At 43.6% G+C, this 144,179-nt stretch overlaps 1 protein-coding gene and 3 long non-coding RNA genes across 6 annotated transcripts in view; 1 reads left to right on the top strand and 3 right to left on the bottom strand.

Moving 5' to 3' along the window:
* LOC120407738 overlaps positions 1–54,386 on the bottom strand; it is a 68,110-nt gene extending 13,724 nt beyond the window's left edge. Inside the window, exons 1-2 of one of the 2 annotated variants that reach the window (XR_005600220.1) lie at positions 28,012–28,106; positions 27,268–27,374 (exon numbers count right to left, since the gene is read on the bottom strand). This is a non-coding gene — a long non-coding RNA (uncharacterized LOC120407738). Of the gene's footprint in view, positions 1–27,267; positions 27,375–28,011; positions 28,107–54,313 lie in introns of those variants that run through there. The other variant, XR_005600219.1, reaches the window with a different exon arrangement.
* Positions 54,387–66,988: 12,602 nt separating this feature from the next.
* Positions 66,989–91,877, bottom strand: LOC120407737. Of its 2 annotated transcripts, XR_005600218.1 has the most exons (4): positions 91,776–91,873; positions 91,587–91,653; positions 74,225–74,443; positions 66,989–67,423 (listed from the first exon to the last, which is right to left on the bottom strand). It is a non-coding gene; the product is annotated as an uncharacterized LOC120407737 (long non-coding RNA). The 2 variants fall into 2 exon arrangements; XR_005600217.1 differs by lacking the exon at positions 91,587–91,653 and having other exon boundaries at positions 91,776–91,877.
* A 1,428-nt stretch (positions 91,878–93,305) lies between these two features.
* ACTBL2 (actin beta like 2) lies at positions 93,306–95,326 on the top strand. The gene has a single exon (XM_039543708.1). The coding sequence runs from the start codon at positions 93,388–93,390 to the stop codon at positions 94,513–94,515; it is 1,128 nt and encodes a 375-aa protein (XP_039399642.1). The 5' UTR covers positions 93,306–93,387; the 3' UTR covers positions 94,516–95,326.
* A 9,460-nt stretch (positions 95,327–104,786) lies between these two features.
* LOC120407740 lies at positions 104,787–124,445 on the bottom strand. Its single transcript, XR_005600222.1, has 3 exons — positions 124,374–124,445; positions 123,564–123,612; positions 104,787–104,940 (listed from the first exon to the last, which is right to left on the bottom strand). It is a non-coding gene; the product is annotated as an uncharacterized LOC120407740 (long non-coding RNA).
* Between the last annotated feature and the right edge of the window lie 19,734 nt (positions 124,446–144,179).

The raw sequence follows: 144,179 nt of genomic DNA, 5'->3' as shown, positions 1-144,179 counted from the left end.
TGGGAGTGATGAATTATGGGCAGCTATCCCAGCATTCAAGTGGCAGCAACGTGCTTTTCAATGTGGGGCAGTGTGACAGGGATGGTGGGGAGAGAGAGAGAGTGGATTTTACACTGGGCAAAATCAGAAAATTTTCCCACCCCTTACTGTTAACTGCAAACAACCTGCATCCAACATACTCTCGCAAACACTCAACCCCTGCAGGGGTTATCTCATTTCATTGTTGACAGTAGTTACAGATTAATGACAGCAAACAGGAGCTATGTTTGAAATTGACAACAAAACAAAGAGAGGCTGCATGACAAAACAAAGGGAATAATTTAGTTAAAAGCATTCTGGGATACTCCTTATACCCTGGAGGCCAATAACAGCGCTGGTGAGTGTCCACACTTGATGACCAGCGCCAGCGCTGCAGCCAGGGAGTTGCAGCGCTGGTTGTACCCTGCAAGTGTGGACAGGGTGTAACTGCAGCGCTGGAAAGCCTCTACCAGCGCTGCAACTTGCAAGTGTAGCCAAGCCCTAAGTGTTATCTAGACCATCCCTGACAGGTGTTTGTCTAACCTGCTCTTAAAAATCCCCGATGATGGAGATTCCACAACCTCCCTAGGCAATTTATTCCAGTGCTTAACCATCCCGACAGTTAAGAATTTTTTCTTAATGTCCAGTCTAAACCTCCCTTGCTTCAATTTAAGACCATTGCTCCTTGTCCTGTCCTCAGAGGTTAAGAAGAACAATTCTTCTCCCTCCTCCTTGTAATGACTTTTTATGTACTTGAAAACTGTTATGTCCCCACTCAGTCTTTTCTTTTCCAGACTAGAGATACCCCAATTTTCCCTCAGAGATCATGTTTTCTAGACCTTTAATAATTTTTGTTGCTCTTCTCTAGACTTTATCTAGTTTGTCCACATCTTTCCTGAAACGTGGAGCTCAGAACTGGGCACAATACACCAGTTGAGGCCTAATCAGTGGAAAAGAGCTAAGTGGGATTTTAAAAAGGAGTTATTTAGGCGAAGAGCAATACAATTTGCAGATACAATAGCTAAAAGAAACATTTATAAGGGATATCAATCCATGTTCTTCAGAACACAAGCTGACACTAACTGTGTAGGGCTGGGAAGAAACTTAGCCCATTCATTTGTTATTATACAGCAAGTTGTAAGGATGCCAGACCACCGCATCCCCAAACAGCTCTTCTATGGTGAGCTGTCTCAAGGAAAGCGATCACATGGGGAACAAAAGAAGCGATACAAAGACACGCTGAAAGCCTCTCTCAAGTCCCTGCATATCGACATCACCTCCTGGGAAACCCTGGCACAAGACCGATCGACCTGGCGTACACTGATCCACCAAGGCTGCCAGACATCTGAAGCCAGAAGGATAACCATAGCACAAGAGAAGTGTGCACTCCATAAAGCCAGAGCTGCAAATGCTGTAACAGTGGTGCCCACACATGTCTGCACGACATGTGGCAGAACATTCCGTGCCCGTATTGGCCTTACCAGCCATTTGCGGACGCACCGTGGACAGCTCACAACCTGTTAGATGTCAAGGTCTTCTTCAAACACGATGGACGAACATCATCATCATACAGCAAGTATGGGCTTTTAAGACTGCATCTGAAAAATCCAGTCCTGGCCACCGTTGGAGGCAGACTAACTAGATTGGCCATTGGTTTGATCTTGTATGGCAATTCCTATGCTCCTCATTCTCGTTTTTTCCTTGGATAAGATATTAAGAAGGTCCTTTTTTCCCCTTTTTGTAGCCATACACAATTAGCCATGTACGCTCTTCCTGAAGGGTATATTAAAGAGCAACTATCTGAACAGAGCCAGAGAGTAATTTTAGCGTGCCAGAAAATCATCCCTTTCTTCTACTGGAGTGTGGGGGGACGATTACAAGGAGACTGAGGTAGGAAGCAAGAGTTCATTTAAAGGCAGATGCATCAGTTAGTCAGTAGCCTCAGGATTTTTAAGAGCTGGTCAGCAAGGCAGCAAGCAATTAAGTTTCATTTGTCCAGGCCAATATTTTGCAGTCCTGAGCTGCCTGACATAAAATTTTGCCTCAGTTGGCAAGAAAATTTATTCTTGCACACATAATGGAAGTGCTCACCTAAATGAAAGGACACAACAGGTGGGTAGCCAGTTTACCAGCAGCCAGCTGTCATTAGTGCTTTATTTTGAAGCTAGCTACATATCACCCCACAAACCGCCAATAGGAAAAATCTGCCCAGGAAAAGAGTAATAGCAATTGTGTAAGAAGGCATGAATTAGGCCACTATAAAGAGAACAGTAACTTTCCCGAACATTGCAGAAAAGGAAAAAAGGCAGCAAGGAAAACTAGCTTCCTTTGCAGTTTTCAATCATATGTAAGATGGATTTACAGTTGGATATTTGTTCTAGTCTGGAACAATAATTTCTACAGTAATACTTAATGTGAGCTACTGGTTTGTCTTCCGTGACAAAAAGGTGGATTTTTTACAGTGAGATAATTAATGGGTGATAGTTACTCCTGTAAAATCTTAAATGGAGACAAGGCACCCGTCATTGTTACCATGAGGTTACTTAGGGCTGGTCCACACTAAGAAGCGGGGTCGAACTAGGGTACGCAAATTCAGCTACGTGAATAGCGTAGCTGAATTCGAAGTACCCTAGTTCGAACTACTCACCCGTCCAGACGCCGCGGAATCGAAGTCCGCGGCTCCAAGGTCGACTCTGCCACCGCCGTTTGCAGTGGTGGAGTACCAGAGTCGACCGCGGCGCTTCTGGAGTTCGCGTCCAGATTAGACGCGATAGTTCGAACTCCGAGAAGTCGAACTCACCGCGTCGACCCGGCTGGTAAGTGTAGACTAGCCCTTAGTGGCCTCAGCAGCGCTAATCCTCCTGCCTGTGGTTGGCCTTTTCTTAGTTAATCTCATGGTAAAACTACAGTGCCTTGTCTCCACTACATGTTCAGAGTGAGATAGCTAACGTGCACTATTATCTCCTGCAGTTAAAAAAAAACCCACCTTTAATTGGTGAAGACAAAAGGTACGTCTACACTACAGCCACAGCTACTCCACTGTAGCACCATGGCATAGATGTTCCCTACATCCATGGAAGGATTTTTTTTCAGTTGATGTCGTTAACCCACCTCTCCAAGAAGTCAATGGAAAACTCCTTTATCAACTTAGCCACATCTCCACTGGGGGTTAGGTCAACCTAACTACAGTGCTCAGGGCATAGAACTTTTCACAAGCTTCAATGATGCAGCTAGGTCAACCTCAGTTTTAGGTGTAGAACATGCCAAAGTCTTAGGGTGAGATGGGGTGGGAAAGACAGGTCTAAGAAACTGAGAAACCAGATAAACAACATAGGTCCACATCAAAAGATGAATCTGCCATTTGTTCATTATGTAAATGATACTGTCTGAAATAGAAAACATGTCAAGATCAAAGCAAAATATGACCTGAAGGGAAAACGATGCTTGCTCTGTACATGATTAATTATAAATCCTCTTGAAGTCTGGTGATGTGACCCATGTGCTGACCCAAGTGATTAAATCAAGTTTTTCCTGACTAGAAGGGAAACTGAGAATAAAACTTACTGTTTCAACCACAAAAATATGTTGCCAAATCAAAGGGAGAGCTGGATTAAAACCTTGAGCTTCTCCCTTCAACTAGGATGAAATTCACCAGAGTGCAAAGGGTTTCTCCACCAGTAAGATGCCACTCAAGGCTAATCTTAAGGACATGTGTGGGGCTGATGGCTTAGCATAGGCCTGCAAAAGTAGGATGAATTTCAGCCTCACAGTGAGACATCAAGGAGTGACAAAAGGAGGTTGTATTTTTCACTCCTTTCCCACCCAGCTTGAATGAAGAGACACCTTCCTGAGAGAAGGAGCGTGCTGATGACAGGGTGTACTTGACTAACTTTATCATTCAGATTTTGGTTTCTCAACTATCTAACAACAGTTATTCTTTAAAGAGGAGGGAAACACACACAAGTATGCAATCAAACCCATTTGTTTTCACTGGTTTTCAGGTGTATGGGATTTAGAATATACACAATGAGAAAAAGCAGGGCACACATCTGACTGAGCCATCACAAGACAAATCAGCGCATTTTCTTCTCAGAAGTCAATACCTAGGCGCATAGCAACATTAACAAATCAGAGTGTGTGTGCAACAAACTTCAGCTGAGTGCAAGATCCTTACTGTTCGGGGAGATTTTGGCAAACCAGTAAAGTGCTTAAGCCACTATTGTGTGTTGCTAACAGTAGTCAAGTTAGCAAGCCATACTGAACCATTCTTGCTTACTGCTAAAAGTAGCTAAGTCAGCAGGTCGTAAATTGGTCATGCAGCGGCCTCAGTGTAACCAGACAGGAGGGGAGGGGGTTTCAGGTGCCACAGACAGGGCAGCTTGACCCCGCGCCCTTCCTGCTAAGAGTGTTAAAATTGCTGATACATATATTTAAAAAAAACAAGAAGTCTGTTTATATGTGGCCCCTGGAAATGTTTGTCAGGGCCCAAAGGCATGAACACTTTAAAAAAAAAATCTCTGATTAATTGGCAATCATAAGGTGTCTAACCTTTTAACCCTGCTTGCTTAGCAAGTTTTCTTTAAGGAATATGTCATTGTATTACTAATGTATAAATAAGGGGGGAAGTTTGAAGTAATTGGACTTCTCAGGAGGGGCTTTTCAGGGACACTCCCTCTGGCATCTTCGGGTCCCCACCGGCAGACGGAAGCTTGGCCAGCTGAAGCCTGTCATGGTGCCACTCGAAAGCCACGCTCAGCTTCGGTAATTATTGAGGTTTGGGGGTGTTTCACTAACCTGTTACGAACGTGTGTAAGTGCTTGAGACTAAGTAAAGTTTAGCTTTAAGTAAAAGCACTCTTGTGTTGTCCTGTTTGTGCCAGCCATCTATCAGTCAGATGGCCGTGTCTCCCTTGATTTATTTCCTGATACCACCTCGCACAGAGTAAAAGTTACTGAGAGCTTTTGGTTAAAGGAACCCCAGATAACATCACCCTTCCAGCTCTGCACAGCATTCATTGTCCCAACCTGCACTGCTGTTCATTTCCTCATGCCTGATGCTCTATTTAGTCATAAATTCCACTTTTGTATCTGTCACTCACTCTCAAGTGAATTCATCACTCTCCTCACGTGAACCTTCTCAAGACCCCCATGTTTGGGGCATGTTCCCTATTCCAGGAGCCAAGTGACCACTCTTCTCTCTTTCTCCAGCTGCCACCAAGCCCTCCACCTCTATTACAACTGTTATCCTCAATCCACCTCTATGTCAGGGAATATACAAAATTTAAAAACAATCAAATACCGTAAATTGGCTAAATAGTCTAACCAATAAACAGGATGACTTCCTCCATCACCTACCACTGAGTAACCTCGACTGTTACTAAAATGCCAGGCTGAACAGCTGCATTTTGCATCATGTACTAAAGGTCATCAAAGTCCAGCTGTGGTGAATCATCAGAGGGAATGAATTCCAAAGCCTAAGGCTTTCTTCTGAGGATAATGACAGAACACCCCCAGGAACTCATCTCTGGGGACAGTCTGCACCAGCTTTCCAGTGGGCTACAACTGATGCAGTCACAGAGCTGGACTCTCCATTGCCCTGCACCTTGTGTAGTCTGCACAGCAAGCATCTACAAAATGCTACCACTCCAGTATAGTAGCATTTTACATTCACTTTGCAACAGTGTAAGTGACCATACAGAGTGCAGGGCAGTTGAGAGTCAGGCCCACTGTCTGCCTCTCTGTTTTTTTCCACATGGAGGGCTCCAATATAGTAAAAAGAAACCACTTTCTGACATTATACGCATACACATGCTTCTTTACTCATAGACCAATCAATGCAGAGTACTGTCCTTTAGATTAATTTCTGCCTGATCTAGAGAGACTTACAACGATAACAGCATTTAATATCATGCTAATAGCCAATTAAACTTAAACGTAGTTATGACTTGGCTGTGCCTTTCAGTTGTAAATTCCAAAAGGCATCTCCTGCCAAAGCTGGTCATACTATATGTTGAGGTAGAGTGGTTAAAAAGAGATTTTTTTTTCTGTGGTCAAAATTTTCCATGAAAAATTGTGACTGTTGGAAAGAAATAAAGAAGTCTTTTGTCTCAGACAATTTTTTCATTTTTCTTTTTTTGTTTGGTTTTTCATTCAACTAAAAGTCTTTCCTTTTCCAAAGAAAACTTAATTTTCCATGGAAATCAGACATTTTTCATGAAAATTTTTGCTTCATCTAAAACCCAGTTTTCTGTTGAAAACTCATTTGATGGAATTTTCAATCAGCTCTAATACTGGGGAGCTGGCATAACAATGTTTTGCTCCCACTACAAAAAAAAAGTTACTCCTGCTCACTAAAAATCACACCGCCCTGCACAGTGGCAGGCCAGTGAATTTCAGCAAGCCAGCAAGATGATTCCTAACGCACTCCAACATTAAACTGACTATGAAAAATAGATGGTGAGGGATCTTCATATTATGCCCAGGTGTCTGCTGCTGCTGCGGAGCCCAGCTGTTAGTGCTGGACACCATGCATACTCACCAATATTTAGAAAACTTTGACAAGACGTCCCCAACTAAACTGGAATCTGGGGAACCACCAGAAAACTCTAGGTGCATGCTGCTGAATGTTAAAACTCCTGTTCTATAGTAGAATTTATAAGCATTAAGTGAGTCTCACAAGCCCTGTTGTGAGGTCAGTATTATTTCCACATTGGACAGATATGGAGCCTGAGATTCAGAGGTTAAAGAGCTTGACTAAAGACACAGATAGTCAGTGTCAGAGGTGGGATCAGAACAAGTCCCATGAGTTCACTCTTGTATTCAGCCCACCAGACGAGGCTGCCACAGGGGTGAAGGAATGCCTATGCACACTTTGTACAGTATTTGGTGGTAATTTATAGTTGGAGCAGTGCAAAGTTAGAGAAAAGGCACCAGCTGGATAGAGACAGAAACAGAGAAACGAGGGGAAAGTAAACATGGCTGAGCAAAAGTAAATATCAGTGAGAAAGCTTTACATTGTAATGACTCCAGAACAAAGACCCTTTGCCCCAAAACCTATGCTAATGGCTATGAATTTCAATGCACAGAAAGAATCAAAGCTGTGGCTCCCTGAGCAAATGAAGGATGTGAAGTCCCCTTGTGTTATTGTACATGTGATGTTATATTTCACACAGTTTCCACACATCTTGCCTTAAATGTGCAATCTGGCTGAGTTACAATTGCTACAAATTCTCTTCCATCACATTGCTTTTGTGCCATTCCCCCTCCCCACCAATGTTCTCAGTTAAACCAGAAAATCAAGCTATCAGGTCAAACCATCAGTAAATGTTCATACATTAAAAAACTATACGGAGGCAAATGTCTCAGTAGTGAAATCAATAGAGTAACACCAGGGATATAATGTGGCCCGTTTTGTGCATTTATAGTCCAATCCATGTTCTCCTGAAACATTTGCCCTATAAAAGTTAAGGCACTCAAACAGGACCGGTGCAACCACTTACGCAAACTAGGCGGCTGCCTAGGACGCCTAGTGGTTGGGGGCACCTAAAAGCCCACTCAGGTGAGGAGGTGGAGTGGAGGTGAGCTGGGGCGGGGGGGGGGCGCGGGGAGGGCCACCCGCAGTAACGGGGGGAGGGGCGCACAGGGAAACCACTCCCTGCCCCAGATCACCTCCACTCTGCCTCCTCCGCTGAGCACAGAGCCCCGCTCTAAGTCTCCTCCAATCGGCGCCACAAGTCAGGGAGGGGAGGAGAATTAGAGTGACGCTGGTGTGCTCAGCAGAGGAGGCAGAGCCGAGGTGAGCTGGGGCGGGCTCCCCAGGCGGGGTTAGCTGCCGTGGGGGGGCCTCCCTGGGTGGGGGGCTGGGTTAGCTGCCACGGGGGTGGGCCCCTCTGGTGGGGTGGGGCATGGTTAGCTGCTGTGGGGGGGGCGGGGTTAGCTGGGTGGGGGGATGGCGCAAGGTGGAAGTTTCACGCTCTAGGCGAAACTTCCTTGCACCGGCCCTGCACTCAAAGGTTGGCTCAGCACTGCAGAGACATACTTGACTTAAGTCAGGAGAAGGTGGCTCCCCTCTCTGTGTCTGTCTGCCCTCCTTTTCTTCCCTTCTCCTCACCCAAAGTCCCTCCAGGTCTGTGCTCTGGATTTCTTTCCTGCATTAGCTCCTGGTCCTCATCGTGCCTTTGGAGTGTTTGATCTCTTAACCTTAACACGGCATTTAATTTCCATGGTGAAATTTAAGGAGAGCAGCAGGGGCTCTGGAGGTATTCAGCTTGTGCAGCTGGTACTCAGCATACAGACCCAGCAAGCGGAGGGTCATGGAAATTTCAAGGTGTCGGGAAACCTCTTCAATAGGACAGGATGCATTTCAGTGAAATAAGAATAAACACTTTATAACAGGGAAAGAGAGGCAGGTCCCTGGTGTTTCCCCAAAACAGTCAGAGGAGACAATTCAGGAGATGAGGGAGGTTATGGAGCAGAAGCAGAAACCGATGGTTTGCAGAGTAGCAGGAGAGTGAACTCCAGCAATGGGAGGCTGGCACTGCAGGTGTCAAAAAAAAAATAAAAAGAAAAAAAAATCAGTTCTTGCAGCCCTACATGCAATACAACTCCGTGGAAAGATAAGGTGAAACGTGAGACAGGTGTCAAAGCCTGAAGGTCACCCCTATCCTCAAACAACTCACTGCTCAAATTAGGAGCAAGTTTAAAACTACCCTTTTTTTTTTTAAATCACTCCTTGGACTTGGTTAACATAAGAACATAAGAAAGGCTGTACCGGGTCAGACCAAAGGTCCATCTAGCCCAGTATCTGTCTACCGACAGTGGCCAATGCCAGGTGCCCCTGAGGGAGTGAACCTAACAGGCAATGATCAAGTGATCTCTCTCCTGCCATCCATCTCCATCCTCTGACGAACAGAGGCTAGGGACACCATTCTTACCCATCCTGGCTAATAGCCATTTATGGACTTAGCCACCATGAATTTATCCAGTCCCCTTTTAAACATTGTTATAGTCCTAGCCTTCACAACCTCCTCAGGTAAGGAGTTCCACAAGTTGACTGTGCGCTGCGTGAAGAAGAACTTCCTTTTATTTGTTTTAAACCTGCTGCCTATTAATTTCATTTGGTGACCTCTAGTTCTTGTATTATGGGAATAAGTAAATAACTTTTCCTTATCCACTTTCTCAACATCACTCATGATTTTATATACCTCTATCATGTCCCCCCTTAGTCTCCTCTTTTCCAAACTGAAGAGTCCTAGCCTCTTTAATCTTTCCTCATATGGGACCCTCTCTAAACCCCTAATCATTTTAGTTGCTCTTTTCTGAACCTTTTCTAGTGCTAGAATATCTTTTGTGAGGTGAGGAGACCACATCTGTACACAGTATTCGAGATGTGGGCGTACCATGGATTTATATAAGGGCAATAATATATTCTCAGTCTTATTCTCTATCCCCTTTTTAATGATTCCTAACATCCTGTTTGCTTTTTGACCGCCTCTGCACACTGCGTGACATCTTCAGAGAACTATCCACGATAACTCCAAGATCTTTTCCTGACTCGTTGTAGCTAAATTAGCCCCCATCATGTTGTATGTATAGTTGGGGTTATTTTTTCCAATGTGCATTACTTTACATTTATCCACATTAAATTTCATTTGCCATTTTGTTGCCCAATCACTTAGTTTTGTGAGATCTTTTGAAGTTCTTCACAATCTGCTTTGGTCTTAACTATCTTGAGTAGTTTAGTGTCATCTGCAAACTTTGCCACCTCACTGTTTACCCCTTTCTCCAGATCATTTATGAATAAATTGAATAGGATTGGTCCTAGAACTGACCCTTGGGGAACACCACTAGTTACCCCTCTCCATTCTGAGAATTTACCATTAATTCCTACCCTTTGTTCCCTGTCCTTTAACCAGTTCTCAATCCATGAAAGGACCTTTCCTTTTATCCCATGACAGCTTAATTTACGTAAGAGCCTTTGGTGAAGGACCTTGTCAAAGGCTTTCTGGAAATCTAAGTACACTATGTCCACCGGATCCCCCTTGTCCACATGTTTGTTGACCCCTTCAAAGAACTCTAATAGATTAGTAAGACACGATTTCCCTTTACAGAAACCATGTTGACTATTGCTGAAGAGTTTATGTTTTCCTATGTGTCTGACAATTTTATTCTTTACTATTGTTTCAACTGATTTGCCCGGTACCGACGTTAGACTTACCGTAATTGCCAGGATCACCCCTAGAGCCCTTTTTAAATATTGGCGTTACATTAGCTAACTTCCAGTCATTGGGTACCGAAGCCGATTTAAAGGACAGGTTACAAACCTTGGTTAATAGTTCCGCAACTTCACATTTGAGTTCTTTCAGAACTCTTGGGTGAATGCCATCTGGTCCCGGTGACTTGTTAATGTTGAGTTTTATCAATTAATTCCAAAACCTCCTCTAGTGACACTTCAATCTGTGACAGTTCCTCAGATTTGTCACCTACAAAAGCCAGCTCAGGTTTGGGAATCTCCCTAACATCCTCAGCCGTGAAGACTGAAGCAAAGAATCCATTTAGTTTCTCCTACCTCTAGAGGTTAATCCTACCTCTACTTCCCACCCCCTGATGTTGAAATAGGCACAGCCCGATCCCTCTACACAATTCTGTCTGATGTCAGAGCCTTCTCTTCTGCATTGTCTGTGATCTTGTATCTCTCCGCATCACTGCCACTCCATTCCCTTTCACATCTCAGCTGAAAATGTACCTTTTCTCCTTCACCTACACTTCCTCATTTTCATCTCTTCTGCTAGAAGTTTAGCTGTATTATTATTGAGATACAGTTTGTATGAAGCTGCACACAAAAAAATTAAAGCTAATGTTTACAATCAAGTTTACACAAGTTAAGAAGGAAGGTACTGTACATCTGGGGTCAGACTTGAGCTATGTGAGGTCACGAGTATCGGTTGCAAGGTTCACAGGATACATACATAGTACATAACCAGCATAGACTCTAATTGGGGTGCAGGAGTTTTTAAAGCATCAGTGAATAAAGTGATCTCATGTATGCCACCCATAGAATGTATTTAGAGTCCAAGTCAGTGTTGGTGTAGCAAATAGGTACATGGGTGGGGTGCATCCCTTGGATGGTCAGGGGAGGAAGTGGGTTATTTCCCTGGTGGCCTCATTTACTCGTCTTAGTACTGATGGTGTCCCGTGATGTGTTCCGTGTAGATGTCTCTGGACCACCTAATGGTGTCAGACACCATGAGCTGTCTCATGAGCTGGGCGTAGCCATGACCGACTCCACACACTCTCAGCACTGGCTCATTGTGGGGGTCCCATGTGCCCAAGGCTCCCACAACCAGGGCGTGGATCTGGACCTCATAGCCCTGAGCTCTTAGGGTGTCGGCCTGCGGGGTGTATTTCAACACCTTCTGAGCTCAGGCCTCATGGAAGTCCGGGGACCTGTTTTCAAATGGCCCTGTGATGTCTACCATGAGGCTTTTCTTTTCCTCGTCGGTCATGACTATGTCGGGTAGCAGTTGGCTGTCCGTTCCAGGGATTGCAGAGTCAACAGTGATCTTCCCCAGGGACGGTGGGATGGCTTTCACCAGCCGGTTCTGGATGGCCTTGTCCTGGTGCTGCCAGGCTTACAACCACACAGGACATGGGGCAGGGTCTTGTTGGGATAGCCACACTTCCTGCAGCGCTTGTCCCAGTTTCCCTGGTGGACAGCTCTGTTGAGGGGAATGCAGTTGAGCTGGGCCCGGTGGATGAACTGCCAGTCGGTGAACCTAGTGAAGCTGCCCCCAGGGAGAAAGCGGTTGCTAGTGTCCCACTTGCTGGTAACCTCGAACACCTTGCCCTGGTTCAGTTTCCACTTGAGGTTCTCAGCATAGAGGCAGCAGATGGCATCTTTCAAGGTCCTTTCCAGCATCATTCTGGCAGTCGGGGTGATGATGGTGTGGTCCGAGGTCTTTATGCGTGGCACCAGTACTCCCAGCTCCCGATGCACCTTGCATCACATCCAGCAGCAGCCGATCCTCTTTCCTAGACGTCTCAAGGCGTTGCGGGCGCGGGACCAAAGAGAGGACAGGTCTCCCCCCTCTCTCCTGAATTCAGCTTCCAGGGACCCACTGAGGTAAGTGGCGACGTCCTGCTCGGAGGGGGCCCTGACAATGCATTTTCTGACCACGTGCCGTATGCATCATCCATGATGCTCCTCACTGTTGGCTCCAGGCATGTCAGGAGGCAGGAGGCAGAAGGCGTGGGTGATCCTGTAGTGTAGTTATAAATGTGCACTCACCAGAGGTGCCTTCTTCGCCTTCAGGGTCCAGGAACCCACCTTGGGAGAGTATTGGCTCCAGGGTGATGAAAAGGTCCACTTGGTGGCTTGGCTGGTGACAGAGCATCCGCTGGCTGCCAGGGAGAACGGATTCTCTGCTTCCTGCTGCACATTCTCCTCCTCCTCTTTCTCATCCACAAAAGCCCTGTTTCACGCCACACTGGATGGGGATGGTGTCCGTCTCTCCGTCTGTGGTGCGGATGGTGGTGGTGCAGTCCTTGTAGAGGTCCCAGAGAATCTGGAGGAAGGTTTCCAGCATCCCAAACTCTCCCAGGGTGGCAAAGGTGTGATGGTGGGGTATGAATTCAAAAGGCATTGGCCTGGTCGAGCCATGCTACAGACCACTGCCTCCTAGACCTCCTGGCTGCCTGGATGGCCGTCTGGAGAAGGAAGTTGTGCTCGTAACATCCCTCGCAGGATATGAAGCTCTTCTGTGCTGAGCTGACGGCGCCTCCACACACTGACCAGTCTGTGATCCTTGCCGCGAGGCAGCTGGCATACATTGTCAATATTCATAACTTCAGATACAAAAATGATACATGCATGCAAATAGGATAATTATATTCATCAAATCATAATTTTTCCAATGATACCTCACATGGCTTATCTTGCATAAAATACATTTTAAATTATGTCATAATCATATCATAATCATATCAATGTGAAGGATATGAGGTGCAGTGTCACATGTTGGTCCCAAGTAACTCCAAGGATCTTTCTAAGACAGTAGAAGTGGAAACTGGGTTATGATCTCTGCTGCTGCTAGGAGCACATAACTCAGCTTTCACAACCATAAAGGAGGGCACCAAGGCTGATAGACGGTGACCTTTGTGTTCAAGTTTAGCAACTTGTTGTTCCAAATATGTGAAGTAAATTTGTCAAATGTGACAGAAGCTTTGCCGATTCTAGCATCAAGTTCCCTAATCTAGGTTAAGTGAGCTGGTAAGAAGTGAGCCAAAATAGCAGAAGCAATCCACATTGTCCGGAGCTTCATTAGTGACATAAATTTTAGGTGGAATGTTGGCACCTTGTGACATGACAACTGTTTTCTTGATAGTGATTACCATGCCAAACTTGGTGCATGCATCAAGATAACTTGTTTATCATGACCTGCAATTCATCGGGTGAATTAGAGATGAATGCAGGGTCATCTGCAAGAAGCAGATCCTGAATAGTAAGCTGGGTGACATGCCTTCTGCTCTGGAATAGTCTGATGTTAAACAAGCATTCGTCAATCCTCGATTCAATTAGTACGCCAGACTGACCATTTCCAAAGGTGTACTTTAGAAGAATAAAGGAGAAGATGCCAAAGCTGGTGGGCACTAAGATGTAGACTTGCTTCATACCCGAATCAATACTAAACTCAGATGATGTTTCATTTTCATACTGGATGGTTGCCTTCATTCCCTCGTGGAACTCCTTGAACAGGGAGAGCACTTTTTATGGACAGCCAATTTTCAGCAGGATCTTATAGATGCCATTCCTGCTAACCATGTCGAAGGCCTTTTGTAGGTCAACGAATGCTACAGAGAGAGGTGCCTGTTGTTCACAGCTTTTTCCTTGCAACAAGCACAAGGTGAAGGACATGTCAGTCATGGAGCGTCCAGGTCTGAACCCACATTGGCTCTCAGGATAGACTCTTTTAGCAAGGACTTGGAGTCCTTTCAGCTTGCCCTTGCCACACTGAGCAAAGATATCCACCGATAGTTGTTGCAGTCTGCTCTGTCCCCTTTATTTTTATATAGAGAGTAATTTTGCATCTTTCAGATCCTTGGGTATATGGCTTTCTTCCCAACAGACACAGAGAGGTTAACACAGATGTCACTTGCAAGCTTCCTCCCCCGTGCCTTTAGGAAGGTATCTGATCATTGCCTGCTGTTTCCCAAGCGCAACCTCTTTAATAGCCTTCTCTACATCTTCAAGAGTTGGTGTTCGGTCCAGCTCCTGCATTGCTGGAAGCTGGGGAATGGCAGCTAAGGCAGTAACACAGATAATGGCATCCTTTGAGTAGAGTGCTTTGTAATGCTCAGTCCATCGGTCAAGTTGTTCTTGTCTGTCAGTCAATATGGTATCATCTTTCGCTTTCTGGTTTGTAGTCATTTTACAAGGTTGACCAAGTCCCTCTTTAATTCCATTATAGGTACCACAGAGGTTCCCTCTTTCAAAGCAGAGCTGGATCTTTTTGCACAAGTCTTGCCAATACTTCTGGGCACATTCTCTGATGACTTTCTGAACTGCAGCCTTAGCCTCTTTAAACTTGAGAGTTCTGAGCTTGCTTGGTTGTTGAAGTAGAATTAGGCAAGCTTGATTTCTCTTTTCTACGACGCATTCTGTGTCTGGCTGGTCCCTGTCCTGGGATTCACCACTGAATGTGTAGACAGCAGAGCCAGTGATGCAACAGCAGGTGACAGAGGCTGGTAAATAAACCTCTTTCCCCTTGAGAAGCTCCAATGGCTTCAGGTGGAGGAGTACCTAAGCATAGGTGCTGGAACTAGGGGTGTTGGGGGTGTGGCAGCACCCCCTGGCTTGAAGTGGTTTCCATCATATACAAGGTTTACAGTTTTGTTCAATGGCTTTCAGCACCCCCTACTATAAAAATTGTTCAAGCAACTATGCACCCAAGGGTGGGGTAGTGGAACCCCCTGGGTGAAGGAAATGTCCCCAGAAAAGTAGATGAGACAGAATTTTGTTGGCCAATGGTAGCCACACTGTTGGGCCCATCCCCATCCATAAAAGGTGCAGTTGTAGACACAATGTCCAATGTCCATTCCTAGTCACTAAGTAACTGCCCTACTTTTCAAAAGTGCTGAGCACCCAATAATTCCAATTAACTTTAAATGTGGATTTGAGAAGCCTAATTTTAGGTTGCTAATTTTGAAAACCTTGGGACATATGGTGCAAGTGAATAGCGTCTCTATTGCATAAATACAGTTTGATTTTCTGTAGACAAAAATAGGCAGATAGTTGTGTGAGCAAACAACAAACAATTACAGAGATTCCATGTGCAAATTAGATAACAGTGTGCACAAGTGACTAGCTAGAACTACGTGTATACAATCATGGTAATTATGCACCTAACATTTTCCCCATATCATATCAAGACCAAAACTGCTTTTTGAAAGACATTTAAGATTTACAAGTGTTTATTAGATATACAATAGATGGCAAATTCTGCTCTCCATTGTACTGGTTTAAGTCTGGAGTAACTCCATTGATTTCAGTGGAATTACTCCAGGCATATATGTATTTTAGAGCAGAGTTTAGCCCTATGTTTATTTTTTAAAAAAAAAACTAGTTATTTTCTGGTGGAGCACTGTATGCATCATTCCAGTGTTTAAATAAAACTGTCAAAACACATTTTTCCACATTTCCAAATATAGCACAGCACAGCAGTGTGCTTTGCCTTAAGGTTAGGTCAGTGTTTCCATTATTAAAACCAGTTTTTAATGGGGTTAGATTAGAACCTTAGCTAAAAAAAAAATGGTCTCAGATCTGAAATTTGACATAAGAAGCAATGTACTTTTAACTAAATTTGAAAATACATATACATATATATTGCTCAATTGTAAAATTACAGGAGTGCAGTGAAAAGTTGTTATTTTCACATGTGGCTTTAGTTATCAGATGGAAATTTTGCAGGATGCTAGGCTACAACATGAAGGAGACATGAGGCCTCATAAGGTCTAAGAGCAACTATAGCAAAATTCAGACTTTTTAAAAAGAGATACTAGAAAGATCAGTCGGCCCAAAGTTTGACCAACATTTTCTCTATATTCTTGCTTGTGAATTCCATGCGATTCATCAAGTATTAAATACATTCCAGCACCCCATGCACAAAGGCTAAGGCCTTGGCTACACTTGCAAGTTAGAGCACATTGAATCAGCCCCGGGTACCCTAACTCCTGAGGTGTCCACACTGGCAAGGCACTTAGAGCACCTGGACTCTGCAGCTGGAGCACCCCTCCACAAGAAGCGTAGAGCTTGCTGCTCCCTGGCTGAAATGCCGGGGTGTCAGTGTGGATGACGTGTTGAATTACTGCGCTATGATTGGCCTCTGGAAACGTCCCATAATCCCTTGAAGTCAAGTGGCCACTCTAGTCATTGTTTTAAACTCGGCTGCAGGCATTTGGATATCCCCTTTCAAAGCTCCATTTCTGACAGCCCACATGCTTATCTGCTCTGGGAAACAAAGCAAACCATTACTATGGAATGCTCCTGCTGCAGAGGCAGGCGTTTGTGTGTGAGAGAGAAAGAGGCAGGGGGTGGGGACTGATGTCAGGGTTTCCCCCTTCCCCCTGCCGCTGTCTGAACTTACAAGACATCATGCTGACACACTCTCTGCCCCCCAAAACACACGGCCTCTTCCTCCATGTACACACAACACACTTCCTGTCACATACCATTCCCCTCCCCCATTTGAAAAGCACGCTGCAGCCACTTGCACACTGGGATAGCTACCACAATGCACTACTCTCTGTGGCGTTGCAAGAGCTGCTAATGTGGCCACGTCACTGTGCTTGCAGCTGACAGTGTGAACCCATGGCAGCACTTTCCTTGCTGCTGTCTCCAAGGGCTGGTTTAACTCCTGATGCTTTACATCTGCAAGTGTAGCCAAAGCCTAAGTTCACAACCTTCATATGAGGAATTATGCCAGGGCTGATGGTGTAGAGGCATGGCAAGAGGCAGATTTATCAATCCTATACTGCTGCTAGCCCTGCCATTGTGATGGTAAAGAGACCATGAACCATGCACACGCTCCACATGAAATCCCTCTGCACATTCTCTCCAGGACTACCAATTGCCCATGCAGCAGACCAGCAGTGGGTCTGCTATACTGGGCTGTGTGCAGCCCTGTAGTCAACCTGTCCATATTAGAAATCGAACTAACGCTTCAATGCACTGCTCTATAACGAGAAAAGAAAAACCAGGGCTGTCAGGCACTCGGGTATTGAGGTGATGAGAACCATCAGTCTGGTTTAATGCTTACTGAAGTCAATGGAAAGGCTCCCATTGACTTCAAGAGACACTTGAGCAGGCCCCACACAAGCACCAAGCTATAGATAGGACAGACTGTCCCTCATAGGTAGTTCTACAACAACGGTTTATTCAGGCCATACGTGTAAAAAGGCAATGTGATACATTTCAGATTCAAAAGAGCGATGAAAATAAAAATACTTTAAATTATTATTTTTTAAAACTACCAATGTACCAGGTAAGCATCTTATTAATTTCACATAGCTTGACAGAGCTGGCTTCCCTACATGGAACTCCCCTCTTTCTAAATACAACACAAACACCAGCCTGTAGAAACATTTCAAAATCTGTCAAGTATCAGAGGGGTAGCCGTGTTAGTCTGGTTCTGTAAAAGCAGCAAAGAATCCTGTGGCACCTTCTAGACTAACAGACGTTTTGCAGCATGAGCTTTCGTGGGTGAATACCCACTTCTTCGGATGCATCCGAAGAAGTGGGTATTCACCCACGAAAGCTCATGCTGCAAAACGTCTGTTAGTCTAGAAGGTGCCACAGGATTCTTTGCTATTTCAAAATCTGCAGCTAAAGAACAACCCCTTAAAAATCTCTGCAAAGCACAAGAGTTCACGTTATCTATTGATAACTGTTTGCTTTTGAGAAAACACTCAGTATCTCAGAGGTAGTTCATGTGCCATGCAATACAGCTCAGGTTTTTATTCACTGGACAGTAAGTAGTTATGGAAGGCCTAGTTAACTACTTAGTGTAGTTTAAAGATCCCTGGCATATCTAACAGGTCTCTTCTCCTCCACCAATCAACATCTACTATTTTCCTTTGGGAATACCTTCATGCTTAGAAAAACTATTATTCAGCCATATCGAGGCCAAAATGGAGATAGTCTTTCTGAGGTGTGCCAAACCCGGAAGACCTCACATAGCAGCGGCATAGCAAAGTGACCTATTCAGGATACAAGATGTCTCACTGAGAAAGAGGAGCCTCCTCACTTCCCAGGCACTACAGACATCTCTCTTGTCAGAAAACTTCATAGTGATTTGTCTGAAGAAAAGCCAAAGCTATCGGGAAAGGGCTGTGTGTGAGGGAAATTTCTAAAAAGAGTGCTGTGCATAACAGACTGCTTATTATCTAGTCTAAAATCCTGCTCCTGTTGTGACTTTTTTTTATTTCAACATACCAAAATTAGTACATATTGAATGGAATGCTGCTGGTTAGTCACGCTTTTGATAGCCAAATAAAAAGTGTAGTAACCAATAATTATTAATAAATTGTTTCTATGGTGTCATAGGTGTCTTGATGTGTACAAGCAAGTTACTGTAAATGTGATTAATGGGAATGCCAAAATTATAATTTGAACTGTCCCTATGAAGTGACTATTAGCTATCCATGGGGGTGGGAGGGGGAGGGTAGATGATGGCCTGGCCAAGATTTCCTATGCGGTGATGAGGGGGAATTACACATTTCTGTATTATACACTCAAATCCACAGTATCAAACAGTATGGCTGAATATTTCAGTCACACTAAGTTGTAACATTGTATTCTAGTGTCACTCAAAGCACTTCACAACACTCCAGGTGGCTACAGATGTGATTCAAATTAATGCATGCCTTGATGTAACAGAGTGGATTTCAGCCCCTACATACAGCAGTGTAAGCCTAATGCAGCATTTTTCACAATACTTTACTTGAGAGCAAAATCTAACCCACAATTTCTGATTTCAAAAATCACTATGGGGCCAATTATCTCGCCCCAGAGTGGATACAAAAGGGTGGTGGGAAGGGACTCTGCAAAAGAGCCTGCTTCTCACGCTTCCCCCACAGCCACATGAAAGCCAGTAAAATGGCCAGCTATAGGTATAAAGCACAGGCCCTGCTCCTTGCTAACACACCATGGCTGCTAGTTACTTGAAAAAAGCTGTGGCTACACTACAGAGACTATACCATAGCTATGCCAACAAAGTCCTCTAGTGCAGACTCAGCCTACAGACAGGAATGTTTCCATCAGGATAGGATCGCACACACACACACACACACACACACACACACACACGAACGGTGCTAGCTAAGTCAATAGAAGTCCTCTTCCATCAACATCGCTGCTGCTACACTGGGGGTTTTGTCAGCTTAGCTATGCTGGTCGTGATGTGGTTTTTTCATACCCCTGGCCAATGTAGTTATGCTGACCTAACTTTTCTGTATAGACCAAGCCGAATAATAGGGTAGGGGTGGTTCCTGGTCCACCCCCTGCCTTAGGGGTGGTTTACACTTAAGTTTTACTGGTGTAACTATTTTGAGGATCAGAGGGGTAGCCGTGTTTGTTGCTTTTTACAGATCCAAACTATGAGTCCTGTGGCACCTTAAAGACTAACAGATGTATTGGAGCATGAGCTTTCGTGGGTGAATACCCACTTCATCAGACATGCTCCAATACATGTTAGTCTTTAAGGTGTCACAGGACTCATTGCTTATTTTGAGGATGTGATTTTTAATCAAATAGTTCTACCTGTGGAAGTTCTATATGGAAGCAGTAATACCACTAAAAAAAAGTATCTTATACCAATATAGTTAGCTCAGGTTTACACTACAAGCTTTTGCAGACATAGCTATGTTGGTCAGTGGTGTGATGAGGTGCAGTTTGTGATTGACACAGCTGTGTTGGCAGAAGCCCCTAGCATAGATGAAGTTATTCTGGCAAAATGGATTTTGCTAGTATAGCTAGCTTATTTTGCACAGAGGTTGGAGGTGAATGGAACTGGAAGAAGCCTTTTTGGCAAAAGCACATCCTGACTAGGACTGCTTTGGTGATATAGTACACTGGCATAGCTATACCAGCAAAGCCTTCCAAGAGCTAAACCGGTATAAAGCACCTATATACTGATATAAGTGCATCTATATTAGGGGAGTTGTACCACTTTTAGCAGAAGCAATACAACTTTCTAGTCCAGGCAAGGCCAGAGATGGCCAAACATGGGAGGTGGCACCTGCACACATTTTCTTTCCTGTTGTAAGCGTTTGCACAAAAGAGCATTTTTAGCACATTAATGGGTAGTTGTCAGCAAGCCAGCACAAATACCTGTGAAGTAATTAGGCACCTCCCTGAATTCCTTTCATAGCCACTACACCATTCTGGTCTAACATACAGAGTAAAAGTAAAAAGAAACTTCAAATGCAACAGGCATGGGAAAAAATGTAAAACATTTCATGGGAGCTGATGAAGCAGGACGAGAACATTTTTATCAAAGCCTGCAGATGAGATGTGTGCACGGGATATGCTACATGCCAGTCACTTTCTGAATACTGATTCTGAACTCTCGGAATGCACCCTGACTCTCACACTTTGCACAACTTATTAATGCCAGGCTGAAGAAGAACTATTAACGTTCCAGAATAGGCTCTGCAGCCAAAGCTCCACTTGGGAAATCATGCTTCACAGGTAAACTCGCTGAGCCTGCACGCTACCTTGAGTTCAGAGGAGAACATTCATGTAATTAAAAGAAAATTAGAGCAACAAGAATTGATTAAACAATTAATTATAAGTCTTCAGTTTTGCCCTGGAAAAATCAAAAGGGACTGTTACCACCTGTCACTAATGTGAGTGTATGTCTATCTGAAGGATTATCACCCAGGAGCGATAATGGGAAAAGACCACAGGCACATGATCTCCCTTGCACATTCATGGTTTATGAAAACACAGGCCGTCAACTATAAGAGCACAATTTGGAGTGACTAAAGTCAAATCAATGTAAGCAAGGAACCTAATCTTCCAAGGTACCACTTGCCCTCAACTGTTAGAAGTGTGTTTGGACAAAGGAGAGGGGCAGCCTAAAAATGGGAGCTGAGGAGAGGGATCTGGAGAAATCACTTGTCACAGAGAAACAGGAGGTGTATGGCCATGTAGAGCTGGAAAGCAGGGCAAAAAAAATCAGGTAAAAAAATCAAAAGGATTACAGCACGGCCTCTTTGGAAAGCAGCTCCAGGAGCCCACTAAGGTATCATGCTGGGATTTAGGGGTTGGCATCTCATCTAAATGACAGCCCTTCCAAGAGGACAGCATTCTACTACTGGTGCACTGCCATTTTTATATTCAGTTTGAACCCAAGTCTTGCTGTGGGATGTGACATCACGACGTCTACCTCTAAGGCAAGAGTGCTGCCAGGTGACTCATGCCTCAGTGATTAGCCTTTAGTATAAGCACTTACTATTCAGCATGTAGGGCTGCACACTGCCATTCAATTACATGACTCCATTCTAGCTCAATAAGTCAGTAAGTTTGAGATAAGTATACACTTGCCTTAAATATCTGGCATTTAAGCAAACAAACCCTGGTGATTTGTTTATTACTTGAAAAAAAACTAACTGCATTTTTAATTAGGGCACGACAAATGTTCCCACAGATTTCTGCCCTGTGGCAAAATATTTAACGAAGGGAAAAATATTTAAAATATCTTTGAGTAAAATCATAATTAGAGACTTAAAAATTCTCAAGATATTTCCTTAAGTAAAAACAAAAAAGTAGGTAGTAGCACACTAAAAAAAACAAACCTACCCCCCAAAATTCCCAAACCCCGAAATTATGTACTGCGGGCCAAGGTCAGCCTTCAGTTACACCCTCAAAAATCACTGGGTTGCAAGAGATGTAACTGAGGACAGAATCTGGCCTAGTGTTAAAATCACACATAGCTGTAACTTCTGGGGTTTTATAGGCTTATTATTTTATGATTTTCCATTGGGTAAAGTGCAAGGATCATTACTATTATTAATTATCTGTTTTACTGTAGTGCCTACAGCATTAGTCCTGGATCAGGACCACATTGTGCTAGCCGCTGTACAAATACTGAATAAAAAGAGGGTTGCTGCCCCAAAATGGTTTATAATCTAAGTATGAAACAAGAGACAACAGATAGACATCAGCAGACTGACGGGGGTGGGGAGGGGGTAGAAGAAGACAATGAGACGGCACTGGTCTGCATGATAGGCAGTGGTCTTAGCCCAATAGCTTTCAAGTTCATAGGGGAAGTAACCTCTCTGACCATGAATAGTTTTCCCCTTACATTTAGGGTACACCTACACGTAAACACTGCCAAAACGAGTGTGCAGAGTATATATACACAGGGGTGAGCTGGAGCCGGTTCGCACCAGTTCGCAGGAACCAGCTGTTAAATTTAGAAGCGGTTTTAGAACCGCTTGTTAACTGGCTTCCCTGCGAGGGAAGCTTTGATGGGCTCCGGCCAGGAAGGTGTAATCCCTCCTTTCGGCCACCAGGGGGCGCTGCGGGAGCCATGTGGGGAGCAGCTGGGACCCACACATGTGCACACCCTAGGGTGACCAGACAGCAAGTGTGAAAAACCAGGACGGGGGTGAGGGGTAACAGGAGCCTATATAAGAAAAAGACTCAAAATTTGAGACTGTCCCTCTAAAATCGGGACATCTGGTCACCCAAGCACACCCCAAGGGAGTGGCGGGAACCCACACATGTGAAACGGAGCTCATTTCTAGTTCAGGCCCATCTTTTTAAAAAGAACTTTAGGTAGGGTTAACATACATCTATATTTTCCCAGAGATGTCAGGCTTTTAGGTTCTTAAATTGCTGTCTGGGCAAAATTTTTAAAATTTAAAAATTCCTCCTGGGAAAATACTGACGTATAGTAACCCTATTGGTACAAAAAATACATACTGTGGCACATCCCTTAAATCAGAACTTTTTATAGGGAACCGGTTGTTAAGATTTTAGCAGCTCATCACTGCATATACTACACATACCCCAACCGTGGGTATAAAGAGCAGGGTAGACCCTGTGGTGAGGAAAACCTCCAGCAGGTTCCTTGCATCAGGGAAAGACTCTGGGAGCTGAGAGCTGCCAGAGCCTTTCCACACCTCAGTGAAAGACTCCAGCAATTGGGAAAGGCAGCTCTCCGCTGCTGAGCCTTTCCCTGCTGTCTCCCCCCTGCCAGAGCCTTTCACTGACACATGTAGCTACACACTGCAGTGTAGATGTAGCCTGCTTTTCACTGTGGCATGTAGCTACACGGACCCTATGTGCCACCACAAGAGGTGTGCAATGTAGATGTAACAATTGCATATTTGGGAACTCCGTGAATATGAGTAGCTTTTTGCTGAAAAGCTGTTGTATCTGTTTGCACTAGATGCCCGAGTGCCCCATGGAACAGACTAAGCCAAAGTTAGAAGCATCATGCATGCAATATGCATCCCTAATGATGATCCTCACTGCACCTTGAATAGCTGATTTATTAATGCACTGCATTAGCCATGCATGATTCTCTCACCTTTGCCAATACATCAGCACTTTTAGACAACTCATTATACATCTGATTGGATCCATAATATTCATTATGCACATTTATTCTGATCACTTGTCTGCATAGGAACAGAAGTAAAAAATACCTCTCAGAGATGGAAAATCTTTGAGAGATGCACCTCATTTAATCATCGTTACATGAAGGGACATTGTACTCCCGACTTTTTCATTGACCCACTACATGAGGCTGGGCCAGTCACTTCTCTTTGTACAGTCTTTCTGTTTTCTGTCCCATCAAGTCTGTCTTGTCTACTAAGATTGTAAGCTATGGGGGGAGGGGGCGGAGGCATGAGAACTGTCTCTCACTGTGGGTGAAATACTCGGCCCATTAGAGACAATGGACATTTTGTGGTCCCTGTCTCAGATAGGGAACTATACAAATAATAGTTTGGGTGACAGATAGCAAAAGAAAATGGTCCTCTCCCATTATGGGCCATGAGACAGGGACAAGCACAACAGTCCATAAGTTATTTTCAAAGTTCATTTGCTTTCTTCCTCCCACTCTGGCCCTGCACCCACACACACTGCCCAAGTATCGTGTATTACTTAGTCAGATGCTCTCTCATTGTTTTGTACAAAATAAACCATCCTCCCTCTGTTTAAACAAGGCAATGTGTGTGCCACAAACTCCCACTGAGAGAAAGCTGAAGATGACAGAACATGGAGACAAGGACTCAGCCCAGAGGCATGTATAATCTACACAAACAAATGAGATGACAATTTAGACAGTCACATTTCAGAAGGGCTCAGCCCCTGCCACTCAGGCCAGATTTTCAAGAGCTCAGCAGGCTGAGTGCTAATTCTTTTGAAAATATAGCCCTGAAAGCATCACACTGGGAACTGAGCACTTTTGAAAAGTCTTGCCTTTATTTAGATGCCTAAATGGGAGCTGAGCTCTTTTAAAAACCTGGCCCCAGATTGCAGTGCTGAGTGTTTTTGAACATCTTGTCCATTAAGCTGTGGGTTACTAGAAGCTGGATTCATCGCGCAGAGCTGCAGCACTTCATTGCTGGCCCATCAGAACTGGGATGTGCACACTCCCACAGTGCGTTTGGAAGAGGGATTTGGAGAGGGTGGGGGACCAGTGCTGCAGACTAATGAACTGAGCATCAGCCTTAGCTTTTCCTACCCCAGCTTCTGTAGGTTTCAGTTGGTCATATGTGTATGGATAGGGTAAGTGCTCCAGCAAGAGCTTTACTTCTGATCAGGCATTTTAGAACCCATTGAGATCTTCACCTGTCTCTACCCATCTCAGAACCATTTGATTGCCTCCTTCCCCAGCCCCCTCAACTTCTTTCTTCTTTGCCTCTCTCTGATATTTTGAAGGCGCTCGTCATGGTATTATCCGTATCCTGATTTTCCTAGTTTGAGACTTGACCCTGATCCCCTTAAGCCTTGCCACTACAATCAAGTCTCTGAGCACTGGTTCCCATTAGTAGGTGCCACCCCAGGTTTCCTTTTACTCACCTATCCCTTCCCCCCTACATTATACAGGCACCCCTCCTACTATCTCCCTCTCTAGGCATTCTTTGCTGAGATTCTCCAAGTGTGATCATCCCAGCAGGTGTGGCAACATCTGCCAGATTCAGGCTGACAACTGTTTTTAGATTCCTCCAGGTACAAATCCCCCTCTAGCCAGCCCAGCAAAATTTGCCAAGTGTGTTAGGAAACTATTCTAGAGTATTGCTGGACATCAGTGAGTGAGTTGTTTGTAGCAGACCACACTGACTCTTGGAGAAGCATTTATGTGAATTCACGGCATATGGCTGGTTTTGTTCGAAACCATTTGGCACATCCTTGCTGTAAGTGAACGAACAGGATTCTACTCCAAAAGACATCCAGTTGGCTCTAGCCTTCTGAACTTCAGAACTTAAACATTCTTAATAGACCTCTAGAATTTAGACAAAAAGCAACCCTTCCCATTCCCAGAATCATTCAAACTAAATGGAGCAAATAAGCTAAAAGACGATGGTATAAGCTCTTGATAGAAGGCACAGGAAATCCATATTGATGGATGACGGAGCAGAGCAATGTGGAACAAAATCAGAGAAGGATACGTGACCCTGATGGTGTACGATAGTGGAGTTTAAGACTGTGACCATAAAAATCAGCTCTCTGAGCCACTGTGGTTCAGACTGAATAAGTAGACGTTACCGCACTTCAGGACCAAAGTCTTGGCAAGAAAATGTTAAATTAGCTGTGATTTTGCCAAGGCTCCTTTAGGACGAACCAGTCAATAAAAAAAATTACAGTCTTCAAAATGACAAGCATACAAAAGAGAGCGCGAAACACTGTGGAATTCAGATGTGAATGTCAGGACACCAATAGCAAATGTTATATAAACTGACAAAGAAAATGCCCTGTGACTGAGCAAATAGGAGAGTTAATGTTTAGTCCTTATATCAACGGTGCCCTAAAGTTTATAACAGCTGCATTCAGCTAGTCTGACAGCACAAAAAGACAGGATTAATGTTTTACTGTCTTATGTGATGGCAAAATCTAGCCTGCTTGTAAATATTTCATTGCCAAAAAAGCAACAGCCTTAGGTTAGCAACAAGGGGCCAGCCCTGGGACCAATGATTCCACAAAAACACCTTCTATCTGCCCAGGACTCTATGTGGGGATGTGAGTGACTTTAAACAGAACCTCCAAGCACTAGTAGGATTGGAACCTAGGCTGAGTGCCAGTGCCCCAGCCTAACAACTATGAAGAGCTATGAGAAAGGCTGCCATTTGGGGGCAAGGCGGAGGGGTCATTTGGCTCTGTTCTCATAACTGATTGTTACACTGGGGTGAAGAGAAGCTGCCTTAGTTTGTTTAGTTAGGAGATTATTTTTAATTCATGGCAGAGGTGACTACAGCCAGGGATAGGAACCTTTTTAAAAGCTATAAGTGGGGGGGAGGGAAATCTAATATTCACTAAAACAGAAAAAGCCAAGCCTGTCATAGCACCAATAATATGAAGAAAAGATGCTTGTGTATTTCATATATTCAGTCCATATCAAAGTTAAATGAGGGGTGTGAATGGCATCCAAGAGCAGCTGCATTCTAGCAAGTGATCAGGATGTTCACCTGACAATGGCATCTCACTGTATTCCAATACTGGCTGTTAAGTGAAAATACAGAGCAGTTGTTGAAGGCAAGTCAGTTTTATGAGCACTAGGCAGGGAAACTCTCCTGGGTGGCACTAAGTTAAACAAAGGTTTCCATAGCCCAACTGTATTCCTTATTATATTATTCCTAATTATAGTCAGCTGCTGATGAGATTCACTAAGGCAAGTACGAAGGGAGGATGGAATCACAGCAGTGGGCAAGGTTATTGTTGATGATGCTGATTTAAAACAACGTGCTATTTCAAGCCTGACACACAGAACTTGCAAATACAAGTGAGGAGGAAAAGGGCAGCTCAAAAGCATGCAGCCCCTCAAAAGAGAAATGTCAAAATGAGTTCTGAGGAGTCAATAGCAGAAATCCTCCAGAAACAGCAAAAGGTAATGCAACCAAGAGATGTTTGATTTAGACTGAGAGCTGCACAAAGCACACAGAGAAATTTGGCTTTTCATGGTGGTTGAAAGTACAACATGTACAAGTGAACATTAGTTTGTATCAATGCTATCTTCCTTACCTGTCCTTTGCACCATTTCACATCAGCCTCTTCAAATTTTTCCACTAGCACCTTTTTCCCAGTGCAGCTAGTTCTAGATTCTTGCCTTCACTGAGCATCTTCCAGCTCTTCATAGCAGGTTGTGATGTTAGTGATAAATAGGAAGGTAACTATGAGTATAGTACTTAGACCAGCAACCAGGGCTGAAAGTGGGCTGGTACAGGCAAGAAGCCGGTACCGGCCCGTATGCAGCAACATTAAAGCACCGCCGTGGCAGTGCTTTAAGGAGGGTCCTTTGCTGTGACAGCACTTTAAGGACCCTCCTTAAAAAAACAAAAAAAACTTTGCTGCCCCTTTTGCCCCCCCATACCCTCATCAGTGGCCTTGCCGATAGGGTCCCTACAGGCAGGGCCGCTGACTCGGGGGGAGGGTCAAAAGGGGCAACGATGTTAAAGCGCTGCTGCAGCACTTTAATATTATTGCCCCCCACGAGACTGCCAAAGGGAGTCTGGTGGGGGGCAATAATATTAAAGAAGAGGCAGCTGCCCCAGGGTCGGCAATTAAAATGGGCCCAGGGCTCCAGGCCGCTGCCGCCGCAGCAGCCGGAGCCCCAGGCGGCACGAGCCAGGTAGCACGAGTGGGCTGGCTGGGGGAGGCTGACCCCCAGCCCCGCCCCTTCCGTCCAAAGCCCTGCCCTTTCCAGAGGCCCACTCCAGGCCCCCGTACCAATAAGAATTTTATATTACTTTCACCCCTGCCAACAACCTTCATTTTGACAGAACACTGTAGTACATAGCCAGGACACCCCTATGCCAAAACAATCCCCAGCTGCTATACTGATCCTCTGGGGCCAGAGGCAGCCTGCACAAGTTCATAGAATCATAGAACTTAAGATCAGAAGGGACCATTATGATCATCTAGTCTGACCTCCTGCAAGATGCAGGCCACAAAAGCTGACCCACCCACTCCTGAAATAATTCTCTCCCTTGACTCAGATGTTGAAGTCCCCAAATCCTGATTTAAAGACTTCAAGTAGCAGATAATCCTCCAGCAAGTGACCCCTGCCCCATGCTGCAGGAGGAAGGCAAAAAACCTCCAGGGCCACTGCCAATCTACCCTGGAGGAAAATTCCTTCCCGACCCCAAATATAGCGATCAGCTGAACCCCGAGCATGTGGGCAAGACTCTCGAGCCAGACACCCAGGAAAAAGACTTTCAATATCCCAACATTGACCCTCGGTACTAATTACCAGTGGTGGCACGTTATTGACCTATTGACTAAATCACGTTATCCTATCAAACCATTCCCTCCATAAACTTATCAAGCTTAATCTTAAAGCCAGAGAGGTCCTTCGCCCCCACTGTTTCCCTCAGTAGGCTGTACCAGAATTTCAATCCCCTGATAGTTAGAAACCTTCGTCTAATTTCAAGCCTAAACTTCCCAACTGCCAATTTATATCCATTTGTTCTTGTGTCCACATTAGTACTGAGCTGAAATAATTCCTCTCCCTCCCTGGTATTTATCCCTCTGATATATTTAAAGAGAGCAATCATATCTCCTCTCAACCTTCTTTTGGTTAAGGAAAACAAACCGAGCTCCTCAAGTCTCCTTTCATACGACAGGCTTTCCATTCCTTGGATCATTCTAGTGGCCCTTCTTTGTACCCGTTCCAGTCTGAATTCATCCTTCTTAAACATGGGAGACCAAAACTGCACACAGTACTCCAAATGAGGTCTCACCAATGCCTTGTATAACGGGACTAGCACCTCCTTATCTCTACTAGAAATACCTCGCCTAATGCATCCCAAGACCGCATTAGCTTTTTTAACGGCCACATCACATTGCCGACTCATTAATTAGTCACTAAGAGGAAGATATATACCCGAGTGTATATTGATTATAAAAAAAGAAAACCTTGATAAAAGATGTACAGAGATCACATTTATTGTGTATTTAGTGCATGTCTTCATGTAGTGCATTCCTATGTTACATCATGTGTGCAACACTACTGAACCACCAGAAGAACATCAGTGTATGGCAGGGATTTTTAAATGTTTTCATAGTCTACAGTCTCATGGACTGTATAGACTATGTACTCATAGAGTAACCCTCAAACTGTTCTAATTTGTGCCTGGGAACCAGCCCAAATAAAATACTTTCTATCATGAGTTTCTAAAAAACTAGGAACTAGTCTACTATATATCCCTTAGAGAATTATACCACTTGCTTTTTCAATTTTGAAAGATTTGATTATTTTAATGCTGATAAATTTCAGGGTCCTATCACATTTTGTTGATAATATATTGACTGCTTTAAAAAGTCAGCAGTAAACTAAACTATCACACACACAAAAAAAAGTCCGTAACAAAAATAACCAAGACTACAATCTCCAAAATCTTATTTTAAAGAAACATGGTTCTAATCAAGGTATGTTTTCATAGGCCCCTACTAATCCATAATGCTGACATTCCTGGAATAGAGGGAACTGATCAAAAATAAATCTTTACAAAAGTACTTATTTTGGTTTGCCTTTCCAAGGAAGCCAGTGCCAATGGGACAAGGGATATGTTATTAAACAAACTGAACTACTAAAGTGATTCCAAGTATTATTGACATTTGCTGAGCCTTGAGGGTGTGGTTTCCTTTCATGAATGTTCAAACTCTGGATTTTCTGAATGCTTTGTGGGAGGGTTTTTAAACTATACAAAGCAAGGGTGCCCTCTCATTGTCCAGTTTGCTTGGATTAGATCCAACTGAGCATCATTCATTCTCTCCAAAACACACTTCACTCTGTCTTCTCTCCTAATCCTGCTCCTCTACTTCCCTCATCTATCATCACTGACAGGTCCACCATCCTTCCCGTCATCTCCTGAGTATGCAACTTCAGTGTCATCTTTAACACTTCACTCCCCGCTACCCAGAATGCACAGGTTCACAGACTCTTGAGCTGAAGAACTATGTTGTTTATTTGCTGCTTCAGTGAGTGATCAGTCCACCGCAACAGGACACAGCAGGTTAAATGGGCTAAATGGGTTAAATGCAAATGCATACCACAGTCAGGTGCTCGCCTTAAATACCTTGTTACAAAGTTATTCATTATATATTGTATAAACACTTTTCCGCCTAACACTAAGAATAGTTTACTAACTTAATTGTTTACCTGATTGGACTACAGACCAAGCTGTTTACCTGATCAGGTTACTGACCAAGATGTTCACCTGATTGAACTGCTGACCCAGTTGTTCATATAATTCAGTGGTGCCCAACCTTATTACACAGGAGGGCCACATAAACCTAAGCACAACCTTGTGTGGGCCAAACAGATTCTACATATTTTAGTATGATTTAAAGTCACCTGTATTGGTTTATATTTTAAGTTCAGCTTGTTTCATATCTATTTAGATAGAAACAACCTATGTACAATATTATCTATTTACACACTTTTGTAAACTAAAATGATGCAAACATGACAACAAAACACAAATGAAACGGCCATTGGTGTATTGCAATGAAGCAAGTTGTTGGCCTTATGAAATGCTCTGGTGGGCTGTGTATGGCCAATAGGTTGGGCACCCCGATTGAACTGCTGACCCAGTTTATCTGATCAGGTTGGTGGCTTAGCTTTTCACCGGGCAGTTCTCCCTTCCTGACAGGCAAACAGGCATCTTTTCACATGTCCCAACACCTAAAATATACATACTACATATAACATCCTACACTCCCCTATCCTGAGTCCTTGGTCAAATTACGATACTTTTTCCTCTTTAGTGTCATTTGTAATCAGCACCTTCCATCTGTAAGCGTTCACTCATGTTCACTCCTTGGCTATTGCTTGCTTTGAACACTTTAAACCTTTTCCTCTCCATCTTCCCTGCTTTTCACCGCTCCTGCCTCTTCAGTCTACTCACTGCTTCTAAAGTCATCTTACTCCCCCTACAGCTTGGCCTTGATTGCACCTCTCTGGTGGGTTCCTGTTACTTACTGCATATTTCTTGTTATCGCTTCCAAGATGTCCTTACCTGCGTCTCTGCCTTGATTTCCTCCTACTCTGTCTTGCTGAGAGTGGGGAAGGAGGTAGAGGGACCAGGAAGAAGAGAGAAATAGGAAGAGCACAGGCAGCTTCCCCTTTCATTCATACTGCAGTCCTCCACTTGGAAGTCTCCCATTTCTCTCTCCTTCAAATCCGCCTTAAAACCTACTTCCTACTACCATAGGTGCCAACTTCATGGGTGCTCTGGGGCTGGAGCACCCACAGGGAAAAATTGGTGGGTGCTCTGCACCCACCAGCAGCCAAGCTCCCCACCCCAGCTCACCTCCGCCTCCTTCCCCAAGCACACCGTGTCCCCACTTCTCCTTCCAGCACTTGCCACCACGAAACAGCTGTTTGGCGACTTATTAAGTGGTGCAAGGGAGTGGGAAGGAGCAGGAATGCGGCACGCTCAGGGAGGAGGCAAGGAAGAGGCAGGGCTGGGGAAGGGATTTGGGGAAGGAGTCCAATAGGGACGGGGACTTTTGGGAAGGGGTTAGAATGGGGGCAGGGCGGGAGCGGCAGGGGGTCGAGCACCCACCAGCGCCTGGAGAAGTTGGCACCTATGCCCACTACCACTGCCTCCATGACCTGCTCTAGGTTTTGTCAGGTTTCTCTGCCTGGGGCCCAGTCCTGCAAGATAAAGCAGGAGTTGATGTTGTTCAGCATCTTGTAGTAACTTCAGTAAATTCTAGATATAGCTTTATTATTTTTTGAAAAGCCTTTTATTATTTATATTTTATAGTGACTAAAATGTGTGAAGTATTTCACAGAAGATATAGGAAGACATAGTCTCTGCCCTAAAGAACTTAAAGTCTAAACTTCATAGGTGGCACGATGAGTGGGGGAGTGAAGGTTACAACCTGGTCATGCAATTGTTCAGTTAAAGGTATGGTGGGTCTGGATTTTTTTGGTTAAGCATATCTAACAACGGCAGACAGACAAAGAGGTGATATTTCAGGAGGAATAAAGCCCTGATTCAGCAAGGTACTTAAAACACATGCATTCATAGTCCCATTGAAAGTAATTGAACTCTATGAGACTGCACATGCATTTAAGTACCTTGCTGAATTGGGGTGTGATGTTATGAGTGTAATATAATATCTCATTGAAAGGTGACACAGGGCCAGAAAGAGTTAATTAACTCACAGACTGACGTGATCCATGGCCGAACTTAAGACTGGTTAGGAAGATATGTAAATGAATAAAGCTTTGAAATGCAAGCCTGCATTGTTAGAGATAGAAGGGTAGCTGTTTGCTCAGGTCTTGTGATGTAAGCAAACAAGTCTTGTCTATTACTATGGCTTTGATTCAAAGATCAAAAAAGTAGTATTAATATTTAGGAAGACACTTGAGTGAAACAGTATTATTGTCTATAGGTCTCTTTGAAGGTTGTGGTAAGCTGTATCTGAACTGTTAACGGATAAAATACCCCATGCTAATTGCCATGATGTTTGGGAGAAGGAAAGTTAAACCTATTGTTTGTTCAGGCCAAAAGGCTGCTGTAAATGTATAAAAACCCTGGGACACGATCCTTCTTCATCTCAGATCTGCTTTGGGTTTCAAGAGGGGGAAATCTTAAGCCATAAGGATTGAGATCCCCAGTCACTGACTGGAGTCACCCTGAATATAGACATTGGACTATAACCGATGGACTATTTCTAAAAGGACTTTTGGCAACTACAAGCTCATCTCTCATCTGAGCCTCAAGAATTGAATTCAAGTGTGTATATATATATTGCTCTTTTAACCAACACTCTACCTCTTTTCTTTTTTAAATAAGTTTTAGTTTAGTTTACACACTTGTAACCAATTCTTTGTTTTTGGGGTAAGATCTAAGTTTTATATTGACTTGGGTGTGTGCCTGGTCCTTTGGGATCAGAAGAACCTTTTCTTTTATATGATGAAATAAGATTTTCAGTAATCATCATCATATCTAACATGTGTGTCTGGACAGAGGCCTGAGGCTGGGCATTTTAAGGAAACTGCATTGTTTGTATTTCTGAGTAACCAGTGAGGTAATACAGAAGCTGTTTTGTGCTGGCTTAGTAAATCTAAGTTTTGGAATATCCACCAGCTTTTGGGGTTTTGTCTGTCCCGTTCTGTTTGCAGTTCACCCTAATTGAGTGACCTCAGCCGACTCCCTCAGGCAGCATCGTCACATGGGGCCTAATTAAAGAGAGAGGGCACTGGTGTTACAGACAAGAGTAGAGAGGACCGTCCATGTATGGAAGTGAGAGGTGGCATGGAAAAAGGTACAGAGATGCTTGTGGAAGGAACAGACAAATGAGACATCAATGATGACATTACTGGTGAAGCTGATGGGATAAGAGTCTAGGTCAGAAAAGTCAGGAGGAACAGAGTTATGGTGCCTAAAGTGTGCATAAATCTTGGCTCTTCAGTTTTGGAAACCTCAGTTCAAACATAGGTTAGGTTAGAAATGAACACAAATGTGGTGATCTCAACATAGGCTCACATCATAAATTAAATATTTGTACAGTGCTATGATAACAAATTCCTATGTAATTATATATTAGGCTCGTAAAGACCTATACATGCATTTATCAAGATTAGTAGCATTTGCATGGAACAGCAGAGATGTTGCCACTGCTTGGCATATTGGCAGAACCTTGTAGGGAAGTCTGCACCATTCCCACTCCGCTGCAACTGAAAGATCTGCAGCGCCATACAGAGCCACTTTTGTGAGCACTAAAATTCAATGCAATAAAAGAAAAATATAAGATGTAAATAACTGAGTACACAACTTTAATTGTGTCCTACATATTCATTTGATTGAAAGTATTTAAAGAAAGTACAGCTAGAGATTTTAAGTGGTGACATTAGCTCCCTGTTGATAAGGATATCTACAGTATATGGAGCAGATGGCAAAAAAGCAACAAACAGTCTGTTTTCCCTCATGTCGCCATTAAGGTAGCTTGGAATATTGTGGCTTTGTATAGACTGAGGCTTCTACAGCTATGCGATATGGAAATCCCACCTGCTGTGTAATTAAGCCACAAAATGTTCCTTAAAATGTCTGAGCAAAGCAGCAAGCTGAAGAGAGAACATACATGAGAAGTCTTCTTCTTCTTACTGTAATATGAAAAGGACAGTACTTTCACTTCTGACAATTTTATTTTAACTTGTCTCTAGAGCTGGCGGAGGGGGAAATTATGAGCAATTTATTCTAAAGGCTCAGCCCTTTTTTGTTCACAGATTATCCACAGACTGGTGACATTTCCAGGTTTCTTTGCTGTTCACATTCATACTACAAATATTTTGTGCAAATAAACTTCAGTCTGTGGACTGTTCAAGAATTGATCACTACAACTATCCCTCTGAATATTTCATATTCATAGTTCAATATGTTAGCAAAGGTGACTGATTACCTAAGTCTCATGGTACTATTTATATTCCACGCTGGGATGGCCTAACTTATCAATAGGAGGAAGGCCTGATTCACTCACTAACACTTTGATTCTCTTGCAGGGTGATTACTGGTCCTGTAATCTAAGGATTACCAAGTCCTGCAACCCCTATCCCATAAGAAACTACTAAGGAGCATTTGAATGGATTGTAAGTATGTTTTCAAAAAATTATCCAGAGGATCATATATGTTATAACACAAATATATGGGTTCATAGCTGTGTGTGTCTAGGTCCCTTAAAAAAAGCTGTCCTATATTTTTCACAATGTTGCCGTAAGTCTCAAATTGTGTGAGCTAATTTGCAAATTCATTGGCAGACCGAAAGACACAAAGAAACAATAACTTAAGGATGTCTGTTATGAGATTAAGGCTTTTAAACAACTCCTTTCTGAAGCTGAACAGGACTTTCAGAAACTGGAATTAAGAAGCAGATCAAAATCACCCACATATTGGGATTGGGGCTGCAACCTCAACTATAGAGAGAGGCTCTCCCCTCTCCATAGTAAAACAACACAACTGTAGAACTGAAATTGGAACCTGGTCTCTGAGTTGCAAAACTACAAGTCTCTACCACTTGAGCTATGGTAAGATCTCACTAAACTATGAGCTATACAAATGCCCCTATGTTCTCACATGCCAACATTTCATATCAGGGTGTTTTGTTTTTTTGTTAAAAAAATCTGCGTCTCAAGAGCTTGGATATATTTTGCCTTCACAATGTGGCAATGTTCGTGCAAACCATTGCTATAAAGGGAGTAAGCCAAAACACAAGCATGTGCCAAAGTCTCCTTTCAGTGGGACTTAACCGTGTGCTTTGCTGAATAGAGATGGGATTAAACATGTGTTTAAGGTGCTTGAGCACTTTGCTGAATCAGGGCCTAAAAAGAACGTTTACAATGGAAGTTGATGCATCCTTAGCTATGGAACGATATATAGCCTCTCTATAATACACATACACTGTGTACATGGAATATAGTGAACATATGGGACTCTCATTTACCCATGTATTTTGTAAATTAGTCCAACACCATATCATATTTTTAACTATTATACACTGGTACATGGGAAGGTGGTGGTTTCCAGAGCCATTTCCCCATCTAACACATAGAGGCAGGAGGCATAATTTAGCTCTAAACATTCCTTTCAATATTTGTTTTTATTCCATTAGTCCATAGACTGTATACATCAAAGCTAACACAGAGTAGGTCTCTTCATGCAGTACACTCAGGACACAAAGAATATACTTCTCTCTGATGTGGAAAATTCTGCGCCATACACTCGGTTTATAAATGGGAAAATAACATTCCATAATTCATCCTGTTTGGTAGCAAAGCAATACATGCACTAGTAGAGTGACACTTGTTTTATTCTTAATTAGAGAATCTCAAATCATTTTTTTTTAAAAGAGAAAACAACCTTAAATTCATGCTTTATATCCTGTATCTTCATTGCACGCATTAGGGATAATTAAATTGATCTTCAGTATGATAATTACAGCTACTCAGATTTTACTTTAACTTAACAAAATAACGTATTTAAAAATAAGTTATGTTGCTTTTATTCAAACAAAACATGAATTCAAGTAGCATAAGTGATTTTATATTATGCAAATTATTTATCTAAATATACAGGATGAAATCCCAGGAAAATTCCCACAGACTTTCTATAAGTGAAATCTTGTCCTCAGTGACTCAACATTTTCAAAAGTGACTTGTGATTTTGGGTGCTGCTCAGTTCCATACACCTTAAAGGGGCCTGATTTTCAGAGGTGGATGTTTGGCACTTTTTAAAACTGGCCCCTGTAGTAAGGTGTTTCAAATTGGGCACTCAAAAAATGAAGGCATCCAAAATCACTATTGAAAATTTAGGCAATAGGGCCAGCAATAATCTGCAATTTTAAAATGCCACCCACCACATCACAACAGGTTGGGGAACTTGATGGGGCCAGTCCCAGTATCAAGGGAGGGAGACACTCACCAAGGGACAACAGGTAGCTTCTCTCCCAGAGAGTCTCTGGAACTCATTGGCTGGCTAGAGGTGAGGGGTGCTGATTGGCGAACATTCTCCAGCTCCCAGGATTTAGCCCAGTGCAGGAGCCATGTGGAGCCTCTTTCGGCTCCATTCCAGCAGCCAGGGCCAGCTTTATTAACTGCGGGGCCCGATTCAAATACCCAGCGGCAGTCCGGGGCTTCGACAGCACTTCGGTGGCAGCGGGTCCACTCCGGGTCTTCCGCAGCACCAAAGGACCCCTCACCGCCAAAATGCCGCTGAAGACCCCCAGAGTGGACCCATCACCACTGAAATGCTGCCAAAAACCCCCGGAGCAGACTGTCACTGGGTGAGTAAAAAAATAATAATAATAATAATAAATTTAAAAGGCGCCTAACGCGCAGGGCCCTCTTAGGCGCAGGGCCTGATTCCAGGGAATCGGGCCAATCGGCCTAAAGCCGGCCCTGCCAGCAGCCCACCCTAGCCACCCACATTAGGAATGGGAACCCAACCTGATAGATGCTATGAGTCTAGCCAGTCACCTGTTTAGGGGGTCAGGAAGAAATGTTTTCTCCCATGGGTAATAGGCAGAGGACCAGGGAGTTTATTTGCCTTCGTTATAGCACCTGAAAGCCACAAGGGGTTGAGTAGGACTGCGTTTAGTACCTTACTGAGATACTGGTGGTGTTTATTCATCGCAACTTGCAGAGAGTTTCCGGTGCACTTAAAACAAAATGAACAGTTCTCAAAGGTGAAAGACCTGGGATTTTGCTGTTGGGCCTTTGGGCTCATGTGATAGGGTGAGACATTGTGACCTTCATGGACCCTGCTGCACCCTCTGCCTCCCTCACCAGAGGAAGGGTGCTAGGACAGATAGAGACCTGAGTCCTGGTGGGATAGGCTGAGGAGAGCCTACCTCCGGTTATGGGTTATATGCTAAGGAGCCCTGTGAAACCAATTACATTCCTCATATAGGAGATATGGGTGATTAACAGAGGGGAGGGGTGCTAGCTGTCTAAGTTTAATAAAAGTTATGGCCTGCTGCTTAATTCTTTGCATGTGTCTGTCCTCATTTTGCTACTGTGTCCTCATCAAAAGGTGGTTTCACCATAATAAATAAAATAATAATAAGTGAGGAACTGGAAATGTGGTTTCAGAAAAAAAGCTTATTATATTACTTTTGTGGTCAAACACAGATCAATTACTATTGCTAAACAAAAAAAAACACAGGAGTACTTGTGGCACCTTAAAGACTAACAAATTTATTTAAGCATGAGCTTTCGTGAGCTACAGCTCACTTCTTCGGATGCTGTAGCTCACGAAAGCTCATGCTTAAATAAATTTGTTAGTCTTTAAGATGCCACAAGTACTCCTGTTTTTTTTGCGGATACAGACTAACACGGCTGCTACTCTGAAACCTGTCATATTGCTAAACAGTATATGCTAAACAAAAAACCACTACCCCCATTTCATTGCTGTGCATTTTATTAATCTGAAAATAAATAAATGAAAATATTGATTAGATAATTCAAAAGGAAAAACATCCTGTCTCAGGGAGCACTAAAAGAAAAAGGAAAAAGATAAAAATCTCTTGCTAGAACTTCATAGCTCAAACTCTCCATTTTTCAAGTGCAACCAATAAGCTAAATAGTCCAGACAAGTTTTAGCCCATGTCTCAACCATGTTGTTTGATTTATTAATCCAAGCATTTCTCAGCATATTTTTCAAGTTTCCAGTCAGATGCTTTGTAGTCCTATAGGAATGGTCCTTCCAAGTGATTTATCTTTGTCCTGAGTACATTTCTGATCCATTTTGCTTATCTACTTCAGAGCTACCTCGAGACTAATCAGCTACTTCATTTCAGTGTCTCAAGGGCCCACTTTTCCTTTTGTTTTCAGAATGGTCTAATTTGGGTGGACAAACCACAAAAGTATGCAAGACAGATAAGATTGGAAGTTTGTGAAAACATTTTTAAAAAATGTTTAAGCCTGCTAATCACCACATTACTGCCCATAAGGAATGGAGGAAACTATTTTGATAACTAGGTAGTAATTGTCCCAGAAAATCCAAGAATTTGAGAAATGGAAGATCTGTATCCTTTATTAATAGGTGTACTTAGTAATTAGGGCACATAGTACTTCTGTAGTCAGTCCTATTGAAGATTCCTGAGGGACTGACAGATGGGGTGGAATTTTACAATTTACATCCTACACACACTGCATAAATATTAACTCCAAGTCTTAGGGGGAAGTAAGCACAAATTCTACAGATTGGGCAACTGAATCACAGAAAGGTTAAGTCAACAACACACAGCAAGTCAGTATCAGATCCAGGATTGTAGCTCAGGAGTGATATTTCTTTTTCGAGCTCTTAACTCACTAGTCCACATATTGAGCACTTCTTGGAAAATCAAGACACAGGCAGCAAGGTCTTGGGATATGTTGGATATGTTTACTGAGCTATCCGAGATCTGCGTAGCCGGTCTTTTTGTAGCCAAGGACTAAGCTTAGAGCTGTATAATAATGTAGTAGAAAAGTAATCAGGAGTGCAAGGCAGGCGGTACCCTCCAGTATGCAGTACCGTCAGGAGACTTTTAGTGGGTATGGGGTACTGGAAAGACTTGGAGCTAGGCCCCCCCATCCAGAGGGGCGGTGGAGCTGTGCTCTGCTCCTTAAAGGAGCAGAACACAGCTAGGGAGGGCATTCATTCTTTTTATGGCTTTAACAGCACAGCTAGGGTGACCAGACAGCAAGTGTGAAAAATCAGGACAGGGGGTGGGGTGTAATTGGAGCCTATATAAGAAAAAGACCCAAAAATCGGGACTGTCCCCATAAAATCGGGACATCTGGTCACCCTAAGCACAATACATATGCTAACAAACTTAAACAGAGGCTTTGTTTAAGTTTGTTAGCATATGTATTGTGCTATGGTTGGTCAGGAGTCGTCAAGAGGGGAGCGGGGAGTGGGTCAGACTGTATTTAAACAGTGTTTTTTATTCTGTTTCTCCCCATTGGTCTGAATTATCCAGGACATTCATACTGCATCACATCAAGTCCAAATCATTAGAGAAATGCCTCTGCTTGCACTGACCAGAGGATGTTTGGATTCTGATGTCAGCCCAGTTCTGCAGCCTTACAGGAATCAGGGTTGTCCCCAGTGTATGTAGAATTCTTCTATGCAGCCAAACTAGTCTAACATGCATTTTGCTAACTGGAACTGGAGCAGCAAAACAAATGCCTTATTTTCCAGCTTTGTGGGTGAGAGAACTATAAATGAAGATTATAATGCCTGACACTGATGGCCTTAAACCAGCTGCTCAGGAATCTGTCAAGAACTTTGCTGAACAGAGCTAAGACTTATCACACATCTGCCCACCTTTACTTGAAAGACACTCCTTCTGATCTGATAGCTAAGGCATTGTCAGTTTCATCCAGAAAAAAAAACTTACAAACTTGGAACCTAATCCTGTAAACCCGTAATCATTTGAGGCCTTGGCTACACTGGCGCTTTACAGTGCTGCAAGTTTCTCACTCAGGGGTGTGAAAAAAACACCCCCCTGAGCGCTGCAAGATACAGCGCTGTAAAGCGCCAGTGTAAACAGTGCCGCAGTGCTGGAAGCGCGGCTCCCAGCACTGCAAGCTAATCCCCACGGGGAGGTGGAGTACCTGCAGCGCTGGGAGAGCTCTCTCCCAGCGCTGGCGCTGCGGCCACACTCACACTTCAAAGCGCTCCCGCGGCAGCGCTTTGAAGTTTCGAGTGTAGCCAAGCCCCGAGCAATCCAATTGAAGACAATGGGACTATCTGCATGACTATGGACCACTTTTGTGAACTGGTAAGAGTTTCAGGAGTCTCTTCCTATAAAGGAAGTTGAATCCCCCATTGAAATACAATGTTTGGGTACAATACCATAAAGCAGTTTAAGATATAGTTCTATTTAAAATGTGTCTTTTAATATATGTCATAGATATGCTGAAATGGCTCCTCAACCAACTCCCATATTCCTTATAAATAGACTGAATACTACATATCTGGGGGGGGGGGGGGGAAGTGAGTAGTTAAGCATGTTGGTGTTTGTATATACAAAGGGGGTGTCGGAGGGGACAGGAAGAGCATGGGGGCCCCAGGCTGGGGGCAGGGTGGGGAGGAATCACAAGGAGGGTCACATGGGGAGGTCATGTGCCCCCCTTGTGTCCCTCCCATGAGCGCAGTACTGGCAAGAAATGGTTTCTACTCGCACCACTGGGTAATGGTCTCATCCAACAGAAGATATAATTAGTCTAACACTTGTGTTGGTGATGACCCATATATCTGTCGTCATTAACTGTTAAAAAAAAAAATCTCACTTTTAATGTACATGTTTAAGAATGTAACCTCCTAATAACCTTGATTTGCACAAGCTTGATGTGCACAAGCAGCAGACACTAGCTTACTTTGGCCACAGAGAAAATGGGGGTGGAAGAGTACAGAGGAATCAACACAGGACTAGTTGCCACAGAGTTAGCATTGCTTCAGTGTGTTAGCCCTGACTAGCAGGAGCCCAATGCTTTGAGCATTGTGCACATGGAGCTTCCATTCATTTCTGAGTGTTCTGTGATTGGAGGGTTTCCAGGATCCAGCCCCCAAAATGTTGGCCATTTTGGAAACTGCACAAGTCTAATAGGCAGGATTAATGTGTTCTGGAAGATCATAGTAGAGAGCTAGATCTTCCATGTGGCCCTATTGACTTCAAATGGAGCTGTACTATTTCACACCACCTGAGGATTCTGGCCTGAAAACTTCCAGTTTTTTCTTTCAAAAGACAGGATAACAAATATATCGAGTATAGTGTCATCTGCAGCTAAGAGATTAAATGTGTTTAAGAAATACCTAGTTATTTTCCTGAAGGAAGAGAGGAGTTGAAGTGTCTAATACAGCTAGCCAAGCCTCTGATTCACAGGAAATGTAGACATTTCAAATTTTGTTTCATTTATATATCTATTTTTTTACATTTCCCACAAAATGGAAATTCTGGAAAAATATTTTTTTGGAAAAAACAAATTTCATTCCAGAACGAAATTTGTTTCAAAATATTTTCTTCGTTTTTATATTTTATTATTTTTACATTATTTCATGACATCAGTAGCAACAAGACATAATAGGACATGTTATATTATCTCAAGTCATAACAGTCAAAATATTCTTTTTTTTTTTTTTTTAAAGAACGCATTAAAGGCAGGTTCTGTTTACTGCACATTAAAATATCACATCTTGCAAAAATCAAAGAGTTTCACCCTTACAACACAAACATGAGACACTGAGTTCAAAAACAAGATAAAATTTTTCATCCACACTAAAGAAAAACTGCCCTAAATGCTTTTAGGGGGGATATTTTGCCTCCTTTATTATTATTATGTCGTAGTAGGACATAATAGGATTAATTGATTTTGAATGTTTGCATTCATAGCCAAGGAAGCCACCAAGTATCACCAGTATCTCCCAGACTAAACACAATTGACATCCCTTACCACCAAAACATCGCAATGTATATTAATTATATATTATATAATGGCATATTATAATGGCATGTCATATGCACTACTACTGACATGTCATGAAATAATGTCAATATTTAAAACTGAAAACATTTCAGAATGAAAATTTTGAAACAATGTTTTTTCTTCAAAATATAATTTCCTGCAATGAAAAATTGTGTTTTAAAAACAAAAAATGCATATGCAGGAAGTTTCATCCAAATCCCTATTGATTTCAATTTCATTGAAACAGCATTTTCCAGTAGAAACCTTTCCATTAAAATTTTCTGACCAGCTCTAGTGTGTAGAGAAAAGCCAGGACTCCAATCCATTTTTTAAAGTATAGTCACATTGGATAAGATGTAGAATAGCCTTTAAGCACTACCATAATACAAATAAGACAACACATGTCCTTTTCCTGTTCCTAATTTCCTCTGTAACATTCTTAAGCTTTAACTAAAGCAGAAAACTTATTGAATGTTTGATAGACCCAAACTTTCATAGAAAGAACTATTAATAAATTATTTATTTGTACCTCGGACGTGGGAATCGGATGAGTCATGTATGTAACATTATTATAGCTGTAACAAGATATGAAGATTCACAGTTTGAATATAGCTCAATTCATGAGCAAGTGAATGCAGAATAGAGAGCTAAATTAATTATTGGGGAAAATGGGTAATTTAAATGAGCTGTGATAAACATGTACCCCCAGACCAGAAGTGGGAGTTTTGCTATTGGCTTCAGTTTGGGTCCTGTGTGTATTGTTTTACACATTGTACTTTTTATTAAGTCTGTGTTAAAACTATGGGTGAGATTTTTCAAAAATGCCTAAAGTCTTTAGGAGCACAAATCCCAATGTGTGTTGGGGAGAAAGGGAGGGAAATCAGTAGGACACATGCACCTAAGTCACTTAAGAATTTGGGAAGGGAAGGGAAGAAAAAAAATCACCTCAAATTCGTTGAGATTTTTTTTTAAAATTGGTTTTTCCTCTTTGTTCCTTTTTACTTAAAAAATCATGAAAAGAGAAGTTCTATAAAATTCTGACGATTAGTTCAATTTTAACTTCTCTCCAGGTCTTTTGTACTTTTGACTGCTGCAGTCTTTCCCCATGAACTCAGATTTGCTTTTGAAGGCTCCTGTCAATGTGTGAGTCTTAAATCTGAAGAATCATGATTGCACTCCGGCCCTTTAAGCTCAGATTTCTGGCACAGAAAACAAAAAAAGAGTAATTGTTTGCCTTACCACTGTGCACTGCAGTGGTTCTTGCTGTGACAGACCCAGTATTGAACTGTTTTGACTCAAACTGGCTGGGTGGGCCTCTGTTCATACTTAAGTCTGTGTCTGTATTAAATCACAAAGAGGAGAGTTAACAGCCAGGAAGGCTTACAGTGATCATAGAAGGCATGTTTAAAGGAGGTTTCTCTTGTGTTCTTCTCCTTTTCATGCCACCTTAAATATGTAAACATCCCCTGAAAGAGTAACTTTCAACCTCTGCAAGCTCTTAGCAATGCTTTATTGCCAACTGAAAGGTATGGATGACAGTGTAATTAAGCTGTAATTAATAATTAAAAAGACACTCCTGTTCTGATGCTGGGAAACAGTAGCTGTCCCAAAACTCATCCCAAACCTGAAACTTTAAAGAAACCAAGAAACTTTGGTTATAAAACCCTCAAACCACACAAAGGGCTCAATCCTGGAAGCTGGGGGCAGTCTGGCCCCGATCCAGCAAAGGACATACATAATGTTGAGCAAGTGAGTAGTTCCCTTGACTTCAAGGTGTTAACACACAGGCCTGGAGCTCTAAATTATGCTAAAGAATTGTTAATCCAGACTCCCATGAAGTATTGCAAAGTTATGCTAAGAGATAATAAAAAAAATGTTAGCAAGTATATTGTACTTCACTTATAGAATGAAAAATCTATCTAAAAGTCATGCAGACTTTTTTTTTGCAGCTGCTTAAATGTATATGCTTGTAATCAGCTCTAACTACTTGAGCAATAAGTTATGAGATCATAGTCAAAACCACAAGAATGGCCTAAGTCTTGCAAACGCATATAATGTTCCAGAGGGGAAAATAAGCCATTAAATAGTACTGTCTCCATTGGCCAAAACAATTGTGACCTTTTGTATGCTTGCAATTTGGAATGTATTAAATATAACTGTCCACATAATTAACTGAACAGTAGACATCTGATAGTAATTGACAGTAGTTAGCTGCAAACTGCAGTATGAAATAAATGGGGGGTGGAATGGGGCTTGTAGATTGTGAATTACTTCAGCCCAGTGTGACTCCAGAGGCTGATCAGTAATGGCCTCTCTAATAGTCTGGGCAGCCTGACTAAAAAACTTGGCTGAACTTACTATTTGATGTCTCACTCATCAATACTTTCATGGAAGCCATTATTTACAAGTGAAACTATATTATTAAGTACCTTTCTAATTATAAGCATAAGTGCTTCACTGGATTGGGACCCGAGTGCTGGACACCTGGCAGGATCCAGCCCAAAGTGCACATTTCTTATGTTACAAACGCGAAGCTCTGACGTTTTATCAAAAGGATGAAAGAACTTTCCAGCAAAGCAAAGACAGCTCATGGTTTGGGGCAAAACTTGACTGTTTTGCCCAATTACTTCCTTTGAGTGAAGTGACTGGTGCAAACCCAAGAACTCAAAGTAAAAACGCAGGAAGTACAAAACGCACAGAGAATGAAGCCAATGGAATCCTAGTGAAAAAGTGCAAAGTTACACTCGGCGCTACTAATTACCCCTACAAGAGAGATATTACACTTGGAATTAACAGATTCATTGATTTTGAATGTTTGCATTAATAGCCAAGGAAGCCACCAACTAAGGCAACTTTATCTCCCAGACTAAACACAATTCACATCCCTTACCACCAAAACATCATAATATCCTGACATACACAAACTCCTCAGCTCCACAACAAATGTTTTTTTCCCATATCCAACATTAACCAACCACAATACACAGGTCTAATTCTTTACACTCCTCCTCGAGCACTAACAGAGTATCCCACCATCAAAACGCACCTCATCAAGGGAGCTTTGGAAGAGTATGGGATGGTGCCTGGCAGCCATGGCATATATGGGTTGGAGATCAGGGTGCCAAGGTGTATATGGGTCAGAAAGCAGGGCATCCAACATCCCAGTCTGCATCTCTGCTTCCCCAGAGTCATGGCTGGCTGGAGGTGTATGGTGAGGAACAAAGCTGGGGAGCCAAGGTGGCAAGCTAGGCTGCATGGCCAGGAAGGAAGTGTAGGAGAATGGAAGCAGTCTGCAGAAAATTGAGGTTTTGTTTGGCCTCTACCGTGAAGCATAATGTTATAAAGGAAGAAATGTAATGACCAAGATTTTCAGAAATGATTAGTGATTGCAGGTACCCAGCTTGAGAGGCCTGGTTTTCAGAGCACTTTGTAATTGCATCAAGGGGACTAGAAGTATCTGTACCTGTGTTAACTGTATTGACATATGCCGACCATCAGCAGCTACAACTGATGTTTCATTTTAGCACCACATGACAACATTTAGGACCTTACCTTGCAAGATGCTCTGCCCTCCCAGCTCCCCTTAGAGTCGAGGGGAAGGTACTCCTCACTTCACAGTAGGTTCTCGGCACACTGCAGGATCAGAACCTTAAGGCTTGGGCATGGGGGTTGTTAAGTGCATTTCCTCATGCACATTATATTCCATTTCAATTGCAGTAAGTCCTCAAGTTATAAGAAAGGAAAAAAGGTTCTGTTTGCAGTATGCTTTTTCTGGTGTAGATGAACTCCTGAATCGTTTTTATGAATTCAGTATAATAGTTCAAAATCCTAATATGCCCTCTCTTGGGAGGAGGATAGAAATATTAAACTATACTTTCTTCTTTAGGCACAGTCATTGTATACAACCCATCAGAATATTTCAAAAAAGAACTCACTGAGTGGTGTGTCATTTTATACTGCTGCATTATTAATTTTGGTTTGATCTCTCCATTCTTTATTTTCATTACTACAGCAAGTTTCCTGTTCCTGGTGATAACTAGTGTAACATGAAGAGTTATGGATTACGTACTTCACATTGTTGTATGCAGCGTAATTGTAGCTGTGTTGGTCCTAAGATATTAGTGAGACAAGGTGGATGAGGTAATATCTTGTATTGGACCCTCGTTCTCACCAACAGAAGTTGGTCCAATACAAGATATTACCTCATCCACCTTGTTTCATGGCATTTCTCTCTCTCTCTCTCTCTCTCTCTCTCACGATATTTTACTTGTACAGAAAATTGTCCTGTCCAAGAGAGAAAAGGAAATATGGTGAAAAATATGGTGGATGCAATATATCTACAGCTGGGAATTAGATACAGGTTTTATTGTTACTGCAACTCTTTACAGCATTCAATTAATGCGGATTTAGACCCTGTGATAATCATGGGAAAAAACATTGTCACCAGTTCATGTGGGATGAATTTGGATGTGCCAGTTTTCCACTGAAATATCATTATTTTGCATCCACTTACCATGATAATAGGAGTTAGACTCTGTACTCACAGTGGCTCTCAACCTTTCCAGACTTTCAGGAATCTGGTTTGTCTTGCATACCCCCCAAGTTTCACCTCACTTAAAAATTACTTGCTTACAAAAATCAGACGTTAAAATGTCACAGCACACGGTTACTAACAAATTGCTGACTCTCTCATTTTTACCATATAATTATAAAATAAATCAATTGGAATATAAATATTGTACTTACATTTCAGTGCTTAGTATAGAGCAGTATAAACAAGTCATTGTCTATATGAAATTTTAGTTTGTACTGACTTTGCTAGTACTTTTATGTAGCCTGTTGTAAAACTAGGCAAATATCTAGATGAGTCAATGTACCCCCCAGAAGAACTCTGCGTCTCCCTAGTTGAGAACTACTGCTGTTGCACACTACCAGTCTAATCTACTGATTTATAATGGATTTATTTGGAGAGGCCTCGTATGTGAATGCTGCTTAACAGAGCCCTGATTCAGCAAAGTACTTTAAAAGGTTCTGAAAGTTAAGCATGTGCTTAAATCACATTGACTTCAGAGAGAATGGAGCACAGCTTGATGTTTAGCACATGTCTAAGAGAAGATTTGGTGTTTAACTGTAACTGCTAAGAATTTGCTATTTGAGAGCTATGGATGAAAAGTGCTATGTAACAGCTGCATATTGTTATTGGTCACATCATCCTGCAAACCTCACCTGGCACCCCAGGACACAAAGAAAATAAAAGTGTTGCTAGCCAGCTGAGCTGATTCTTCTCTTTCAAGATATGGCCCTCAGAGAGCTGTAGCAGAGGGAGAGCAGCAATCATCAGAAAGCAGCCACATATGGTGCATGTGTGTGTGAAAATGACTGAGTCACTTCACTGTATTTAAAAACAAAAGGTCACGTTTCTTATTTTTGCAAAATTGCTTCCAAACAGACAATGCTTCTTACAAGACAAAAACTGAGTGCATCATGACAAGTGCTAAAAAATAGTTACTAACAGGACATGGCTCCAGAGTCCCTGAAAATGTAAGTAATTTCTCTGAAGGAAAATAAAGAGCTAGAGGTTCATTCATTTCCCCTAGGCTGCAGAGAGAATACAGAGTACAAGAAACATTCCATGCCTCATGTTGCTGCAAGCGCTAGTGCACACACTGATCATTGGTTATCAGGCCAACTCCAGGGCCACCTGCATTACAGGAGTGAAGTGATGAAGGAAGCAACCCAATTTCAATTACAGAATTTTCCAGGGCACTACATGTTTCAACTACAAAGGAGCAGCTGGGGCCTGAAGCACTCATGACAGCCCCCTTGTTACCATCCAAAATAGGTTTAATTAAGAACAGTCTGAAAAGCACCACTGATTCTGCCATGGATACATATTATAGATTATCCAGTGTGACTTGTCCCATGGAAGTCACAAAGAAGTAAGGCTGCAAGGAAGAAGGGGGACGGAACCCTTAGATAAATACACCTCCAGTGTGATTAAAACATGACTTAACATAATTACAAATAGATTTTAAAACAAAAGATCTAAAACATTGTTTTATTGCTTAAAAACAAAAAGAGCCTTGCAAAGCATGCTTAGTAGCAGGCAGTGCAATACTTTTCAAGGACACGTCTTGGCTATCATTTTCAGCTTACATTTGTCAAAACTGCTTGAGTTGAGGGTTGTAATGACTGTTTTGAAATCCCTTTAAAGCATTCAGCATGAACAGCACTGTAACATTTATCGCTTTCCAATGGCAGGACACCCACCCTACTGCTGTCAGGGAAACAATTTTTCACATTTAAGTTTTGAATTGCAACACCATTCACGTGCAGATGTATAATCTATAACAAATTGAATCAGATCAGCCAGTGTCTTTGTGATTTAGTGGCCAAGAACACCAGTAATCAATGCAATTTTAACACACAGTCAGCAAAAATCTCATCGGGGGGGGGGGGGAAATCAAACCTATTATGTTACTGCTGGGGGAGAAAAGGCCATCAGCATCAAACAACTTTATTTAAACACTCTACTGGAACTTTGACATAGGGCTTAACTGGTGTCATTTCATATATTTGTATATTCAGCAAACTTTGGTCCAAATCTAAACCTAATCACCACCATTCTGAACTTACATACATAAGGTCCCCATTTTTGAATCGTATGTGCAGAAGTTTAGGATGTAAGACATGGTTTTTAGAACCTTTATCAGGTCTTCTCCTGTAGGAAAAATGTGGTTTTAATCTCAGTGCAAACATTCTGCATTATACACAGGCCAACTCAGAACCATACATTTTTTCTGAAAATGATTAATGACCTAAAGGATATTGAAAACTATTTTTCTAAACTGTGATCTTGGTTCAAGTTTGATTGGCAAAGGTAACTGATTATAAAATAAATGAATTAATGATATCATTATTGTTTTGCTGGATGATATTGGAAATTGATATCTTCCAGCAATCTGTGTTTTATCTATGGGCAATTACAGACTTTGATGAAGACGATGGGCATGTTAGCCACCTTTCATTCTGGCAAAAATGGAACATTCAATTAAGCTCCTTTAAAGAGTAAGATAGTTGAAACAATAGAAGCCACCACCCCAATCACAGGTGACATGGAAGGCCTGAGCAAGAACTCAGTCAGGGAGAACAACAGTTGTTCCTCTGAGAACGGATTCCAAAAGCAGGCCGGGAGTACTAATTGTACTGAAGCTGTGTTTGTCTGTGTGCGCGAGCAAGGCCAGGAGAGTAGTCAGGGAAGCACAGGTAGCATGGGCCTGTGAGGAAGCCAATAGGGAGATTTTTGGTCTGAGTGCTGGTTAGAAAGGCAGGTTTGGAATTGTGAGCCAGGAAACAGCCACCTGTTTATTTTGACTACATTCGGTGAACAGGACTTGGCGTCAGGGCCAGCTTTAGGCCAATTCCTCCGAATCGGGCCCCGTGCCTAAGGGGGCCCGCTCCCCCAGCCGGAGCGCTGGTGGAGCGCTGCAAGTCCCACGGCCCTGCTCCCCTGTCTGGAGTGCAGCAAGCCCCGCCGCCCCCTTTCCCCAGCCAGAGAGCAGGCAGACAGCTCTAAGCATACGGCCCCGCTCCCCCCGCCAGAGCGCAGCACTCTGAAGTGCTGCCGAAGACTCAGAGCAGTGCCCGGTGAGTAAAAGCCCCACGAATCAGGCCCCGCACTTGCTAAAGCCGGCCCTGCTTGGTGTATATTCTTTATAAATAAACAGGATTGCATCAAAGAAATACCCAAACCAGCCCAATTTCTCCTCTTAATGGAAGAACCCAGCAAGACCGCAAGAACTGGCTAGCCACTTGGGGCAAAGAGGGACAAGATTATATTTGATCATTTCTAAGATAATTGTTTATATATGTGTGCTTATGAAGTGTGTCAGCCAGCTCCAGAAATTCAACTCAACAATCCACAGAGCAAGTACAGCCCAGCCAGCAACAATGCAAGCTCCTCACATACTGCTTCATCAGCTTGCCTGAGCCCTTAATTGGAGGGACTATTTACTTCTAAAGGCAAACAGGTAGTTCACTCTCCTGGCCCTCTTGACCAAGACTATTTACAGTGGTATCCATTAGTGGTATCCGTGATGGCAGCTTTGTGATCCTTAGGAAGAGGATCACCAATTTCCATATCTGGCATAGAAGAACATCACACAGTGTGAGGAATAAACTCAGAACAGAAGGGAAACAGCATCAAAGGCTGCAAGATCTCATCAACACCCCCCAAAGAACAGCCTTCACAAACCTTCAGAATGGACAGACTAGAAATAATATTTTGCACCAAAAAACATTATACCAAAGCAGTTAGTGAGTTCACTCATACTACAGACAATCAAGAGCCATTGTTTCTGGGATCTATCACTTGTGATGACACAGAACCTGCCTCAAGAGTGAAATCGAATATTCATGGCAAGACTATTGACTTTAAAATTGACTCAGGAGCTGATGTCACAGCCATCTCAGAAAGGACTTAACAATCACTATCAACCTCTCCCAGAGCTGAAGTCACCTGACACAGCTCTGACTAGCCCTGGAGTTTTTCTGAATTGCATGGGTCAGTTCACCACAGAAACAACTTACAAAGACAGAGTGTGTGTGATCAAAGGATCAAAGACCATCAACCTTCTCAGGGGCAGTGTGACAGTCATGATGGGCCTACTGAGAAAGGAAGAATCACTCAATGGAAGATTTGATGATACTGGACTTTTGAAAGGAGATCCAGTACAAATCAGTTTAGGAGACATAAGAATGGCCATACTGGGTCAGAACCAGGGGCGGCTCTAGGCACCAGCAAAACAAGCTGGTGCCTAGGGCGGCCAAATCTAGGGGGCGTCCCCTGCGGCCGAGGGGGGGCGGCAGTCATGCCTGCGGGAGGTCCACCGGAGCCCCGGGATGACCGGACCTGCCGCAGGCATGACTGCGGAGGGGGCGGTCGTCCCGCGGCTCGGCTGGACCTCCCGCAGGCATGACTGCGGCAGCTCAAGCGGAGCCGCCGCGTCCGCGAACCGTCCGCAGCCGCGGGGGGTACAGCCGAGCCACGCGGGACCAGCGGACCCTCCGCAGTCATGCCCGCGGGAGGTCCACTGCTCCCGCGGCTCCGGGGCGCCTCCCGCGCATGACTGCTTGGGGCGGCCAAAACGCTAGAGCCGCCCCTGGTCAGAACAAAGGTCTATCTAGCCCATCATCCTGTCTTCCAACAGTGGCCAATACCAGGTGCTCCAGAGGGAATGAACAGAACAGGTAATCATCAAGTGATCCATCCCATCGCCCATTCCCAGCTTCTGGCAAACAGAGGCTAAGGACACCATCCCTGCCCATCCTGGCTAATAGCCATTCATGGACCTATCCTCCATGAATTTATCTAGTTCTTTTTTGAACCCTGTTATAGTTTTGGCCTTCACAACATCCTCTGGCAAAGAGATCCACAGGTTGACTGTGGGTTGTGGGAAGAAATACTTTCTTTTGTTTGTTTTAAACCTGCTGCCAGTTAATTTCATTTGGTGACCCCTAGTTCTTGTGTTAGGAGGAGGAGTTAATAACACATCCTTATTTACTTTCTCCATATCAGTCATGATTTTATAGATCTCAATCATATCCCCCTTAATCATCTCTCTTCCAAGCTGAAAAGTCCCAGTCTTATTAATCTCTCCACATGGAAGCCATTCCATACCCCTAATAATTTTTGTTTCCCTTTTCTGAACCTTTTCCAATTCCAATATATATTTTTTGAGATGAGGTAACCACATCTGCACATAGTATTCAAGATGTGGGTGTACCATGGATTTATATAGAGGATATATGATATTTTCTGTCTTCTTATCTATCCCTTTCCTAATGATTCCCAACACTCTGTACATTGTCAAAAAAGTGAACAAACAACTCTACCAGAGAGACCTTGGAAGAAACTAGCTTCATATTTATGCAGATCCAAAGGACATCATCGTTACCTGGTCATCATGAACTATTTTTCCAGCTACATAGAAATAATGTACTTGAAAGACATAACTTGCAATGTTATCGAGAAACCAAAGTGCACTTTTGCTCATTTTGACGTCCCAGAACAACTAGTGACAGACAACAGACCACAATTCACTGCAGCAGAATTTAAGTAATTCCAAATGAAATATAAATTTTGATCATATTACTAACAGCCCAATTACTCACAAGTGAAAGAAGAGGCTGACAGAGCTATACATGCAGCCAAGAAAATCCTACAGGAGGAAGACTCATTTCTTGCTCTTCTGAGTTACAGATCAACACAAAAAGGAGTACTGGATATTGTCCAGCACAACTCCTGGTGGGACTCAAAACTAAGATTCTCTTCCAAAGTCAGAACAGATCTCCAAAGTGGCCAGTCATGAAAAGAGAAGCAAAAAATGAATAAAAAGGCAAAAAGAGCCCATGGACACTTGTACAACAGAAAATGCTGAGAGAATGGTCATGTCTCGAACCTGGTGACAATACTCATGTAAAATTGGCTGGAGGAAAAGGATGGACAACTCCAGCTGTCATTTAAAAAAAAAAAAGAATTCAGCACTTAGATCATATGTAGTCAAGACCAACAGTGGAGAGTTCAACAGAAACTATTTGCATCTACTGTTCTTTCTGAGGATCAAACTATCAACAGAGCAAATTCTACAGCTGGCAGATACTGATGACTCTTAAGATTCCAAACCAACCACAGCCAGTCTTTCCAACTAATGGACAGCCAAATGACCAAGTTATGTGTTTGTGTAATTAGAAAATGAGTGTGATTCAGAGACACTTAACAGATAGAACAGAACTTCAAAGACAGTGTGGTAGTATAAATATTGTAAATGTCAGGAATATAGAACTTAAGGGGGAAGATGTAACGGAACACTAAATTGTATTATACTCAGAGGCACCAGCTTCCTCCTTGCCCCGAGGGTGCTCAGCCCCAGGTAGGGTGACCAGATGTCCCAATTTTATAGGGACGGTCCTGATTTTTGGGTCTTGGGTCTTTTTTCTTATATAGGCTCCTATTACCCCCAACCCCTGTCCTGATTTTTCACATTTGCTGTCTGGTCACACTAGCCCCTAGCTCCACCCCCACTACACCCAAGACCCCACCCCACCTCACCTCTTCCCACCCAGTTCCACCCCTTCCCCAAGCATCCCATCTCCCCTGCTCCTCCCCTCCCCCCAGCACCTCCTGCACACCACAGAACAGCTGATCATGGAAGGCAGGAGGCACTGGGAGAAGTTGATCGGCAGGGCCACCTGCAGGCAGATGCGCTGGGGGGACGGAGAGAGGGAACTGGCTACCACTGGGTGCTAGCAGGGGCAGCTCTAGGATTTCCGCCGCCCCAAGCACGGCTGCACGCCGCGGGGGGTGCTCTAGCGGTCGCTGGTCCCACGGCTCCGGTGGACCTCCCGCAGGCATGCTTGCGGATGCTCCACCGGAGCCATGGGACCAGCGGCCCCTCTGCAGGCACGTCTGCGGGAGGTCTACTGGAGCCGCGGTCCTAGCGGACCTTCCGCAGGCATGCCTGTGGGAGGTCCGCTGGAGCCGCCTGCCGCCATCCCGCTGGGACGCCGCCCCAAGCGCGCGCTTGGCGCGCTGGGGTCTGGAGCCGGCCCTGGGTGCTAGGCACTCGCTAATTTTTTTCCATGGGTGTTCTAGCCCTGGAGCACTCACGGAGTTGGTGCCTATGATTACACTGTTCATCCACTAGGTGGCAGTGTGTATAACATACCTTATTTAAAATTAACATCAGCCATACCTGGGAGAGCATTAAAGGATCGTATGATGAACACATCTAGTGCGTATAAGCAAGCACTTTGACCAGTCCGTATCTGGACAGAAGAACTTGACAAAGAGAGCTGATCCTTCCAGGCAGCTTCCCCTGGAGTCCCTCACACTGGAGTTCCCTGCTCTTGGCCCCTCTTACTGGCCCCTGCAGAGCTTTGCCTTCCTCTTTTAGCCAAGCACTGCCTCCCAGGGCTTCCTCTCTGGAGACCCCTTTCCCTAGCAGCTTCTCACTGCCTCCTCCCTCTCACAGGACTCAGGCAGCATCTCCCAGGGAATTCCCTGCTTCCTATTGACCCTACTCTGAGGGTCTCCCACAGGAGCCTAACCTGTTTCCTGTAGCTCCTCCCATGAGGTTTTTGTTGGTGGTGGTTTTTTACGAGGCCCAGTTGTTCATCAGGCTAATACCTCAGACTGGGAGGCAGCTAATTATGACACAGGTGGGGCTGGCCCCATTTGCCCTTAAAGGGGCCAGTCATCCTGTGACAGTTTCATTTTGAAAATGTCAAAATGAAGTCTTTTGATTTTATTTTAGGGGTATTGTTGACCGAAAAAAATTCAGTGAAACTGACATGAGATCACAAAATGCTTTGGCGATGCCAAATCTGCATTTTTTGCCAAAAACCAAAAGAAAGTTTCAGTGCAATACTTTGCCCAGCTCTAGTTGTGAGCTTTGAGCATTTGATGTTCAATACTCACAGAGCATGAATTCATGGTCAGTTAAAGCAAATGATAGTGATTCTGCTCACTAGGTAGATGGAAAACCTGTTAAAACTGAAGACTAAAGAGTAGCGAACACTCATTTGATCACAAATAACCTAAATTGTTTACCTGCAAAAATGAATATTTCTAGGAAAGAAAGTCCAGTCCCCACACTTTCTTGTGATCAAAAATCCCCACCTGCTTGTGTGAAGTATTTAGTGAACAATCAAAGGGCACAAACATGATCCAACTCCACAGCTATTTGGAGTTTGTTCACAATAATTGGTGTTTGCACTGTTCTACCTGCTCTGATTGAATGCAAATACTCTCAATAGCAGCAGAAGGGGCACAAAAAATTACTGTTGCAACAGTTGCTTCTTTAAACGGTCTCTTGCCTCCTTTCACCTCAAAATATTGGGCAACACAAAAATGCCATTGTGCAAATGCCAGTCTTTCCAACAGACCATCATAGTAAGGAACATTAATTCTAATTTCGGTACAAATCGCTACAAGCGCTTTCACCTTATTGCACTCATTTCTACCATTATATATCAATGTCAGAGAAGGGGAAATGAACACATTCTGTCTGTGGAGTCCTTTTTCTTCCTAAACACGCTTAAAAGCCGACAAGAACGGAAGTTCAGTATTAATAAACACAAAGAGGTTGTGTGTGTTCTGATAAGAGCATGAAATATGCAGTACTCCGCATCACCAAATATGCCATCACTATCCATCCTGCAATCATCAGGGGAAGTTTGACCTCTCAATGAGCTATACATCAAAGAATCCCATAAAGGACTCGGGATACCTGCATGAAATATTTTAGCTACACACATACAGGAAAGCCTCCCTCCGCAGTCCTTACTCAGGAAAGGCTCCCACTGACTGCACTGTGAGGTGTAGCTTTCTTTCCCTCTGTTTCTTTATTCCCTTACCGCCTACCTTTTGTCTATGCCATTTTCTCCTCATTTCTCTCTATTGTTCTCCTCCACCATCTCCTTTTACTTTGGAAGGCAACAGCTATTGTGGTATCATTCTTTATGATCCTTCCTGTTCTTTTCTTCCCTATGCACCACTCTCCAAACTCATTTTTCTCACCTTCTTCTCTTCCCATTTCTTCTCATGGCCATTAACAATTCCTAATTCTTCCTCCCAACCATATTTCAGCTCTTTCCCTCTCTCCTCCGTCTCAGCCCCAACCTATCTTCCGTTCCAGCTAATCACATGAATAATAACCTAACCACGATTTTTTCTGAAACCCTTACATGGATGGACCAGCTACTTCCCCTCTCCTTATGCAGTGTGCCTCCCAGCTGTACTCAGCCCCTTTCCCCACTGGCCATGCTCCATAATGAGGCTCTGAAGAAGGGAGCTGCTCTTTCTGGACTGACTACAGGCCCCTCCCACTCCACACAAATTGTTTTGATTTAACGGTTGCCTCCCCTTTGCTGCCTAGGCCCACCTGCCAACAACATCCCTCTTAGCAAGTGTGCTCAACAAATGTATATAAACGGTCCATGAACAAATTCTAGCTGGAAATTAGAAGGTTTCTAGGCATCAGAGGGGTGAGGTTCTGAAACAGCTTCCCAATAGGAGTTGTGGGGGAAACCACTTAATTAGTTTTGAGAGAGAGTTGGACAAATGTATGAGTGCAATTGTACGATGGGGTGGCTTGTCATGGTAGGCAGCTGGGCTCAACAGCCCTGGAGCTCACTTCTGGTTTATGTCTTATGTTCCTAAAGCTCATCCTTCAGAATTTCAGCCAACTTTCTTCAGGAATCAGGAACGGATTTCCCTCCCAAAAAATATTCTAGGTATTTGGCTGGCTGGTTCTTGCTCACACACTCAGGGGCTAACTGATGGCTATATGTGGGGTCAGGAAGGAATTTTCCCCCACGTCAGGGGTTTACCTTCCTCTTCAACATGTGAGTGCAGGTCACTTGCCAGGATTATCTGGGTATATCTCATTTAATCATGTCCTTCCCATTGCAGGGACCTTGAGCACTGGTGCATCTTGGTCCCTCCTATTCTCTGCCTGTGGCATACGGCAGTCTGGTCTCTTGTGAGTCATAATACCTTGGTCTAATTTCAGTTTTTGAGTTTAGTGTGCAGGTGCTGGGTGGTGTTCGTGGCCAGACTAGATGCTCTGGTGGTCCCTTCTGGCTTTAAATTCTATGAACCATCATGTATAGTAGCTGAAAGAGCTTGGCTAAATAGCTGGATTTCCTTTTCTCCAGGTGAAATCTTAAGGGCAATTAATTGGCTGCAGCAGGTGAGGGAAAAAAGCCACTTATTTTCCTCTCTCTCCATTTTGTAACCCATTTCATTTTACCACCTTCTTTATATGAATGTGGTGTCGTAAATGTGCACGGAGCTACTCCATGGGTGAACTCCGCTGAACAAATACCAGGTCCCTCTCACAAAGATCTTACAATACCACAGGTACAAGGGGATAAAATACAGAATATGAAACAATTTATGGTTGCCATAGCCCGAATCCTGAAGTCAATGGGATTCTGCAGGGACACAAGGGTCTGCAATAGTGGATCCCACAGCAAGATAAGTGTCTACAGATCTAACCAAGACAGTAGTATACATGCCACAGTGGTATACATGCCAAGACAGTGGTATACATGCCACAAAGTCACCAGTCTACAGTAGGGTTCCCACCAGTGCTATCATCAATTGAACTGATGGTAGCACAGGTGAGAATTTAATTCCATAAAGCAAATATGGCCAAAACATTTTTTTTGTTTTGTTTTTATTGAAAATGTAATGCTCATAAAAAAGTATCCAGTTGACCGCTCTGGAGCCTTCCCCAGGCAGACCTGATAGAGACCAGTGGTGAAATCAATGCCAGAACTCCCACTGACTTCAATCAGACCAGGACATCAGCCTACGTCTTCACTCCAGAAGAGGGCGTGCAACACAGCCCCAAGTGACTATTGGATACAACGTCCACAGCACGCACACACACACAAAAAACCCACAACCCACCATTGTAACTAGCAGCTTTGCTGACGCTCTTTGGAGACAAGGCAAGAACTGAATCAGCATGGAAAGAGAACTACCTTCTCACTCTTAAAGTTGGTCTCTCCCAGTCACGATTGAGGCAGCTTGCTGTTACTACCCACCTTGTACTTAACAGCAGATTGCATGTCACAGAAGCTATCAACTTCACAAGCCCTGGGTTTATTTGCTTTAAGTCCCTATGAACACGGAAGAATCCTGACAATATAAATGGGAAAGTTACAAAAGGATTCCATAGGTGCTCAGAGTGAAAAGAGAGAAAGCTCCTGTGGTTAAAGCAAAGATCAAAGGGAACAGCTGGGATCACACTACCTTAACTCCCTAATTCTGCATGGGAAATAATAGACAAGCGAATATTTTCTTGAAGACAGTTCATTATTCCAGCATTATTAAATCATAACTCATCATGTAGACTCCCCTAAGCCCAACCACCTAAGCCCTTTCATACATTAATCATATCTTTAAACACAGTTAAATTCAAGACTAATCAGACACTCTGGTGTATACGTGCGTGTCTTATTACAACATTTTATTGTGTCTCACAGCTCCTAAAAGTGCAATATTCTCTTATTACAGCACATTCCTGATCACATCTATCCATCATATGAATCTCTAGAGTATAATATTGTTTCCCATACAACAATGAAATTCTTGTCTGGGGCATCTCCTTTAACCATAGACAACTGTAAAAAAAATTACCTTTGTATAAAAGCACATTGTTTTGTCTTGTCAAGATTAAAAAGCTGAGTTCTGATAACAGCTGAAGTGACCTAGAAGCAACCTCACCTCTGCAAAGAAATTAGATTTTGGCTGCATTAGTCTTGTGCGTACATTGTACAAAGACTAGTTGATTACACCACAGACATTTGATATGCAAGTACAAGATGCTCTGTATATTAAATAAAAGTCTGTAGTTTCATATTCTCCATGAGGAAGGAACAGCCTTCTCAGTGGAGAGTTGATCATCTGCCTAGACTCAGCCACACAAAAGGATAAGAGATATCTAAAAGTTTGGCACCATTTTTCCTTTCCTACATATTTAATAAATGTTGGCCGCTCTACACATGAGATTCTGTACAGATTTATCAACATTGTAGTATTCCTACTGAAAATTAATAGATGCAGACAAGTTGATATTTCATCTGCAGCCCCAAATTGCTGTTGTAGAATAATGGCATCATACTGAAAATTATAAGGCCGAACAAAGGTGGCTATTTGTACACCACTTGTCTGGTAGCAAATTAGCAATAATACTTTTAGTCTCCATTTTATGGTGGCTGCAGAGAGATACCATTACATCCACATTTTTTCCTATATTATACATTGCCAGATGTTTAATGGAATACATTTCCATTTCTGGACTCTGCAATACTCATAGCTTGCATCCAAAAACGTATTTATTTCCAACTTTTAAATACTCTGCAAAATCCCGTCAGACAAGCACTGATGTACAATAGTAAGAAAACAATTATATATCTCATATTACATTTTGCTTGGAATTCCACATTTATTGTGCATAAAATAAATTGCTTGAAACAGAAAAAGGAAGTACCCAATACTAAAAAGTATTTGTCTCTGGAAGGTTGAACCTTGATTGCAGTTGTAGCTGATTATTATTTTATCAGCAAAAGAGTGATGATTGATTAATGATGCAAACCTGGGTAAGAGTTTTGTTTTTTTTGATTTTGACACAAACATTAACTAACTAAAAAAAAAAAAAATATATATATATAAATCTTCCCCCTCTCTCTCCTATTTTCTTTCCCAACTACCCCCCATTATATGATATGATATCATGTTTCAAAGGGAGAATCAATTTTTTTTTTTTTTTCCTCAACCAAGGAACATTGTATAAAAAAACAACAAATGGTGACTCTCTGCATTGCTGGTTCTGACTCTATATAGGTAAAAATATCAATAAACCAAGCCACATGACTTAGAGATGGAGTATTGTAGCTGCTGGATTTCACTAGAAGTCATTGTGGCATGCAGAATTATTGAAAAGCATACAAAACAATTAAGGCTGAGGAAGGAAACGACCCACCCACTCTCTACCAGTTAAGAATTCTGGCAATAGGGCATTATTTTGTTGCAAATACCAGATGAGACCATTCTGACTTATTGCGAAACAAAGGCCATAGAGTTTTCCCTGTTAATTCCTCCATCAGAGCCCGTAACTTCTTTGTTTGAGCTATAACCTCTCTTTAGAAAGATATCTAGGCTTTATTTACAGGCTTCATGTGATGGAGACTCTGCCATATTACTAAGTTGTTTCAATGGTTAATTACACTCACTGTGAAAAATGTGTGCTTTATGCCTACTCAGAATTTAGTTATTTATGTTCAGCTTCCAGCCATTGGATCATGGTATGCCTTTGTTTGCTAGATTATAAAGAGCTCTCTATTATGAGAAATCTCCCAGTAGATACTTATAAACCATTATCAAGTCACCTCTTAACCAGCTCTTGGATAAACTAAGTGGACTGAAAAAACAACGAGGAGTCCTTGTGGTACCTTATAGGCTAACAAATTTATTTAGGCATTAGGGCGACCAGACGTCCCGATTTTATAGGGACAGTCCCAATTTTGGGGTCTTTTTCTTAGATAGGCTCCTATTACCCCCACCCCCTGTCCCAATTTTTCACACTTGCTGTCTGGACACCCTATTAGGCATAAGCTTTCGTGGGCTAAAACCCACTTCATCAGATGCATGGAGTGGAAAATACAGTAGGAAGTTATATATAGCAGTACATGAAAAAAGATGAGAGTTGTCTTATCAAGTGGGTAAGAGAATCAATTAAAGAGGGCTATTATCAGCAGGATGAAAAATCACTTTTGCAGTGGTAATCAGGGTGGCTCATTTCAAAAATAGTTAACAAGAAGGTGTGAGTAACAGTAGGGGCAAAATAGCATGGGGAAATGGGGTTTTTTTTTAGTTCTTGTAGTGACCCGACTGCTCTCAGTCTTTATTCAGGCCTAATTTGATGGTGTCCAGTTTGCAAATTAATTCTGCAGTTTCTCATTGGAGTCTGGTTTTGAAGTTTTTTTTGTTTAAGAATGGCCACTTTTAAGTCTGTTATTTAGTGACCAAGGAGGTCGAAGTGTTCTTTGCCTGGTTTTTGAATGTTATAATTCTTGATGTCTGATTTGTGTCCATTTATTCTTTTGCATAGAGACTGTCCGGTTTGGCCAATATACATGGCAGAGGGGCTTTGCTGGCACATGATGGCATATATCACATGGGTAGATGTGCAAGTGAACGAGCCCCTGATGGTGTGGCTGATGTGTTAGGTCCTATGATGGTATTCCTTAAATAGATACGTGGACAGAGTTGGCAACGGGGTTTGTTGCAGGGATAGGTTCCTGGGTTAGTGTTTTTGTTGTGTGGTGCGTAGTTGCTGATGAGTATTTGCTTCTTAAGTCTGTCACTATAATGCAGACCTTGAAACTATTATTGTAGTTCTTTCTGAATCCTTTCCAAATAATCAAATCCTTTGTGAAGTCTGAACACCAGAACTGGGCATAGTATTCCAAATCGTCCTGACACATGATGTTTGAATAATGGCAGGAAAATTTCTGTTTTAGATCCATAATCTTATCTGGTTTTGCATGGAAAAATACTATGGTACTAGTCACAGAAAACTGACTGAAATATTGATCTGTAGTTGATTTTTTCATGTTTTATCATTTAGTAAATCTAATCTGTTTTAAGACACGTAATATCAACCTGCTGTGCACAACTGTTTGAGACACATGAGTGTAACATGGAAACAATGCAGAAGCAGATAGGAATCATGAGTTAACCACCAAAGCAAAAAAAAAAAAAAATCCATGGCAGAAGTGAAGTTAGGGGGAAACTATTTTCCCAGAGGGACATGGTCTGCAGAACCAACTTGCACTCAAGAAAGTCGCAGACAGTAGGGGCCCAATATCAATACACTGAGGCTGCACAGCACCAGCTGGAAGGCTATGTTGAGGCACAGGGCCTGTCTGTCTAAAAGCAGGAAGTGAGCAGCAATACACTGTTGTGAACCCCAAGCCATGGGGCTTTTAGTCAGTGGAAGAAGGGGGTGGAAGAAATTTTAGTGTTCAGTATTTATTTATACAACAGGTTTTTACCACCACCTATAGCCATGCTCAGTAAGGTGCTTTAACATATGGCAGGCAGAGTAATGATACTGTAAGACTTACAGTTAGTTGTGCAACATGGCATTGCTATGATTATTACGGTGGAATCTTGGGCTCAATTATCTTGTACTCTGTTGTATCCACCCATTGTGTTTTGTCTTATGTTTATATGGTAAGCTGCTCAGGACAAGGACTATCATTTTGTTATGAGGCCCTAACCATGACTGAATCAACCCCTAGGGGCTGCCACAGTACAAGTAGCAATTATAATAATGAAGCAAATGTGTCAGTGCGTATCCTATTTGTCTAGAGAGCTAACCCAATCACGCCATGGTGCATCAGCTGAGGTAATCAAAACCACTGGCACAGACACCTGCAGTACCCCATTGTGGGAATCGATTTGCCCCACTGTTTTTATAAGCATATGCTAAATACAGTTGTGTAGTACACGCTTTGTTAGACACTCCACACTCTCTCACACTTTGCTCCCAGTCATCATTCCTGCCTCCTTTTCCCTACCTGCCTGATTTCCCTCCATTCTCCTGTTCCCCCAGCACAGAATATAGACCAGATATGCTACAGCAATGCTATGTATACAGGCTGTAAACCATAATGACAGACAAGTTCTCAGTTAAATTTAAGTTTAAGTTTAAATTTTCAGTCTGTGAGAAAAAGGACTTGAATCTAGACCTAGTAGTAAAAAACACATGGCTTCAAGTTACCCAAAAACTCAAGTTCACAATTAGGTGAAATACCCAATACCACCCCCGCTCTCCATCTCCCCACTCCTAATCTCATAATTAGTGACCTGAACAATCTTGTCCCCCATTCTGAGTAATATCACTAATGTTCAAACCATGACAATACTCATATCAGCACTTTGGAAAATTTCTTCTGAGTGTATTTTTTTTTTTAAATCAGTATTCTAAGTGTCAATCTTTCCCTCGGCTTGCCAGTTCAGCAAAGGTCATCATTTTACCAGAGAGCATTACAGCTGTAGCTTTGGAGATAGCAAGTCTCTTTGGCACTGTGGCCTGTTCTACCAACTCCAGCGCAACTGAAAGTCAATAAATCAACCTCTGAGTGACTTAGCAGAGAGTAGGGAAGAACATGATTTATGTGAAGAAAGCTAATGCACGAAGAAAATGAGGTGTTTGGGAAAATCCTGCTGAGGATCTGCCCTGTGTCTAGAAGGCTGATGCACTTCAGAATTTGACATTCTCCTCTACCTACTCACTAATGTCAGCGGAGGAGGAGAAGGCAGCTTCTCCTTTTCTCTCTCTAATCATTTCTGACATGAAGCTGGCAATGCTCACTATAAGACTATGTCGTCAATGTGAGGAGTTGACCTCACCCCATCAGTGGGGAGAAGGGGTGGGTGGGGAAAAGAGAGAGAGAAAGACACCTTGCCTTTTCATCCACAATCTAAAAATGTGTCAAGGATGCCAGAGTCTTCTCTGTGAATAGCTAACAAGTGGAACACCAAATGCAATTCTACAGCAGTTGTTTCAAAGGGCTTTTGCATGCACCACACAGTTTTGCTTTAGCACACGACTGAGACAGATAAGCAGACTATGCAATTAGCATAATCACAACTACCGATGAATGCAGTCATTTCGTGAGCTATCATAATGCTGCACTGCACTTGTAAACTAACATATATATCAGTTATAGGCTCTAGTCCCACCGGAAGTTATGGTCTGGAGGCAAGAGTTGTTGAGTAAGATTCTAGGGCCTATAAACTGCAGGTGGTCAGACTAAAGGATCAGAATGCTCTTTTCTTTTCTCAAAAATCAATGAGGCTATAACATTAGAATACGTCCATTCTATCAAGAAGCCATTAGTGTTTTCACGGAGACAGGTTTCAGAGTGGTAGACGTGTTAGTCTGTATCAGCAAAAAGAACCTATCTTTGCAACAAACCCACTGCTAACTCTGTCCACATATCTATTCAAGGGACACCATCATAGGACCTAATTACATCAGCCACATCATCAGGGGCTCGTTCACCTGCACATATATGAATGTGATAGTCTCTACACAAAAAAATAAAATAAATGGACACAAATCAGATGTCAAGAATTATAACATTCAAAAAACAGAGAACACTTCAGCCTCCCTGAACACTCAATTACAGACCTAGAAGTGGCAATTCTTCAACAACAAAAGAATTTAAAAAAAGAACTTCAAAACCAGACTCCAACGAGAAACTGCATAACTGGAATTAATTTGCAAACTGGACACCATTAAATTAGGCCTGAATAAACAGGAAAACAACTAGGGTTCATAAACATAAACCATGAGCAAAAGACTCACCCCCAAGTAAGTTGAGCAGAATCCTTTTCCCCTCAGGTTCTTAAGTCCAGCAACCCAAAAGTCCTTTAGTGTGCTCTCTGCACCCCATTCACAGTTGCTGTCCTTGGCCAGTGCAGCCCCAGAGTTCCAAGGGTCATCCGAAGAGTTCACCTCCCACCCTGAGTGGAGGGGGGAGTGTAAGGAGGCAACTTACACGCTCGCTGCTCAGGCACTTGCTTATCACCCCAACAGATGATTGCCACACCTCTCTGCAGGGCTCTGCTCTGGCCCTCTGCCAGCCACACAGCTGGCTGCTCACCGAGATGTCTTCAGGGCCCAACACTTAACACAGCACTCAGTGATCCCAGCTGTTGGGAGGGTGGGGGGGGGGCTCACTGTCAGTACACATTGGGCAGTCTCTTGCACCATAGACACTGTCCCAAAGTAGGTCTAATACTTAGACCTAGGTATCAGCAATTTCAGCTATAGAGCATGTAACAAAACTCTGAACTGAATTGAAATTAGCTCTTATTATACCATGGAGAGAGGAAGGGTCAAATGGTGTCTAGGATCCTTAAACAGGGGCCACACCGCCAGGTAAAAGTACCTGTCTCCACCCTCTCTCAACTCATTGGGATTTGGAACCCATGTCCCCTGCCTAGCGAGTGCCATTGAGGGCGAGTCCCTCCATCGGGGTACAGTTCTGCTGCCCTCGATTCACACAACAAGGATAACCCTTTATTACTCCTGCTCCAAAAACAAGGAGACTGGGGATCCAGCCTCGGCCACATGTGATCATTTGGGCAAGCAATCCCATCATATTGAGTACCTAGGCAGGGTGGGTGTGCCTATGCAAACGAGATCAACTCCTGAAGTCCTTTTCCACAACTCACCACTAGACATCAGGGGAGAGCTCATTCAGACTCTGCTTACACAAGCATAAGTCAACTAAAGCAGCATCACTTCTTCCTGCACACTTCAGATAACAAGTGCTGCATTTGCAGTGGAGGCTGCATTTCCACAATGAGTGACGTGATTCCCATCAGACAGAACAAAATTCGTAATACTTGGGTGCCTAAAATTAGATGCCTAATCAATCAGGCTGGTTTTCAGAGGTGCTTAGCATTTGTAGCCCCCTGTTGACTTCAGTGGGAGTTGTGGATGCATAGTTGCTCCTGTGAAAAAAAGGCTGTTTATTTGTAACCCTCACTTGGAATTTCCCAGCTTGCTGATATCTGGCCTGGAAACCTCTTGGAGTCTTGGCTGGTTCACGGTAGCCAGTGCTGGGCTGAACATTTCTTTTTTTTCCCCTCTTCTTCTCTCTCTCTCTCTCTCCACTTGATCCCTGCAGCCAGAACATCAGGGCTTGTCTACATGAACATTTAGTTTGCAGCAAGCTAGCATGTGACTCTACCCCATACTATCCTGCTGTGCTCTAACTGTCCAAATGGACCCTGCTGATGTGCACTAATAGTTTGTTAATGTGCTTTAATCTAGTCCTCTTGAAAACAGGCCACTCACCACAGCTAGCAACTAAGTGAGCCAGTCTGAGAAAAATACCTTGCTCCCCAGCTATGGGGGATTTGTCACTCCATGTAAGTTAAGTGAAGCTGTGTATTGTCCCAACTGCAGGTACCAGCCTTCCATCAACCCCTTTACCAGACTACCTTCTACCACACTAAATATACACAATGAAAAGCCTTGGCGGGGGACGAGGGGCTAGTTTGGTAAAGGGTTGTGTGCAGAAGGGCAAGACAAGGGGACAGAGTTACAGTCATGGTCTGTGGCTTGCAATAACAGTTAAGTGCATGCCTGCGAGTGAGGAGACGAGGGTCCGTACTGTTAGGAGGCTTTTCATTTTCCTGCTTTTGCAGGTTTGTGTCAGGTATGTTGCATGTAGCAACACTAACTGCTGCACAAAAGAGATTTTGTGTATTCATTCTATTTGAGGTGGGCCTGAGCTCAGTGCTTGTTTAAGTTATGGGGGTGTCTGATCTGGGATTTGACTGGGCCTTGTTGTAGCGAGCAGGATCACCTGATGAAGAGCTGGATCCACATACCACCCAAATTCAGGTGTGTTCAGACCCAACACACACACCAGTGAGAGGAAGTGCCTCTTGTTTCTCCCTGGCTGACCCAAGGAGCTGCACTGACAGATATTTGATGAAAGCCAGTCCACTTTCCTCAGCTACAGGAGGGCAGGGAGTCACTCAAGAATGGAATTTGTTTGTGCAGAGAAGCCGGGGGGAGACGGGGACGATGGACTATAAAGCAAACACCTGGTGTAAGTCAGGATCATTCAGAGACCTTCCCCTGATCATGCCGAAGCGCTGCTAAAAATCAGACACCTGTACTGTTTCCACTGAACCCCTTTAGTGAGGGGATAGTACTTTTTTGGAGTCAGCCTTTAAACTGAAGAGGGCCAGCTGTTCACAGATGACTAATATGGGGTTTCTCATTTCCAATGTGCCATTCTGGAAAGAGAAGTGGGTTTGAATCCAACCCAAAAGCTGCTGATCAAGGGCTTTCCTCCCTCCCTTCCCCACTAACTCAGCCCATATGCTCCCTTATAATCTCCACAGCACTAGACATCCTTTCAAAATGTTGTGGCTAGCACGAGAGAAAAGAGTTTAGAATTTTCCATATGACTCCTATTTTTCCTTGTGCTTGCAATACAACAGAGGCAAAATGATTTCAAAAGAAGGAAGGGTAAACCTGATAGGGGGAATGACGGAAAGTACCTCTGAGCTGTTGCAGCTTGCAATCTAGGGCCTGGCGGGTGGGAAAGAAATATGACTGACATGGACTGATGACTGCCCAAGGTTAGACAGGCAGCTTTTGCTTCAGCTGGTAAAAAATGAGATTGCTTTTTATTGATTGTATTGATTTTTAAGGTTTTTTTTTTTAAACAGTAGTTTTTATAAGGCTTTATATGGGTCAAAAACAGTAGGGTTAGTTAAGCATGAATGACCTTAGACAGCACAGGCTAGAAAACCATAGGCTTTGACCCATATGTGATGCTGATCAACACACAACTCAATATGCACCCACAGATCAACACAGAACTCCATGTATTGTTCATTGACCTTGCCAATAACAGTAATAATTACTTGTATTACACAGCAAAAGAGAGAGTCTTGCTGTCAGTATCAACGCTTCCATGATTTATCAGGTGGCAAAATAAATGCACTCTTCAGAGTCCTGGGTTCCAGCAGGTGTTGGGCTCCAAAGAGACACATCTGGAACAGAGAGGGCTCTCCATTGAGCAGGTCTAGCAGTCAGTCACCTCAGAGGAAAGGCAACAATACAAAAAGCAGCATAAGATGGAGGCAGAAAGAAAGGATGGAAAATACAGATACTCCAAACCTCCTCTCCCACACCCATTTGGGACTAAAAGATAGACAGTAATGCACCGTATTTCACAAGCAATGGAAAACCTGTCATTCCACTGTTTCCTGTGGATTCTATTACACCACCACTGCTAGCATTAACATATGAGGGAAAGCAAAAGGAAATCTGCTTTTTCTCTCTCCACTACATTGTACTAACAATACTATGGGTGACCATGGACTGTAGTTTGCCCAGCCCTAGTTTAATCCTTTCACTAGAAGAAAACATCCGCCTCCCACATCTGTAGAGGAATTTCATGGAATTTGGGTTTGAAAAGGAGAGGTCTCCATTTGCAGTTACTGTGTGTTCTCTTCACAAGACATGCATTTAGCAATATGGATTTTCCCAGCCCACTCTATACTTTTTTTTTTAAAATAGGTATGAAGGCATCTGTGTGGATGCAGGTTTTATTAAAGTAGAATCTGATGGCTGCTTGTCTAGATTCTCCTTTAATAAAACCTGTATATTACATTTAGATCAGTACAGGAACTTATGTGAGGTAGATGAGAGAAAATACACAGTGGCAGAATCTCTTTACATTTATGGTTACTTTATTTTAAAGCTCCACTGAAAGATTTAATAAATTATAACAGTTTTTATAAATGGTTAATTATATAGTCCAGATTAATTATGATTTAGAACAAGGGTAGGCAACCTATGGCACGTGTGCCGAAGGTGGCACGCAAGCTGATTTTCAGTGGCACTCACACTGTCTGGCTCCTGGCCACCGGTCCAGGGGGGCTCTGCATTTTAATTTAATTTTAAATTAAGCTTCTTAAACATTTTAAAAACCTTATTTACTTTACATACAACAATAGTTTAGTTATATATTATAGACTTATAGAAAAAGAGACCTTCCAAAAACATTAAAATGTATTACTGGCACGCAAAACCTTAAATCAGAGTGAATAAATGAAGACTCGGCACCCCACTTCTGAAAGGTTCTCGACCCCTGATTTAGAATCACCTGTAACACCTTTATTCAGGCTAATTAGTAAGGTTCTGCTCTAGATAGCCAGCAGATTTTCTATCTATTCAGAAAATACAGAAGACATGCTCGCTATTATACATGGTAGAGCTGGTAAAGTTTTGAGAACATTTTTCTAATATTTCCTGGATTCTATTCCCCCACTTATTGGGGGTGGGGGGGTGTTTGGAGGAGATAGGGGGAACTTCAAAATTTAAGAAATGTCAACCCATGCTAACATATGGTCAGTCAATTTCTTTTGAAGCTATGACAAATTGGACATGAGGACATGCAGTGCATCACTAGGAGAAGACCCCCTTTAAAAAAAATTGCATGTTTTAAACTGGAGTTGCTTTAATACATTCAAATATTTGTATCTATACAGGTAGAATAAATTTATAAAAACATGGATTCTGGATCTCATGTGTCCCAGTAAGGACTGCTGGCTTATTGCTTCCCCCCCCCCCCCTTCTCACCAAGTGAGTGACAGTCAGAAGCACCAAGTATATTGTGGTGTTGATTTTTGGTGCCTATGTATCTGTTTTTTACCCACTCACATGATTTGCCAGATTAAGCTTCCATAGCATTTATAAACTATCCATATAAAAGAGACGATACTATGGATGCAAACTAAGCACTCAAAAGTCAAGAAATACTAGTGGTATGGCCTTAACTCTGCCCCCTTGTACAGATGCTTGTTATTTAGAGCCAGATTCTACAGTATGCTGAGGCCTCTTGGGGGATGCATACACTGCAATTAAACACAGCAATAATGTCCCCACCCCCCAAGATGTACAAGGGTTTGGATCAGAGCTGGCATGATAATCAAGTCCTGATAATGACAGAAAATAACACCCACTCCATATAGTCTCCCCTCCTAATGACCTTTAATTCCACTAATGTCTCCAAGCATTTGCAAAGAACAAAAGGTTTGTATACAAACCTAATTGTATTTTTAAACCACATAATACAAAATTAAAGCCAGGAAATTCAGAGTTAAGACCAAAAAAAAAAAAAGAGTTGGGAAATTCCATTTGCGTGTTTTGGACCAAATCCTGCAGTCCTTACTCAATCAAAATTCCCACTGAAATCACTGCTAATTTTGCCAGAGTAAAAATTGATAGATCTGTTCCTTTGTAATACAGGTTGGCTATTTGAGAGAAAAAGTATTTAGTACTTGCAAAGATAGTGGCCAATATTCCTGGAAAATGAAGCCCTCTGCTTATTCGCAGAGCAGGCAGACTTACTGCACGCTTCCCTACTCTGGATATATAACCTCTAGTTGTGTGCAAGGAGATCACCCTCCCTGCATTCTCAATCCTTAGCCATTCTTCAGAGACTTCTAATATGGATGTTAATCAATACCAATTCTAGTGATTGTTTTTCTGATGGTGGCACTGATAAGAGGAATTAGATGAGAGGAAAAAAAAACCCTCATTGCACATAGATTAAATAACCATCTGATGGTGGTTCAGTAGATAACTATTAGCCTTGGATAAATTTCAACCAGCAACCTAAAGGTGAAAGGCTTTGAATCCTATTACCACTCCTTTCCTCTTCAGGATTCAGTTTTGATTCTCTCTCTCTACCAGAGGAACAATCCAACAGTGGTACAGCTTCCAAGAGCATTAAATTCAAGCAAAAATCCCTGAATTCAGGAGAGAAATAGGGTTGCAAATGCAATTTTGATCTGTCTCCACTTGCTGCTTGGAAGAATTAGGCCACTCGGCCCAGAGAGGTTCAGGGACCAAACAGAGCAGGCAGTAATATATTATGAAGAAATAAAAGAAAACAACAGCCTTTCATTTCATAGCAGTTCCTTATTCTTATATTTTGACAAAGGGTGAAAGGGAGACTCTGTAGCTTACTGTGGCTTTCAGAGTGTTCAGCACATCAATTAAGTCCCCTCATACTCTTTTCCTTTCTAGACTAATATTCTTCAGTCTCTCATGTGGCCAGACTTCAAAATATCTTTACAGCCCTTTTTTCAGTCTAGACTTTAGCTTTTTAAAAAGATACAGGGGGAGATTTTCTCAGGCACAAGAGGTACCTTAGGTGCCCAACTTCCACTGAAAGCCAATGGATCTTATGTGCCTGAGGGCATGTCTACCCAGCAATTAAATACTGCGGCTAGCCCATGTCAGCTGACTCAGGCTAAGGGGCTCAGACTAAAGGGCTGTTTAATTGCAATGTTGATATTCGCAGTCAAACTGCAGCCCAAGCTTGGGGACACTCCCAGCTTGCAGGGTCCTGGAGCCAGGCTTCAGCCCAAGCCCAAACAGCTACATTGCAATTAAACTGCCCCTTAGCCCAAGTCCTGCAAACCCGAGTCAGCTGGTACAGGCCAGATGCAGGTATCTAACTGCAGCGTACACATACCCTTAGACAATCTCCCCCATGATGACCAAGGTTCCATTCCTAAGCTGTGCAGCCTGCTGTCAGCTATGATAGACTGAGAAGTGCCTGCTATTCAGAGGAGCTTCCTTAATCAGGTGCCATCTTACCTTCTCAGGGTTGGCGGGGGCTTTCCCCTCCTCATGCTCTCCTACTGGAAGGAAAGATTGGGGGGAGGGGCAGAACAAGGGGGTTCTAAGGCTGTCCCTCATCCTGATAGCAGTGTAAGAGCAATATGAATAGAGGACATCTCTGTCTCTCACACAGAGAAGGAGAACTGAAGAGTTGGATGGGGCAAGTCAAACAAGTGAGGGAGATGGGATGAAAGGTCCCCAATAAGGGAGTGACAATGATGTGGGGATAGAGGATAAAGAGCAGGGAGAATGAGACAATGGAGAATTGGATGAAATGAGGGAGAGGCACTCCCACATATAGGCTTTAAGCCTGAGCCCTGGTGGTCATTTGTTTTTCACAGAAGGAAAAGTATTAGAGGAAACAATGGGAGGTGGCCAAAACTGGGCACATTAGTCCAGATGAATGCACAACTTAGTCTGCATAAAACAGTCTGCATTCGCTGGTAATTGAATACATACAGTGTGCTTTTTAACTGAGAGGCAGCTATGGAGCTGCAGTCTAGGAGCTGAGATTCCTAGGTTCTAGCCCCAGCTGTGCCACTGACTCACTATAGCACCTTGGAAAAACCACAACATTTCTGTGCCTATGATCAAATTATCAGTACATTTCTTTACCTTACCTGGGTGCTTCAAGGATTAACTCTGGTTTTGTAGAGAGCAGCCAGTTACTCAGATGAAAGGTACTATACATTCTAGTGACATTTTTTATTAATACTGCTGCACACTTGAAAGCTATCTGCTGCAACACCCAAGTCTTATATTCAGAGGACTTTGCAGGTCTCTCACTCATCATTATTAAACCAAAGGGCCAATTGCTTTTATATGCAACAAGCATCATGCTTCCAATAGAAAGACCCCTAGTTTTAGCCAAAATGCAAAAGATGAAACTAAATCAATTTCTTAGGTTTACCAGAGGATTTTTTTTCCTGGGGTAAAGGAATAAGATTGATGGGCTCTGCTTATATCCAGGAATGGCTCTACAGGAAGAGACACAAAATAAGATCCTGGCTAGCACTCAATTAATCTACACCTAAACCAAAGACTTACTGGTAGTGAAGTAAGAGTAATGTGGATGGAGGACATCTGTGATGAAAGACTTATTCTAGAAACAGAAGTGACATTCATTTTGGCTCCTTAAAAGGATGGAAGACACCAGCCATATTTTGCTATTTAGAAGGGTATGACAGAGATCTCATTGGGGAAAACTGTGTGTAAGGGTATTTCCTTTCACAAACCCTCTCTCTACATAGCAGTTCTACAACACATTTGCTCTTTACTAGCTCCAGACCAGACTTGCCTACATATGCTAAATGCCTTGCAGCATGACTATATGGAGAGTTTAAAAAAAAAAAAAAAAACCTCAAACCCACACATTTCAGTAATGAGCTGGGACTTAAGAGGAGCCTGAAGCTTCCTGAAAGCAATTCAAAGGAAAAATCCCTCCTCTGTGAAGATTAAAAGCAGAAGTGGCAGAGGTTAAGCTTTAGAGAGGGAAAAAAAATTAAAGCCCTTCTTCAGGTGCTCTGAAGAGGGAGATCATTTACACATTGTCTAGGAATAAGCTTTGCCAGCTGGTAACGCTCATCATTTGTTGTCAAACAGTCCACAGGCAGTCACAGTATTAGCCTGCCTCCAATCTAAGAATCAATAACAACCCAGTCCTAATAAAGCCAACCAGGAAGATATCCACAAAGGATATAAAAAAAAAACAATTTGCAAGACAGGCTGCAAAGGAAAAGAGGACTGGATCTAAGCAATAACTTTCTTGTCATGTTTTATGAATTGTTGCTATTAAAACATCTGGGATTCCCCCAGGGAGAAAGCTGTATCAGGGAAAGTTATGATATTAAGTCCCTCTCTAGAGCTAAAGGCTTCCAGTACTGGTAAGAACAAAATTAGAAGTAAAAATCTATTTATGTTCGCTTGAAACACTCCTTGTTCCAAGGCGAGTTATGATCTCCTTTGAGTGCTGGGGTTTCAATTAAGGCTCAGATATCTGATGCGTTTTCCCCCACAGAGGGCAGAGTTTTATTATTTCCTGGTAGATTCCAGAGGTTCCATCAAACAAAGAAAATACGTTACACACAGTATACCATTAAAACAACATTGGAAAGTCTTCCCCTCACCACTAACAGTCATCTATGTTTGTTTTGGGCTTTGGCATCTTTATCAGTCTTTCAAAAACACACACACACACACACAACACATATCAATGGACCAGGGAGCTAAATTGATTTACACCAGACATCCCATCCCACTTTTCCTTATTTTGCAACAGTACATAACATTGCCTTATAGACAATGAGAAACCATCCAAAATGCAGTCACAGGCAGTTTCTTTATCCCCTGTCATTCAGAGGGACCGATCACCCACAATTCCAAATGACTTCAGCGAGATCGGTAGGTGCTCAACACTTCTGAAAGTCAGACTGTCAATGCAATAGTGAAACAAAATATCCAGACAGTCCTGACCTGACTTCGTGGGTTCAGCCTTCATGGAAGCAACCACTTCCCAAACAATGGCAGACTACTGTATCCACTTATGCATGTGAACAACTTTATTCACATGAATAGCCCCACCAACTTCAGTGGGACTAAACCTGTAAGTAAACCTATTCACTTCCTGTGTCTGCAGGAAATGGAGGAATGAGTAGAGGAAATAAGGGAGCTCTCTTTCTGAAGTGAATGTTAACAACTCCAGAAGACTTACATGAGCAAATGTGAGATCCTGTTTAAGCCTACAGCATGTGTTAATAATATTAATATTTGTTAATTGCACTATCTATAGTAGCACCTAGAGGCCTCAATTATGAGCTAGTTCCCATCATGCTAGATCCTGTACAAAACATAGCAAGAGACAGGGCCCACTCAAAAGGGTATACAATCTAAACAGAGGAAGTACTAGTCCCCCACCAGTAAAAGAGAACTAATGGGGTACACGGAGATTAGGGAACCTGGTTCATCTTATACAAGAAGTCTGGTGACCAGTTGGGAATTAAACACAGAGCTCCCAAATCCTTGCCCAGTCCCTGAACCCCAAGGTCACCAGTCTTCTCATGCTAGAGAGTATGTCACTGTGTGTTATAGCACTGGGAAGAAGAAAGCTCTGCTCTGCCAAGCTGAACAAATAAGCAGAGATGGTTTGCTTGCAATGGAAGCTTTTTCCACAGGTCATGCCAAAGATGAGGATATACATACCCACCTGTATTTGCATCCCATTTAAATAAGGCAGATCATCTCTCTCAAATGGAGGATTTTTCTTCCCTGGAAAGCCAGGATCTTTCCAAATCCCTCTGACTTTATGATGAGTCATGCTGAGAAGCCTCAGGAGGATGCAACTGCACTTGCATCAATCACATTATAGTACTGTTATGTAGTAGAACCCACTGCTGCTGACAGATGGATGCTTCTGGAACCCAATCTGCACAGGAAAAAAAACGAAACAGAAATGTAGTAGGATCTCCGGGGAAAAGACAGCAAGATATTTAAGTATTTCTTAAGTATTTAAAAAAAAAATAGCAAGCATTTTAAGTTGGTATTTATGCTTATGAGATAGAAAGCTTGCCTGGAATATTTTGAGAAAGAAAAGCACAACATGGGGGAAATGAAGTTATTACTACATCAAAGGTCTCTCTAACTGAGGTTTAGATACACGTCTTTGTACTATTATTCATATTATAATCTCAACCCTCAATTACACACTATGTCACTAATTAACCACCTGGTTTGTATCTGAAGTGAATAATTCTAATAGTGTTCACTAGTCTGTTGTCAGAGAAGGCTGATCTGGTGGTTAGTGCATGGCCCAGTGTGTACGGTGCCAGGCTGGGATTCAGGAGACTCAAATTCATATTCAGAAGCACTTGGCCCCTCAGGGCCTGGTTCTCCTCCTACTTATACCTGTTTTTACACCAGAACAACTATTGACTTAATGGAGTTACTCCTAGTTAATGTTAACGTAAATGAAAGCACCCTCAGACCCCTGGCATCTTCTTGATCAGGCCTGGTCTGTAATAGGAGACTTTACACCATGGTAACTAGATCAACTGAAATCTAATTACACCAGTGCACATTTTCTAACATGGACTTTCCCTGACCAGACATTCACCATTTTCAATCTCCGGCCTGCCTAGATAGCTGCACTCCTCTGGGAGAATGCAGATTATAAAATCCTGGACAAAGCACCGAGAGCTGGAGATAAAGCATTCCATAGCCAGATCCCCTTGACTGAGAATGTATTACTGGAGAAGATCAGACAAATAATGCTGCAAAACCTCCCTCTTCAAAAATAATAAAAAATAAATAAATATTAAAAGTCAAACCACAAAAAACCTTTCCACCATAACAAGAATGACATTTACAGCACTTCTCTTCAAAAATAAATAAAAATCTGTATCAAAACAAGTCAACCAAACAACTACAAACAAATAATACCTCCAACCAAAGAGGTTTTATCCCAAAAACGAGGAGGAGCCAGAGAATCCATAAAGTCCACTAGGGACTTCACTATTGATTTTATGTGGAAGGCACTCAGAAACTATAGGGATGGGGAGCAGTATAGGTAGACAGATCTTCCCTTTACCTTCGGCCCTTAAAACAAAAAGCTTAAAGAACTAATTATCAAAGATGATGACTCAGCCTCTATCTTCTAAATAGAATTATCCTACTTCTAAAAGGATTCTCTCACTAGACATTTTCTGTGTGGCTCCCTAATTTACCCACTCACTTTCTTCCTCCCCCCAGACCTCCCGGGTAATTCCTCTGCATGCAATGCCTTTGTTTTGTAATCAAGCTTATTGAAAGTGAAATTCAATTATTGGAAATGTGTTGCAGTTTACAAATAAAGAATGTCCTGTACTGTTAACTTTATTGCTACTGATGTGGCACACTGCAAGCAAAAAGTGTTGGGAGTTTTGAATCAGCAATGCACTGGGCCGGTCCTGAGGTTTTCTGAAAGAACAAGTCACATCTGGCAGCCATGGGATAATCCAAAAAAAGGGTGGTTGGGGTCTAAGTGAACATCCTAGTATCATGTAAACAGACAGACAATAACTTATAGGATCAGGGTCTGAAAGATACACAAAACAGTTCATATAAATGACAAACCAATCAATCAAAACCAAAGAACATCTACAGTAGATGTATAAAGGCAAAACTGGCCCCTCCCTTCCCCCAACTGCACGAGTCTTCATAGACAATAGAAATGGTGCAGTAGTATGCAGGGTTACTTTGAGGATGGGCGGAGGGGGGGGGGAAACGAGGTCCCTAGCCGATCTGAAGCTATGTGGGTCCCTCAAACTGCCAGACCTATGGGGAGGGGGGGAAACGTGTGCACTGCCTGCAGAGTCTACTGCTCCTTTGTGGCTAGAGACAGCCACAATGCATTCCCTCTGCGGTTCCAGGACCTGGAGGCAGGATTCTGTTCCTTCCTGAACTCCGCAGCCCACAGCCCATTAGTGAGGCTGCAGGCAGGAACCAGAACTTTGCTCTGAAAATAGGGTGACCAGACAGCAAGTGTGAAAAATCAGGCTAGTTGGGTTGGGGGGGAGAAATAGGCACCTATAGAAGACAATACCCCAAATATCGGGACTGTCCCTATAAAATAGGGACATCTGGTCACCCTATCTGAAAATAAACATAAAGCTTTTAAAGTCTCTTAGGCTACATCTATACTACCCGCCCGGGTCGGCGGGTAGCGTTCGACTTCTCGGAGTTCGATATATCGCATCTCATCTAGACGCGATATATCGAACTCCGAACGCGCTCCCATCGACTCCGGAACTCCACCACCGCGAACGGCGGTGGCGGAGTCGACGGGGGAGCCGCGGACTTCGATCCCGCGGTGTCTGGACGGGGGAGTAGTTCGAACTAAGGTAGTTCGAGTTCAGCTACGCTATTCGCGTAGCTGAACTTGCGTACCTTAGTTCGACCCCCCGGTCCTCCTAGTGTAGACCAGGCCTTAGGGTTTAGCTCAATTATTTCTAGACAAAAAAGACAGCAGAGAGACCATTAAATGTGCCTTCCCAATCAGGACACAGTTCATCAGAACACTTGACAAATAACACAGCCTGAGGACTGCATCTTATTTAGAGGTAGCAGTCACAGAATGACTAATATCGGTCTGAATTGGGCTTTAGCAATATTAACCTTCTTATTTCTGAATCACCTGCTAGTCTTGGCTAGATTCCAGGACCACCACCAGCCTGGGCTAAAATCAAATCAGAACCTAGAGGTGTTATCTGGCAATAGAACATCTGAGAGTTTGAACAAAAGAAGAAAGTCCCAACAATGTCAATAACCTTAAAAGGTCCTAGGCGGGAGGGACAGTTTTACTAGCATGCGGCCCTTTTACTTATTGGGTCTGTAAAAATGAAATTCATCTTGAGCTTAAAGAAATTCATATCTCCAGCCCTGATCCTGTAACACTTATGCACATTAGCAACTTCATGTATATAGCCCTTGAGGGACTCTCATACATACAGTCCTGTAAAATTACTCATAATTATATAAAGAGTTTACAAGCTGAAGGCCTGTGCGCTAAGGTACCTAAACATCGTAAAAAAATCAATCAATTGATCAAAAATCCCTTCACCCACATCTATCTGGAATATGGGATTAAGAAATCAAGAAAGACTTTACCAATATGTAGTCTGTGTCTCATCTGTGTTTTTAATAATTCCCCTCCAGGAATTTGTGCTGATACTTAAATGCTAAGACTGTTGGCAATAAAATAAATAAAAACCACATACACATTTACTGGTGTCTACTGAAAAGATGAAAGCCTGGATTTTTTTTTTTAAATATATAAAATGTATATTTCCCTCAGGGATCAATTGGGAACATTAGAAAGGCAACAGTCCTAGGTCTTCATCAGTTCTGATCTAGAGAAAACTCAGATTGCAATAAGACTCACTGTTTATTAAGTGCACACAGTCACAGGCTGCCTACTTCAATGTGGTACTGATATTTGTAATGAAGAGCTGTAGTCCAAGAGGCCAGACACAGAAAATTGCAATAATTAATCACATATCTTAAAGGGATGGAGACAGGGCCAGCGCTTCCATTAGGTGACCCTAGGCGGTCACCTAGGGCGCCAGGATTCGGGGCGGGGGGGCGGCATTTTGTGCGCTCTCCATGGGGCGCACGGGAGCTTCCAGTTCCGCTCCCATCACGCCGCCGAAGAAGGACCTTCTGCTGACGTGCCTGGAAAACAGCGGCAGGCAATTGAGCAGCTCAATGACTGCCGCTGTCGCCTGTAGCATTTTGGCGGAAGGTCCTTCTTTGGTGGCGCGATGGGAGTGGAACCGGAAGCTCCCGCACGCCCCGTGGGGAGCGCACAAAATGCCGCCCCCCCGAATTCTGCTTTGGGTGCCAGAAACCCTGGCGCCGCTCCTGGATGGAGATGACCTGAGGAGATGGAGAGTAACAACTGAGATCTAGGAACAAAGAAAGTACAAGACTTGACTCAGATCATTCTAGAGGGGCAGTGAGCAAACTGATAAAATAAAAATGATGCCACCCAAAGATAACTGAATGTTCAGCTGATAAGTGTTGACAACTCTTGAGAGTAAAGAGCATGGCTATGTTCATAGTGATCTCCGTCAGAGAATGTTAAGGAGTCGGTTAACAGGGCCACCCAGAGTATTCAGGGGGCCTAGGGCAAAGCAGGGGAGCGGACATAAAAAAAGCCACCACCCGCTGCGGCGCTTGTACTCACCGGGCGGTGCTCAAGTCTGTGGCGGCAGCGGGTCCTTCACTTGCTCCGCATCTTCAGTGGCGCTGAAGGATCCGCCGCCGAAATGCCGCCAAAGACCCAGACCGCCGCCAGGTGAATAAAAATTTAAAAGGTGCCTCTACCCAGGGAAGGGATTCTCGGCCAGGGCTCATGGGGCAAATTGCCCCATTCCCCCCCCACCCCGCCGGGCGGCCCTGTCAGTTAAAGGGTTAAAAAAGTGACAATCATTTGTCTTCAGTGGAACTCACTGTTGCTTCATTTTCCTTGCTATGTTAATTGTGAAAAGCTAGTATATTAGTCTGGGATGGCCACATTCCTCATTCAGAAAGCCATCCAAAAAAATCACACCATGACATTACAGTCCAGAAGCATTTCATCTTCCCTGACAATATGGAGTAAGGGGATGTTTACATGTCAATGGAGACTTCTCAGAGTAGGCTTTGCCTGCCTTGTTTGAGTCAGATACAGAAGGATCCTGACCTGTTAGTGATAGTTGATGCCAGACACATCTTTACATGTTGGTTTTACACAATCACTTGCCTTTGTCACCAAAAATAGGAAAAAAAGTTACCAAGGGGGCATAACAAGAGTGCACATCGTCTTCATCAGGATGAAATGTAATGACTACTACACAATATTTGTATACAAATTCTCTCTCTCTCTCACACACACACACGATCTTTTTAAGATGTTAACAAAGCCTCTCTCCTACCCCCTCATTAACTACAGTGGCAGGAGCAGATCTGAATGAGCAAATATAGCAGTATAGTGGGCAATGTTACTGTTGCATGGCTCAACAGCAAGGGGCAGCAACATTACTTTTCTGTATTACACTGGAACCATATCTGCATAATTGCCTAAAGTGGTTCAGAACTGACCTCTCACATAAAACCAGGGACCAGATGGCAGCAGACTGAGATAGCAAAGAAATGCACATTATGGAAATAACTGACTAGAGCTAATACACCATAACAACAATTTTTAAGTGCCCATAATTTTATTAGCTATGTCATTAGTGGTGTCATGTGTTCTCCAGTATGAGAACTAGCTTAGGCTCTTACAGAACTTCCATTTCTTGTGCTGAATTCTACCTTCCAACTTATTTACTGATCCTGGATTAATAAAGTAAAGCCCTGCTGCCAATGATGCTGTAATACTTTACAGACTGTGCAATCAATCTGCTTTATTCATTAGATCTTATTTCCATATTCATCTGTTCCAAATGCAAATCTGGATTCCATTCTCAGCTAACTAACCTCCGGAGTGCTATGCCCACGGCTCCATTCCTGGCGCCACCACACCCTCCCCATGTCATGTGGCAAGAGTGGCGGGATCTGGAGGTGCTCTCTCAAGAACATTCTATAGCACATACATCCAAGGAAAACACAGGCATTTGGGGGTATTTTTTAACATAGGGAAAATTGATCTAACCACATTTTTGAAGGCTAGACAATCTTATCTGGAGAGTCATGTAGTTGTTTTGCTAATCTACTTGGCTCCCAAATGTAGAAGTGAAGCATATACCTTTTGGCCCAGAAATGCTGGAATAGCCAGGTTCTTTGACACACACAACAATCTCACATTTTATATTTAATTCTCCTCCTTTCCACACACAGCACACTTGGCATGGATCAATTGTCTCGTAAATAACATTTTAAAGTTACAAAACAGCTTCAACAAAAGAGATGGGGGAAGGAGAATCTTCTTAGAGAACATGGGCTATTAGTGTTTATCGTTTTGTTCATTGTTCTTCATTTTCAAGGGATGAAAATGAAGGAGTAGGATAAACAGAGGGGCTTCCATCTTTGTACAGTACAATAGTACGTAGTGCATAGCCTGGGGACCAAGGCAGGCGTCCACCACAGCAAGTATCTCAGCTTTGTTTACAAGGATGATGTGTACGCAGTAGGAATGGAGATATCCAGTTTACTGAGCACTATGTTAGAACTGAGAACTCAGATTCCTGCTAGTGAAGGCAGGGGGCTGGACTCAATGACCTTTCAAGGTCCCTTCCAGTTCTAGGAGATTGGTATATCTCCAATTATTACACAAATAAAGGAAGTGATTTTTTTCTCCCAAACCAATACAGAGTGTAATTTACCTATAGTATTCAGAACACCTTCCACATTCAATACCAAACCCTAGATGGCAGCAGGGTGAACATGTTGCTGGGATCTGCTCATAAATGAGCAACAGCTGCTTGAAGCTGAACTCAAGAGACACAGGAGATGTTGATGGGCAAAAGAAAGTATTCTGAAGAGTTTGCATCCACGGTACAGTTTCTTCTAGTTGAAGGCACATGCATGCACACTCATAATTGGCAAATTCAATCCCCAACCTAGGAGTACTCTTCGATTCCTCACAAATGCTAAACTCTCACAGAACAGCATCTCTGGTTGGCTGGGAGATTTTGACTTGTACTAGTTGGAGTTTCCTAATTATCATCTTCTAGGATCTTCTTAGGTCAAAATCTCCTAGCCAAGCAGAGATGGTAGAAAATGTTATAGATCCTAGAAGATGATGACCCGGCCTCACTTATTCATGTGGTCATCACTGGAATACTCCACTGTAATATACTTGGACATGAAGCCTTCACTGATTAGGAAACTCCAACTAGTACAGAACATTGCAGCGCATCTCCTCAGTGACACACTCTACCATGGATGCATCAAACCTGTCCTCCACTCTCTATTTTGGCTTCCCATAAATACTGAGTCAAGTTCAAGGTCTAGCTCCGTATCTTCAAGATGCTCCAGAGCCAGAGCCCAGTATATCTAAAAGGCTGCCTAAAGTGCTAAGACGAAGAACGTGGGCAACAACGGGGCTCCTCTAGCACAATGGAACTCTTAGCAATAAGGGTAAACTTGTCTGTGCAAGAGACAGAACTGTCTGAGACTGTGGAATGAACTGTCCCAGGAACTAAGGACCATCACCCACTTCTGTTCCAAGTGCAAGTCACATTGCTTTGACCTATGTATTCTCAGCATAAATACATAGGAACATGTATGTTTAAACCAAAAAAAAAAAAAAAATCCTGTGGTGCCTTGGGCAAATCGCTTAAATACTCTGTGCCTGTTTACCGTCTGTAAAATGGAGTTAATTAAACTTATCCATCTCATAGGGATCTGTTGAAGATTCATTAATTAAATGTCTGGACAGCACTTTGAAGATTAAAATCTTTAGCTAGGCGCTTATTGACTCAAATATAAAGAGTAAGAATATGTAGCAGTATTACCATAATATATGCATACAAAAAAGCTTGTCTGTATTTTATAATTTTTTTAAGCATTTCTTTCTAAAGCCAGAGACCAGCTATGCATAGAAGTTCCTGCTAGTATATGTTTTATACATTTATTTTTGCTCATTGCACGGAGATACCTAAAAGGGGATATGAAGGTGTTACCTGTCAGCTCTGTGTTCTTGGGGAACCAGGGTGCAGTACCCAGCCTGTCTGACTCACGAAAGACCTCCCAAACCCACCTCCCCAGCCTCTGCTTGAACCAAAACTCATCAGAAGAAAGACTTACAAAAAGCAATGAAAAGGCAGAGGGAGACACACCCAAACCTCTCCGGACAAGGGTGACAGGATTAAAGAAACTCCCCTAGCCTCATTTGCATCGAAGATGGGACAGCAAAGAATCCTGTGGCACCTTATAGACTAACAGATGTTTTGCAGCATGAGCTTTCGTGGGTGAATACCCACTTCTTCGGATGCAAGCAGTGGAAATTTCCAGGGGCAGGTGTGTATATATAAGCAAGCAAGAAGCAAGCTAGAGATAATGAGGTTAGATCAATCAGGGAGGATGGGGCCCTGTTCCAGCAGCTGAGGTGTGAAAACCAAGGGAGGAGAAACTGGTTCTGTAATTGGCAAGCCATTCACAGTCTTTGTTTAGTCCTAAACTGATGGTGTTAAATTTGCATATGAACTGGAGCTCAGCAGTTTCTCTCTGGAGTCTGGTCCTAAAGTTTTTTTGCTGGAGGATGGCCACCTTAAAATCTGCTATTGTGTGGTCAGGGAGGTTGAAGTGTTCTCCTACAGGTTTTTGTATATTGCCATTCCTAATGTCTGATTTGTGTCCATTTATCCTTTTCCTTAGAGACTGTCCAGTTTGGCCGATGTACATAGCAGAGGGGCATTGCTGGCATATATTACATTGGTGGACGTGCAGGTGAATGAACCGGTGATGGTGTGGCTGATCTGGTTAGGTCCTGTGATGGTGTTGCTGGTGTAGATATGTGGTGTAGATATGTGCTGGTGTAGAAGATGGGACAGGGAGGCATCTCCCTTGGCATACAGAATAGAGAACAGAGATTCCAAGGCAAGAACCACACTGAACTCTGGGACCAGAAAAGCAGGGAAGCATTGCATGATAGGGGATCTCAGCTCCAGGTGTCAAAGAACCCACGCCTGCACACACCCAGCTCAGTAGTTATCAGACCAATTCTAGTAATAAATCCTTTATTGGGATCCAAAATACTGATGCTCCCTAATTGCATTGTAAGCTCCCTGGAAGGAACACCACCCATAGCCAGGAATGATCAGTTCCTATTGTCTAGCTGAACAAAACAACTTTGGTAAACTCCCTTAAGCCATCAGTTTACACAGACAAATCTAGTGTTCTCCCTTGAACCATTGTTGTTTCCCTGCAAAACCTCTTCCCATGCTCAAGTAAGTGTTTTGATGCCTGGATCCAAAATCTGCATCAGTTCCATTGGGACTTCATCTTCTTCTGACTGATGAGGCTGGGAGCTCTGCCTGCCTCCAGCACTCTGGACCCTCAGCTACCACCACCACCACCTGGGACCAGGGCTGCCCAGAGGGGAGGGCAAAGGGGGCAATTTGCCCCGGGCCCCGCACTTCGCAGGGGCCCCCCCAAGAGAACAGCGAAGGCTCCCGCCTCCGCCCCTCTCCTAGAGCCTTAGCGCATCAAGTGCTGTGTCTCCGGCGGGGCCCCTGAGCCCCGCCACCTCAGAGCCGCGTGGTCAGGGGGCGGGGCTGGGAGCTCTGGGCTCAGCTCAGCTGCCTCCGCTCGGCGTGGAGCTCGCAGCCCCGCCCCCTCACCACGCGGCTCAGAACGGGACAGAGCTCAGGCCCCGCCGGCCACACGCTGCAGCTGTCGAGCGAGGCGCTGAGACTCCGGGCGAGGAGGGAGCCGGGGGTAAGAGGCTGGGGCCGGGGGGTTGGCTAAGGGGCAGGGAGTCCCGGGGACAGTCAGGGCACAGGGAGGGGGCGGAGGTTGGGGGAGCGGTCAGGGATTGGGGGGGGGGAATAGGGTCAGGGCCGCCCAGAGGGGGTGGGGCAAGAGGGCGCAGGAGCTTCTTCGCTCCCGGTCTTTGCCGGCGGGGGGGTCCGTGCGCTACGGGGCGGACGGACCCCCCCACTGGCAAATTACCGCTGAAGCAGGACTCGCCGCCGAAGTGCAGCCCAGTCTTCGGCGGTAATTCGGCGGCGGGGGGCCCTTCCGTTCCGGGACCCGCCGCCGAAGTGCCCCGAAGACCCGCGGCGCGGAGCCCCCCGCCTCCGAATTACCGCCGAAGACCGGGCTGCACTTCGGCAGCGGGTCCCGCTTCGGCGGTAATTCGGCGGTGGGGGGTTCCCGCCGCGGGTCTTTGGGGCACTTTGGCGGCGGGTCCCGGAACGGAAGGGCCCCCCACCGCTGAAGACCCAGGGCCCCTGGAATCCTCTGGGCAGCCCTGCCTGGGACCCCCGTTCGATTCAAGCTTCACGGAGTGGTGAGAACCCAGCTCACTCGCTCTCTCTAGGTAAAGCCTTATGACGCCGACTTGTGTGATCAGTTACAGTTTTCTAAACCTGACTTTTTATAATCAAATTTAAGTTAGATTTAATATTGTAATTGTTTTGTTTGTTTGGCTCCCCTTGTATGTTTATCAACTGGCACTAAATAACTTTCATGGTTAAGCTGGTTGCTTCTCCCCCCGCCCCAATTGTGGGTATTTTTTGGCTTCCCCATTCGCTCTGCAGCAACACTCCTTGTACCTAAGCTAAAGATCCCTGCAGCACCCAAAAATCCTGTGGGGTTTGCACATGAAGTAGGTTACTACTAGAACAAGTGTAACGTGAAAGTGGGGATAGGGACATGCTGAACCGCTGGGACATATGAGAGTGGCAGCTTGGAAGTGCTGCTCGACCCAGTCTGCTTTGTCCAGGGGCATATAAGGGTGACAGCTTGGAGGTGCTGTTTGACCCAGCCTGCTGAATCCAAGTGCCCATGAGGGTGACAGCTTGGAAATGCTGCTAGACCCAACCTACTGAGTCCATGGACATAAGGGATCAGCTTGGGAGTGCTGATTATCCTGGTCCTCTCAGGCATGCTCTGTTAATGTGTGTATGTTTGTCTGATTCTGGGGCTGGAAGAACCCAGCCCTGGGAACCTAGGTCCTGCAGGATACCTCCATTGGGAGGGAACTTGCAGGAGGGAGAATCATAGCTCCATATGAGAACACAAGTAGTACATTGATAGAATTACAGACCCCCCACCCCACAGAATAACCCTAATAGATGAGCATACCCCAAAGTAACAGGCAAATCTGGTAATAAAGTGGAGGGGGGAGAGTATGGATGTATTTGAATTAATCAGCAGCAAAAGGCTACTCTGAGGCCATGGTTACACTTGCAAATTTGCAGCGCTGCAGCAGGGTGTGAAAACACACCCTCTCCGGCGCTGCAAAGCGCCAATGTGGTCAAAGCCCCAGCGCTGGGAGCGCAGCTCCCAGCGCTGTACGTTATTCCCCACAGGGAGGTGGAGTACGGACAGCGCTGGGAGAGCTCTCCCCCAGCGCTGGCGCTTTGACTACACTTAGCGCTTCAAAGCGCTGCCGCGGTAGCGCTTTGAAGTGCAAGTATAGCCATAGCCTAAGTTGCATCTGGGAGAACAGCAGGGGAAAACACACCGGTGGCATAAAGCCATCTGCATTTCCCACCACCAGTACTGTACTGAGCAGTTTGGTCAGGCTATAGGATAGATGTGCTTACGTCTTGTAATAATTTTACATTCATTTTTATTAATCCCTTAGTGTCAGGTAGTGGTTAGCTTAGGGGAGACAGGTCCTGGTCTGCATTCCCTACTTGGCCACTGAGCTTCTGTGGCCTCTATGCCTCAGTTCACTCACAAAGTGTCTTACCTCGTTCTTTCTATAGCTATTATAAAAATGAATTAATGTGCATCTGTAAAGGCCTGCAGATGCAAGGTGCCAACAGTGCAGGAATTATCAGTTACACAGCAGAAACTAAAAGGTATTAAACCGGTCACATAAAAAAATAAAAAAAAACCATTGTAAACCAGACATTGCAAGTCTGTGTGCAAGTACTGGACAGTAACTTCTGATCATGTACCATTGTACTGGCTTTTTTTCCTGCCAGCTACTAACAAAGGGGGAGTGCTTGTGCCATCTGGTGGATACTAACTATCACACGGACCATGACCTCTACTTTTACTGGGACTGAAAACAACGGCTTGTATTACAGACAAGTTATTCTTTAAAATTCCACGTTACACATAAACACAAACACTAAGAGATGTAGTGTATGTTAGCAGTAGTCAGCCTTTTGGAGCTGTTGAGTCACATGGTCAGTACAAGGCACTGTTTACAGACACAGTGAGAGTGATGTTCTGACATTACAGTGCAAATTTGTATCAACGTGAATTTGCCTAGTTGCAACACAACTAGGATGTAATCATAGTGTTACAGCATCAAGACACCATGCCCTGAACATTTTGTTGTTCTTTGTAAACCCATTCAGCATCTCCCCTCTCTCTTTCTACCCTTTCTTCTGGCTGCTGGGAAGGGCAGATGAGGTTTTCTTTCCCCTGCCTCTGAACACTTTCTGGCTCCTTGCAGGGAATCACAATAGACCTGTGGGTTTGCACTGCACTGAATCATTAGACACCACCCTAAGAACAGGCAGCATGAGTGAAAATGTGAAATGCTGATCAAATTGCTGGAGGGCAAGAGAGCTGCATGTGGATCTAGAATCACAGATTAAACCCCACTGGTGCAGATGTTGAAAATGTTATCCATATATATTTTACACAATGTATGAGAAAGCTGTGACTCCATATTATGCCCCTTTCTAATGTGCTATAAAATGCACAACCCCCACCTGTTTCTGACCTAAAATGCCTCATGATTACAGCCATAATTTGCTGTCACATACAGTGGAGTCAAACAGGAGTAACTCTACTGAGACTCAGAGGGGTAGCTGTGTTAGTCTGGATCTGTAAAAGCAGCATCTCTAGCCTGCTTCTTGCTTGCATATATATACCTGCCCCAGGATATTTCCACTACATGCATCCGACGAAGTGGGTATTCACCCACAAAAGCTCATGCTCCAATACGTCTGTCGGTCTATAAGGTGCCACAGGACTCTTTGCTGCTTCTACTGAAACTGGGGTTCAGAGCCAGGGAGAACAAAACTCTTTAGAAGTGTGTAAAAAAAAAAGAGACATGGAGTGAGCACAAAGGTCAGGATTATTTAGTTTAGATAAGAGACAAATTGGAGAGGGGGCATGATAGAGGGATACAAAATAGTAAATGGAGTAGAGCTGGTAAATCCTACCCACCCTCCTGTAATACACTGATTTCAACAGGGCTTCACACGGGCACACAATTCCTGCCCATGGGGCAGCCTGCAGGATCAGGGCCACAGAGGGCTTCTAGGACTTGTATGGTGCTTAAGGCTCATTCTGACCCTCTACATAAGGGTAAATTCCACTGTTAGTGAGGGACTGAAGAGGATCATGGCTCTCACCCAGCAAGTCACTACCAAACTGACTTGTGTCCAAGACTACTCCCCATCTCAAAAACTGCCTTGACATAAATGTCATGGCTCTTGCATGAATAGAATAGTTTCTAAGCTATTTTAGTCAAACTTTCCCCGTGAGTGTATCACACAGCATGTGGTATTAGAAGAAGCTGCTGGTGAAGGAGAGCCTGAAATATGACCACCATAGGCCAGGTTCTGAAAGTTCACCAATGTTCAAACGCTGAATCAACCCACTCTGCGTTGTGTGGGCCACATCACTGGTCCCAGCAACCATCTAGCTCTTAATCTATCCAGTCCCAGCTATGCTTAAACGGGTCCTAATCAAAGTTAGATGATGTGAAGTAATGGTCCCCATAATCCTAATGTTATTCATGTAGACACTGGGAGCATTCCATTAACACTGAAAACATTCTACATAAATGCTTAGCATTATTACGGATACCATTGACATTGTCCTGTTTTACATTTGTCCCATAATAGGTGTATGGGAGAGAGAGCAAAAGAACACAGGACCGAGGAAATAGAGCTCTATGCAGGAGGTGGCTAGATGACTCTAGTCCATGCAGTGCCCTAATTTAATTATAATGTGGTATAAACACCCACCAAAATTACACTGAAATTATCCAACTTTTTCCTCAATTGGTGTCTTAAGTCACATTTTAACTCTGTCCTCTCTTTTCTGGAAATCAATGCAGTGAGTAACCCACTATCTAGCCCTAACCAGAATGATCACTTTGAAAAGCAGGGATTCTATCCAGCATTATTACATGTTTCTGTTTACTAAAAAGCTCTCTGGAGTTTTTAGTCCTATTTTGCCTGAGCCTGATTAGAAACTTTATTTCTAGTTTACTCCAGTGAGAGTGTAAATTCTCTCACATAACTATGCTATTTTGAATGGCAACAGAACAGTTATGCTGCTTTTCCCATTCATATATACCCACTAATCAAATAAAAGTAGCCCAGAGCTCACATAAAAAAAATCCATAACCCAAATAAGTGAACTTCATGACTGGATTGATACCACTGCATTCTCCTGCACTGTTATAAAATGGGAATGGATTGCTCAGCAAGGTATCATCTGTTGGTAGTCACTGGTGGGGATAGGGAGAATTATGCAAATGTAATAAGGGTGCTTCAGGAGTATGCTGCTCTGGAAGAGAGCAAGTTAAACTATTCCACCTTGATTGGCTTGTAGTTAGCAATGCCTTAAGGGGAAGAAAAGGAATGACTCAAGCTTTTTGGCCAAGCTGTTTTTCCAACAGCCAGAACAGCTTAATATTTAGAAATAGGGGATGACATCAGTCTTTTGGGGGATGGGGAGGAAGGACAGTTTCTTCCACTGGATAGGAGGTGTAGCATTTGAATGTCTACATTAGGACCACCTGTTTAACAAGAGATGCATAGCCTATATTTTTATATTTCATAAAATATATTTGTAAAAGGTGTGTACTGTTCTGGCATGCCCCTTTGCAGCCTGAGGTGGCACTGTGTGACGCCCAATTTAATTTCTCTCCAATAGCATGCCCATAAGTCAACTTTAAAGGCAACGAGGTGCCAAAAACAAGCTAACAAAATAGCATATGCCAAGAGACTTTATTTAATGGAAGACCCTCACCTCAGGACCCTGGTTCAGAGCTCCCAAACTTTAAGTCCTCAAAACAAAATCACTGAGGCTAGTCCCTGGGAGCCTGAGAGAGACAGAGAGCAAAATCACCACCCATATCAGCCTGCATAGCATCTCTCTTCTACAGCTCACTCTTCAGCAGCAGTCTCTTACTGACTGGCCTTGGAGCAATAGAGAATATCTTATTGCCCTCATATAAATCCATGGTACGCCCACATCTTGAATACTGTGTACAGATGTGGTCTCCTCATCTCAAAAAAGATATACTAGCACTAGAAAAGGTTCAGAGAAGGGCAACTAAAATGATTAGGGGTTTGGAATGGGTCCCATAAAGAGGCTAGGACTTTTCAGCTTGGAAAAAAGGAGACTAAGGAGGGATATGATAGAGGTATATAAAATCATGAGTGATGTGGAGAAAGTGAATAAGGAAAAGTTATTTACTTGTTCCCATAATATAAGAACTAGGGGCCACCAAATGAAATTAATGGGCAGCAGGTTTAAAACAAATAAAAGAAAGTTCTTCTTCAAACAGCACACAGTTAACCTGTGGAATTCCTTGCCTGAGGAGGTTGCGAAGGCTAGGACTATAACAGGGTTTAAAAGAGAACTGAAAAAATTCATGGAGGTTAAGTCCATTAATGGCTATTAGCCAGGATGGGTAAGGAATGTTGTCCCTAGCCTCTGTTTGTCAGAGGGTGGAGATGGATGGCAGGAGAGAGATCACTTGATCATTACCTGTTAGGTTCACTCCCTCTAGGCAGGGGCGGCTCTAGAAATCGGGCTGCCCCAAGCAGCGTGGAGCGCTGCGCCGCCCTTCCCCGGTCCCGCGGCGGGTCCCCTCTTCCCGCGGCTCCGGTTGAGCTCCTGCCGGCATGCCTGCGGCAGGTCCACCGGAGCCCCGGACGAGCGGACCTGCCGCAGTCATGCCTGCGGGAGCTCAACCGGAGCCGCGGGAAGACGGGACCCGCCGCAGTCATGCCTGCGGCAGGTCCGCTCGTCCCGGGCTCCGGTGGACCTGCCGCAGGCATGCCGGCGGGAGCTCTACCGGAGCCAAATGCCGCCCCCCCGGGAAACGGCCGCCCCAAGCGCCTGCTTGGCGCGCTGGTGTCTAGAGCCGCCCCTGCCTCTAGGGCACCTGGCATTGGTCCCTCTTGGTAGACAGGATACTGGGCTGAATGGACCTTTGGTCTGACCCAGGATGGCCATTCTTATGTTCATCCTTTTCAGTCTCCTGCCCACTCATCTATCAGGCTTTTCATTCTCCCCAGGTGGGTCTAACCCCAAACACCTGTTACCTTCTCAGCTGCATTTAACTAGTGAACAGGCTGGCTGCCCCAGTCCCTTAAAAGGCAGGCCACCTTGTTACAATATTGCATCTATTAAGAGAATGTGAAAACAAGACATTTTAAAAATTACAAAATTGGACAATCTTCCTAATGTTTAATATATATAATATAATGCAATATATTATAGTATAGGGTAGCAGGGCCCAATAGACAGAGCACTGGACTAGGACTCAGACATCCTGTAATCTATTCTAGCACTATCATTTGTATACTGTACGAGCTTGGGCAAAACACTTCATCTCGCTGTCCCTTTTCTTGTCTCTCTATTTAGATGTAAAGCTCCTGGGGGAAAAGACTTTCACTTACAAACACTGGGACTCTAATCTTGACTACAGCCTCTAAGCACTGCTGCAATAACACAATAATTACACACCAAAAAAAGTGTTTATGGTTGCCAAGTCAAGCACACAAAAATTAAGAAATGCCAGAACTTAGATTGCCTGTGTAACCTTAATTCAGACCCCTTGGGCATACGCATTATGATAGTGTCTAGTTACACGATTTCCTCAGAACCCTATGGACTGTGAGCATGCTCAATAAGGACAGAATCTTCAGAGATTTTTAGCTGCTAAAAATCAAAGTCTTTACTGACCATGTGCAAACTGATTTTTCATCAATTTATAATGTGGCCAAATCTGGGCAGATTTTCAGAGGAAGGCAAAAGGCACATCTCTGAAACAAAGCCCACTGCCCCCTTGCCAAATTTTGAGTCCTTGCTCCAAAGCCTGGGGGGAAAATAAACCTGCTCAAAGAAAAGGTTTCCAGAATGTTTTAACGTGAGCAAAACAACATTTTCTCTAACCTTGATCTTTGAAACAACTAACCCACTGTGGCTAAAATCCTCCACCAAAATAAATAAATTCAGCCCAAGGCCAACACCTGGTATGTAAAATTTCAGACCAAATGATGAAAGTCTAGCAAAGTTATAAGCAACTGAAAACAGAGTCTTATATTAGGAAGTGTCAGGCAAGCTTAATAATAGGGGCTGTCTCAGCCCTGCCTCTAGTAAGTACATGACACTATAGCAGCATTAGTGTTCTACACAAGAGAGCAGAAAACAACTTTTCCTATTACCTTGCACTATGCATAGCTCTTGGGTCTAGTCAGAATCAGTCACTCACAATCCTTCAGGGGTAACTGACTGCAGAAGATGAAACACATTGGAGAATCAGAGCTGCTAGATATATATATAGATATATATATATATACACACACACACACAAGCACTTTGTCCCCCCAAGGAGGCTTAGAGAGGGGGTTCACCATGAAAAAGGTTCTCACTCCAGCAGCAATCAGGTAGCAAGTACATCCAGCCAACATGGGTTCTCTTCCTTAACCTGTCAGCAGGTATTTCTTTCACACCTGTCATTGTTCTAATGGTCAAGTCAGTATTGCCCCTTTTTAAATGCATTTTCCAGCAGACTTCACTTACCCACTTAAGTTCCAGCCCACTTACTGCTGTGGAATTTGAGGCTGTAGGTCAATAGTTCATTGAAGGGATTTAAGTATGAAAACTATACCTTATACTCATCCTGCTGTTCTTAGCACATTCTGTATATAAAATCCCAAAGATCTGTATTTCAAAACTTCTTCCTTAAAACTTACTTTGGCAAGTTATAGTATTAATTGCACCTCCATCCTGTGTGGATTTCTCTACAGGGTGGGGCTCCTAATTAAAGGGACTTGTGTTTTGTGGTGTTCTGAATTTACAGAAGGCACAATGTTTTCTTTTTATGTCAGGGTACCTACTGTCTACATTCTCTCTACCAGTCTGAAAGGTCTGGCAAATACACATTTAAAAGGCACATTGTGGCTTAAGCTTTCTCTACCTCTCATGAGCACACTTAAATAAAGAGGCCTCATAAGCTACCAGTCAATGCCTGCACAAAGCCCATTCTTATGTCAGAAAAGAAGCCAGCCCCAAAAGATGCCCCTAAGAAATTAGCATCCTGAACAGTCATTGGGCATTTAAAACACAGCTTTTTGGAAGATAATAAATTGTCCCTATTGAAAAGCTGAAACAATATGAAATACCAAAAGGCTTCAGTTATTAAGACAGCTTTCTTTAGGGCAGCTATAAGCTCTAACCTGAACCCATAACACCTCCTCTTACAGGCTTTTATTTGCCCAAGTCTATCGCACAAAAAAAGTTCCTCTCCCCTCCTCCCCCTTTTTCACACAATCAGTGTTTGGGAAGGAGGCAGAAACATTTTCAGGATCAAAAGTTTCCCCCCAGCCTTTAGCTTCCCCAGGGAACACAAATCTACCTGCCTCCCTTAATGCATTTACAACTTAAAGCTTCACCGGGCTGTTAAGTAAAGAGAAGGATCCACTGGTGTTAAGGATGCAGCCTTCCCATGACTTTAATGGGAACAGAATCTAGCTCTCATTAGGTTCCTTACAGTTAACCTAATGCATGTAATTATCAAGCATTCAGTTAGTGTCTGTATACACCTACTCTCCTTAGCTACTGTGAATGCATATCACTTACCTTTCTCTACTCAGGGCAGATGGGTGTCCTTACTTCCCAAGCCCTTTATGCAGAGAGAAGAGTAAGTGATTGCAATTCAGAGGAAGAGGTTCAATTATCCTACTGAGACCAATAATATTCTAGGGGCTACTGCTGATAGGGGAGAAGCTGTCTGAATAGGAGCACAAGCTGCAGCCTACACAACAGTGAACCAATCGGATGGGGTTTTGTCAAGAGATCCTCCTACTGGGAGATGTGGGGGAGGTTGGTGGGCAGGCTCATGCTGAGACTCAGCTGCCTTTAAATATGACTGAGGCTCCCCCCTCTTATCACTTCTCCCGTAGCAGTGGCTATGAAAACATCTTTCTGGTAGTTATTAACTTGCTCTGTCTGTTACAAATAGCTATGGCTGATGAAGAGATTGCTGCTTTAGTTGTGGACAATGGCTCTGGTATGTGCAAAGCTGGGTTTGCTGGGGATGATGCCCCCCGTGCTGTGTTCCCCTCCATTGTGGGGCGCCCTAGGCACCAGGGGGTGATGATAGGGATGGGCCAGAAGGACAGCTATGTTGGGGATGAAGCCCAAAGTAAGCGGGGCATCCTGACACTGAAATACCCTATTGAACATGGCATTGTTACTAACTGGGATGACATGGAGAAGATTTGGCACCACACCTTCTACAATGAACTGCGGGTGGCCCCTGAGGAACACCCAGTATTGCTTAGTGAGGCTCCCCTCAATCCTAAGGCTAACAGGGAGAAGATGACTCAGATCATGTTTGAGACCTTCAACACACCAGCTATGTATGTGGCTATCCAGGCTGTGCTCTCTCTCTATGCCTCTGGCCGCACCACAGGCATTGTGATGGACTCTGGTGATGGGGTTACCCACACAGTCCCTATCTATGAGGGCTATGCCCTGCCCCATGCTATTCTCCGGCTGGACCTGGCCGGCCGGGATCTAACAGACTATCTCATGAAAATCCTGACTGAGAGAGGCTACAGCTTCACCACCACGGCTGAGAGGGAGATTGTGCGTGACATCAAGGAGAAGCTGTGCTATGTTACCTTGGATTTTGAGCAGGAAATGGCCATATCAGCCTCCTCCTCACTAGAGAAGAACTATGAACTACCTGATGGGCAGGTAATCACCCTGGGCAATGAGAGGTTCCGCTGCCCTGAGGCCCTTTTCCAGCCAGCCTTCCTGGGCATGGAATCCTGCGGCATCCACGAGACCAACTTCAACTCTATCATGAAATGTGATGTGGACATCCGCAAGGACCTGTATGCCAATACGGTGCTGTCCGGGGGCAGCACCATGTACCCAGGCATTGCTGACCGGATGCAGAAAGAGATTGCTTCCCTGGCACCAAGTACCATGAAAATCAAAATCATTGCCCCTCCAGAGCGTAAATACTCTGTCTGGATTGGTGGCTCCATCCTGGCCTCTCTCTCCACTTTCCAACAAACGTGGATCAGCAAACTGGAGTATGATGAGTCTGGGCCATCCATTGTTCACCGCAAATGTTTCTAAAGGGACTTCCCAGCAGACAACTGCATGAGAAAAATTTATCCACCATATCAAGCTAATTAATTCTCCTCTTTAAGGGCTCTCCTCTTAGAAGACCTAGTATCCAGTGCTACAGACTCATTTCCTTTACTACTTTATCAAAGAAAACAGTTTAATTGTTTGCTATTAATTTTAGAGCAGTGACTAACTGATAGGAAAATTATATCTGGTAGAGCTCTTTTGTGATGCTTGAGTGAATTATGCTACTATCTTCTTTGGAGAACTTTGAACTGCACTCATGGATCAAAGCTAACCTGTAAGGGTCAGAATAACTGAATTCAATGCTAAATAGTCTCACAGAGGTTATCAGCCTGTAAACAAGCACTTGTTTGGGTCTAGAACACCTGGATTTTATAGATAAATGCCTAAGTGGCAAGATAATGTTGCATATTTGGAGTTGCTAAACATGAGTTTGCCTTTTTTATACTTCTGAACTATAGTTCAGAACACTGATCTTAGGGAATTGGTTTGTTCTAGTTGTCAAAGCTATCTACTGTAGCAAAAATGTCTAATTCTTAAACACCATTATCCAAAAAAATTGTAAACTGATTCTCAAATGTGCATAATAAGGCTAATCTCTAATAGTGGTCAAGAACACTTCTTTCAGAGTAGAAAGACTAGCACTTTCTTACAAGACACAAGCAGCTATATAATGGAAGGACTTTTCAATCTTGGAGTGGAGTTTTGCAAGTCCTTCCGTAAAGCAAATGCAGCTGGACTCTATTAAATCACTAACTATCATATAATACCCACTTACTGAATTAAAGTGTAGTTCTAAGCTTTTAAAGATCAGAGCTTGAAATGGCTCTTAGTACATTTTAAAGGACAGCAGACAGTTGTAAGGTTTTGACCTATTTGAAAACTAGCCCATTCTACTGCATAGAACCTGTTTAAAGAATAAGCAGAATCCTTTATTGCTGTAATGGTGGGTAGCATCTCTAGCATGCTGCTCTTCTTTAGGACACACAAGAATGTGTCCTAGCTCTTACACTGTAGGGGAAAAAACTTAATTGATACCCATTCACTTCTGAATTTCTTCCAAATATTAAATATCAGATCCATAAACTTGCCACTTCATACAGTAGCTAAAACAATCTATACTTTTTGTAGGTACAGATCCTTCAGCCCAGCTGACTCTTGGCAAGTCATAGTGAACATCTCCCCTTTGCTATCATACTTAAACCAGTCATTAGCACTTCAAAGAAAGACATGGCAATGGGGTGCTGGTAGGTGAGAAGGGAGGGCTTCTGCCATGACTTTAAATTTAAAAAAAAATAGCTGCTTGCATAACTCCCCCTGCTGAGAAGAACCCATTTAGGCAAGAGATAACTTATTACATCTGTAACTTGAAAAATTCCCTCTGCTGAGCTGCTCTACTGCAAAACAAATGAAGGGGTATTGAAAGAAAACCAAGCAGGCAGATCATGTTCAAGCTCTTCCTTTCCCCTCACCCCTTAATATTGCTCATATGGTTAAGAGAAGGGTGTTCATTTAGTCCCCATCATGCAACTATTTCTACAAGATGGACACCTGTGCCTGCATGGAGCTCTATTGACTTCTATGTGGGTGCCAGGTTCTCCCCCTATGGATTCAGTTATAGTATTGCAACATTAATAACAAACCCATGCATATATTATGTATTTTAAGCTACCAGTCCTGCTCCCGCTAACTTAGTTTAAATACCTTATTTCAGCTGTCCAACCTGTGGGTTATTGATAATTGCTAGGGAGAGTCACTTAAAAAAAATTGACCAAAAAAGGCATCTTTTCAAAACACTTCTCATGTTTATATAAAAAAAAAAAAGCTTTCTGATGAAACCAAAAATTGAATCTGCCTTTCTCTTCATTTCTTTCTGCAATAGAACTGTTGAGTTGATTGGTTTTATTCCCCCCACTTTGCCTCTGTGTAACTCTTCAAAACGTCCTTGCTTCAGGCAAGGCAAAATAGAAATCTGCCACTCTTTAAAAGTTGGAGGGCTTGAGAAATTTTGAGCAGCAACCAGTAGAGCCACCAGTCACTTTGGTGCAGTGGGTCATAAATGTGAGAAAATTGGAAGCCACAAATTCAAAACATTGAGGGGAGGAGAGGGAGTAGCTCAACTTCAAGAAAACAAAGGGGTTCCATTTCAAATCCTCTGGCATGAAAATATTCTGGGACTTAAGCTTTTTGTGAAACAGCCTTTTGCTTTTGGGTGGCTCTAGTAACAACATCCCTTGCCTTAACATCCAACCCTCGTCCCAGTACTGCAGATACCTATTCCCACCAAGAGTAGAGGATATAAACACAGAAGGTTTTAAAACCTCAGTAGAAGCAATATTCTGGAATATTTGCTTGATGTGAAAACTTTCCCCTTATTAAACACAGCCCTAGGCTTGCTCTCTGATCGAGGCTGCTTCACCATGGCTAAACACTACATGCTATCTCACTTCAATACAGCTGGCTAGAACACTTTAAAAAAAAATCTTAATTGAAAAAAGGGCTACTTAAAAAAAAACAAAACTGAGAATTCTTGAAAAGTTAGGGTTTTTAAACTTCCTTTTGTCCCCTTTCTGTCAGTGTTTCTTCCCCTCCCTCTCTCAAAAAAAATAAATAAAAAAGAGGGGGAGGGGTGGTTGGGGCTAGAATGGAAGAGGGAAGGAACTGTATTTAAATTGGTCTTTCAAACTTTACAAAAAAATACTAATCTTTTCTCTGAAACTTGCAGAATAAAAATGACACACTTTTTTCCACAGGTTTCACCTTTGAGCAGCTCTAGGCCTACTCTACATACTTTTTATACCAATTTAATTTTTTGGTGAGGGATGTGATTTCCCCCCACCACCACCACCAAAATAGCTAAAGCAAAACAACTCCCCTGCCTTAAGCGGATGTAGTTATATTAGTATAACTCATACATGTGCCTTATAGCTTATTCCTCTTCCTTTGTAGTAGATATACTAGTATAAGGCACTTTTACATCAATACAAGTGCATCCCCACAAGTAGGGGGAGAGGGGTTGAATTGCTGTAACTATAGCAGTATAGTTAAAGCACTAACATTTTTGTGTGTAGATAAGCTCCTAGTCTTGCTTAATATCCTCAAAGTTCCAAGGAAAATGTGATTTTCATGCTTGGAAACAAATATTTGGCTGACAAATTATTTTTGTGTATATATTTCCAATGTTGAGTTCAAAAAAGCACTTTTCCCCACCTCTAAAATGATAATGCCTACTTAACAAGAATGTGAGTATTTATGGCTGAGATCCTCTGAAGACTGCCTGGATCTCCTCTGATGAGAGGTTCTATATGAGCTGCAGTTCTACCACCTTGTGGGATTTTATGGAATTCCACCACAAGCTAAGTGGTATGAGTGTTTAGGTGGGAGACCTACAAGGAATATCCAGATGTTGCAGGAAGCAATAGGAATGGTGATTCAGCACTGAAGCTACCTTCCCTCCCTTCTGCTGGTGGTGCCATCTTACAGAGCAGGTATAAAGCAGAGGACCTGCTCGCCTGTGGCCAATAAATAAACCATGGCACTTTTTGATAAGACTAACTCTGCCATCCTGAAAAAATGTAAACTGGGTAACTGCTTCCCTAAATTTTTTCCCTTATTTTTGACTGCATACATGCTTTCCAGGATTTATGTACCTCAACTGAGTCCACAGAGATGTGCACATGTTTGAATACTGGCCCGTGAAGTATGTATCAGATTGCATCAAAATATGCAATTTTGGTTGAGTCCAGAAACCAGTCATTTTTGTATTGCTGCATTTACGATGGTGTCTGTCTGTGCTTTGTACAAAACTAATGAATCCTCTTGCTAATCACAGATGCTGACAAGCCAGGCCACTCTGTTCTGATGCAATACATCAATCTGCCATGAGGTGCTATTTCCGTTTCTGCAGCTGGAATACTAAAGAGGGCATAGAGGGAGTTATGCATTTCTTGTGGTTTCTCTACTTCAAATACCCCACACTGCTTTATCTGCTCCTTGTATGCTGGCATTTTGTACCAACAGGAAATCTGCAAGAATTTTTTCTAGCTTATTTTAAAAACATGGAACACACATTTCTCATTCTTTAATGTGATCTTAAACAAACAAGTTGGCATCAACCTGTATTCTAAGGTATATGAAAACCTTGCTGGCCCTCTTTATTCTGACCATCTGTTACCAGCTGAGTGCAAAGTTGCCCTAGTTCAGTAGTTCTAAACTGTGGCTTGGGACCCTAAAGTGGGTTCCAACCCCATTTTAATGGGGTTGTTGAGGCTGGCTTAGACTTTCTGGGGCTCAGGGCTGATGCCCAAGCCCCACTGCCCAGGCCAAAGCCCACTGCCTGGGGCTGAAGTGCTTAGGCTCAGGCTTTAGCCCCCCTCCTAGGGTCGTGTAGTAACTTTTGTTGTTAGAAGGGGGTGGTGGTGCAATGACGTTTGAGAACCCCTGCCCTAGTTACATGCCCAGCAAAGCTATTAACAGTAGTACAATATGTTGCCAGGCACAGGATATGTGGTCTAGTCTTAAGCCCTTTGGGTAGAGTAGTGGTAAGGATTAGATCTTCTAGTGCTTTCAAGCCCACATTTCTATCCAGCTCTCCTGAGATAAAAAGAGGATCAATCAAATGAGAGGCTTTGCTGAAGGTGCAGAATAGAGAAGATGCCAGAGCATGCAAACACCCTAACTGCAATAAAATCTGTAAATAGTATCTGTATAATAGGTTAAATTGAGCAAATTCTTCCATCTAGTGAAGTTTCTGTGTCAGCATGATTATTAGTTGAATTCCTGAGTCTTTACACACAAAACTGATGTTAGAAGTGGCAAGAGTCAGTATTAAAAAGGGTTGTTTCCTGTGCTCGTAAAGGAACACAAATGAAATTAATAATCTGAATATCCTCCCCAAATGAAAGTCTAATGGTCATATAACATCATCTTTGTGCAAGAGAGGATGTGGCTGCTTTGAATCTTTCCTCAATGTGCAGAAAAAATCCACATCAGAGCAGTCATTCTGGGGGTTCATGATTACATCCAGACAATCACTGATTGGGCTGTGAACTTTCCAGTCTGTGTAACGACTAGCCTTTTGGTCATCCCCAGAGATTGAATCTAGGACCTTTAAGGCTAAAACCATAGGCCTCTGCAACTTGAACTGAAGCTAGAAGCTGTAGCAAATTCAGTTCATGTCTGGGTCAGACACAGAAAATGTATAAAACACTCACTGAATAGTGATTACATATGCCTGTTGGCAACAGTGCTGAAACTCTCTCATCAGAATCCAAAACCTGACAATTTCCCTGCAACTCAGTCCAAGTTCACCAAGGTTGTACTTAGAACTCATTTTGACTGAAGAAGCTTACAATCATTTGTCTTCATCTGAGATCCACCTTGTACACACTAATGCTAAATAACTGGGATTGTAAACTACAGAGCAAAGCTTGTCTGACTTTCAGTCAAGCTTAAGATAAAATGAGCCTGAATTCTAGAATAGCCCTGAATCTTTTAGACCCACAAGCTCGATGGATGGATTTATGATTTCAGGTTGAACCCGTGCAAGAATCAGCAGCTTTGAGGAGTTTGGTCAGACTTGAAAATCAAAGCAAAATGCAGGGGTTTACTAACGTGCTTGTGAACTGAAACTGCTAAATCTAGTCAGGTACCTTCTCAAATTTTCATCTTGCAGGACACTCTGAAGACCTGCTTTAGGTGCTCTCGATAGCCAAGCTGAGTGTTAGTAGCAGCAAAATTTTGCAGAAGATCAATTCTCCCTATGCAATAAATTTAATTAAATAAAAGTAAAAGCTACAGTTATGAATGAAAGACAAAGAGCACCGCTCAGGGTTGCTTTTACCACACAAAATGTGTTACTTCTAATGATAGGAAGGGCAAGATTTAGTCTGGAAGGAAGGTTTCAGAGTGGTAGACATGTTAGTCTGTATCAGAAAAAATGAGGAGTCCCTGTGACACCGTAGAGACTAACAAATGTATTTGGGCATAAGCTTTCGTGTGCTAGAACCCACTTCATCAGATGCATGAAGTGAAAAATACAGGAGCAGGTATAAAGACATGAAAGGATGGGGGTTGCTTTACCAAGTGTGAGATCAGTCTAACGAGATAAAACAATTAACAGCAGGATACCAAGGGAAGAAAAATAACGTTTGAAGTGGTAAGAGAGTGGCCCATTACAGACAGTTGACAAGAAGGTGTGAGTAACAGTAGGGATAAATTAGTATTAGGGAAATTAAGTTTAGGTTTTGTAATGACCCAATGGTTGGGTCATTACAAAACCTAAAGTTAATTTCCCCAATACTAATTTATCCCTACTGTTAGTTTGTTAGGGATGTTGTCAGGATAAATACATTAAAGATTGTAAAGTGCTTAGATATTAAGCTAATAGGGGCTACTTTACTTCCTCAGATTCTGTCTGGGTAGGGATTCCTTGAACCTGCCACACAGCAGCCTGGCACAATTCCGGTCACTGCAGGCTCTTAGATGGTACTGGAAAAGGGATCAAATTTTTGCTTTTTAAAATTTATTGTCTCCATTCTTTCATACACAAGATGGACTTGTTGGTGACTAGTTTCTTATTTATTTGTACTCGGGCCACAGCTAGAGGCTACCACTCAGGGATCAGGATCCCATTGTGCTAACCAGCATACAGACATGTAATGGAGAGAGAGTCCGCCCCCAGAGAGCTTGCACTCCAAGTATAAGAGAGAGAACTAGTGCATACAACTGTTATATAGAGGGTTTTTCTCATCTTAAGTTAAAACCAGTAAGAATTTACCAAAATTAACATCTGTTGCAGATGAAGTTGGTGGCCCATGAGGTCTCCAGACTTTCTGTGGCGCTTACCCTTAAGAGCAAAGAGCATCCCAGAGAAGAACGGGGGAGGCGGGTTATATAATTAAAGGAAATCTGCTTCTTGAAACAGCCCCAAACAAGTTTTATTCCAAAAACAGAATTTGTCAAAAGCCAAACACCATAAACTGGAAACTCTGGGCCATGTTCTCTGCCGCAGCCGACAAGCACCAAGCATAGCCAAGAGTCAAGGGTGCAAAGTTGCTAAGGGTAGTTCCCTGATCCTGTGGCCAATTCTGTGTGGAACTGGTCCTTGGGATAGTTTAGTGCAGCCTCAGGGCTGTTCTCAACTACACCAGCAGCCAGAGGGGCTTCCAGCAGCTGAGGATGATTGAACTGCAGAGGTTCTGCAGCCACATATCCTTCCTCCCAACCACATTCCCTACAATGGGAGCTGGAAAGAGGTCCTGTAGATCCAGCTACAGCAGTTCTAGGCCACCCACGTATTTCTCCATGTTACGAGAATCCTCAGCTGGCCATAGCAGGCTTAAATCAGGCAACTTCACACTATGGGCCACAGCAAAGCAGACTTAATGGGACTCATGATTTGGCCCCCTAGTAAAATAAATGCTCTCTTCTCTGCCCCCAGCCCCGACTCCTTTTTTTCCCCATGACTTTCATATATGGTCATGTCCAGTGTGGAAAATGGAGTAAGTATAGAGAGGAAATCTACAATGCTGCCAGAAAATTTCAGCTTGTCCTACCCTTCTCCCAACAAGACAGGACAGAGACTTTCTGTTCCAGTGAGAAACAGAACGTGTGGCAGCTTTCTTCTCTTCTCCATAATTGACTTAAAGATTTAAGGTAGAGAAAAAAAAATACTACAGCCTGCTGAAATATGAACAAAAGAAATAAAAACAATGAAAACAGCAGGGGGACCATTTCAGCTATACTAATTTGAGTAGACAAGGCAGGAGTTGGGGAGGTTAAAACAAAATAATGGAATACCACAAGGCAAAGTCACATCAGAATTTTGGAGCCAGCTGCAGAAGAAAAAGAAAGTTCAACTTGTGCTGTTAACTTCATTTTGAAAGATACCACATTGTAACATCACCTCTTTTTCACTCCTAAAATCAGATCTACACGATTTCTTCAGTCCTGCAGCCATCGTATCACTGCCACAGATTCCATGATTAGTGGGAGAAGATAGCATGTGGGAAATGGGTACAGTAAAGGGAAGGCAAAAGGTAATTTTTTTTATTATTATTTTTACACAAATTTTACAACAGTTACTGAATCACTTTGTGCCACCTCATCCCAACCAATTATTCTTGCATTGATCCCTGGGAATTAATTATACACATCTTTTCCATCTCTAAATCCGAAGAGCTATCAAAGGATTTAAAATTAGGTCATTTTATAAATTGCACACAGATTGAGTCTTTCAAACCCCCCTTCCCCCCCCCAGCCAAGAAAGTTCAATAAAGGCACTTGATTTTTTTCAGTTCAGTCTTTCATAATGAAAGGAGTGGTGGTGGCTCTAGAAAAAAAAGGGGGGGCTATTAGGTAGCTAATCGCATTGTTAATATGCTTTATTAGTGTTTTTGGTAGTGCTTAGCACCCCCTGTCATGGACCAGGACCCCACTGTGGTAGGTGCAAAACAAAATGATGGTCCTTGCTCCCAAAGAGTTTAGAATCTAAGCAAGACATGTATTATTGGTTATCCTAATAATCTAAGCAAGACTTGTCAACATTCTCCTCTTCACACATTAAAAATCATGGAAGGGAATGGCTGGTCTGTGACTCCTGAGGCACTGCCGCTTTTCACATCATTCCCCATGGCAGACCAGATTGTCGAGAGAGTCTTGTCTTTGCCTCATGTCCACAACATGATGCTATTTCTGAGCCTGCCCATCCCCCTCCCTGGAGTAGAAAAGCTGTAGGGAGGGTTCCGGCTGTTCAGAAAAGCAGTGAGTTAGACTGATTTAGGAGAGTGCACAGAGCAGCAATCCCCCAATTCTTCCAGCCTGGCCTTGGGGACACACCCACCCAGCCATGTGGCATTCATCAGAAGCAAGAAAGGCAGTAATGCTGGAGTGGTGAGTCAGCATCTTTCATTGATAATAGCCTTCTCACCTTCATTTGATCACAGTGGCTCTTTTCCACCGTATTGTGCCTTCTGTTTCTGAGAAGCAGCTATTTAACAAAACCGTTTCTACATGCATTTGAATTTACTCCTGCTCACTGTCCATTTGCACTCTGAGTTTTCATGCTGCTGCGCTCTTGTCTTGGGCCAGGACCAGTTGTAGAAAGACCAAAATATCATGAGAAAAGCTATTTCTGCTGCATTTCAAACATTGCTGACAGCTGGAAGTACCAAAAAGCTTGCCAGAAAGCCTGTTCTCATGTGATAGCCAGCCCAGAGTCTAGACCTAGGATCTTGAGCAAGTATTGCATAAATTTGTGAATGTTTATCTGAACAAACCTTTTGAGGTTCTTTCTCCATCAATCAGGATATGGGGCCTGATTCACCAGTGTCCCATGTGGTGCCTAATCTTTACTACACTCACTTGTGCAAAATGAGTACAAAGGCAGGTATAAATCCAAATCAGAATGATGGGGTCATACACTGGCTTTGCAGTGGTGTCCATAACTGCAGAGCCATGGAAAAACCAGATGCATGACAGTCAGCCCATTGCTAGCATTTCTTAGGTCTTTGTGCTGCATTCAGTTCTGAAAGCGGGAACGGAATACAAAAACTGGACACCCTCAGAACTGCAAAAGGAACCTAGGGAAGGCATCACTGGGAGTCAGGAGACCTGGATTCTTTTCCCAACTCTGCTACTGATTCATTGACACACCTTGGAAACAGCATTTAACTGTAAAAATGTGGGATGGGAAATACCCATCTTTGTAAAGGTGAATGAAAGGTGCTATCAAAGTGTAAAGCATTAGTGTTGTTTGTCCTGTAGCCCCATTGCTATGAGCTCTGGAAATTCCCATTAATAGAAGCCTTTCAGTAACTGCACACTTCAGTTTATTAGAGCCGTCTGCTCTCATTATACTGCCTAAACTGAAGTGTGTTGGTTTGGAGCACTTTAGTGAAAGGTCTGGAGCTTCTTATTAGGCTGAAATTAGATGTTTCAAGTCCCTACAAATACCAGTATTTTAACATTTGGCAATGTCTTCAAGTCATAAACTGGGCAAAGGGGGAAGATGAAGGTGTTTCCTAGCCACAAAAATGAGCAAATAGTTACTTTAATCTACTCTAAAGTCAGAAATAGTTCATGTATTATACAAAAAGCCACTTTGAGCAAATAAATCATTATTTAGTTTCCTTGAATGTAAAATTATCAGCATGACTCAACAATAGTGTGGTTGTGGCACAAAAGCCAGGATATGGTCACTGAAAACCTTTAAAATTAGACAAAGTTCATTAGATGTCAAAGTCTTTGAGCTGCTCTCAGCTTCCATGAGAGGAGGGTAACAAAGCCCAGCGGACCTGGGTGGGCATGTGTGAATGCAGGGATTGTTAGACCAACAGCATTCTCTTCCAGACCTCACGGGAACGCCACCATACATGCTGTGCACCAACCAGGGTCCATGAGAGGGTAGGTCTGGCAGTGGGAGACAGCAGGAATGGAGGCAGGGGTTACAGCAGCTCTGCATGGCCCTTCCCTTCCACTAAACCCACAGGCCAACCCACTGCAAGTTTAGCACTATTTAGTTCTCAGCGATGCCTGCAACATGCCAGGCACTTTTGAAACAAAGGGACTGTCATTTATTATGTTTGTATAACACCAAACACATTGGGGGCCCCACTCCCCCCAAAAATGCAGCACTAAGATGTCATTTGCAAACCATCACTCTGTTTGCTCTGCCTGTGTGGTTTCCTTTCCCTCCCACTCCCATCTTGAATCTGTCCTGTCTCTTTAGACTGTAAGCTCTGCAGGATAGGGACTGTCTATTACTTCAGGTTTGTGCAGGGCCTAGCACAATGGGCCTCCATTTTTAGTTGGTCTCTTGGTGCTACCATAATACTAATAATAATAATTTTACCTCATCTAACATCTTTAATGGTATCTGATTCTTGGAGAGTTTATGTTTTACCTACCACAAAGCTGGTTGAGCTTCTCCTGCTGGCCACTTACCCACCTGCTGTGATGGGATCCAAACACACTAAATCCCAACTTAGCACCCACTTGCTGAGGCTGGGCAGAATTTAGACAGTGTCCCTGGCTTTGGAACTCTAGGCACACACTCCAGGTGTAGACCTTGTGTCTGACACCCCTCTGGGCTGTGGAGACCCTGTGGAGTCCAATTGCCTAGGCCCTGATACTAGTGCTACCTCCTCCTCCAAGACTGCCAGCACATTCCGCAGAATCCCACCAAAGTGGGACTGCTTTCCAGTCTCTCTTCAGGGTTAAGGGGCAGTGAAAGCAGACACAAACTTGACACTGGATTTTAATCACAGTTTACTTAGCATGAGTGAGAGACAGATCCAGACAAAATAAAAACCACCTATATGCATTTCCCTGCATCAGGTTCCTCCACATTCTAAAGAGTTCTTTAGCCTTTGAAAGAATCCTCTGAGGTGTCCAGGGTCCTTCTCCCATCTCTCAAGGCTTCTCTTCAGACTTATTGAGCCTTCTCTAGGTCAGCTAGTTTCCTCTCCCCTTGGTTGGCCCCACAGTTGATCTGGATCCCTGCTACAAAAACCTGCCCATTCCTCTCCTGCTCAAAGCTTCCTGTTCCTGTCTCAGTGGGTTGATCAGATTTATATGTCCCCCCCACCAACCTCTAGTTTCTGCATTCTGTTCCTGTGGATTTTCCACTTCTCGTTCCAGCACATGCAGTTGGACGAACTAGCTTTTCCCAGCTTTAACCAATCCATTGTCTCAAGGATAGTTAAACCATTTCAGGTTTAACTGCCAACTATTATCTGTGGTCTGGCAGAGATGTTCTCCGGTCCTTGTCAGCGACTGGTGGATTTTACATCCAAACAGAGGCATTCCACAACACAACACTTCATAACAATGATTTCATAACATCAACCAGAATTCATAAATTGTACGTGCAGACTCCTCAAATCTTGACACCATCTCAACACTTCCTGGCTTTACTGTCCCAGATCTAGGTCCTTTAATCTTCACATCCTCTCCTGGAGCCCCTGTTCCTCCCCACTGTCCATCTGTTAGAATCAACACACACATATTCCCTCCCTCTGTTGGCCAGGAGGGGAGGGAAATGACTAACTGGCTGATCCAGTGGACCCTTATGGCTAGGGAGACCAGACAGCAAGTGTGAAAAATCAGGACGGGGTGGGGGCCAGTAGGAGCCTATATAAGAAAAAGACCCAAAAATCAGAACTGTCCCTGTAAAATTGAGACATCTGGTCACCCTACTTATGGCATAGTGAGGACTTGGAATGGGGCTATTCAGGTTTTCTATTTCTCTACTGAGTTCCCTGATTCTGATCTCATTCATATTTCATTGATTGTCCTGGCTTTGGATGGCTCCTGGTACACCTCGTAGAGTAAAAAGCTTCTTCATTAACTACTACAGGCATATCAAGAGCTACCTACATCTTGGAGCAGCACAGTCTGTCCTCAGTATCTTTCATTCTAATACTGAAAGTGTCATATTTTGAATTTAAAATCAGAAATGGGTGATTGGATTTCTGTGTGCATTCTCTCCTCCTGCACTCCCCCCTACCCAGCTCATCTTCCCCTCAGTTCTTGGATTCAAAATTAGATGGAACAAAAAATGCCCTAAGACCTTTCTTCCTTCCACTTCAAAACGAGAAAATTTCCAGTTCTTCTATTTTTCAATCCCTTCCCCCACCCCCACCCAAAAAAAAAAAAAAAAGCAAGTCATTTCACTGTTTTGCTGGTTGGGTTTGCTTCCCATGCAAAGTGTTTTTCCTTAATATCCTGCTGAATACACAATTGTTAAAATAATTCGTCCAAATTCATCACTGGTGTAACATTGATTTCAGTTGGAGTCACACCAGGAATTATTGTGGGCTATTAGTTTGCAGAATATTCTTGGTATTCAAGTGGGTGTGTTACATAACTGGATGGGGTGTTAATAACTATTCCAGCACCTGGGATGTATTTCACTTGTTGAGGGAGTTCTTTCCTGACTTATAGAAAGAGGCTTAATTAATTTTATTTAAGAGAAAGCTGTAGGAAACTATTTCACATCCAGTGCTCTGATTTGCTTTACCTGCTAACTGTATTTACAGGCAACTTTAAACTGTGACAGTTCTTATAGAAAAAGACTTCAGTTTCCTCTGTATCAGATGGATAATATGACACTATAGCCAACTCAATGCCCAGGACAAGTTGCTTTGCATCCAGTCTGTATATGCTAAACTTGAACTCACTTTAATATTAAAGTATCAAGAAACACAGTAAAGGGTTTAAAATATAATTAAGGCCCCATATACGCTGCACGAATCTTGACCTGATTTCTGTAGCAAGCTGCCTAGATTCTACAACTCTCCAGTGCAGCAGATATGAAATTGTTACAACTTCACATAGATACAAATATTGGGTTTTATTGAATTAAATATAAAAATAAGTACAATATTCCTTGCATTATTTCATTTGCTAGTACATTTAGTTTTACGATGCCCAAAACTTCACTTTCCATATGCTGCAGGATTTTGTAATGCAAATACAAGTTTCCCTTGTAGAAGCTGTCAGGGGAAAATTGAGGGATTTTGGCAAATGGGATGGGGACATTGTGGGCTTTTGACACCTGGTAGGTGTGGGAGGCAGTTAGAGATCATGAGATAAGCACTTTAGATGGCTGTTTCTGCTAAAAAGATCATCAGTTAAACAGTTAAGTCTATTTCCATCTATTTTCTTATTCTTAAATTGTAATTGGATCAGGCACCATATTCTTGTTCTGTATATGTACAGCACCCAACATAATGGGGTCCTGGTCCAGAACTAGGAGCACTATGCCAATACAAAATAATAAATAGTAATAATAGTCATTAGGTTTCAAAGCCAAAACTCCAATGAGACAAATGAAGCAGATCACACATTCCTTAAAGCTGTTTCAGGCTCTTTGCAAAGTTTTTCTTCACATCCATAAGTGCTAGAAGCCTTAAAATTCTGGATCACAGTTCTGTGGCAAGGGCTAGATTCTACTACTGCAGAATCATGGGAATTTATGAGGCTTCCCTGCCTACAAGACAACCTTTTTGGGATTCTTTGAAACCTTCCTCCATAACTGACTACCTTGAAATATACATCCGTCTTTCACACTACATAGAAAGTAAGAGATAAGGCAAATTCAGAAATGCATTGCTACAAAATGGAATACAGTTTTGTGAAACCAATCCTATTTTTAAAGCAGTTTTGAATATTTCAAAGAATGATGTCAAGTATCAGCGGGGTAGCCATGTTAGTCTGGTGCTGTATAAGCAGCAAAGAATCCTGTGGCACCCTATAGACTAACAGATGTTTTGCAGCATGAGGGTGAATACCCACTTCTTCGGATGCAAGCAGTGGAAATTTCCAGGGGCAGGTGTGTATATAAGCAAGCAAGAAGCAAGCTAGAGATAACGAGGTTAGATCAATCAGGCAGGATGAGGCCCTGTTCCAGCAGCTGAGGTGTGAAAACCAATTGCCTCGGTTTTCACACCTCAGCTGCTGGAACAGGGCCTCATCCTGCCTGATTGATCTAACCTCGTTATCTCTAGCTTGCTTCTTGCTTGCTTATATACACACCTGCCCCTGGAAATTTCCACTGCTTCCATCCGAAGAAGTGGGTATTCACCCACGAAAGCTCATGCTGCAAAACGTCTGTTAGTCTATAAGGTGCCACAGGATTCAAAGAATGATGTTGTGTTAATTCCAGACATGTTCTAAATTTATATATAAAGCCCCAGTGGTAAAAATAACCAGATGGCGAGCATCTTGGACAAAATATTGTTCATCTGACAAGCAAGAATAGCTTTTACTATATATAGTTAAAGAATGAGTCTTTAAAAATTGATCTAAGATAGAATAAAAATAAGTTAGTTTGAAATATTTCCAAGAATGATTTGTGCCAGCACTGACTTATGAAACATGTGCCCTGGGGTGGAGCGTGATCCTATTTTGTAAAGAGGGTCTTAGCAAAAAAAAAAAAAAAAAAAAAAAAAAAAAAGGGAAGGAGCTTCCTGGTGATAAAGCCAATAAGTAACATTATTAACAAGGCCTCAGATGCATTCCCCATGTCTGTTTCAAAATGGAGATCACCTTTCCATTCTAAATAGCATCATTCTGGCTAGCACTTCATAAGTATATATTGTGACAAAGTTCTGTCAGGGGTTCTGCATTTTCTGGCAGATTTTTGCTAGCCTCAGAGGCTCACTGTGACCCTCCACATAGCCCTTCTCTCTCTAGAAGCAAGGGTCACAGCTTACTGAGCCATTTTCATCATAAGCCAATAACAGAGGTGAAGAGAAGCAATCCTCCCTCGCACAGTCTCTGTTGTCTCCTAGTCTCAGTGATTAATCAGGGAGAGGAAGGGGGAACACAGGCCCACCCTCTCTCTACTCCAGGCTCCAGTCCAGGGACCCTAAAATTAGCAGCTATGGTAGCTGACTTTTTGGAAATAGGACATGTACAATTCCCTGGGCCACTTCCCCACAGCATCCCCCACTCAATATCTCCTTCACTGGTACCTCAGGGCCTCCTTCCTTACACCTGATATAGCATCATCCTGCTTCATTATTCCTCCTCCAACACTCCCTCCTATAACTCCTGGCACCCACACCTCACTGACTAACTGGAAGGCTTTTAACTAGTTCCAGCCAGCCCTTGATTGGCTTCAGGTGTCCCAATCAACCTAGCTATCTCCACTGCCTTCTAGAAGGATCTTAATTGGCCCCAGGTGTCTTGATTAACCTGGAGCAACTGCCATTTGGTTACCATGGTACCAGGGATTTGTTTAGCCTGGGACTAACATACCTGTTCCTCACTACTTTACTGTAGCCATCTGGCCTTGCCCCATCACATAATGAATGTTAAGTATATCACCAATTGCTAACCAGTCTGTTTTAAAATAAACTGTATGATCCCTTAATAATCCTAGCAGTTAACTGTTGATGGATTTGGTTAACAGCTAACAGAAAGAGACTCATTGCCTCTGGTCCAGTAATGTTACGTACATTTGATTCTGCAGTACACCTGCTTATGCTCCTGACCTACCTCTCTCTGCAGACCCAGCTTATTTATATTACAAAGACACACATCACTGTTTCATTTTGCTAAATTATTCCACCACGGATTTATGGTTCGAGACAAAGGAGAATTGCAGCATCAAAGTCTTGTAGTGTTGTATTTATGGCCAAGCCCATTCAAAAAACAACTGTGTTCAAAGACAGAGTGGGTGTAAAATGAAATATTTAGACAGCATCACAGTCTTCACCGAGCCTTTGAAAAGGCCCATCGTGTCTTCCAGCTTCAGTTTCTACAATTAGAAAAAGGTAGTGCAATTCTATCTCTGGGCTGGCTTTACATTTGGAAGAAAGAGACACTGCACACTGAGGACCGGGGTGGGATTTTCAATAGTACCTAAAGGACTTACATGCAGGTGTCCCATTGAAAGTTTGTGCTCCTAATTCACTGAGGTATTTCTGAAAACCTGCCCCTTGCGTCTGCCCTACCTGGCCACTGGAATAATCCACCTTGGTGATCATTCCTTCCAGACAGCAGTACGGCCATGGGAAAGGGAATGTGACCTGAACTTCCTTATTCTCCAGCAATCACTGGCTGCCAGAATGGAACAAAGAAGCACTTAAAGTTCCAAAGCTCCATGAACTCAACCTTGGTAAAGCGTGAGGGGGGGCGGGAAATGGGGCAGAGGCAAGAAGGAAAATCCAATATAGGAGATCATTGGAAAGTAGGACACTGAGGAGTATTTTTAAAGACATAAAAGAGAAATAGTATAAATGTGGCCTTGCCAGGAAGAAGTGTATATTAGACGGCAAGGTTTTTATTAAAGCCAGCTTTCTGAGCATATCGAGTGGGGTACATTACAGTGGGGTGTATGTCTGGAAAAACAATCAAAAAGAGCCTAGACGAATGCAGATAATAGTGAGCCAAACCTCAGGTGAGATTAACATGTTCATAAAGGGCTTGTGTGCTATGTACATAAAGCAAGTAAGAGTCCACTCTCAATAATGTGTGTGTTAAATCAGGAGCAATTCTGAGTCAACGGAGTTATCCCAGTGTAAAACCATTGAGAGATTGAATTAAGCTTTGTATGTAGCCTTTCAAGGAGTTGTATAAATTGTTCAGCTACAGTGTATTGCATGTGTCCAAATCTGCCATCCATAATAAAGCAGAATAGTGCGGTGGGTATAGTGACAGTAGTAGTGTGGGAACAAAGGCCTTTCCTTCAGCAACACAAAGACAACCCTTTGCTAAACTAAGCAGATTAATAAACCTTCCTCTGCTGCCCTCAGCAGCTCCTAGCAGGAGTCCTAGTAGACTAGAGAGTTGCACACTTCAACAGTTACATTACATACAGAAAGCCAGACAGAGAAATACCATCAAGTTAAGTGTAGGGCCTCACTTCGCTCAACCACCCAGGCACAGCCAGCCACTGGCAGCTCATGCAGACCTGCTTTGCACAAGTTTATATGACACTGTAATTAAGATACGAGTGGCCAGTCTCCACTACTGTTCCCAAGACTGGGGCCACGCTATTGTTCTGGCAACGCTGGGCAATTTTAACAAAATGATCAATGTAGACACTCCCGCACCAGCATATGGTTATGTTTTCTTTTGCAGCTGTTGGATCAAATAAGAGTCCTTTATGATCCTATTGAAACCCTTGAGTTCATTTGCAATTCTAAAAATATATCTTCATTGCAGTCAGTGTGGTAGGAACACCTGCTGGGTGCAGAGCGCTGCACTTCCAGAAGGCCTAGGGCACAAGAGACAGGAATTCACAGTACATCTGTCTAGCTTGGGCTTAGTTTAGGAAGTCACATTACGCAGTTACACAGAGGAAAGAAGGCGAGTCAGTTATAGGCAGAACCATCAGCAATTGGTTTGTAGGTAGAGGATACTTTTGCAGTTGAAACAACAATAACGATAAGTGAGACAGATCTTGTTACAGCTGCTTTTGAATTCAACAGATTTCGTGTTGTTTTGATTATCCGTGCTGTTTGACAGTTGGGGAGGTTTGCGTGGGTGTGATAAACACAGCTGAACAAGGGGCCTGATCCTGCTCCTACCCAAGTCATTGACTTCAAGAGGAGCTGGATCCAGCCCCCAAGAAAAATGTGCAACTACACGTAGCAGGCACGTAGCCCGGTGTAGTAGGTTAACCCTCTGCCTGGGCTTAGCCATAGGGTTGCCCAACTTTCCGATTGCAGAAAACCTAACACCCTTGCCCCACCCCCTGTCACGTCTCTTCCGGAGGCCCTACCTGGCCCAGCCCCCACTCACTCCATCCCCCCCCCGCCACCATTGCTCGTTCTCCCCCACCCTCACTCATTTTCACTAGACTGGGCAGGGTGTTGGGGTGCAGGAGGGGGTGAGTGTGTGGGCTCCAGGGTGGGGCCGGAAATTAGGGGTTCAGAGTGTGGGAGGAGGCTCCGGGCTGGGGCAGGGTGATAGGGTGTGGGAGGGGGGTATGGGCTCTGTGCTGGGTGTGCAGGCTCCAGGTGGAGCCAAAAGTGAGGGGTTCAAGGCTGCTGGGGGGGGCTCTGAGTTGGGGCAGAGGATTAGGGTCAGGGCTCTGGCTGGGGATACGGGCTCTGGTGTGGGGCCGGGAATGAGGGGTTTGGGGTGCAGGAGGGTGTTCAGGGCTGGGGTAGGGGGTAGGAGGTTGGAGTGTGGGAGGGGGTGCAGGCTCCAGAAGGGAGTTTGTGTATGGGAGGGGGCTCAGGGCTGGGGCAAGGGTGCAGGAGAGGGTTCGGGGTGTGGGAGGGGGCTCAGGGCTGGGAGTTGGGGTGCAGGAGGGGTTAGGGGTGTGGGCTCCATTCGGGTGGCGCTTATCTCAGGTGGCTCCTGGAAGCAGCCAGCAGTGCCCTCTGGCTCCTAGGTGGAGGAGTAGCCAGGCGGCTCTGCACGCTGCCCCCATCTGCAGGTGCCTCCCCCGCAGCTCCCATTGGCTGTGGCTCCCGACCAATGGGAGCAGTGGATCCTGTGTTCAGGGCAGGGGCAGCTCACAGAGCCCCAGTGGCCACCCCTGTGCCTTGGAGCCGGATATGCCGGGCCACTTCCAAGAGCCAAACGCAGCCAGGGAGCCTGCCTTAGCCCCGCTGCACTGCCGACCAGACTTTTAATGGCCCAGTCAGTGGTGCTGACCAGAGCTGCTAGGATCCCTTTTTAATAGGGCCTTCCAGTCAAAAACCAGATGCCTGGCAACCCTACTTAGCCATAGTATCTTTGAGTCTCTTCCCCCTAGGAGAACCCCCACTCCAGGGCACTATCTGTTCCCAGAGGATGTTCCGCTCACTCCTGGGGTCCAATTATTTCTAGTCCCTGGTGGTGGTCCCCAGATCCCACCACAGGTCATTTGTTGGGAGCAGCCTTCCAGGGCCCCTGGCCTGTATCAGACTTGTGGTATCCATCTGTCCCCAAACAAGGGGGGAGCGGGGAGGGACGGAAAGGCTAGCCCCCACCTCAGGCTTAACTCCCCTTGATACTGGCGCTCACTAGCAGCACAGCCTCTTCTCCTGGGAAAACTTCCCCCTTCTCTGGGGGAAGTTTCACCTTTTTTAGCTCCCCTTCTCCAGGAGGAACATGTTCTGCACGTGCACCTCACTGGAGCGGCATGAGTGTAGGAATGCTTGTTAGCCTTTCTGTCAGTGGGATGGGCTTGTGACAGTATTACTGACATCGGATGCTGGAGTGTAGACAGAACACAAATGTTCCTGTCAAGTAAGCTCATGCCTGAGCCAAAATAGGACGCTTATGAGGAGGGGAGATGAAGTCAGTCACTTACTTGGAAGCAGGAGAGAAGTGAGGGCCTGGAGGAGAAAAAGTGACAGTTTAAACTGTCTCCTCCCCTAAAGATAAGCTGCTTTTGGAGCAACAGTGTATGTGCAGCCATTTTTCACATGTTTTCTAGTGTAAAAACTGAACTGGGAGCTGGTAAATAGGCCAGACTATTTTTTATAAAAGAAAGTGAATGTAAAATGGCTGTTAGGCCATTAATTGCTTCTGAAAAGACAACTGAGTCTCTGGAATACAGGAAGGGGTGTTAGAGGGACTATTCAGTCCAAGGAACTGAACAAAGAGAACAAGTGGTGAAAAAGCAACAACAAATATATATCACTTGAGAAAAGATCCTTGTGCAAGGATTCTGGAATAAATGTAATTGGTCGAACTGGCTTTTTATTGTAAAACTGCATTTAGAGATAAATTTGATTATTGTTTGAATATTTGTTATATTGCTTGATTTCTATTTTTGGTAATAAGTGCATTATTATTAAATAACCATAGAAATGGGAAGTTGTGGTGTTTAGATGCTGCTTGTGATTACTAGAACTGGGAGCACTGGCTGTTGGGAGTCTGAAAGGACAAGAAACAGGAAGGAGGGGGGAGGAGTTGAGGAGGCTGAGTGAGAATTACAGAGGGTGCAGCTGCAGCTTGATAAAGAGGTTTCCACTGTAAAAATAAAGTCCTGTTGAAGCTTGTTAGTCCCTTGCCTGCTTGATACAACAGAAGTGTCCCTTTAAGAACAGACTGTGGCATTTGGTTATAGCAAGTGTTTTCAGGAACGAGAGAGCAGTGCCGTGTATTTCCAGAATGTGAATGACCCAACCTGTTTACTCTTTTCTAGAATCCTTTTAGGAGGAGCTACTTTTAGAGTGGAGCAATACATTCCATAAATCCTCACAAAATTGTCTTTCAGAAGTTCTTTTTAAATGAACTGTAAAATTACAAAGCTACCTTCTAGCAGCAATAAGCCTCTCCATACGTTAGTAAACTAAAGGTACGTCTTCATTACCCGCCATATCGGCGGGTAGCAATCAATTTCTCGGAGTTCGATATATCGCGTCTCATCTAGACGCAATATATCGAACTCCGAACGCGCTCCCGTCGACTCCGGAACTCCACCACCGCGAACGGGGTGGCGGAGTCGACGGGGGAGCCGCGGACGTTGATCCCGCGCCATGAGGACAGGTAAGTAATTCGAACTAAGGTACTTCGACTTCAGCTACGCTATTCGCGTAGCTGAAGTTGCGTACCTTAGATTGAACCCACCCCCCAGTGTAGACCAGGCCTAAGGGTGCACTCTCAGATGGCTGAAGACAAGCCCAACAACACTTGCACCTCACAATGAACCCAAAGCATAAACTAATAGCCAGAGAAAATTGGGTGGATGAAGAAGTGTGGACATGGGAGCAGACAAACAGCATGGAAGTTAGGATGAAGAGGGGGGAAAAAAGACTATGAGCCTGATTCTGATCTCTTGTACACTGGTATAAATCAGAAGTAACCTTAGGACCTGGCCTGGTCTAGGAATTCACTTTAATTACAATTTATCAGCGTTTAAACCGCATCAGCTCAACTGGAATTAGGGCTCTTTGGTCCAATTTTGCAGGTAGCCCCCAGATTCAGAGGGTGGGCTCGCAGGCAATTGGCTACCACCCGGCTTGGTGTGGAGGCTTGGCGAACCACGCAGCTCGAGAGTGATAATCGAGTGGACCTGCTACAGTCTCTCCCCACAGCAATGTGACGCTCTGACAGCTGACCAGCAGTCCTGTTGTGCCCTCTCCACTTCTATGGCGGGACCGCATGGAGTTGAACGCAATCCTCTGAATGGTTGATGAGCCTGCAGCAGTTGTTCATCCGGCGGCGCTCTCCGGGCAGCCAGCCCCCTGTTGGGAGTCCCAGGAGTCTCCAGCTCCCAAGGGCAGGGGGCCGGACCAGCAGGGTCTGAGAGCTGTCCCCAACAAGATGTGTCGAGCAGATGCGACAGCGAAGAGTTCCGAAGTCTGTGCTGAAGCGCAGAGAAGCGATGCATCGCGAAAGCAGAGAGCGAGGAAGAAGAGAAAAGGAAAAAGCCAGAGCGGCGAGTGAAAGAGGGAGGATGCGATGTGCTGCGCCGCAAACAGAAAGGAAAAGCATCAAGCATGCCATGCAGAGCCCCAGAAGAGGCCATGCGAACCTTCTTGGGTGATGCCCCTGCCGGGACACAGTTAGTGGCTGTGTTCCCCGAGCCAGCCACCCATGGGACCCAGAGGTGAGGGCGGAGAGGACAGTTCCCCCAGGGACAGGGCTGTCTCCCAAGGGGGGAGGACGGCCAGGATCTTCACATCACCACCGAGAGACCCCCCCAACCCCACCCTACCCCAGGACTCTCATCACTCCGACTCCCCAGGAAGAACAGGACCACCCCTTTAAGGGAATTATCAGGCATAGAAAAACCCTAATCTTTACAAAAAAATGAAACATAAAACTAAATATTTATTTATTAATATAATACATATAAAAAAAAGAAAAAATAATTTAAATATTAAATTATATATAGAAATAATATATATTAAACTATATAAGAGGAAGGTGTCAAAATAGGTCAAATAGAAAAATAGTAAGCGTTAGAGTGAAGAAGTCATTCAGTTCCTCGCTCCGTGGAAAGAGAGGATTATCTGGGACATGATCTCGCTTCCGCTCTGGAAGCCACACCTTCCACATTGAAGGTCCTGGTATAGAAGTGGCGTGGGTGCCTCTACTCGCACGGCTTCTATGGCCTGGTCTGTAAATAAGGCAAGCTTTCATCACTCTGCAGTTCTGGGCAGTGGGGAAATTACTATTGTGTCACTACTATCATGCTGGATTGCAATTGTGTAGCAATTATGCACCTCGCCTAACTTGCTCAATTGTGTTGCATAACAAGCACGCTGTATGAGTGCTATGCCTTTACAGCACAGAGGCCATTGCATATCCACAAGCATGTGCTGCCACATTCCGGCAGGGGCTGAGGAAGGCTAATGCAAAGCCTTTTTGCAAGGCTTTTGCAGGAGGAGACTAGCAATTTGCAACTGATAAGCAGTATGTACTGTAAGCTCGGCTAGGACTTTGCATGTGCAATGCAGATGGATGCAGCGTACTCTCCTGTGCAACTCTGTGCTCTCAGAGGCGAGACTTGACTTAGTTTTCAATTCGCAACTCTCTCTGAGATCTCTGTTACTTTGGTTTTGTTTCTCTCGGACTATCACCTCTGACTCAACTGCTTTTACTGCTGGCAAACATGTGTGTGTTCAACTGAATCACCTACTTTTTCACATCACACAGCATCCTGACTGACTGACCTCCGCATCCCAGCCCATCACACAGCCTGGCTGTTCCCAGACAAAGCGCAAGAAAAGGGAGAGGAGAGGGCGGCCCAGCAGCCCAGCAAGAGCGGAGAGAGGCGCAGCAGCAGAGCAGAGCACAGGCGAGCCAGCAGAGCACAAGTGCCTGGAGAGGAGTGGAGGGGGAGATGGCCAGCGGCAGCGGACGGAGCATGAGCGACGCAAGAGAGAGCAGAGAGGAGGGGAGCCGCCTCAACGAGGCGCGGAGCAGTCGCAAACGTCCCCCGACCGCAGCCCAGTCCAGACGCCCCTGCAAGCGCGCCGCCAACAAGCCTCACCCCTGCAGCACACCACCCAAAGTGACAAGGGTGCAGAGCGAGAGGAAATTGAGGGCTCCAAGAACTTTAGCATCAACCCTAAAGCACAGTGCCTCAAACCCCCACTGTGCAAATTATAAAAAACAACAAGTTCAAGTTCCCACCCAAAGCTGTTTCCTTGTTACTGACAACTTGTCCCATGTTGTTCTGTTTTTCATGTATTGCTTGTGTACAGCCCATGGTTGTTGTGCCACTGTTGTTGTTGTTGTTTGTGTGCACATAGTGGCACTGCAATTTCACTGCACTTGGCTGCAGCTGCAGCAGTATGCTGCACTGACTGCACACACATGTGTATGTCACAGGGCACAGGCACCAGTCTGTGTCTGCCTGTGCAGGCAGGCCCTATGCTATGCTTTGTTTTTGCAGATGTGCAGTATCCTTGTGCAGGCACCTGCCCTTCCCCCCCCATCATTGCCCCAGGCTTCCTTCCCCCCTCACATGCCACCCCCCCGAATCCTCCCCCCCCCCCCCCCCCCCTCGCCCCCCCCAGACCTCACCCCCACCCCCCCCAACCCCCCCCACCCCCCAAACAACCCCCCCTTCCATCAACCTCACCCCCCCCCCACACCCCCACACCCTTCCTGCAACAGAATGCCCACATGTTAACACCTTAAAACAGCACAGAATGCTTCCATGTAAAAAATTGTAATAATTAAAAAAAAAAAGTTAAAGCATTAATTATTAATAAAAAAACTTGGTTGTCCTTAAATTTAAAACGTCCTTGGGAAGTTTTAAATCTCTGAGAAACTTAGTTTTCAATGCTTCCCTGATCGCTTTCAAAACCCGCTGGGATGCTCGCTCTCCTGGATCAGCCAGCAGCTCCCCTGATCTATATCGCTCTGAATGGGCTGATCTCTGCCAGCAGGTGTCTGGCTGCTCGTAAAACAGCCAGCTCCCAAAAGCACAACCAAGAGAGCTTTAAGCAGGGATATTTGATTCGCATACAGAGAGTCGCGAGCATAAAGAAGGTCGTCCAGCTCTTCTTGATCCGTGGAGCACTCCCACCCCAATTCATCCGCCATCTCCCACTTGTTGAAGAGTTCCTTTTCAGTTCACCATTCTGGTTCCTTTTCAGTGTCCAAGGCGCCTGTGGCAGGCCAGTAGGGGGCGAGGCCCAGGCCTGGGGCGGACAGGCATTCCCGAGGATCCTTCTGGGGGATCAAGAAAGTGCCCTATTTTGTGAAAACCTGCCTTTGCCCTCCTGAAGAAAGCCTTCCTGAACGTGCCTGCCAACACGCGTCCATGAGCCCCACCCGCCGCACCCCCATGATGTTGGCCCAAAGTCCCCCCCGCCTCCACCCACAGTGCAGCACTTTTGGCCCCCTGGGCCCCTGGGCCTGGCTGGCCTGGTGGGCTGGTGCTGGCACCATGCCCCCGTGCCCCTCCATCTATGGCCCCACCCCATCTTTTTGGGCTCCCATCCGAGGCCTGGCCATTCTATGTGTCACTGGACATTCCGACAGTGCGACGATAGCGCGCAGTTGCTCAGCGATTGCGTGGGGGGGCGGGCCTGCAGCCAGCAGGGGCGGCGCCCTGGGCAGGCGGCGGGCACGGGCGGGGCGCATCCCCGGGGGGGTCTGGGGGCCCGGTACCTCGGCCGCCGGCGCCGGCCGCCGCATGCGGGCCGGGCGCCCGATGCCTGCCCCCGTGCTGCGGCGGTCCCTGCGGCCCCGCTCTCCCCCGCGCGGTCCCGCGCCCCGGCTTCCCGGCCCCGTCGCTCCCCCGCGCTCCGGGCCGCGCGAGGCGGGGCCGCCGCCCCGGCGGAGCCCGCCGCGGCGGCCCCCCAGGGGGCGGGGACGGCCGGGGGGAGGGGGCCGCGGGGACTGGGGCGGCGCGGGCGGGCAGCGCGGCTTGGGCTAGCCTAGCTTGGCAGCAATCCCGCCCCCCCACGCAGCCCGCCCCACGGTGGTAGTGGCCACGCCAAAGTGGTGCTCTGGTGGCAGGCTGTCTGGCTGGGTGGGTGGCCGGCTGGCCTGCACAGTCAGGGCTGCTCGCATCCTGGTGTCCTGGGCCTGTCCTGCAGGGACACAGGGCAGGCACAGTTCAAACAACACAAAGAAAGCATCCTGAAGCATCCTGAAGCCACCCACCCCATCTGTGATCAGCCAGACCTGCAGCACTATGCGTCCCCACCAGTGTGTGCTTGTTTCCCCCCCCCCATCGTGCCCACCCCCCATGCCTTCCCCCCCACCCCCCGGCTCTCCACTGCCCGGCGTACTGCTTTAGGAGAGTCTCCACTCCCTCACCTGTCTGGTGGAGCCTCCTCCGCCTCGCTTCTTCTCTGTGGTGGACTGTGGAAGGGGTGGGCGATGCGTTGCGTTGACAGCAGCGATAGTGCAGCGCGCGGATAGGGCTCCATGCTCCATGTGTGCGTGCGCACGCGGCCAGACCGACCAGAGAGAGGCGCGAACAGATCAGATTTGGCGCTCCAAAGGAAGAGAGAGGGCGGGATTGACGGGTTCAATAATTCACACATTTTGCATTTTTTCCCCATGCATGCATTGGTCAAAAAAAATGAGGGGCGGGCGGAACTGTGGGGGATGTGGGTTCACAGCCTGCAAAGCAAAGTCAAGCTGGCCCGTGTGTGGACTAGGAAAGAAAAATTTGTGTATGTATTATGGGACACACACAAATCGATTCAGTCGTCAAAAAAAAAACAACTTAAGTAGATTCGAAATAGTCCTGTAGTGTAGACAAGCCCTTAGTTAAGTAAAATGAGTGAAAGTGAAGGGATGTGGGGCCCATTGACTTGAATGGTGTTAAAGGATAAAGTGTATCCAAGATGTTTTATCTTGTCCTTTTGGGTCTTCTCAGATGCAGAACCAGTTTACTCCCTAGAATAACAGCCAATGAATAACAGAAAATGTATTCACCAATTAAACTATTTTGACAGTTGGCAAAAAAATTGATTGAATAACATTCGCTGAGTGGTTGAATGATGACAAAAGCATGTGAATAATTTAGTAAAAAAAACCACCAACATTTATTGGCTAAATATTAGCAATTAATAATTTGTCCAGCTCCAATAATGACTGATCCATCTGCTACATGGGGACTAGGTCTTATCTTTGCAGGGAGATCAACATGATGCACTAAGCTTAAGATAATTGTAGAGCCTATCTATTAACTTATAAACTAATTAAGTCATCCATTTATATGGATATCAAAAATATCCATATCGGTTAATTATCACAAATTTCAGAAAGGATGTTGTACCTTGTGCTTCAGGACAAACTAGTTTTTAAAATACTGGAAATCAGGATGAGGGAACACATTATCCTACATCTGCCTCCTCCGGCGTTCTCACTCCTTCCTCTGAAGCATCTGCTGCTAGCCACAGTCAGAGACAGAACACTGGATTATATGGCCAGTGTCACTTTCCATGTTTTTTAACTTCAAAAATAATATAGATCCCAGAATGCATTTGAGTCCCTCTATCCCTCAATTCTAAATCATCTTTTCATTAAAACCAGGCCAACTGCAGAACCAAATCCAACCAAGGGTTTGGAATTCCTGCCTGTCACGGAGTCACTGGGCGAAACTCTAGAACTACTCCATATGAAGCAGGTCAGGACTCTGGGGGAACATGCCTCCTCTCTCTGAGAATACTATCACCAGGGCAAGAAGCTTAAGAGCTTTGACCTTCCTGGGTCTGATCTCTGAGCATTCAGGATCTCCTTCCACACCGTGCGCTGTGAGTCTGCCTGGGCAGGGCTCCTGGGGAAGTCAGAGAGCCCTGCACTCCAACTCCACAGTCAGATGTGACTCTCAGCCACCCGGTAAAACAGAAGGTTTATTAGTTGACAGGAACACAGCGCAGAACAGAGCTTGCACTCTCAGAAATCAGTGACTTTCAGCCAACTCCATCTTGGAGAGTCCTGGGACAGAAGCCCTGGACTCCCCCTCTTCCGGCCCCCCCAAGCAGACTGCCAGCTTCCAATGACCCGACCCCAGACACCTCCATTGCTCCTCTTCCTTGTCTTTGTCTCACTTCCTGGGCAAAGAGTCACCTAGTCGCACCCCCTCCTGGGTCTGAGGTTACGAAGGGCACCAGTCATAGCATATGTGCAGGCAGCTGGAGCAGCCTCACCTGCCCCAGAGGTCTCAGCCAAAATCACACATCCCTATTCCCACCACCAAGGTATTGGTGCAGCACACAGGGAAACAGAGGCACACACGGTATTCATGGAAAACAGTAAAACTGCCATAGACTCAACAGTAAGACCCACATACAACGTAACAAGGGAAAATCTCCACTTCATCACATTGCCTTCCATCTCTTATGTTTGCTTATAAATGGCCACAGTAGCTTGGCTTCCATGCCAAATTGACAGAGATGTGGATAGCTGTTCTTGGTTTGGAGTAGATAGCTATCTTCAGATACAAAGATTAATTCAATCAGGAGCCAATGCATTAACGTTGGATCCAATTTCTTTTGGCCATGTCTGTCTTACAGAGAGTTTCTAAAACTAAGCCTCTCTCCTCTCTCTGTGATGCAGAAATGAAATAAAAGGGGGGTTTTGTTATATAGAAACTATATGTCTGCAGCATTGATTAATTTAATGTTGCAATAATTATAGCTGAATAATATCTTAGATTTATCTGGTAGCCTGCTATACAGTAGGTTCTACATAGGCAGAGAACATTGGAGAACAAAGAATTTGGATCTTTGTGTGTGAAATAGATAGAGTTAATTTGTAATTGTTAACTAAATACAATTCTTCCTTAGCAAAAAATGGAATCATCTCATTGTCAGGATTAGCTGAGACACAGTGTACAAAATATAGTGGCACTAGAGTAAATGCTGAACCTTGCTGGCATGGGTAATGCAAAACAAAAGATTAAACTGCTGAAATGTATTGTTCCACCAACAAATTAAACATAATGCTTATACGTTCATTTTATTATTCTCTGTTAGTATGCTAGAATATAAAAATAAACTAAGACAGACAGTGCCTGAATCACCACTCTGTCGCATTCATTTTGCACCAATATAACCCTAGTGGAGTCTCACAGGTGGAGAACTGGTGTAATGATGAGTGAATCAGGCTCTTCGATTTTAATCTATCATTGATCACTGCAGTGGGGCACTTTGCATCTTGGAAAAATCTATTTTTGGGCACGAAAGCATGGCATAGCAGTGGATTTTCTGAGGCACTGGGATGGGTGCCATATATCAGGGGGTCATGAGAAGGATCAAGCCATTATAAATTATCACTGCAATAAATTATGCCAGACTGTAACGTTAAAATATGGACAATATTGGAGGGGTAGCGGGAAGGATCTTTGCAATAGCAAGAGTCCCTGGGGCACCAAATGGAGCTGGCATTCAGCTGCCCTTCTGAGTGTGCAGCATGTTTTTCTCCTATGCTAGGACAGCTGGGGCCTTACTCCATCCCATCCCATCCCCCACTATAGTCTTTGGAGAATCTAGTGCCAGCAGTAGCACTAGACTAGTGCAAGGCCTCCTCTCCTATACCAACTATGGCTGGTCCTTCAAAAGGAGTACCAGGGAGGGAAAGCCTCCTATGCCTTTATTATCTCCACCTTTGCACACCCATGAAGAATATGCTACCATGTGGCCCATTATTATACTTACAGATTGCTGTTTTCAGGAAGGGCTGTGCAAATCAAGGTGCTTTGGAGAGCTGAAAATGTACGAGAGATCACACAGCCACCATCAAAATGTTGCCACCTCTTGATGTAGGATTTGCCAACAATTGTATAATAATAGCATCAGCAATGACACATCATAATTTCAGGAGAGAGCAAGTCTGTTATTTAATGAGCTGGCAAGCGTGAACGCATGCCCTTAATATCTGCCAGCTGGAATCAACATTTCTTAGCCATTTGTCAACCCCCTATACGGCTAAGACCTAATGGGGATTCTCCTTCAGTTCAAGCAGTGGAGGTCTGTGCTTTTGGAACAAGGTGATTAGAGTGCTGTTGGAGTGAAGTTACAAGTGGCTACTGTGCAAACAGAGTGAAGTGTTTAGTTACAACAGGTTAGCCAACTGAAGTGACAGGGAAATGGTGAGTAGAACACAATTGCCCGGTAATTACCCAATGATATTTAATGACCAAACATTGTCAGAGCCTTAATCTTATGTCCCATATCAATGATGTATCAAATCAGGCAGTCTGACACTGTAATTTTATTTTTTCAGTCAGAATAATTGTTTGCATCCTGCCATTATAAAGCTTTCAAAATTTTTGATGCACTGTTTTTAATTTTCCCTATAACATTTCATTTTCAGATGTCCTGCCAAAACCACTACCATAAACCCAAAAGAATATAAATAATGAAACTATGTATTGTGCTTTCTGCATTTAAAGTGTACTATTTTTCAGCTATATTTGAAAATAGGGCTTTTAGCAAGATCATGCTTATTCTCTAGAATACACTTACTTTAAAAAGCGGGATATAAACCCTCTTTGCTCTTGAGTCATGGACTTTAAATTTAAAAAGTCATCTGCATCTATTTAAAAAATGAAAATCATTATTTTACATTTGATATAACAAAACCTGGCTCTGGACTGAACAGCAAAAGGCAAAGCATGACAACAGCTTGATTGAATTAACCATCAGAGAGTCTCTTGACTGAATTACAACTTTTCAATTCAGTTCTCTCAGTTCACTCATTTATTTCATCTAGAATATTTCTAGAAAGAAATCCCTGTCTCCTTCCAAATATAAATCTGGCTATTTATCACGAGACATGCACCCACCCCAACCCCAAAGATAGTCTTTAAATAACATGAAGGTCTAGAACAAGCAAACAAATATAAAATAACTCAAAAGAAAATTTAAATTATCATCTTTATGATTAGCTGCTCCTCCAGCTTTAATTCACTACTTTGTGCCTAGAGAAACAGCTGGGATCTGAGATCAGTGCATGATATTACCTTCCTTACAGTAGGCATAATACCTTGGAACTGCAAAGTCAAGATAGGGACTTAGGGTAAAATGTTTCCCTCGTTTGGAAAATCTTACAATGGCAGAAAACTTCCTTGGGAACTATCCATCATCCCCACCAAAGGGGGAAGGGGGTGCACGCAAATGTTAATCATTAATTACATTAAGTGACTTTACAATTTAGCGCAAAGTTTCATGGATGTTTTAGGTAATTGGCATGGAACTGACAATTCTAATAGTGGCCAAAATCTGGTCTCATTTGCACCAGTGGATATCTGGAGTAACACTCTTGACGCCAGTTGACAGTCCTGGAGAGCGATGTCCTCTGTATGCAGCACAGATGCACAAGCATTATGCCTCAATGCCGTACTGAAGAGACCCCCTTGAGTGAGAAAGCAATTTGTTGTTCATGCTTATTCAGTTCACAGGGTCTCTGCTCGGCTGTCAATAAGGACAGCAATTAGTGCTAAACATGGTGGCGTTTTTGATGTGGACACATCTACAAAGAAGCTGACTTCAGTGGAGTTATCTCAGATTTTACACCAGTGCAACTGAGATCAGAACCTGGAGCATTATGTATTTTCTATGTAATTTTACAGTATATTACTGCACATATTTTCTGTTACATAAATAGTAATATAAGACTCCACAAGACTTCGAGCATCATGAAACATAATAAATAAAATATTTGGCAGTATTTCTAATATGGGGAAACTGGCTCAGATAAGAACTAACCTGAAACTTCACCCAAAAGTGACATCAGGTTTGATCATATTCAAACCCCATCTCTATTATCATTATTACCAGACCTTGCAGCCTCCTTATTGGTGGGTTAACACAGCTATGCAGTGTCCCCTGAATGACAACACTGGCATTAGCTCTGTTTAACAAAAGAACAACATCTGTTCATTTCTGGAAGAGAGTACAGAGGCAACTCCTCTCCTTGCATGCTCTCCCCAGGAAATACTTCACTTCAGCTTCCTCTCAGTTACTTCCCCAGACAGGGCAGGGGTGTTTTCCATCTGGGAAGAAGTGACCCCTTTTAGGAGCAGTTTGTGGATGTGCTACGCACAGACCCAGCCAAACACAGTAACTGTGAAATTAATATTCATTTTCATGTGCCTTTGGCTTGCTACATTCTGGACAGGATTTGAAGTGTCAATGTCCTCTGAGAACGGCTGTTGCTGAAGTTAACTCAAGCAGAACCAGAAGCAGAAATTATAGACAATCTTTGTGATGCAGCCTGCTCTTGCAAGACTATCCAGACCAATTCTGCAGACGCAACAAGTTCAGATACAATTTGGATAATCATTTGAAATGCTGAATGCCTGTGCAGACAGCCAAGCCGTCTGAGGTTCAGCCTTCACTAAGTATCACATAATACTGCATAGAAAAACTGTACATAAAACACATTGCTCATGCCATATTAAAAAAAAACCACAAAAAAAACCCAACCCTTCTTGCCAAACACCACTTTCTAAAAACAAATCTCTTTGGAACTTAGCAAAAAAAAAAAAAAAAAAAGATCTGAAACTCAAAAGTTAAAAAGTTTGTGTCCATCCCCGGACAGTACATCAAACATGGCTTTATGGATCAACATGGTATTTTTAATGTTGATCCAAGCTGGCAATTTGTATGCCAAGTTTCAACATGATACCATTTAAAACAGCTGAGATCATATACAGTACCTTGCAAATCGGTTTGCTTGCTTGTTTAGTGTTAATGTACAAGCAAAGAAGGAAAGCATCTGCTGCTCAGATTCAGAGAATTGCTAGTACATGGATGTGCCCTACCTGGAGACGGGACTGTCTCTGGCACATTGGACTCAGCAGCCATCAAAGAACTCATTGACACATATACTATGCTCTGTAAAGGGCAAAGGTGACATGGTCACAAGCAAAATTACGTTGTAATATAGTATATGATATATAGATATTTATCCTGTGCAAACAGATGAGCTTGGTCCAGAACAGATGCCTCTAAATATGGAGTAGAGGAAGATATGAATTAAACATTCTCACCTTGGTACATGAAGGTCCCAAGTGTGTTGTTTTTACTCCATCACTCAAATGTGATCTTGTACTAATAGCAAAGTAACTGAAGGAGGCATAAACAAGGAGATTGGCATGTCTGTATCATGTGATGACATCTCTGCTAATAATCATCATCACCCAATTCGCTTTGTGCTTAGCAAAATGAAAAGGTGGAACAGGCCAAGATGCTCTGTTTCTGTGTCGAAGGAGAAAGAAAAGCTGCTGCTCATTAGGGAATCTGTGAACTCTCAAGCATCTCCTAGCATTTAAATTCCAGATCAGCCATCAATAAAAAAAGCTCAGATGACACCTGACATAATGGGGGAATCACAGAGTGTAAATCCTTTTGTTAGCCTTTGATGGCATCTGAAGATAGTAAAAAATCCAGCATTGCCTGCTAATGGTGTGCTCTTGTCTTCCTGCTTGGAGCCTATGTTCATCCACCTCCCCACTTCAAACATCAGGGAGGTAGAACACGAGGGCTGCACGGTCCTCACTGTCATTCAGTTCTTAATACAAAGCATTGCATGGATGTCAACTGCACAACCCCCATTACAGTCACTAATAATTCCCAACATAATGTTTGCACTAAGAATCCCCCGAAGGTTTTCTTCCCAGGACAGTTTCAAGCAACCAGGATCAGAGCCTCTGCTGGTGTAAATCAACATGGCTCCATTGACTTCAGTGAGTTATGCTGATTTCCCCAGCTCAGGTTGTGGTCCCACAGCATGTGGATTGCAAGATTTAGCCATAAAAAAGTCATAGCGGCATGCTATTTTCCCAACAACAAAGGTTGACTGGATAATACAAAGATTTTTCTTTAGTAACTAAGTAAATTTTTATATCAATTGAGATGTCCACATGAGGAATTGCATTATGTTACAGAATCACTACTACTCAACAATATGTGGAAACACCATCATTTTCTTATTCACTATAGCACTTACACTTATTACCATTTAGTATAGACATTAGCATGGAAGGATCATACAAATTCACATCACAACTGTACTGAATGAGATTCAACACCAAATTTTATTATGTAGCGCTGTCTGCAAAGTCAGACTGAGCACTTTTAAATGTAATTTATGATTGAAACCACGAGTTCCCGTAGCTTCTACAGTTCTTGAAGCGCTGCCAGTTTTTAATTTTCAGGGCCAGATCCTCAGCTGGTGTAAATTGATGTAGCTCCATTGGCATCAATGGAATTAGGCTGATTTTCACCAGCTGAGAATCTCACCCCCTTTCTATTGAAAAGGAAGTGGAATCAGGAATCCTCTAACCTTTCAATTTAGCTTTTTTTTTTTTCAGTAGACAGTTAAAGATTAAGGAATTTGTGGCTACTGGCAAAAAGTTTCATTCACTACTATAAAGCAGTCAGTCTGCCTATTAGCTAATCCACAGTGGCTAATTCTGTAATAAATAATAACAGTCAAAATGCAACTTCACGATTGATGTCTATATGCAAACTCCTGTCTTGTCCTGCAGGATTGTGCAGAGATGACTGGCAGAAAGGTGCAGGAGCCTCTGCTCACCCACCCCTCCCAAGTATCAGAGGGGTAGCCGTGTTAGTCTGGATCTGTAAAAGCTGCAAAGAATCCTGTGGCACCTTATAGACTAACAGACATTTTGCAGCATGAGCTTTCGTGGGTGAATACCCACTTCGTCGGATGCAAGTCGGATGCACCCCTCCCAGTGCAGCATACAGCAACCAGAGAGAAAGGTTATCTAACAGCCTGTTGAGTGCTAGCCAGGGGCCTTCGTAACATGCTTGATGATGGTCCAGCAGCCCACCCGGGAGAGGACCACATCACCAAGGACCACTGCTGAGTAGTGTCCATAGATTCCTCCGAGTCACCCTATCAGGTGCAGGCAGAATGGATGAGAGAACCTCAGCTTGGTCATGACAGTCCTGCTCCTTCCCTCTGCACCTCAGGGACTTCCACCTTTGAGTAGCAAAGACTGACTGGCCATGGAGAATGAATTACCCTCACTTTCATCTAACCATTGCTGAAGTTCATTGGCAAGACAGTGCAGGGAGAGCTTATAGCACTGTTCTCCTTACTCTGATTTTTCTCTAGTGCTGTCAATCTTGGAGCTTTCACAAGATTCACCATATCTAAACCCCTGGATCTGTGCATGCCTAGAGCTTTGGGGAGTCTAACTCCACATCCAGATGTTATAGCTGGGTCTCGTCTCTTTGCACAACAAGGAGGCACTATTAATGCAACTACAGAATTCAGCTACTATAAATAAACTATTGCTAATGGACCTAATCCTGAGAAACGCTGAGCAACTGCAACTCCCATTGAAGTTAATAGGAAATTTCACTGCACAGCACCTTTTGGAAGTTGGCTGATAACAACCTGAACAGAAACAGAAAATGAGAACAACAGCTAAAAAGTTCCCGTTTCTGGCTTCTCAGAAACACTTACTGGCAACCAGTATTGTACACGCTCTATCTCATGAAAGAATTAAATAATTTTCATCTCCCTATAAAATCCTCAACGTTAACACTAAATAATTAACAGCAGTAAAAGACAAGCACCATCTTCTGTTCAGATGAATTCTGTAAATGGCCCTCTCCAGCACTGAAATAGACAGTTGAGGGGAAATTATTGTAGTTATTTAAGTTTAAGTTTATTTTATGGATTATTATTACTGAGATTATGATGAATCCTAATGTCATAATTAATTATTGGCACTTTGGACAATTAGTAGCCATAAACATTCCAAATGACTAGTTAGCAGAATATCACATTGATTATTGCTACTTTAATTTAGAGCCTAATAAGTTAGCTTGCAATGTATTATTAGATCCCATTCCCTGGAAACACATTACACAGCAATCCTACAGCAGAAAGGCTGAGTTAACAATAGACTCATTAGCACACATAGGTGCTGGAACTAAGGGTGCTGGGGATGCTATTGCAACCCCTGGCTTGAAATGGTTTCCATTATATACATGGTTTGCCGTTTGGTTCAATTACTCTCAGCACCCCCACTATACAAATTATTCCAGCACCCGTTAGCACATGAATGTTAATCATGTGCTAACACATAAGTGAGGGGGGCAATGTTTGGCAGGCACCAGTACGCGAATGATGACTTATGCCCAAGCATGGGTGAATGGTCTTATGCTTCACTGTATTGGGATCTGCTATTTAAAAAAAATTAAAAAGAGAGACCGCAGTAGATTCAAGCGCAAAGGAGAGAAAAACCATCTACACTGCTGCTTTATGAGAGCAGCAGCTTGTGCTTGTAATAATCTTTCAACAACATCCTGACAGTCAAAAACAATCTACCAACTATGAAAGCTCACTGTGTCATGAAATAAACGGAGATGTGACAAGAACAAGTCAGGTTCTGTGCGCGAATCTTTGCAGCAGCGGAAAAACCTGCTTAAAAGGAGATTTGGGGTGTTCTTGGTAAAATCTTTAAGGCCATTGTGGAGGAGTCAGTATAGAGTAATTGGTACACTTGAATGAAACTAGAAAATGTATAATTTTCCTCAAGAAATAAACCAAATCCTTTTAATAGATACTCTGCTGGGTGTGTTTCCAGATAACTATACATGCAGGCAAACAACGCTAAAATAATAAAAGCAACTGTGTATAAATGGCACATTCTCACTCAACAGATCCTCTCTTTCTGGCTGTGTTCAGATTCACATCTGCTGTCCTGGGTGTCAAAAATCATTTGTGCTGCTTTTTAATCATGTTGGCAGTGCAAAGACTGAAGCACGGGAGAGTTCGCTGAAAATTCTATTCCTGCCTGTTAACCAGGCCAGGCCTCAGTTCTACAACCCTGACCAACATGGGCAGTCAGATTGACCCATCACTGAGTGGATGAGAGTTGAAGCAGTGAGCGCTTTGTCTTTTCACCTCCATTTTAGAGGAGGAAAACAAGGCAGAGAGGTGAAGAGAGTTGCTCACAGCCACACTGAGCAACAGTGGCACATCCAAGGTATGAACTCAGGCATTCTTGGCCACTGCCACCCCAACCCCTGTGCATTCCTTTAGGCCATACAGGTTCTCTCTTCTAGCCAAGATATTAGTCCCCAAACTATAGCAATCCTAACACTTTGCTCCAACCCTTAACTACAGACTATCCATAGTACTTATGTGGTCATCATCTGAGCATCTAATCTTTGATGTATATATGACATCACAACAACCCTGTAAGATAGTCTTTCCTATTATCCACATTTTACACATGGAGGACTGAGGAACAAAGAAGCTAAGTGACTTGCCCAAAGTCACACAGTTAGTCTATGGTAAAGCAGGGAATTCACCCCAGGTCTCCCAAGTCCTACGTTAGGCCCCTAACTGCTACATCATTCTTCCTGTCATCACGTTGAGCCTACCAGTAAGATGAGACAAGAGTATTTAAATATGAGGAGCTAAGAACTTTGATGTGAGGTCACAATGAACTGCCCTTATAAAACATACCGCTGATGCAGGACTGCCCAGAAGATTGAGGGGGCTTGGAACAAAGCAATTTCGGGGGCCCCTTCCATAAAAAAAAGTTGCAATACTATAGAATAATATATTCTTGTGGGGGCCCCTGTGGGCCCCAGGGCCTGGGGCAAATTGCCCCACTTGCCCCCCTCCTCTGGGTGGCCCTGCGCTGATACAAAATCAGTACGTGTTAGCTGGTGAGTCAAAGGTTGGTAAGAGGGGAAAAGAAGGAGCAGGACAAGAGAAAGAGAGGTGAAGCTAAGGGCTTTACATGATTGTCAAAAAATTTAACTAGCACTCACTTCCCCTTGAAGTGTCATAGCAGCAGCAGATGGCACCAGGCCAGCAGAACACCGACATTATAAGCTACAGAAAGAAAACCAGGACATACTTTTCAAAGGCATCTGGTGAGGTTCTATTCCTGCCAAGAGGGAGCCGGTCAAATGGACATCAGGTTAAAAAAATGACACTATTTATGAACAGAGCCTGAAAATGCAGAGAAAAGAGACCCAGCTAGAGAGGGTCCAAGATCAAACAATACTGCTGCTCAGCTTGTTAATGAATCAGATAACAGAAGCAAAAAAAGGAGCATGGCAAACATAAGAGATTAATAAGCAGAGACAGGCAGGATGGTTTGGAGAGAATAAGAACTGGAATAAAATTTCACCCTAGCCCCATCCCTTTCTGCAGGTTCAGAAAGTTTGGGTTTCCTCCAAGACTGAAAGTTCAGGTACCAAGTGGGGCTGTTCCAAGTGGAGCTGTTCTATTGGTATTTCTGCTCCCACAGATGTACCTCTCTCTCCAGGACTTTTGTCAGGGGTCCTCATCATGGCTTAAAGCTGTGTAGGTTCAATTTGTCCCTTTGCTGATTTAGAGATCTCTCCACATACCCTTGGCTCAGATGAAGTTCCTGTTCTCACTGAAGCCACTGTGTTTTGCCTTCTGGAGGCTAGCCTGGTTTTGCAGGCATTGGATATAATTGTCTAATAACCATTTTCATCTTTGATAAATAGGATCCTGTTACTTAATTCACTGTATGCTGGACTGATCCTTAGATTGCAGAACATGCTTGCTCAAGAAATCCTTAGATTACAGTTTATTCTGAATTCAGAGGCTAATCTAGATTTCTTACAAAGATTAGGCCAATTCAACATAGTACTCCTGTTACTGAGTCAAAGCTAAACTCAGCCAGGGCATGAACTGCATTGACTTCAATGGAGTTGCACCTACTTTCATAAGGGTTGAATTTGGCCCATGGCATTGGCTTTCAGTATCCATGTTGCAGCTTGTTATGATTTTGAAATTGCTAAGGGATTAGGCTCTCTCTACTTTTGGGTTTCATTCTCTGTGAAACGCTCAACAGTCCTCCAGAAAAAGGCTGTTTCCATTCCATGGGATCAGTCTATGTCTTACAGGCTCAGGGCTACTGCTTTTCATGCACTTAGTTTATGGAATTTGGTGTCTGTTGAGATAAGGAATGTGGACTCTTTCCGTGTTTTAAGACACTGAAGTTTTTTTTTCTTTCCTAGCTTGTTTTTGGTTGGTTTGCTTCCCACTTGCTTTGAAGTTGAGCATTAAAAGGGCTGAGACTCAATTTTGGGAGCAGCATTATATTGTACTGTATCCTGCTGGGGGTAAATCTGTCTTCTTGCTCCCTGGATACAGGCTTACAGCGGAACCAGTGCTGTAGAGAAGAAAGGCAGGATTTAGGGAACCCTAGCAGGGTATGTGCTCCCTCTGGGTACTATGGAGCCTAGTTCTCTCGGGGCTTCCATGTGTGCTACCAACTATGCAGCAGGGACTTGAAGACAAGAGAAAGAGGCTTGTAGATCTGTGCTATGTGTTGCCACTAATCATTCTTTCCCAATATAGGAAATGCAAATATAGTGCAGAGCCAGTGAGTTCTAGCCCCAGAAGTAGAGCAGCAACCATGGAGTGGAGCTGTGATTCCACAGCCAAGGACAGGAGGATTCTTTTTCTCCTCGTCTTCCCAGGAACCCCTTCACCTCTCATTGGTTATACAGAATAGCTGAGATGTGCATTGGAGACAGTGTTTGGGCTGTATTTAGGGTGACGATATGTCCCGTTTTGGCCGGGACACTCCCTTTTTTAAGTCCTGTCCCAGCCATCCCAACTTTTTTGGCAAAACTGTGCATTTGTCCTGTTTCCTCTTACCAACTGATCATCAACGGGGACCTCTAGCGGGACAAGGCAGCTAACGGCAACACCAGCCCGGTGCATGAGGGAGGGTTCGGGGGAGTGGCTCAGGCCAGGCCAGCCCCACAAGCATGCACAGCAGGGGATTTTTGGCCATCCTTGCATACAGGGTGTAGAGAGGTACCTCGTGCTAGCCATGGGTGGGCAGCATGGGGGGCTTGTATTGGCCCCATAACAGGGGCAGAGATGAGGGTCTTGGGCCAGCCCCCTGAAGGCAGAAAGGGCTGGGACGAGGGAGAGGCCTCAGGCTGGACCCATGCGAGGTCCCGTTTTCCCTTTGGGAAAACATGGTAACTCTAGATTGTATTGCATTACTGACTACAACAGAGAAAAGGCTGCATATGACACTTCCATGTACAGCATGACATATTTTGACTGTGTGTGGCACTGAAGACTAAGCATGTCTTATACAGCAGACATGATTTTCTATTACAGTTGACTGTGAAACATTTGGGTGTAGTGTTTCCAACATTTTGTTCACTCCAGTAATAAATTTCACTTGGAATCAGAAAATACCATACTAATTAAAGGAAGATAGTGGAATGGAATTTACTGAGGTGCCACTTCTGAATTGCACTGATGACCCAAAAAAAACAAACTATAAATGTATTTACATTTATATTCAGTTATTCATGTATTTCCAGTAAGTACCAAAGTCTTGTTATTCATCCCTTGTAAGGGATTTTAACATGCAGGGATTAGCGAACAATGTATCTCTTGGAGCAGTTTTCACGTTGTCTTTCATTCCTTCAGTCTTGCCAAAATAAAGAAGTAGGAAGACCGATCAGACCCTTGGGCCTGCTTTACTCTTTGTTAGCAGCCTTCTTTGGTCCTAATCTTGTAAAACCTTATCTATTTCAGTAGTTCTTCCTCACATGAGTCAAGTCCTATTGTAAGAGAAAGGCCTAGTCAAGTAGCTTAGGATGTCCCTTTCAGACCATGCTTTTCCAGGCTGAGTGTGAAGACTGCTGCAGCAAGGCTAACAAAAGAGCATTAACTCCACATCTGTGTATTCAAATGCCTCAATTTACTCCCACAAGATATTACAGTGAGTGCAAATAATGATGGGATCAGGACCTTTTTCCTTTTCAAGTATTATGTTTACAAATTAAAAAGGAGGTGAAATGGATACAACATTCTTAGAACTTGTGTGTTTATTTTACATTTTTAAAATCAATGGGCATAACATTTTCTAGACATGGAAATGTAATAATGCCTCACCTCAAACCAGCTGACTGCTGGAAATCAGATCATTAATAGTGAATTAACAACATATGATAATTTGACATTTCCAGAGCTCATTACTTTGAAGATGGAGATGAAGTCAGTGTTTTCTGTTAATTAAGTAAATGGGAAGCTTTAAAGATGTTTGAAATCTATCAGATTGATTGAAATGGAGAAACTGAACCCGAGTTAGTTATCTTGGGTTGAGTCCTAGCCTCCCACATACAAAAAGGTCCCCCATCCCTATCCCCAATCATAAACAGAATTGGTTGAAAAATATGAATATGCTACAGATTTCTGAAGGTAGAACTTTGCTAAGTTGTGGTGTTTCCCGTTGAAATATTTGTTTGCGATGAATAGTGTTGTTGGCACGTACATGAGTAAGTCCTGTCTCACTGTCAGGCCCGGAGCCCAAAAATCTGACAGGCTTGCAAAAAAACCATGAGATCTTTGAAAATATAAAACAGTATTAATGAGAGGTAGGTCTGAGCTGTGAGAAGTTTGGATCTAGATTCAAACTGTCCTAAAGTTTGGGGGTGTTTGAATCTGGGGTTTTGGTCTGAGCTTATCTTCTAAGACTAATATTTCAGCAACATTAAGGTTTATATAACTTTAATTTCCTTTTGCCTTTGTTTTCCATATGAAGGGGCTGATTCTTCTCCTCCAGAAGATAGTGGGAATGTCAATCAATATTGATTTCAGTGGGAACAAAAGCAGACCCTGTACTGTGTGCATCTTTACTGAAGACAGAAAATTGATTTATTTTCTTATTAATTATACAGATTTCCCTCTCAGCAACCACCTTCCACATACTGTTCAATATATTTGGAGTATATAAATAATGCAAACATAATAAAAATGTGAGTAAATAAATGTAGTACTTAGAGACCTTGCTGCATCCGATCAGAGCATTGTAACAGGTTGCATCTAAAATCACGAGCATTGTAACAGGTTGCAGATGCACTGCCTAGTCTCTGGTGAACAAAGGGTTAACTGAGACTCCAGCCAAAAGCCCCCTTGCACGGGTGCTCTGGGGAGGGCTCTCAGAAGGAAGAAATAGCTTTGAGAAGGGAGGACTAAAGCCCCAGGTTCAGAAGACTCCATTCTACCCCAGGCTGGGAAGACTTCACATTCTGATTATGTAAAATTATTCTACTTTCTTGCTATGAACTCTACCATTGAGGAAGACACCTTGCAGACAGCAAGTAACTTGTTTCCACTGAGTGTGCTCCAAGTTTTTAATACCAGCTCAGAAATGGCTGTTCCTTTACATTTTGCCATCTTATTTTCTGTATCATACTTTATGTCTTTCCTTCATACATCGCGCCAGATTCTCAGTTGATATAAATCTGTATAGCTGCACAGGAGTCAAGGGAGCTATGTCGATCTACACTGCCAAAGGCCTATGTCTACCAAGTCACGAAGACTTGGTCTACACTTGACAATTGTGTCAATATAATTGACCGTGTCAGTTAGGAAACTCAATTAGGAAAGTTTTTACTGATATATATATAGTTATACCTGTACAAGCCCTAGTGTGACCGCAGTTAAACTGATATAGTTCTTCCTTTTCCCATACAGGAGTAGAGAACCTTTATACCGATCTACCTGCTTCCCCATTATCTGAGTTGTATTGCTTTAACTATACTGGTACAACTTTCCAGTGTTAAAACCTTCATCACAAATCTACTACTATCATAGCGTCAAAATCTATCCTTTGTTGCACACGGCTCCCAGCAATATCAATGGGAGCCATGAATACACAGCTGAAGAATAGAATTTTTTCATCCAGTTACTATTGTTAAACTAGTCATCCTCTCAAACATGGAGGATACGTGCAATTTATCATATGGCATCATTAGCAAACAAATAGTACCAACCCCTATGTGGTCTATAATTTATATATTTGTTGCTTGTCAAGTGCTTTCAGACTTTGGGCATGAAGCAAATTACATACAAATCAGACTCCATTTGATCACAAAGAACCTGCTCCTATGCCTCATGGTGTCAATGACAAAATTCTCCCCCTAACTTCAAAGGAGGAAGTAGGATCAGGCCCAAGGAAATAAGTGAACCTTGTCCTGATTTTTTCCCTTTAGTTTTCATTTCTATATTCATGTAAGAAGATCTGAATCATGAAATAATATCTGCGATTTCTGGCTAGAAGAGAAAACAAAAGCAATCAGTATTGTCAGCTTAAAATGGAAGGAAAGGGACCAGCTGAGACTCCATCTGAGACTCTGCTGTAAGCCCAAATTCAGACAGAGACCCTATTCTGACAAGGGAATAATGTAAGATAGTTTTAATCAACATGCCTCCAGGCACAAACTGTTCCAGACTATTTCTAACAAGATATGAAGAAGCCAAGAAAAGTTATTGCTTGTACAAGTCTAATAATTATGTCTTAATAAAGGAACTGAATTCTCCATGTATTCTAGGAGTCATTTCTCTAAGGTGATTGATTTTTTTAATCTATTTATTTTGGCTTAGGCTTTCAAATAAACAAACAAATATCAAAACCATTCTAAGAATTTCTGACAAGCCATCCAGAGAAAATATACTATTAGAATTATATATTTTTCTTCTAGATAGGAGACTAATATGTCCATTCAGTAATTTTTAGACTAAACTATGTATAGTTCAAAATGGTCAATGGTGCTGCCAGATGTTCAGCACCTCTGGTAATTGGGCCACTTTAAATTAGTTGCCTACATATGCATTTAGGAGCCTAATTTTAGCACCCACATTTGAAATCATTGGCCCTAGGACCTCAGGACCTAAGTGTGAGTGCTCAGTACTTTCTATGAGGTGCTGGGTGAAATCAAGGTGCAAGAGGTGTTCAGCTCTTCACTGGACCTCATCCTAAATACCAATTATAGAATCATAGAAAGGTAGGGCTGGAAGGGACCTTGAATGGTCACCCAGTCCAGCCCCCTTTGCTAAGGCAGGGCTAAATAAACCTAGGCCATCCCTGACAGTGGTTTGTCCAACCTGTTCTTAAAAGCCTCTGGTGATGGGGATTCCACAACCTCATTTAGAAGCCTATTCCTGAGTTTAACTACTCTTATCATTAAAAAGTTTTTCCTAATATCTAACTTAAATTTCCCTTGCTGCAGATTAAGCCCATTACTTCTTGCTCTACCTTCAGAGGACATGGAGAACAAATTATCACTGTTCTCTTTATAAGAACCCTTAACATATTTGAAGACTGCTAGCAGGTTCCCACCTCAGTCTTCTTTCTCCATACTAAAAATGGCCAGTTTTGGTTGGGATTTTTTGTTGTTGTTGTTGTTGTTTAAAACCTTCCCTCACAGATCAGGTTTTCTAAGCCTTTTATCATTTGTGTTGCTCTTCTCTTGATTGTCTCCAATTTGTCCACATCCTTTCTAAAATGTGGCACCCCCAGAACTGGATACAGTACTCCAACTGAGACCTCACCACGGCTGAATAGAGCAGGACAATTACCTCCTATGTCTTACATACAACACTCTTGTGAATAAACCTCCAATGATATTAGCCTCCCTTCTCAACTGCACAGCAGCCATTTTCTTCCCCTTCCAATTTGGGAGATTATAATCATGCAAAGTCCAAATGAAGTCAGCAGGCACAGGGGTCCTCCCATGTGGTTCTCTTTGCAGGAGAGCGGCCTTATTCTGTAACAACATATTTATTTAGAAGACCAAAAAAAGAATAAGATTTGGATGGACACTGTTGAACATTTTACACAATTTAGAAGTTTGAAACACTCATGTTTGAGCCTCTTTTTTGTTCATCTTCCAGGAATAATAGAGCTGTATTAAGCACATGGGTAAATTTTAAGCTCTCACTCTTGTAAACTCATAGAAACTACATGTTACATTAATTTTCCTATCTAGGGTCTTCCATGGCCTATGTCACTGTAGTACCCATGTGTCACAAGCACTCACATCAGAAGCTTGGCTATGGGAATGACACTCATCCATTGAGAAAACTGGGGGTGGAAAATATCATGCGACTACCATGACCACTCACAATTAAACAACACAGCTCAAGTGGCAGATTCCAGATAATAAACCGGAATAATCAACCTTCACAAAACAGGATATTGATTTTGAATAATTGATTCAAAAATATCATGATCTGTTTGTGAACTTTCTTTGAATACCAAAAAAAGAGGTGAAATTCATCAGTTAAATTATGATTCACTCAGCTCTGGTAAGTAATGCAATTCGAGCAGCGGGGAGGACAATTGTGACTCCTTGATTTACAATGCCCCTCTTTAAGCTGCTGAACATGCAGTATAGCCCCACATTACCTTTACTATGGACTATACAGTTAGTTTGTTATCTATCCCATAGTAGGTAGAAAAAAGTAAAATTATACTTGCATAATATACCTAAAAGCATTAGTCCAGACACAGGCTGCCAATTTTTACTTTTAAAAATTAAATTAAGATTTTTTTTTAAATGCTACCGCTGTTCACAAAAAGCATCTGGAACCACCTTAGATATTGTTTGAGATTCTTCTTGGTGCCAAAAAGCAAAGTTGGTGCAACTCCAGTGAAGCCAGAGGAGTTACCCTAGGGATGAACATTGTCCTTGGTTTATAAAATAAGAATAACTGATATAAGCCCTTTTAAAAAGGTGGGGGAAATCTGCTCTTGGGATGAAAATTTATATAGCAAGATTCAGCCACAATGTGACTTAAAATAGAGTGAGGAACCCCTTTGAAAAGAGATTATAATGGGAAGAGCTCCAGACCTTTACATTCAGTGTGCTGGTGAGTGCTGCTATGACGACATTGGATCCTAATAATAATTTTTTGTGAAGTGGTTCCCAGCTTCAGAGCCACACAGTAGAGTGTTGTTCTCCAAACCATTGTTGAACAAAGTGTGGTTTGGAGGAGGCCACAATCTATATAACTACACTTCAGCAAACACTTCCCTTAATCACTGTGTGGCCTCTTTGAAGCATGCTTCCACAAGAAACACAGCTCATACTCCACTTTGGACATAGGGGGCCTGAATCTCTGATTCACAGCTCCTGGCCTCAGCACAAGTTAGGGCTGCACAGACCCAGGCCTAATTTACACCACTGCTGTAACATCTCTCAGGACCGATGCTCTACCACATCCCCCCGCTGGCTTGCCCTGTGCCACCTCCCAGAATACTCTTGATATGCCACATTCCTCTAGGACTACTGCCCCCCCCCCCATGCTTGGAGTGGGAAGCTGGTACAGAAGGTGGCAGAGGTGCCTCTGCCAGATTGCTGCCTTTAGAGAGTTCCAGAGGGAATTCTCCACTACCCATCACTGGCCACTTTGCACCATGTAATTTGTATCACAATGCTGTACTGAAACACCATAATACAAAGGCTTAAAACTGAGGGTCATGTATTCTCAGATAAAGTTCCTTGTCTCTTGCTGGGAGAGGAACACGCCATGTGGTCTGGTGAAGACTTCACACTGGTTCCACCCCGCTGGCGATAGTTGAGTGTTACCTCCTCCCCTTGTTAGCTTGATGGCTTTGTTTACCTTTCATGTAAAAAGAATTTCCAATGTTTCTCAATTTACCCTGCAGGCACATTCAAGCAGGCAGAACCACAGTCCTTTGTCTAGGGTGGTGTACCTGATGTCCAGCCTGGCACACACATTAATAACATAATTTCAGCAGGCTTGTAATTTTGCATACATTACCCCTACATACAGCATGTAATAACATTATTGATCAGTGAGCTATGAGTTTTCCCAATGATACATTACATGCCACCCTCTGGGCAAATATCATGACAACAGTACCAGTTGGCACTGGGGTGCTCATAGGGTCACACTGGCTCTTGCACACCACCAACTCACCTAAACCTGCATCATATTCTCCCTTAGTAGGGACCAATGGAGAGCAAGAGTTAATGCTGCTGGAACATTACCTCTTACTGCAGTGGTCCCAGGAGATGAAGAAAATTACCTAAGAGTTTCTCAATGTCTCTAACTTCTGTGCTATCTCCTGACAGAGTATAGCCTAATCAATTAGCTGGAAGTTTCTGCTAAAATAAAACAGCAGTAAAATAGAGGACAATGTTGACATTCAAATTGTCATTTGTAGTAGGGAGGAGTAAAGAGAGGAAAAGATTAGCTTTTGCCCAAATAATGGCATATATTCGTGTTTTCTGCTGTGTTGAGAGTCAGTCAATAGGGAAGAGAAATACCACTGCCTGACTTACATCACTAATCAACACAGCCCAAATTGTGAGCATGTATATTGAACCATTGGCAATAGAACTGCAAGTCAATAATCAGTTCTTTAGGACATTGACAAATAATTTCAAACAACAAATACATCTAGGATTTAGCACTCAGTAGAAAACTGGTTAAACAGAGAAACTAGTGTTTCAAGCAAACTATTTCAAGAAATAATTCATTGTGAAATAATGACTCAGCTGTAAGCCTCAGAGCTGACACACTATTGAGATGAATAGGGGCAGGTCACGTCTCTCTCAAAGCCACTATGCCAAATTCTGCTTTCAGGTACACTGCTGTAAACCCATGTGCATTGGAGCCACTGCAGAATACATCCCACTGTTTCTCTGAGGCATCTTAGAGGAAGATTTATGTCTAAAATTGAGTTAAAAGCTTGATGCCAGGCCAGACACACAATCTGGCTCTATAGCATCTACATTCCATTTTTAGGACTGACACTATTTGGCATCTATAAAGACAATTGACTTGGACGTGTTTACACTTGAAACACTACAGCAGCAGCGCACTGTAGCACTTCAGTGTAGACACTCATTATAGTGAGGAGAGGGGTTCTGTTGGTGTAGTTAATCCACCTCCCAGTGATGGAATTCTTCCATCAATTTAGGGCTTGTCTATACTACCACGTAAGTTACATCGCTCAGAGGTGTGAAAAAGCCACCACCACTACCACCATCCCTGAGTGATGTGAGTTACATAGACTTAGTACAGTGTCTACACCACTCTACGTCAGCAGGAGACACTCTCCCACTGACATAGCTTCCACCTCTCACTGAGTGCTCTCCCATCAGCATAGCGTGTCTTCACCAGACACGCTACAGTGGCGCAGCTGCATCAGTTCAGTTGCGCCAATGTAGTGCAGTAGTGTAAACTAAACCCTTAGTGCTGTCTAGACTGTGGGTTAGTCTGCTTAACTACGTCACTCAAGGAGGTGGACTTTTCTCACCCCTGATCGATGTAGCTGAATCAACTGTTGAGCATAGACCTGGCCTTACTCAAGATATTTTCACTATGAAAGGTATTAAACACTGCTGTCTGATATAACATTTGGACCAACACAAGAACCTTTTTTGTTAATTCCCCAAAGGTTGACGGTTCAGATAAAATGGAAATAAGTTCAGGAGCCATCCAGGTTTTGCAGCACCAAAATCTGGCTTCTTTAGCCCACTTCTAGTTGAGCCCCACAGTTCTCTACTGTACATAACATACATTTAGATCCCTTCTTTAAAAAAAAAAAAAAAACTCTTTTTTACTGCATGCCTACAGAGAACAACCATAGGCTGCTGGTGTGCAGGGAACATCACCTCTCATGCTGACTAATATCATCTACTGCTTCTAAGTGCTACCGTAATACAAATAACCTCTAGAGGGTTAAGGACATGATCCAACTCCCTTTGTATTCAGTGAAAAGACTCCTACAGACTTCAGCGGATCAGGGATGGAGTCACCCTATTCAGCAAAGCACTTATGCATGTGTTCAAGTACCTTGCAAGACTAAAAGCCAGATCATTCACTTCCATGAATAAATCCAAGAGAAGAGGCTTCTGGGGAGGTCAAGTCCCGTTACCAGATATTGACAGGTTGCTTTAGAGCTGACTGCCTCCAAGAAACGAGTTTTATTAAAAAAAAATTCAAAGTGGCCACTAAACTTATTGGTTTATTAATGTCTTCTTTTAGCTCTATTTCACCACAAACAGCATCCGGTGTAGAGTGGCGTATATAACGACACATGACTCAAACATGTGATGTGTCATTCTAAACAATAAATAGCTCTGGATGAATCAATTATTTTGTAAATAATATCATGAACTCTTCAACAAAAGATCAGCTCCGTGGGTGACTCAGTCCCCTTGAATCATCTCTATGATCTCATCAGCTGTGGGATGCTGCTCTGTGATCCTACAAAATCACTCTTGAGATAAATATTTAGAAATATCAAACAGAAAGGACTTACAGCAAGTTAGTCTGTGTCAGGTGCTGGGTCTTGAACCCAGGCCCACCAAGCCAGAGCCCACAAGATCAGATGAGGGAACTACATTACTACCAAATGTCCAAGGCTGCCCTTGCTGACTCAGCTGGGTCAGCTAGTTAGCAGCCGACTGCTAACCAGACACCACCAGGCATAACGCTTCCCCTTTCTTGTTGCTCAGACAAGTGGTGGGACTAGTTGCTCGGTCTGCTTCTGACCAGAGCCCTGGGACCAAGTTCCTGCCTCCTTGCCTGGTTCCTGCTCTTGTTACTACACCTTGATCCTTATTCCTGTCTCATCACCTGGCTTCTGCTCCTTGTTCCTGCTTTGTTGCTCTAATCCCAGTGACTGACTCTGCTTGACCCTGAGCGTGACTTCTGACCCCAGTTCTGATTTAATGCTTGGCCTGGCTACCAACTCCACTCCTGGCACCGGTCCTTGGCATGGCTCCTGAATCAGTCTGGCTTTGACTTTTGTCCTGACTTCTAAATGTGACCCAACTCCCTCCCACCCCAGGCTCTGACCGCTAAGTCCAACTGCCCTGTTTTGGGCCCTGAGAGCCTGCTGTTTTGCAGCTTGGAGTCCGCACATTACAGCATTTGGCACACTTGCTATTTTCTGTCCTAAGAGAAACACGTTCTGTGGATCAAAATGTTTATGGGTGCTGTGTCTAGGAATGGGAAAAATAAGCCTGTCTTAAGCCTCGGTTTCACAAACTGCTTTGGCAATGTTTTACTGCACATTCTGATTGTAGATTTTGTTCTCTGATGCCTTCCCTCTGTTTGTTTTGCACAGCAAATAAGCTCCCTCTTGCCACCCCCCACCCCCCCCAGTAAATAAGGGCCACATATGGACTGGTCCTGATGTGGGTGCAGAAGATGTAAGGAGCCTCTGTCCCTCACCTGGGCCCACTAAGGCCTGTCACAATTACACTTGCACGCCCACACACACACACGCCACCATAGAAGGTCTCCACATCTGAGGGAGCAGGCAGCAGCATCCTGTTGGATGATGCAGCCGGTGCACACCCCTGTGCAACAGGTTGTTTGGTGGTGGTGGGGGGGGGGAATTATTGCCATGTGGAACTGCAGCTCTGTACTGCTTCCTCCTCCAGCCAGTTAAAAATGTCCCCTGCTGCACTATGTCAGTTCTCCTCTTGAATCCC

The sequence above is a fragment of the Mauremys reevesii genome, linkage group 6, assembly GCF_016161935.1.
Source record: "Mauremys reevesii isolate NIE-2019 linkage group 6, ASM1616193v1, whole genome shotgun sequence".
Classification (NCBI taxonomy): Eukaryota; Metazoa; Chordata; order Testudines; family Geoemydidae; genus Mauremys; species Mauremys reevesii.
This window is presented reverse-complemented; position numbering and strand designations above follow the sequence as displayed.

Bases quoted from the DNA above. Each gene is read 5' to 3' on its own strand.
- ACTBL2 (XM_039543708.1), top strand. From the start codon at position 93,388: ATGGCTGATGAAGAGATTGCTGCTTTAGTTGTGGACAATGGCTCTGGT.